The sequence below is a fragment of the Primulina eburnea genome, chromosome 18 (assembly GCF_022965805.1).
Source record: "Primulina eburnea isolate SZY01 chromosome 18, ASM2296580v1, whole genome shotgun sequence".
In the NCBI taxonomy this organism is placed as follows: Eukaryota; Viridiplantae; Streptophyta; class Magnoliopsida; order Lamiales; family Gesneriaceae; genus Primulina; species Primulina eburnea.
Genome location: NC_133118.1, coordinates 4,370,216 through 4,514,394, shown reverse-complemented (window position 1 = coordinate 4,514,394; position 144,179 = coordinate 4,370,216). Strand labels below are relative to the sequence as shown.

Here is a 144,179-nt window from a genome sequence, read left to right as displayed (position 1 = left end):
CGGGTCGTATTTATGAGACGGATCTTTTATTGGGTCATCCATGAAAAAGTATTGTTTTTTATGCTAAGAGTATTACTTTTTATTGTGAATATGAGTAGGGTTGAACCGTCTTACAGATTAGGATCCGTGGGACGGTCTCACAGGAGACTCACTCTTACACCATATACCATGATACCCCAGGGATGAGCCCATCAAGATCTGGCCCAAACTCCCGGCCCATATCTGAGGCCCACAGGTGAAGGGCCCATTAGAAGCCCAGGTATTCTCCTATAAATACCAGGTTTGAGCGTATGATTAGATATTCACTATATTGTTTTCAGCAGCACCCTTAGCTGCTCCCCCCATATATCCTCAGTCACTGACTTGAGCGTCGGAGGGGCTACGCCAGGACACCCTCCTGGCCCCCTCTCAACGATCTTCTTTGTTATTTCAGGCTCAGGGTAACTTCAAAACCCGCGTCTGGATTAGTGACACTTGCTGGGAGCGGACCCTAAATTTCCCGTGAGTATCACTTGGCGCCGTCTGTGGGAAACACTTGAGCTGAGACGTAGAGATGGTAGGCAGGGGAGGAAGTAGAAGAGCTCCCTCAGCGTCATCACGTCTTCAGAGGGGACCTGAACAGTCTCATGTTGAGACAAGACAGGAACAACCTCGTCAAGAGACAAGAACTGAGCAGCCCCGTCACGAGACGAGGGTTGAGCAAACCCGTCCTAATGAGAACGTGGGAAACTTAACCCTGAAACAGTTGGGCCAATTCATCGCCCGTACAGTAGATGAGGCAATGAGGAGGAACCAAGAGTCCATGGGTGCTGGGGGGCAGGCCCCTCGTCAGGAGCATGAGGAAAATGTTGAAGTCCACCAGAGTAGGGTGGAGGAAACGCCACCCATACAAAGTGGAGAGATTAGTGAGATGGGGGAGATGTGGAAGGAAATACGGATGTTGAGACAACAGGTGGGAAGCAGAGCGCCGGTCCCCAAGAAAGGAAGTCCTTTTTCGCTTGCCATTCTGGAGGAAGGACTTCCCCCGAGTTTCTGACAACCGAATGTTGGAGAATATGATGGACATACCGACCCCGAAGAGCATTTGGGGAGATTTGAGAATGCGGCTTTGTTGCATCAGTACACAGATGGAGTGAAATGCCGGGTGTTCTTGGGCACAGTTGGTTAGGTCAGCCCAGCAGTGGTTTAACACCTTGCAGCCTAACTCCATACGTTCCTTTGAGGACTTTTCAGTCGCTTTCTTGCACAGATTTGCCAGTAGTAAGCGACATCAGAAAAATTATTTGAGCTTGTTCGTGATGAAACAGCAAGAGGCCGAGACTTTGCGAGAATTTGTCCAGTGTTTTAACAATGCGGCGTTGGAGATACCAGCGGCTACCCCGGACATCATGATAAGTGCTTTCACCCAAGGCCTGAGAGGAGGGGAGTTTTTTAAGTCGTTGGTCAAGAAGCCTCCGTCGAGCTACGATGATCTGTTGGCTCGAGCTGAGAAGTATGTAAACCTGGAGGATGCTCAACGGTACAGAAGGATGGAGAATCGGCCCGGAGGAAGCAGAGCTGAGGGAGCGGAGAAAGGGGGAAGGAAGAGGGGTGCGGGGGAAAGAGAGGAGGACAGAAATAGAAATAGAGGACCATTCTCGTCACATGTTCCTCTTAATAGGAATCGTGATAAAGTGATGGAGATGAGGGAGTCAGAGGGAAGGTGGGAGAAGTCGCAGAGAGCGGAAGGCGGAGTTAGGATGCCTCCAGTGGACAGAAGAGAGGGATCCTCATCCGGGGACCGACCAAAACCTCGCACATCTCCTAGACGGGGTCGAGGTCCTCCTTGGATCAACCGGAGGGTAGGAGAGCCGAGAAGAGAAGGGCAGGGTCAGGATGCTCCTCGGGGACCTGTCGAGCCGAGGAGAAGAGCAGACGAAGATAACCACCCCACGAGGGAATGATTCACATGATCTCGGGGGGTGCTACTGATGGAGACTCTGGGCGAGCCCGGAAAGCGCACGGAAGAAGGTTGGAGAATTTTGAAATATCCAGGGTTGCAGACTTACCCCAAGATCCTGTTATCAGCTTCGGGCCGGAGGACCTTCGAGGCATCGTGGCCCCTCATAACGATGCCTTGGTGGTGACGGCCACCATTGCCAACTACGATGTGGCAAGGATCTTCATTGATAATGGGAGCTCTGTAAATATATTGTTTAAGAGCACGATGGATCAGATGAAAGTTGAAGGATTCGAGTTTGATCCAGTCTCCACTCCTCTATATGGGTTTGCGGGCCATGCCATTCCGCCGCTGGGTCAGATTACTCTTCCCCTATCTTTAGGACGTGACTCTTGGCGGGTAACAAAGATGATAACATTTACCGTGGTGGATACCCCCTCATCGTATAATGGAATCCTGGGGCGGCCAGCCTTAAAGGATTTCACAGCCGTAGCTTCCACGTATCATCAGAAGTTGAAATTTCCTGTGGGAAAGGAGGTGGGAGTCTTGTGTGGAGACCAGAAAGTTGCACAAAGATGTTATGAAGGAATAGTGAAAGAAGAGGGGAAGAGGGCTCGTGTGGAGGTCAATATGATTAGAAGAGGGCGAAGCGGGTTGCCTGTGGTAGTGGGGGAAGTTCATGAGGTGATGGATGAAAAGCCGGAGATTGTGACATTGGGGCCCGATGAGAAGACTCTCAGAATAGTCCCTGATCTTGACCCAAAAGTAAGGAAGGAACTCATTATTTGTTTACAAGCTAATCTCAGCGGATTCGCTTGGTCAGCGCAAGAGCTCACAGGGACGAGCCCAGATGTAGCAGAGCACCGATTGAACATCTTACCGAACTCTCGTCCCGTAAAGCAGAAGAAGAGACATTTCGGGCCTGAGAAAGATTGTAGTTATAAAAAAAGAAGTGAGGGAGTTGCTCAATGCTGGGCACATTCGAGAGGTGCAGTTTCCTACTTGGCTCTCGAATGTCGTTCTTGTTCCGAAGAGTTCAGGGAAATGGAGGATGTGTGTGGATTTCAGAGACCTCAATAAGGCATGCCCTAAAGATTGTTATCCTCTACCTCGGATAGATCAGTTGGTGGACTCCACAGCGGGACATCAATATTTGTGTATGTTGGATGCTTATCAGGGATATCATCAAATTCCCTTGGCTGTGGAGGATCAGGATAAAGTGAGTTTCATAACCTCTGAAGGAACTTTCTGCTACGTGGTTATGCCCTTTGGACTCAAAAATGCCGGAGCCACGTATCAGCGATTGATGGATAGAGTCTTTTCTGAACAGGTAGGGAGGAATGTCGAAGTGTATGTGGACGACATCATGGTAAAATCAAAAGACTCATCCCAGCTTGTACCTGATTTGGTGGAAACCTTTGCAACCCTCAAATCCTACGGGCTGAAGTTGAATCCTCAGAAGTGTATCTTCGGGGTGAGGAGTGGAAAGTTTTTGGGTTATATGGTGACAGAACGAGGGATCGAGGCCAACCCCGAGAAAGTCCAAGCTATCCAAGATATGGTCTCTCCTCGGGGACCCAAAGATGTTCAACAGTTGACAGGAAGGATTGCTGCTCTGGCACGTTTTATCTCGAGGTCCGCTCACAGAAGTTTACCATTCTTCCGGACCTTGCGCAAAGCGAAAAAATTTGAATGGGGTCCGGATTGCGAGAAGGCTTTTACCGAGTTGAAGGAGTATCTTGCTGAGCTTCCTGTCCTGGCCAAACCGGCAGCAGGCGAGCCTTTGTGGGTATATTTATCTGCCACTGAAGGAGCTGTGAGCTCGGTCCTGGTCAAGTCAGAAGGATCAGTTCAGCAGCCGGTTTACTACGTTTCGCATGCACTCAAAGGGGCAGAAATCAGGTATTCAGGGTTGGAAAAATTGGCTTTGGCATTGGTGATGACAGCCAGACGCTTGAGGCCTTACTTCTTATCTCATCCGATTGTGGTGCTCACTAACAGTCCATTGGGCAGAATCCTAACTCATTCGGATATGTCTGGCCGTTTGATCAAGTGGACTACTGAGCTAGGAGAGTATGACATTCAGTATGAGCCAAGAACATCCATTAAAGCACAAGCCTTAGCCGATTTTTTGGCTGAGACCGTGCATCTTGAAAATGAAGACCCTTGGAAAGTGTATGTTGATGGTTCATCTTCTAAGGATGGAAGTGGGGTGGGGGTAGTATTGATTTCGCCGGCCGGGGAGGAAGTGAAGTTGGCTGTAAGGTTGGACTTTCGAGCCTCCAATAATGAGGCAGAGTATGAGGCTGTGTTGGCCGGACTTCGAGCAGCCAGAAATGTGGGAGCTACCCGAGTACTTATTTTTTCTGACTCGCAGTTGGTAGCACAACAGATGAAGGGGATGTATGATGTGAAAGATGAGAAACTTATTGAGTATGCTCGAGAAGTGGACAGAGTTAGAGAGAAATTCACGGAGATTACATTTGAACAGATCCCCAGGAAAGAAAATGAAAAGGCGGACGCTCTAGCCAAAATGGCTGGAACAATGGGAAGTTGGAAGACTAGAGATGTGGTATTTCAAATCGAACTCACACCTCAAACAAGTTCGCCCGCAGTTGAACAGGAGGAGGAAGATTGGAGAACCGCTATACTTGATTACTTGAAGGAAGGAAAACTTCCTGCTGACCCCAGAGAGGCTCGTAAGTTGAAGACAAAATGTGCACGCTATGTAATGGTTGGGGACGTGTTATTTAGAACATCTTTTGCAGGACCGCTCCTTCGGTGTTTGAGTTACCAAGAGGCTGATTATGTGCTTCGAGAAGTTCATGAGGGGTGTTGTGGAAATCATTTGGGAGCTTATGCATTGGCAAGGAAAGTGCTCCTCGCCGGTTATTCTTGGCCCTCAGTGCTGCATGATGCACAAGAGTTGGTAATGTCTTGTGATAGTTGTCAACGTCATGCGCGGTTGAGTCACCGGCCGGCCGCAATGATGAAGGCTGTCACGGCCGCCTGTCCCTTTGACCAGTGGGGAATGGATATCGTGGGACCGTTTCCTATAGCTCCTGCTCAGAAAAAATTCCTAATGGTAGCAGTTGATTATTTTTCAAAGTGGGTGGAAGCAGAGCCTTTGGCCAGAATCACTGAGAACGACGTCCTGAAATTCTTGTGGAAGAGTATAGTATGCAGGTACGGGTACCTAGGAGGCTGATATCCGATAATGGGAGACAGTTCCAAGGGGCCAAAATCGAAGCTTGGTGTAAGGAGATGAAGATCCAACAAGTCTTTACCTCTGTAGCTTACCCGCAGAGTAATGGCCAGGTGGAGGTGACTAATCGGACGCTGGTACAGGGTCTGAAAGTTCGACTGGGCAGAGCCAAAGGCAATTGGGTGGAGGAGCTACCAAGTGTCTTATGGGCATACCGAACCACTCCGAGAGAGGGAACCAAAGAAACTCCTTTCAGTTTGGTCTACGGTAATGAAGCAGTGCTCCCGGCTGAGATCGGGTTGGAATCGGCAAGGGTGATGTTTTATGACGATGACAATGGAGCGAGACGCGCTACTGACCTTGATCTTTTGGAAGGAAAGAGGGAGGCTGCCAGCATTCAAGTGGAAGCTTATAAGAACCGCATTGCACAGTCTTATAATCGGAGAGTCGTGCAAAGAAACTTTCAGGTGGGTGATTTGGTCCTGAGGAAGGTGCCAGAAGAGCAGAGGGGAAAATTGGTACCCAAAGTGGGAGGGTCCCTTCAAAGTGATCGAGAGGCTAAGCTCTGGAGCCTATTACTTAGAAAATGCGCAAGGCAAAGCTTTGAAGAGGCCTTGGAATGCTTATCACCTTAGAAAGTATTATTCTTAATTCTGTCGTCGATGTATTTTACTTTCTGAACTTTCTTATGTAATTCATTGGAACTCAATAAAATCAAGTTCTTCTTTTCGAATTTATGAATGTTGGTATATTATGATGGTGTTGATTTTTATTTTCCTACTAAGGCATCGCCTAGTAGAGGAGCAGAGTTGGGGCGGAGAGAAATTTTATTTTCCTAATAAGGCATCGCCTAGTAGAGGAGCAGAGTTGGGGCGAAGAGAAAAATTTTATTTTCCTACTAAGGCATCGCCTAGTAGAGAAGCAGAGTTGGGGCGGAGAGAAATTTTATTTTCCTACTAAGGCATCGCCTAGTAGAGGAGCAGAGTTGGGGCGAGGAGAAAAATTTTATTTTCCTACTAAGGCATCGCCTAGTAGAGAAGCAGAGTTGGGGCGGAGAGAAATTTTATTTTCCTACTAAGGCATCGCCTAGTAGAGGAGCAGAGATTTTGGGCGGAGAGAAATTTTATTTTCCTGCTAAGGTATGACCTAGCAGAGGAGTTAGAGGGTGGAGATGGTGAATTTCTATTTTCCTGCTAAGGTATGACCTAGCAGAGGAGTTAGAGGGTGAAGGTTATGATTTTTATTTTCCTGCTAAGGTATGACCTAGCAGAGGAGTTAGAGGGTGAAGGTGTTGATTTTTATTTTCCTGCTAAGGTGTCGCCTAGCAGAGGAGTTAGAGGGTGATGTTGTTGATTTTTATCTTCCTGCTAAGGTGTCACATAGCAGAGGAGTTAGAGAGTGATGTTGTTGATTTCTATTTTCCTGCTAAGGTGTCGCCTAGCAGAGGAGTTAGAAGGGAAGGTGGTTGATTTTTATTTTCCTGCTAAGGTATGACCTAGCAGGAGGAGTTCGAGGGTGAAGGTGTTGATTTTTATTTTCCTGCTAAGGTGTCGCCTAGCAGAGGAGTTAGAGGGTGATGTTGTTGATTTTTATTTTCCTGCTAAGGTATGACCTAGTAGAGGAGTTAGAGGATGATGGTGTTGATTTTTATTTTCCTGCTAAGGTGTCACCTAGCAGAGGAGTTAGAAGGTGGAGATGATGAATTTCTATTTTCCTGCTAAGGTGTCGCCTAGCAGAGGAGTTAGAAGGGGAAGGTGGTTGATTTTTATTTTCCTGCTAAGGTATGACCTAGCAGAGGAGTTAGAGGCTGATGATTTTATTTTCCCTAACAAGTTAATAGTATCAGAGACAAACTCGTGAGAAGCAGTAAATTCAAATGCAAAATACTCAAGGTTGCATAAATAAAACGAGTTCGTACATGTCAAAAGTGCGCAAAAGGAAATAGCCAAATGTAAACGTCCCAAAAGTCGCATAATCCTATGGAAAATAAAACAATGCAGAAAATAACATAAATAAAGGAGCTCAATCTAGGAATCGGGGGGGAGACTCGATATGAAGCCCTCAAAGTCGATAAAGTCAGTAGGGGCGCCTGGTGGAGGATAGCCCTGAGCATGGAAAAGGCCGACTGCACCCTCGAAACCCACCCCCAGGTAGTGAAAAGCTTTCGGGCCACAGATCTCGACAAATTCTTCGGATTTGAGAAATTCCTCTTTGAAGGAGGAAGCTTCTGCAACGTGTCGCACCTTGGCATCTTCGAGCTCAGCCTGCGAATTCTTTAAATCTGTCTTTAACTTCTGGATCTCTTTAGCTTGGTCCTCTGTCAGTCGCTGGAGCTCGTGTTTCTCTTTCAGAAACTCTTGTTTTTCCTTCAGAAGCTCGTCACCTCGAGCTTGGGACTCCGAAAGCTCCTTAGCATGTGACGCTTTCATCTCATCAATAGTAGCTTGAAGCTGTTCACGAAGAGCCATGCCCTCGCGCAAGTCTTGGCAGGCAGTAGATCGAGTGGTGTTGGCACGCTCCACCAACTCCCCTATGTACATCATGCCCTGGGTAAATAGACAAGAGTGAAAAGATGACAAGGAAATCATACATGTATTGGACATTAATCTAGAGAGTAGAAAGAGAAATATACCTCAGTGATGCTGCTGCATGTCCGACGAGTGAGGTCAGACCACCTCAGTGAATTAATGAACGCCGCATCCGCTTCGGAAGGAAGCTGATACATTATCTTTTGAGCCAGCTGAGTAGGACCCCGCCCCACAATGGCTGTATCTGGTGTGTATAGAGGATGTACCCCTGATGCAGGGGGAGGCTCCTCATCCGACCCTGACCCTTCTGGAGAAGAGACCGACACGACTGAGATCTCAGAAATCTTGCGCTTACCAGAATGCGGGACTGATGGGCTAGGATCAGTGGATGCATTTTGCTTGCCAGACGGACGAGGAGACTTGGCACGGAGAGGGGGAGAGGAGGCTCGCTTTGGGGCGGAGGAGGAGGAGCCTGTCTTCTTCTTCTTCGCGGCAGTAGGGGAGCTAGCAGGCCTCTTCGCAGTAGTAGAGCAAGAATATGTTTTTTTTTCTCAGTAGCAGAACAGTCTCCCTTTGTGCCCATCGTGACTGCCGGAATAAGTGACTTCTGGGGTGCTGATGAGGAACCCTCGGCCTTCTTCTTGGAAAGCTCACGGAGAAATAGAGCGTTCATGACTCTAGTACCTGCAAGCAGAGACAAGGAACCGAATAAGAATTTTATCAAGTAACATAATAAACAAAATAAAAAACAAGAAGTATGAAAAAATGAGAGTATCTACCAGCATTCTCCTTTAGCTTAATTTCCGCGGGACTTATCCCGGCGTGACACAGAAGATCTTCAGATAGAAGTTTGGGAATGTTAAAGCATCGATCTCCTAGTACACTCATTATCTTCAGATACTCTGTATCTTTCTTATAACTCTTGGAAAATTTTGGTTTAGTGAAAGCAGGGCACCAATCGGTAGAGCAAGTCAATTCCTCGGGTGGCTGTACGAAGAAAAAGTATTTTTTCCAGTCCTTCACATGACTGGGAGCCCCATCGAAAAGTTTGTGGCTAGACCGGGAGGTTACATAAAAAGGTCCATCTTTTGATCTAGACAGAACTAAGAAGTAAGAGAAGGTGGTGCAACTTAAAGGGAGATCTAAGGCCCTGAATAACACGGCGAAGCAACTTATTAAACGGAAAGCATTAGGCGTGAGTAAACCTAAATGCACCTGGTAGTACTTGCTTAATTCTTGGAAGAAATCACACAAAGGGAAACGGAGACCTGCATCAAAGTGATGCTGAAAGAAGGTATAATAGCCCTTAGGGGCTAGATAGGGCCGGTCCTCGGGGCTAGGAATGATAATCTCGTGGGAGGAAGGAATGTGCCATAAAGTTCTGAGTTTTGTCTCGCTACCGGAAGGGATGTGGGATGACAGATGACCATACCACAAGTTGTCTGCGTTAGATATGTTCATCTGTTGGGTCACGTGACGAACTTCCTTACCCGGACGACTATGAGTGGTGACTTCCTCCTCAGGAGGATCGATGGTAAAATCAGGATCGGCTAGGGAAATCTTACTCTGGCTAGACTCGCTAGACTTGCTAAACCTGCTGGACTCGATAGACTCGCTAAACCTCTCAGAACCACTCGAAGAATCAGACTCAGAATCGGAATCGGAAGAAGACATAAGTGCTAAGGATAATCAAACAGCAAGAGGAGAGAACTGACCCGGATGGGACGAGGAAAAAAGTGCTCAAAAGATAAGACCGCAAGAGCAAGCGGGCGAGCGTGCGGCTGGGCGCGCGGGGGCGAGCTGGGGGTAGGGGCGAGCTGCTGCGGGCGAGCGTGCGGCTGGGCGCGCGGGGGCGAGCGTGCGCGATGGGCGAGCGTGGCGCTCGACAGGGGCGAGCGTGCTGTGAGCGCGCGGCGAGCTGGCACGCTCGGCTGGGCGAGCGTCCGGAGGGGCTCGGGCGAGCGTGCGGCTGGGCGCGCGGGGGCGAGCGTGCGCGAGGGGGCGAGCGTGGCGCTCGGCAGGGGCGAGCGTGCTGTGAGCGCGCGGCGTGGCGCTCGGCAGGGTCGAGCGTCCGGAGGGGCTCGGGCGAGCGTGCGGCTGGGCGGGGGCGAGCTGCTGCGGGCGAGCGTGCGGCTAGGCGCGAGGGGGGCGAGCGCACGGCGAGCTGGCGCGCTCGATTGGGCGAGCGTGCGGAGGGGATCGGGCGAGCGTGTTGTGGGCACGCGGCGAGCTGGCGCGCTCGGCTGGGCGAGCGTGCGGAGGGGCTCGGGCGAGCGTGTGGTGGGCTCGCGGCGAGCTGGCAGGGGCGCTCGGCTGGGGCGAGGCACGGCGCTCGACAGGGACGCGTGGCTGGGGCGAGCTTGCACGGCAGGGCACTCGGCGAGGGGAGGGGAATTCTGAGGGGGAATAGTAATAATGAAGTATGGAAGGAGTCCTATTTATAAGCCAAGGACCAAATCTTTCCTTTCAGAATCAGATTGCGATTTGATTTGTTTCCAAATCTTGGGAGACAGGAGAACGGCAGGAAAAATGCACGGCCTCACCCTTGCGAGTGCTTATTTTTGAAAAAATTATGGGGGCGTTGCCCCCACACCCCCACGACCTGACCGGGCAGGTCAATCCCCGTCAGTGGCAAACATCGTTCGTCAACGGCAAACGAAATAGATTTTTCTAGTACGGTACGTCCTCATCGTCAATAAACCAAGGACAACACAACTAATCGAACTTTGAACCTACGATTCAGTTCGACTTGGGAGGAGGAGACTGATGATACCCCAGGGATGAGCCCATCAAGATCTGGCCCAAACTCCCGGCCCATATCTGAGGCCCACAGGTGAAGGGCCCATCAGAAGCCCAGATATTCTCCTATAAATACCAGGTTTGAGCGTATGATTAGATATTCACTATATTGTTTTCAGCAGCACCCTTAGCTGCTCCCCCCATATATCCTCAGTCACTGACTTGAGCGTTGGAGGGGCTACGCTAGGACACCCTCCTGGCCCCCTCTTAACGATCTTCTTTGTTATTTCAGGCTCAGGGTAACTTCAAAACCCGCGTCTGGATTAGTGACCCGTGCTGGGAGCGACCCTAAATTTTCCCGTGAGTAGCATACCATATTAAGTTATCGGAGGCCATATGAGAGATAAAAATCTTTATCTCAGATTGTGGTGTGCCTGAAAAACGGATAAAAGAGACTGTTTCAATTTGGTGCTACCCTAAAAAGCCAAAATGAGTCGGACAATGCAGATGACGTTGTTGTCAGTTATCATGAGAATCAGAAAATCGATGTTAATGTGTTATTGACTAGGGTGTTATCCTTCATGATACTAGAAGCTTGATAAAAGTTAAAAGTTGAAATAATATGAAAACACGTACATTGGACAAACCATTACATGTAGGCAATTCTGATAAGAAAAGAATACGAATGGAAAACACATAAGGTGCACGGAACCTTGCAGATGTCCATCATGATACAAACTTAGAGGGGTGGAACTGATTGAGCTGAATGTGGTGAAATTTGATGTCATCCTTGGAATGTATTGGTTAGTTAAGAATCATGTCATGGTGGATTGTCAAGGAAATAATTTGACTCTGGACTCCAAACTAAGAAGAAATCTTTATCATAACAAATCCAGTGAAAAAAAATCTATCTTATCTGCATATCAGACATGGAAGGCCGTGAAAAATGGTGAAGAAATTTACCTTGCAATGATAAACTAGGTAAAGGAAAAAATTACACCTAGATTAGAAAAGATTCTGGTAATTCAAGAATTCTCGGATTTTTTTCCTGAGGATTTTCCGGTGCAATTCCTGACCGAGAAATGGAGTTTGAAAATAATTTCATACCTAGTGCCGCACCAATTTCGAAGGTAATGTACCGAATGGCTCCAGCAAAACTCAAAGAATTATAGGATCCCAAGGACTATTAAACAAGAAACAAATTAGACCTAGTATATCGATGTGGGAAACTTCAGCTAACCACTGTGGCTCTCAAAGTGTCCTAGCCGAATAGTCCTTGTCCCACAAGAGTTCTATTTTCGAGCAACCCCTTCCTCCTTCATGTCCAGCCTTCGTGTCAGCTTGTCTAGGCCCTTAAACTCTCTTAAACTCGTCCCATCCCATTGCTCTATGATGACAGCCCCTTTGTGCATCATTAACACAAGTTTTAGAACATAAAAACATGAGTTTTAGGCAAACCATGGCATAAAAACGAAAATAAACCAAAGGGTAACCTATTTTTCATGCACACATATATTAAACATATAATATGGTGTGATGGATGAGAAAAAAGATGATTAATGCGTGTCTTTGCGTTTATTATGCATGAAAAACGGCTTGGCGATGTGAGAACGTCGGCGAGGAGAAGGCCCTATGCTATTTTTCCCTCAAAATTGCATGAGTTTCACCCTCAAATCGTGTGATTTGTGTGGTTGAGTGCTGATGGAAGAGTCCTTGTGTGTTGAGGGGTTGGGGCGTGTGGTGTATGATGGGTTTTGGGGAGGGTTTTGGCTTATTTATTAATTAAAACTAATGCCGAAAGCTTAGGCCTATTAACCTAGTATAATATGTTTATTAACTCATTTAATAAATATTTAAAATATTTTGCTAAGGAAAGTTTGTGAAAATGTTAGGTGAGTTCTCGAAAAGTTACTATTTTCGTGGAAAATCGAATACCATTTAAAAATACGAATCGACATATAAAATCACCTCAAAACACTCATTTTCGAAAATGCCACACAACATACATCATATATTAAACAATTAAAAATAATTATTTAATAAAAATATTTTCTCTCATATGACCCCCAATTTCTGTTCCTCGATCGCATATCGAATAAGATTTAAAATACAGTTTTATGCATTCATGTAGAAAAATGCATTTTAAACATGTAAGCATACACACTATATTTAATTCATGCAATTAAAACTATTTAATTAGTCATTTTTCATTTTCTCTAGATTCGCATGCAGTTAAGTTACGTTATCACATTTTAAATTTTACACCAGACATATCCATCATCTAATAAATTCGAAATAGAAAGAATGATTATTTATTGAGATTTGTAAGTTTTCGTTTATATCAAAGTTAAATGAACAAAGTTTGTGGTACAATGATTCAAATTTCAATTTTGGTGTTATTGATATTTCCATCAAAACATGCATGTTAAGTCATTGCTGTGGCCATTTTTTTTGACCTATTTATGCCATTAATTTGAGACAAATTATTTCTGAATCAAAGCCTATTAATATAATAAACTTTTGACGTTTTAAAATTCATTTTTCATATTAAAAAAAAAACATTTTTAAAATTATTGGGAAAAAATTGCTAGATTAATTATTAAAAAATCACTAGATTAATCATTTTTTCATATAAAAAACACACAAAAAATTATGAGATATTATAATTAATCAATTTTATAAAACAGATCTCATACTCAACTCGATTATTTGTGACATCAAATATTATATCATTTTACAAATATAATAATCATATATGATTGATACCACCGAAGAAATACATATTATTTATTATTTTATTTGTATATGATTGCTAAATCACCACGTATTATTATATAGTAGAAGAAAAAGTGGAAGTGGAAGTGAAAGTGAAAGTGAAAGCAAGAGAAGACGTCATTCGTGAAGTGTCATTGAAAATTATTTATTTATTATTTAATTTTTTCTAACATTTGAACATTATTTTCATGTGACGTTTTAATAGATAACAATAAATAATATTTTTTAAAATAAAAATTTACGGTAAAAAATAAAAATCTCAAACTCATAAAATATATTAAACTACACAGTACTTTTATAAGATTTGCTCAACTCAATTGTGTTATTCTTCACAAATTGAGAGACCTTATTTCTAGAATTTCTTTAGAAATAATCCAAATATAAATACATCATTACATACATCATCATAGACTAATTTTCAATATTTGCAACTCTTATTTTCAAAATTCGTTAATTCAAACTCTTTATTTTCAACCTATTTAATATTTTAAAATCAATGTATATTTTGCTTCAAGCACAATCTCACATTTTACCAACATTTTTTTACAATTGATTTTGTTTTATAATTACTTATAATAAATTTTATTTAGTTATATATATACATATATATATTTTCTATTTATGAAAATTAATTCTTTCTATGTAATTTATAAAAAAAATGTTATAAAATAAAATTGTGTGACATATAACGTGTGTGTGATCGATTGCTAGTATAACGAACGAATGACATTAGTTTTTTTAACTTTTCGAGCACAAAGTCAAAAGTCGAAATTATTAAATTTTCAATTCAATGCTACATTAAACTTTCTTAAGAAACGAAATTATGGCATTCAAATATGAAAATATTCGTTTGAAATCCTTAACATTAATTTATTTTAGCATATCTATCACCATATGTTGTTAACTGCTCAAGTATAAAAATTATTGTAGAATTATTTTATAATAAAATGCCCAAATAAAAATATTATTTTAAAATTTACTCAACATGTCTCCCTGTCCGATAATATTAAATTTATTCTAAAAATATATATTATATTTTCTTCAAATGGAATATAATATATTTGAAAATACCAAATATGTACGTTCTATTTTATGTATAAAATATGTATCAAATTTGTTAAAAAATACAAAAAAAGAAAAGAAAAATGAAGTATATATATATAATATATATATATATATATATATATATATATATAAAATACAAAAAAAGGAAAAGAAAAAAGAAAAATGAATTGTATCTATATATTATATATATATATATATATATATCTATATATAGATATATATATATAGATAAATAAAAATTGTGTTGAGACAGTCTTATGAGTCGTCTTTTGTGAACCATATCTCTTCTTGGATTATCCTGAAAAAATATTATTTTTTATGCGAAAAAAATTACTTTTTAGAGTGGGTCTCATGTGAGACCGTCTCACGGATCAAAATCTGTGAGACGGGTCAACTCTACCTATATTCACAATAAAAAGTAATACTCTTAGCATAAAAAATAATGGTAAAAACTTGTGTGAGACGGTTTCACGGGTCGTATTTATGAGACGGATTTCTTATTTGAGTCATCCATGAAAAGGATATTACTTTTCTATGTTAAGAGTGTTACTTTTTATTGTGAATATGAGTACGGTTGACCCGTCTCACAGATTACTATCCGTGAGACGATCTCACATGAGACTCACTCAAAAATAATATTTTTTCATGGATGATCCAAATAAGATATTCGTCTCATAAATACGACTCATAAGATCATCTCATATAAATTTTTACATATTTTTTATTGTAAATATCGATAAATCATAGATAAAAATTCTTGAAACTCTCGAAAAGATATGGAATAATCTATATATTAAAAGATAAGAAAATTTACTGGTGAATTATATGCATACGGAATCGACCAAACAGCATGCCACGTGGCATCATCCGAGAAGCCATCTCCCCTCACCCATCCACCACTATAAAGTCAGACCAATAATACCAAAACAAATATCTCCCAATGGCCGCCCTTCCTCTACTGCTTGCTCTTGCTGTCCTATCCTGCGCGCTAGCCGCCGCCGTGCCCGTCGTCTCGGACGACCCTTTGATCCGCCAGGTGGTTTCCGATGGCGCGGAGGCCGTAGACAGGCTGCTGCACGCCGAGCACCACTTCTCTCTGTTCAAATCCAAGTACGGGAAGTCGTACGTCAGCCAAGAGGAGCATGACTACAGATTCTCCGTGTTCAAGGCTAATCTCCGCCGCGCCAAGCGCCACCAGCTTCTGGACCCCACCGCCGTCCACGGCGTCACGAAATTCTCCGACTTGACAGTGGAAGAGTTCGAGAAGAGCTACTTGGGGCTGAACAAGAAGCGGCTGAAGCTTCCGGCGGATGCGAACAAGGCAGCGGTGCTACCTACCGATGATCTTCCGAAGGACTTTGACTGGCGAGATAAAGGCGCCGTTACCGCCGTTAAAGATCAGGTCTTTACTTTCTCATATATATTGATTGATCCACTTAGGCTGATTTTTATCTGAGCTAGTTTGTTGTGATGAGATAGGTTAAAGTCGCAATTTTATCATGTTATCAGAGTTTAGATCCGCGATTATGATGGATCTACGTCAATTTACATCATCTAACAAGACTAGTTTAGAAAGTTTTGGGTACACACACAATTAAATCGCTGAAATTATAGAAACGAAAAGGAGGAAGAATTCAAGATATTTGATTTCCATTAATGGGCATGTGATGAAAGCTTTGGGTGATGGTATTCCATTAGGGATCATGTGGGTCGTGCTGGTCGTTCAGCGCGGTGGGGGCGTTGGAAGGAGCAAACTTTCTGGAGACAGGAGAGCTCATCAGCCTCAGCGAGCAGCAGCTAGTGGATTGTGATCATGAGGTTTGTATTGTTCTCTTCTTGCCTTCCGCCATTTGATCTCGACTAATTGCTGCTTTTTTGTGGTTGTATTTACCTAGTGTGATCCAGAAGAGAAATCTGACGGTTGTGATGAAGGGTGTAATGGTGGATTTATGAACAACGCCTTTGAGTACACTCTCAAGGTTGGCGGGCTTCAAACGGAGAAAGACTATCCATACACCGGAAGAGATGGTGTCTGCAAACTTAACACGAACAAGATTGTTGCGTCTGTGTCGAACTTCAGTGTGGTCTCGACAGATGATGATCAAATTGCTGCCAATCTGGTGAAACATGGCCCTCTTGCAGGTAACCCCATAACTTCTTCTCCAAAAACTCAATAGTTACTTTTGATTTTACTTTGTTCGACATTTGCTATAGTAGAATCCACTATTTTTCAAGAAATTATGTGCCTGGAAATGAAACGAAACTTAGCCTGTGTGGTGTGTGGTTTTGATAGTCAACTAGGATGAGGATGGATATAACAATGGGCTGAATAATGAAAGCTGACCTCTCAAATAAAAAGAAAAAGCCCTTTTAGCTCCATGTGTAACATGCCTGTTAATTGTCCCAGTTGCATATACCTTTTGGGTTGAGCTAGGTTTAAGTGTTAATGTTTACATAGTATCATAGCATAAACTCACTGACATGTATTGGACTGCCGATAGTTGGGTGACTTGTAAACTTCACGTTTCAGTTGTTTATTCGAGAATGTGTTAGTTCTCCCACATCGATTAGATAAACTCATTGGGAGTTGTATATATGGACTTGAACAATTATCTTCCTTTGAGCTAGTTTTTTGGGGATGAGTTAGGTCGAAGTCTTAAACGTAACAATGTCAGTCACGCACACAATGAATAATTCGCTAGAATAATGATCTGATATACGACGGATGAAGACCTCAGAGAAAATGCATTCAATTCATCACTGGTTGGAAGGCAATCATATTAATCTAAGTCGATAATCGTTTAACTTCATGGTATTCAAACTACAAAATTTTGAGAGCCTGGTGAGAAAAATGTCTTATTCTTTTATCATAAATTTTGTATTATGGTATCTAATCTCTGAAAACCCAATCTCATATCTGTTCTGTGCTGCAGTGGGAATCAATGCAGCTTGGATGCAGACGTACATGAAGGGAGTCTCATGCCCATACATTTGCACCAAGAGGATAGATCACGGTGTTGTATTGGTTGGATACGGATCCGCAGGCTATGCTCCTATTCATTTCAAGGACATGCCTTACTGGATTATAAAGAACTCGTGGGGCGCCAACTGGGGAGAGGATGGTTATTACAAAATCTGCAGGGGTCATGATATGTGCGGCGTGGAGTCGATGGTTTCGACTGTGAGTGCAGCTCATACTACCTCAGATTGAGTTGTGAAACCATTAGCCTTGTTGAAGTATTTGATGTATATAATAAGTGCCAAGTATGTATCACTAGTCATTATCTGCTCTTACCAACTATTCGAAAGCCATCTCTTTTCAGGCTCTTTTGAAGAAGAAGATAGTCTATATGAATGTAAACTGGGATTTACTTGTTTGTATGGGATTTATGTACACATTATTGTGTATTGTATTTTATGTCAAGATAATTTGTGTTTACTTGAGATTTTTCAATTAGACAATAGATATTTACAAAATTAATAAGAAAGAAAAAATTAGATATAAAAATTAGTAAATTAAACTTCACAGAAAGAATTAAAAAAAAATTATTATAAATAGTTTATCTCGACAATATTATCATACAAAAATATCTTAAGGTTTATATTGATAATTTTTTCCATTTCATCCAACTACCATTGTTCAACCAAAGTATGTCAAAATTAATAAATATATATGAATATAATACACACACACATACACAAATATACATATATATTATAATTTAATCGAATATTCGGATCGGAAATGAGTAGGAAACAACCAGACCCTCCTCCGTCCTCGAACTTGAAAATCCATGAACCCGACTACTCTATTACTTAATCGGGTCCAATTAATCCATTTGACTCTCCTTCATTTGGGAAGATTATCGGATTCTCCAATGAGTTTGAACTAAATTAACATCCTTGTGAGCAAATGGAAGAATTATTTTAGGATGTTGGAATATAAAAATGCAAATAAAAGAAGCAATACCTGTGGTTATGGAAAGGCTATATTAGTAGGGATGACAATTTGGCGGATTTAGGTAAGATTTATATCTATCGTCATCATCTTCTTTATTATATTCATCTGCATCGAGTACTCAAGTTTCTTTACCATCTACATAACCGTCATATGATCAGATATTCATTCACTACCCAAATATCTTATTATCACTTACAATTACATTTTTTCATATTTAAATTATTTCGATGATGCTATACATAAAATTAAGAGTATGTATCTTGTGAGACGATATCACGAATCTTTATCTGTGAGATGAGTCAATTCTATCGATATTCACAATAAAAAGTAATACTGTCATGGATCAAAGAACCAACCTACAACAAACCAAAAGATTTCCGAATCCATTGCTTTATTCAAGAAGGGTGATTTCGTCAGCGGAATAATCACGGAGGGTTATTATCACAATTTTTTTTATAAACAAAATCAAGATTTCACATAATAGTGGTGTATATAATTTCTTCTAAAAAATTTACTAACGATTTTTTTATTTAATTTTTTTATGGGTAATAATATTTTCATCAAATTATTGTTTTCATAAACAAAACTAAAATTATAAGTAGAGAAAATTATTATATACTAAGTATTAAATTTAAAAGTAGCATGAAAATATTTAATAAAAAATAAAATATATCATTAATAAAATAATCATTGTAAAATAGCAGTGTTCTAAAAAACGATGGTTATACATTGTCAAATATCGTTGTAAAATAAAAATTATAAAATAGTCGTTACAAGTTAATCTATATATATCAACATGGAAGTTATGATTCTTAATTCCGTTATACATCTGATTCGAACCACGATACCTTCAGTTATATTAGAAATATATGAATGTCCTCTTCTCTCGACAGATAGAATAAATCTCTTGTAAGACAGTCTCATGAATTAATACTCTTAGCTTAAAAAATAATATTTTTTCATAGATGACCCAAATAGAGATACATCTCACAAAATACGACATGTGAGACCGTCTCACACAAATTTTATTATCGGTTAGATGAGCCGATTCAACTCATACATATTATGAAAAAGTAATATATATTTGATATAAACATATAATATTTTTTTTAATAAATCAGATCAATAATCCGTATAACAAAATCGATTTCATAAAAGTTATTGAGATATTTGTTTAAGCCAATTCCATAAATAAATAAAAATAAAAATTATTGCAAAAAATGCTTTAAAATCTTGTCAATATTCCCAACACCGATTTCAAGAAATCACCGCCTGGAAAGCCGGTACAATATCTCAAGAATCCTCGGAATGGCGAGCGGTTGGAGGAGAGGGTTTGGGAACGTCAGATCCTTCGTCGGCAATTCCCTGGGCGGATTGAGGGGAACCAGCAGTTTAGCCTCTTGGGTTGTCGCCGGAACACTAGCTTATTTCCTCTGGGTCCGCCCTTCGCAGCAGCTCAAAAGGGAACAGCAGGCATGCTCATTATTCTCTATCAAAGTCTCTTTATTAGTTATTACTCAATTCGTTTCATTTCATTTAGTGTATTGAGAAATTTGAATGTGATGCGCCAGGAGAGGGCGGCGGCGGCGGCTTCAGACCCTTACCGATATGTTGAGAAACGGAAACCAATTCCGGATGCTCAGGTACTCTATTGGACTTTATAAACCTTGATTTTATTGGAATTTAAAATTTATGGGAGTGTATATTCATACTTGAGCAGGAAACTGGATTGGTGTATGGCAGTAAAAATGGGGCGAAAATTTCTGAGGGAAGTTCCAGGTCATGAATAACTTTGTTGGGTCGAAATTCTTGTGGTTTTTAGTCGGGCAAACGGGATATGTTTGTTATCTGTGTGTGTCTTTTGGCTAGAACAAGATATGCCAGCAATTAGAGTCAGATTTGAGAAGATATTGTCGGCACTGGTTCTTACTATCAACGGCTATCGATTGCGACACTGAAGTAGTTTTCTATACGTGTGTAGTTATGTTTCTGTTACCAATACACTTGTATCAGCAAAAAGATTTTACTCTCGCAGCTGTTATTATTTATACAAGGAGTTCTAATAAAATGATAGAACAAAATTCAGCTGTTAAGCTCTTTAACTTTGTTTTTCTTTAAGAATAAATTTCACTGGGAATCTGTGGATAGTTGATACTCTTCAAATTCTATGTAAATGAATTTTGGTGATGAGGGTACTGATATTTGGTTTAGTTGATCTATCTTTCCATGAAACTTCTGTAGGGAATATGAATTTATTTTGTTGTTGTTTGGGTCCTCTAGATTCATATAAGAAAGCCGGTTCATTCACGAATGAAATTCTCAAAAAAAAAAAAAAGCTGCTTAATTATATTGCGTTCAATTCCCCGTTATTTAATTCTCAAAAAAATAAATCCCCGTTATTTGCAAAGACGTCTACCTCATGAGCCACTACAAGTTCCAGGTCAGTAGTAATTTTGTTGGGTCAAAAAATCAAGTTCAGGGAGTTGGAAGGAGCAAACTTCCTGGTGACAGGAGTGCTCATCAGTCTCAGCAAGCAGCAGCTAGTGGATTCTGATCATTAGGTTTGTAGTGTTTTATGTCTTAAATTAAATGCTTCCCTGATCATGAATAATTGCTGTGATGTGCTTGATACATATGCAGTGCCATCCAGAAGAATATGACAGGTGTGATGCTGGGTGTAATGGGGGATTAATGAACCACGCCTTTGAGTACACTCTCAAGGTTGGTGAGCTTCAAAAAGAGAAAGACCATCCTTATTCCGGATGAGATGGTGCCTGCAAATTTAATAAGAACGGGATTGCTGCGTATGTGTCAAACTTCGGAGTGGTCTCCATAGATGATTAAATTGCTGCGAGTTTGGTAAAATATGGTCCTCTTGCAGGTAAACGAATGTATGAAAATTAGTATGTGGCAATATCCGTGTATCATACACTGTTGGAGATATTAAAACATATGTGGGTAGTGTATAAAAGTAATACAAGACCCATACATCATGTGATGGTGTATTGGATTATTACTTCAGGTTCTATTGTGCATAATACTGAGCGTGATGGTGTATTGGATGATTCCTTCAGGTTCTATTGTGCATAATACTGAGCATGATGGTGTATTGGATGATAACTTCAGGTTCTATTGTGCATAATACTGAGCCAAGGTATTGGATACACATATGTGGCGTCACATGAGGTGAGAGGTGAAAGTCAACCACTAAACTCAAATATTACAACAAAACCTTTAACTGCATATGTGATTTGCGAGTCATATGCTCGATGAATTCAGGAGTTCATTGCTTCCATCTATAATCGGAAAAGCGACAACCTCAAAGAAATTCCATTTGGTACTGATTTGAAGGCAATCCATAGTCCATACCAGTCGAAGACTCGAAGTCAATAAAATGTAACTTCTCGTGTTGAGACTTGCTACTCAAATGGGGTGTAAGTTTATATTTTTGAAATACTGATGAGAAATATGTCGTATTTGTCGAGTGCTTATTTTATATTTATTGATGAATTATGTGCCTTAGTCAGTGTGCCTTAGTCAAAGAATAATCTGAAATTTGAAACCCAATCCAATATCTGTTCTCTGGTGCAGTTGGAATCAATGCAGCTTGAAGCAAACATACATTAAGGAAGTCTTGTGTCCATACATTTGTACAAAGAGGTTGGATCACCGTGTTGTATTGGTTGGATATGGTTCTACTGGGTACCCTCCTATTCATTTCAAGGAGATGCCTTACTGGATCACAAAGAATTCGTGGGGCGCAAACTGGGGAGAGGATGGATAATACCATAATTGTCAATCGCGCGTAACGTCCGGTAGCGCAAAGACTGCCCGTGGCTATAGCGCATAACGTAGCGAGAGCTCTTTGAAAGTAAAGCGTCACAAGTGTATAAATATATAATATATAGCATATGCTAACATCAATTCAATTGTTTATGCTTAAATAATAAATATACAAGTTCAAAGCATATAAAACCTTAATTCTAAAACTAAAAAAACATAATCTAAAATTCTTGTTCTTCAAGATTGAGATCTTCTTCATTTGAAATTACATATCGATCCGCATCATTCTCCTATTCACTTTCTTCATCAAAGTCGAATTCATCTTTTTCCTCTACAAGATTAAATGTAGATGTTCTTATTGGTTTTTTCCGTCTAGACTTAGATGTGGTCGCTTTTGAGCTTCCTGTAGGTGTAGAAGTGGCCTTCGAGCTTCTTGTAGATGTAGATGTAGATGTTTCTATTTACCAACGACGACGTGAGGTAAGTCCGGCGGCCGACAGCTTAATGTCCAGCAAGCCACAAGCAACAAAAGAGGAGAAACAATTGAAATGTCCAGCAAGCCACAAGCAACAAAAGAGGAGAAACAATTGAAAATGGTAGGGTTTACGTAAGGGTTGATTGGGAGAAATGAAGAAGATGATAAGAAACGTTGATGTCATATATTGTTGAAACTAAAAATTGTGCAAAATGGCCCTAAAAAAATTCTGCATTATTTTAAAAAAATGTACTACAGCTTTTCTTTCTTATATCGACGAGGTCGCCTCAAATGCTATCACGTTGACGGCGACGATAGCGCTCGCTATCTCGAAGTATAGTGCTCATAGCGCCCTGTAGTCACGGGCCTTCGCTTCGCCTCGCTATGGGACAACTATGGATAATCGATGTCATAATGTGTGTGGGTTAGAGTCGATGGTTTCAACTGTAAGTGCAGCCCATACTGCGTGGATTTGAGTTGTGAAATTATTAGTATTACCGAAGTAGTCGTGTATTAGAAGTGCATGTATGTATGTATCGTCGCCTACGCTTAGCAGCAGCCATATACCATATCTTTAGGCTCTTACGAACTATAGCCTAAATGAGGGAATACTGGGAAATATGACTTATTTTGATTGATGTATGTATGTACACATGTTGCATTGGATAAGACTACGTTTTATGTCAAGAAAATATGTGTCTTTTTTTGTACTGGGAAGTATATGCTTTTGGGAACAATTTTATTTTGCATCTTATATAATAACAAATTACTTATATAAAAAATATTATTAAATTATATATTAATAGATATTCTTGTGAAATATGGATGATTACTAGAGACTGATTATCTAAAAAAATCTAAGAAAAATTGTATATTAATAATAAATATTCTAAAGAAACGACGAAAAATTAAATTTAGCGTAGCGATATGTTAAAAAGTATTATTAATATTTTGGGAAAACAATTAAAAATGAGGTATTGATATTTGATTTTATTTTACAATCACATTCAGCAACATACTGCTAATAAATCAAGACAAGCCAAATTTAAAGGCATACAAAATGAATTGATACCCAAAAAAAAAGACTAATACATCTTCAAAAATAACATTTAAGAGCAACATACTAAATAAAGTTTGCCACATTTAGGCATCATTTCACACACGGAATAGTCCAAATTTTTTGTTTTTTAAAAAAGACATACGTAATTTTATTACAACGAAAATTTTAAAATCATGAAAACAAAAAGGAGTGAAAGGTGTTGGGGGGAGGGGGGTGGGTGGTTGATCAAAGCGATTACAAGATGAAAACAAGTATAGGACATAATATATGAATCCGAGTCTGAAATTCCTACCTCTTCGTTCGTCCTGATGGAACCCGTCCTTTGGCCGAATGCTTTTGTAGCTCAAACAAGAAATCGCGACTCGTGTTGAATCATCTTTGTGTAGGAGAACAGCGTAAGCCGGATGCATCAGATCCGACCACGGCAAGGTCACAAACAGTGCAAAGCTGGCCTTCCTGAGATGGGACGAAGTGCGTGCTGCAGTAGGGGCAAGTTATGTCTCTCTGGCCTCGATATATGGGGACATACGTGGCTCCACACAACACGAATGGGTTTCTGAAATCATATTTCAGCTGTGTAGCGTCTTTCATATTCCTTCCGGCAGCCTGCAGAACCTGTCGAGCGGTTCGAGCTTGGTTTTCGTTACTCGGGTTGGTTTCCAGAAGTCGGTTGGCAAAGTTGGCAGCAGTGCTCAGATTCTGGGCCTTGTAGCAAACAGTCATGGCATTCAATAATGCGAGTCGTGTGTGGGGAATCTGGAGGTTGCAGTGGGTGAAATAGGCAGCAAGTTCCTGCTGACGAACAGGGTCGTCCTTCAATTCCCTCCTCTGAAGCTCCATCTTCAAACCCAAAACATACTCCTTCACTATGATAATCAACTCCTTAACTTCGTCCACTTCTCTCCGCGTCTCAACCACAATAAGTGGGATTGTGTGAAGAATAGATTGAAAAAGTCTAAGAGCTTCAGAAAACTTTCCAGCAGTCGTAGACTTGTAACCAGCCTTGAGCTTCTCATCTAATTGAGAGAAATTAAACACAAGTGCAGGGGGGGACCGCACATTGGGACTTGCTGACTCGTTCCAACCTCTTTCCACAGCCACTGATATCACCGGAGCCGAGGAGAAGGCCCGTAGGTAAGTGTGACTGCCCATGTGAATGTCAATAAAAAGAGGCTTCAAAGGAGAGAAATTCCTTATCCCTAACTGACGGCTCAATAGGCGCATTGCTGTGTCAAAGTCTCCCGCAGCAGCATGTTCTGCGGCAAGGGACGATCTTTGGGCCCAAATCTGGCCTACGGGAATACCAGGGGTTGGGGCGACAAATACAGAAGAACGTGCATGTGGAGCTGTTCTTGGAGTGTCAGCATCAGCAGGCAGATCCAAGTCCTCCAGACCCCATCCTCCTTCTTCATTCTCCTCCTTATCATCATCCTCCAGCAATGCGTTTATGTCCCCATTCTGCATATTGTCCACCTCACCGATATCCAAGCCCTCGCCCCAATCAGCATCTGCGGCCTCTTCATAATCCTCATGTCCATCTTTGACAGTATCATCATCAAGGCCACCTTCAAAAATTCCTTTACTGACCATTAACAATGGCCAATCACCAGCACATAAGACCGGACTCGGGGGTGTTAACAGTTCGGCTTTCCCAGGTAAAGAAGGAACATTATCCCCAAGTTCCCCAGCTATACCCTCCGCAATGCCATTGAGCCCATGGACTTTGGCTGTGACATAGGCAAGAGGGAGATGGCCTGCATTTTTCAGAATCTTAACTCGCTCCTGCACATCACCAAGATATAGTGCATCATGGAACTGGCCCATAACATCGTTCTTGACCTCAGCAATCCTCATCATTTTGGACAGTTTTTCAAGATTACCAGTTATCAGATAATGAAATGACAGCCTACCAAAGTTTTTGGTCTTTTGGTACGCGTATTCAACAATCCCAGCATTTCCCTGACGAAGGGCCTCCACCCCTAGCCTGTACCAGTGGTCTTTCTCATCAATCTTCTTAGCAGATTCCAGGGCTTTTTCGATGTTACCGCTTTCAAGGGCTAAGTTAAATCGAGTTCTTTCATCCTTCACAAAGTAAAGAGCAACTTGTGGGAATCCCTTCTGCTGCAGATAAGCAATCATGGCCTGTCCACATAGTTCAGATTTTTTTATCATGCTCATCACTTGATCATATCTCTTCCCAAGCAGGGATAACTTAAAGATATATTCTGTTGAATCTATAATGATAGGACGGTTCTTCCCCTCTCTGTCCAGGCAAAATACAGTGTTCCCATATATTTTTGTAATATATACAGGCACATCCAACGTCTTGATAATTCCACTGTCCCCATTTGGAAGACAATACTTGATATGTGTGAGTGTAGTATAGATGAAGACACCATTATCATCCCATGATCCACTCTTGACACGAATGGTCTCATGAAGAGTACAGCGGTGCACGAGCTTTTTATCAGCAATAACAATAGAGTGCTTGCTCAATAAAGCAACAGAGTCCATTTCCGGAGACCAGACCACGTACCTAACAAATGGAGTTTGAAGATCTCCAAGAACATTCCTTTGTTGAAGATCAAAGATCACAACCCTGTCCTCAGCCCTGCAGAGAAGATTTCCAGTGCCCGCATAGAATATAGCATCAGTAGCAATAGGAAGAACACTCTTTTTCACTATTTCATTTTTCAGGTTCTTGACCAAGACCTGATTGCTGCTCTTCTCCAGCACAGCAAACCTATTTCGAGCCACAAAAACTGCTGATCCTCCAACACCTCGTTTTGCCTCTTGACCTGTGTCACCTCTTCCAGAGCTGTCTTTAGGAACAACATAGAGTTCATATGATCCCCCATCCACATCAGAGCAAATCAATACAGCATTCTCGGTAGGACTGTAAGAAAGAGTTCGAGGCCCTTGATTTAAACTATTAGAACCAGGTCGGCGAATTGGTATCAGCTGAGTATCTTTTTGAGATGAATACTCAAAGGACCGTAGAAACCGATCCTTGACATAGAAGACTGAATCACCACTAACGGAAAAGGCAGGGCGCTCTCTCTCCAACTTAAAAACAATCATGCCACTATCATGACCAGCAGCCAGAAGATTCATCTCAGGATGGGCTGAAAGAATCCAGAATCTATCATGTTCCCTACGAAAAGTCTGTAGACCGGTCCTTTTTGTAGCATCCCAAACTCTGATGCTCTTGTCCTCTGAGTTGGAGACAATGATATCTTGTCTTGAATGGAACAAAACACATGACACATTGTTCATGTGGCCTCTCAATGTATCCACCTCCCAAGCTTTAGTATCTGAAGACAAAACAAATCAAATATCAGCTACTGAATATTCACAAACCAAAACATCTACGCAACTATAAGGCAGTATGCAATACTCGAAATAAATTCCAGGTCATACAAACCATAACTGATAAGAGAAAGTTCGCATTCATGTGCTGATACATTCAAGTAAAGCTACATACAAGTTCTTGATCCCTGCGGAAGGAACAAAAATCTCATGATCTACAAATAAAATATTGAGGCTAGAAGTGGATGGTTAAAAGCATCTGACCAGATGATAAACTACATAATGCATTGGCATGCATCTGAATTCTTCCAATTGGACAGAAGCTAAATTAGTCGCTAAGTTAGCTTATATCATCTACTCATCCAAACTAATCTTCCTTACCTCTTTCCCAATCTCTCGTTAAATAGACAACATTTAGGTCATTAACCTCTTTCACCAACTTTATAATATAAATTAACGCTTCATTCAGATCTTCAAAGATTACAATCATCCTACAACTACTAAATTACGTAAAGGAAGCTGAAGCGATCAGAAACCTAAACATTGTTTTATAGGGAAAGGAGAAAATTTTGAGGTATGCAAAAATAGACTTCAAGAAATATTGTGATCAACCTTTTTTACAATAAAAAGTGTTCATCCATCATTACAGTTAAATTTAACTTACACACTGTTGCATAAATTTGTGATGAATTTCAGAAAACAATATATATTTTTTAAATAGTGTCCGAAAGCTATATCAAGGAAAATCACTTTAGCATACCATTCATGCGCCAGATTTTCACTTGGCGGTCATCTGCTCCAGAAACAATCAGAGGGAGAGTGGGATGGAAGGAAGCCCAGTTCACCCCTCTATCATGGCCTTCTAAGACATATTTGACAACAGCATCAACACCACCAAAGAAGTCTGTGTTCATTTGAGACAATCGCAATATGTCATCAGCAGGAGATACTGTTTTTTTCCTCAAGGCACCGATATCCCAAACACGTACTGTCTGATCCAAGGAGGCAGACACAACCAAGTCTTCTTTGTGGTGAAATGATGCACACATTACATAATGGTTGTGCCCAGTCAAAACAGAAATGCAAGTTCGTGACTGCCAGTTCCATATTCTAATAGTTTGATCATCACTAGCGCTTACAATCCAGGGATACTCGTGATGAAATTGAACAGTCCGGATATAATCAAGATGACCCAGAAGGGTAAATAGACACCTGTGCAATTTATAATTCCACACCTTGATCTTGTAATCATCACCTGCAAAGATAGATGCATCTTAATTTCAACACATAAATAGCTACAGGAAACATAATCTATCGCCTTCCAAAAGGCACTGATCAAAAAATTTTGTTCTCGACAAGATCAGAATAACCATTTTCCAATACTAACAGGGCATTGATAAAATTCTAATCTTCAAGAGGCCGAGACTCTCTGAATCACGAAAACAACTAAACATAGCTTTGAAAACCAAAATTAGAAATAATTGATAACCCAATCCACCTAAAGAATTACATACAAATGAACAGTACACATATTCAAAATTATTTTTACAAAAAATCACTGAATCTGAAGCCAATCCCTCATGCAGAACAAGTCTAATAGTAACCAACTAAAACAAAACAGCAGATCCAGCTCATAAAACAGTGTCAATTCCACCAAAAGACACATAATTACACCAAACCAAGCAGAAATCACAGTGAAAATACAAATTCAAAGAAAGGGATAAATCAGACCTCCGGACACGAAAAGCGGCTGCGTCTTATGAAAATGGACGCCACGGACGGGTCCATCGTGCTCGTCAAACCGATCAATGAGGGTGCCCATCCTGTAATCCCAGAGCTGGATCACTCCGCTGTGGAGACTCGCCAAGATCCATGGCCTCTTGCTGTGGAAGCTCAGGCCTTTTACTCTATTACTCTTCGTCTCGAACTTCGTCAGCATTTTCTTTGTACAATCCTTGTCCCACAAAAAATCCACACACACCGGAACAAGATCTGAATCCAATCGAAAAATTCGAAACCCCAATTGGGATTCACGATCTGAAATCGATTCAGATCTGTGAAGAAATCGAGCCTTCTTCCTCGAATCGAAGAGGTACGGGGTGTAGTTTCGCGCAGTGAAGGGAAGAAAATTGTAATGTGACGGGATACGAGAGTGGACAGATTTATTTATATCTCAAATTAAATATAAATAGTTCACTAAAAATATTAAATGTGGACTAATTTTAGACATTTGATTTAATTTCTTTTACTTTTTTGTAATTATATTATTTTTAGACTAATAAATATTTTTAAAATTATTCATTTAAAATAAAGGGTTAATAAAATATGAGTTAATTAATTATATTAAATTATAGAATTAAACTTTGAGTGAGTATCATGTGAGACCGTATCACGGATCTTAATCTGTGAGACGGGTCAACCCTACCAATATTCACAAATAAAAAGTAATACTCTTAGCATAAAAAGTATTATTTTTTCATGGATGAACCAAATAAGAAACCCGTCTCACAAATACGATCTGTGAGACTGTCTCATACAAATTTTTGTGTTAATCTTTTATGCTAAGTAAGTTTATGAAAATGTTCTTGAAATCTTTTTTGCAATAATAAAGATGCATATTTCTACTCATTAGATTAATTATGACCTGTTGTCTTTCATTACATTGGAGGGGTGACATCATTTGTGTCGTTTTTGTCAAAAGTAATAAATTTAAATTTTAGTTGTAGAAAAAAATTAATAGACGGACATATCCGACACGAGAATATACCAAATATGAAATCTGACTTCAAAACAAGTAAAGATACATCTCGAATGGGTTATTAGTTTTGATTCTCTCGGTTCAGCTTCAAATACAATTAAATAGATAAATAAAAGTCAAAAGGGAGTATATATAAGGTAAAAATTTGTGTGAGACGGTCTCATATGTCGTATTTTGTGAGACATGTCTCTTATTTGAGTCATCCATGAAAGAGTATTACTTTTATGCTAAGAGTATTACTTTTTATTGTGAATATCGGTAGGATTGACTCGAGTCATAGATAAAGATTTTTGAAATCGTCTCACAAGAGACCTACTCTATATATAAAACTAAGAAAAACTGTTAAGATAGAAAATAAATTTATAGGGGTGAATAAATTGTCTCAAATAATTTTGGTTGTGTTAATAATAATAAAATTTTGTTCTTGTGAGTTGAGTTATCAACAAATCAATCAGTGTAAACTATGCGGAAATAAGCTTCCTGTAACTCTTAGGAATTTGAAATCACACTCTTAATAAAACTTTTGAAACATCCCAAACTCTAATTTTAAATAAATAACACAATAATTTTTTTACACTATTCACTAGAAAATATTTGGAAGTTCGGTTTGATAATATTTTAATGAAAATTTTAATCGATATCTTATTTAAATAAAAATTTTATGTTTCAAAAACTATCCGGATAACATATAAATATTAGAATAATATTTGAATAAAGTTTTAAATACTCAATATGCAATAAATTTCAGCAAATAAAAAAAGTCTGGACCATGCTACATAGAAATTTTCTCGTCAACGTTTGTTAAACTTTAAATTATAGCAGAATGCAAGGTCTTCGGAAGTATATTGCCTTTGGTCCGGTTTTGCTCAATAGTCAGCCCCTCCAGTCTCAACATAATCCTTACATGTTCAAACCATTATAACATGTAATATGTATATATATATATACACACACACACACACACAATTACATGCCTTTAAAATTACATTAAAAATGCTTTTTTCTTTTAAATCAAATGTATTTACATCATTATTAAACCTTAAAAATAATTTTTGTTCATAACATAAACTTCTCCTCATAAATATTTTGTGAAGTTTGTTCATTGAAATTGAATCATCTATTCGATTGATAAATCTATAAACAATAGTACTAGCTGGCACAGTTCAATGACCCCATTATCGTCTAATCCCTCTAACCATCATATGTTAAGTTCATTGTTCCCTTTATCAAGGGATCTATTACCCACGTTAGATCCATGTTCCCGTTCTCGACGGTTTTCCCCATTTTCATTGCAAGTTCACTGCCCTTGTTTTCGATGGATTTCTCACTACCTATTAGTAACAGTCAATTCATATTCCAGAAAATATTTTTTTTTCCTTTCATTTAAATAAATCATACAACAAACATACTCGACGTTTCCATATAATTTATATACATTAAAAAAAGACATTTACGGTCCGTGTCCTAGGCACGGACCTTGTGCATATACAAATAAAACAAGTTGAGCAAATTGAGCAGTTTTGCTAGAAAAATCATATCTTCTTCATTTCTCACTCAACAAATTCAAATTTACTATCCAATCGAAGATAACGCCAAATACTACAAATCTTCAGTTGATACATTTCTAGAAAACGAACCTATAAATCGCAGTAGTCAAAAGAACAGAAGACGTTGGGTTGATATGTAAAATTTTCGTACATATTGAGCAGTTCTACAGGAAACACCATATCACCATTGTTTCTCGCTTAAAAATTTCGGATATACTAGTCAATCGAAGATAACACAAGTAATACAAATCATCAGTTGACAACATTTCCAGAAAATGAAAATATAAATAACAGTAATCAAATGAATAGAGGATGAAGGGTTGACACATAAAATTTTCACACAGATTGAGTAGTTCTACGAGAAAAACCTTATCTCCTTCATTTCTCACTCGAAAATTTCGATTTTACTATCCAATCGAAGATAACACCGCGTAATAAAAAGCATCCGTTGACACCATTTCAAGAAAATGAACTATAAATCACATAATTTTAAATGACATAAGATGGGTTGACGCGTAAAATTTTCGCACATATTGAGTAGTTCTACGAGAAAAATCATATCTCCTTTGTTTCTCACTCAAAAATTTCGAATTTACTATCCAATCAAAGTTAATACCAAGTAATACAAAGAATAACATTTTTAGAAAATGAAATGTTGTGTGCATTAATTGTACCTGCTGGAAGAGCGATCGAACAATGGTGTTTGAACTGTTGCGCGGTTTAAAATATTTGAGTTGTACAATTATCACCAGCTATAGTTTTTGGTAAAGCGGGAAGTGCTCGGTCTTACGATTGGCATCAGAACCAAGGTCACGAGTTCGATTACATTGATTGCAAGAATTGTAATATTTGGAGGGAGATTGTCGTGTACAATAATTCTCTCTACTGGAAGAGCGATCGAACCGTAGTTTTTGAGTTGTTGTGCAGTTTAAAATATTTGAGTTACACCATTACCACCAGCTACAGCTTTTGGTAAAACAGCAAGCGCTCGATCATACATGAACTATAAATCGCAGTAATCAAATGAACATAGGATGATAGGTTGACAAGTAAAATTTTCATACAGATTGAGCGGTTATGAGAAAAATCATATCTCCTTTGTGTCTAACTCCAAATTTTGAATTTACTATACAATCAAAGATAATAATGTGTATTACAAATCATCAGTTGATACCATTACCAGAAAATGAACCTATAAATCATATAATTTAAAATAACAGAAAGTAAAATTTGAAACTTGCTGAAATTCTCAGATTTTTGGATTCTTTAAACTTCGTTGCCCAAAAACGTGGCTAGAAATCATTTTCTTGCAAGACACCAATAACACACATAATATGATTTGAATGGTGCAAAAAGAATGGTTTAGAACGTGACTTTGTGTTAAAAACGCTCGAAATTCGAATACCGGGGCAAAGGAATGGAGAGCACGATCGGGAGATGATTTTTCTTCCCTTTCCTCACTATAAATTCATGTTTTCTGCTGATTTTTGCGCAGCTAGGTCTCGGCTGCTGCTGCCGCTAGAAACCCTAGGTTTTATCTTTTTTTAAAAAACTTCCCCTCCTAAGTTTAGGGTTTTTGGGTCTTTTTAAGCTTAATACAAATAGGACTTAATTAATTATTTCAATTATAGTTATTTATCAGCATTAACCCGAATAAAAAATCTGCATGTGATTTTAAAATATCAAAATTTTTGAATTTATGGTGCAAATTTCCAAAAAGTCCCATACTTTTTCGAAATTCGATTTTTATAGTGAAATAATTATCGATTTTTAAATAAATACTAAATCTATACAATTTAGAAAGTTTCTCCTCTAAATAAAATATTTTTTAGCCTCCTAAAAATAAGAAAAATAATTTTTTTAAATTTTTTTTTACCGCAATCGTCTCCGGTCTCCTTCCCTCGGCCAAATATCGGATATTCGTCTGAAAATATTAAATTTCAATAAAAAAAACAAAATTTTCAAACATAAACATATAATTACTTCCAAATAATATAAATTATTTATTTAGATCATTTATTTAAATTATTTTAGTACATCTAATATTTTTAAGCATTTGGTTTGCATGAACGGATTTCAGACATTACAAATTCAATCTAAATAGTTTGAGCAGTAAGACTTTTTAATTTCAATTACACATATTTCACATAGAATTTAGGCTAACTGGAACATGTAGACTTCTTTTCTTCCTTTTTTTGTCAACACCAGAAGGCTTAAGGAGGCAAGAACATATGCTAACTGAAAACTGATGTTAATTTTGTCATTAAAGTTTGTTTGAAATTCCTCTTTCTTGGTGCAAATTTGAAGTTATTGACTTGGATTTTTCCACTAAGATGAGTAGCAGTGGCTATCTAGATCTGTTTGATATGCTCCAGACAATTAAATATGTCAATCATACCTCTGGATAGATCTAACACTTCTTTGAGCATTTTATTTGAAGGATTCTAAGGCTTCCTCGGTATTTAGATTGCTTTTTTTAGAACAGTTACAGAAGAAGAGATAGCAGTGAGACTTGAGCTGATATGATCCAAAGTTGTATTATCAGTTAAGTCTGAATCATGGGAGGATGACTTTATTCTTGGTAGTTCTTTGGATGTAGTAAATGTTAGTCTAATAGCATGATTGCTAGAATGCCATGCTTGTTCGATCATTAAGATTCTTGATTCAGCTCGTTCCTCTTCAGTCTGACCAATTTGTTCTTCAGGTTTAGGATTATCTTCCTCAGTCATTGCAATCTCAACTATTTCTTGTAAAATTCCTCGAACAAAAGTAGCTTCATAATATTAAATCATAAGCATGTCCTCATATATGATGATTTTTGCATTAAAGATCTCTGCCTCAGTTTTCTCGGTCAAAAGAGGTGTAGGAAGTAATTCGCTCAAAAACAATTTGTCTTCATCATCTTGTTATTTTTGTGCAATGGATTGTATATTTTCTCAATGTTGGCTAGAGTGATCTATTTCAGAGGTGGAGAGGTGATAGGATCTGACTGCGTGGGCAGTTTGGCTTCCTTGGAATTAGTATCAAACAGCTTCTCAGAGATAGACTGAACTAAAGATCCACAAACTTTCTGCTCTTTGGCATCCACTTGATCAAACAATTTGTGATAATTTCTCCCAAAATTTGACATTTATCTACAAAGAGACTAGGTCCATATCTAGTGGACTTATCACATCTATATCGTCACATGCGGTTGGGCAAGAAGGATCATAATTGCATCTTTTTTTAGCACAAAATGTAGTCAACTTTTGAATCTTTAAAAGATTCAGGTGATAATCTCGTCTTTGAAGAGCTTATTTTATGACCACAGTCTTGACTTGTTGTAGAACAGTTTTTTTAAGGCTATGTACCCCTTTTTCTTTTTTGCTTTTTTGATGTCAGGATGAATGTCCTTAATTCCACTCATTCGTCAAAGAATTTGATCTTTTCTTCAGCGAATTCATTTTCTTCATCCAGTAGCAGGTCTATTTGAGTCTTGATAGCTAATATTGGTTCTGAGACATGAATTTCATCTATCTTATCTTTTCTTTTCCCCAAGGTTGTGGAAAAGGTAGGGACCAATCCTAACCCGGTGAATTGAATGGAATCTCGAATGATTACTCTTTTTGTTGGTCTTGGAAGAGGTAGAGCTGCTGGCATACTGGTTTTTCTGGGTGGAGCTACCACTTCTATCAGTTTCGGTTTTTTGGTTGGCTGGTCAGTATTCTCGGCCACTTGCATCTGAGAGATAGGTGCTGCCTTGATTGGTGTAGGCATTAATCTGATTTTTGTTGTACTGGACTTTTTCAGAGTCAATAGATTGTAGAATCAGTTTCCTCTTTGGCTTGGGTCCAGTTAAGTTACTTTCCTTTTTATCAACTAGTTTCTTTTCAGTAGTCAGATCTTTTCCGATTTCTTTCTTGATGACCATTATCCCAGCAGAAGAGATATTCAGTGCTTGATCTTTAGGTCTGAGAGAAAAGACGTTTGGTGCAGTGAGAGCTTTGACTTGTGGAAAATTACAAAATTTCCATGTAAGGCTTCTGAGCATTCAAACATTATGCTCAAGGGGATGGCGAATCCAACTGATTGTTTCTCCATTTGAATCATCACCTTGAGAATCTAAAGCAGGGTGACTGGCCGATTAACTTTGAGTCATGTGGCAACATATGTCATCACCAAAAAAAAAATGTAGTGTAGACATAAAAAAGAGCATGTCTTCGCTAGAATTGGCTTGGTCACAACATCAGCCAGAAGTTGATACTCCAACTTCATCTATTTCTTCTTCCCCGAGGTCCTGATACTATCACGAGATGCAGAAAAATTCAGCTTCATAGCCCCAACTACTTGCTGAGGTACTAAAGAGGAGTCAGTTAGCCCTTCAGTAGGCAACTGAAATAGTGCAGAGAAATAATCATGCTCGATTATCAGATTATGTTGGGATCGATTAGGGGGTATCGTTGAGCTACAATAGCTCGGTTATTGAAATATTGAATACCGATGAATTAAATCGAGTTTGTTTTTCAAACCAAACAGAAGACACTTGAAATAATACTTCGTAGAAACCGATTAAAAATTTTGTAAAGCATTTAAAATATATGCAAGTTGAATGAGTAAAATATTTTGGTTGAAGCATTTTTATCAAACACTTGGTATGCAATATTTTGGTATTTGAAAAACACATAAAATGCTTCAACAATGCATCATTTAAAAACAGTGGAAATGAACAGTAATGCAATAAACAAATAGGCACGAATTTGTTTATGGATGTTCGGAGACTTCAAATGCTCCTACGTCAATCCTTCTTCCCTTGGGAATGATTCACTAGAAGATTTTGATTTATACAACTCTTTGTACAAATCCACTCAGCTTAGGACTTACACACTGCTTAAACTGAACTCCTAGCTCTCAAAATTGTAGACATTACCTCACAATCAGCATATTGTTTATGTGGGGACCCGGACGCTAATCATCTTCTTAATTATCTTTTGGGATTTAATTATCAGTTCTGATAAAACAGGGTCTAAAAATTTTTCTTTTTAGAATAACGTGCAGAAGGTAATGGCGATCTACAAAATATACATATCTGTATAAAAACTACGTTTCAGTAGAAAAGTACAATACTGTACAACAGTCTTTTTAATTAATCTAAGGTTCAATTACTAAATTCAAATAATAAACCAAGTCTGCTACAAGTCCGGAATCACCACGCTAACTCGTCTTCTCTCATCGTCATCTCGACCCTGATCCAGCCCCACCTATTGTCATGCACACATACAAAACAAGACAACAGCCGGATAACTCCGGTGAGAATAAATCCCAGTATAAAACATGGTAAGCATGTATATAAATAAACTAATTCATAAAACATGCCGTCATGTAAGAACACAATATATTTCATAATCTATGAAATTAAGCATGCAACTCAAATCAGATAAACATGCATATCAACAGTCTAAATCATAAAACATGCTAGCACAACTGAAAGCAATAACGATGGGTCCCATGATCTAGGAGCCACATCCATATAAGCATGAAGTCCTAATCAAATCATGTCTAGACTTGACTCGATCTATAACTCTAGGGATCCCGTTGTGAATAAGACGGCACTGTCTGTCACCTACCCTCCCAATCGAGGTGCTGACCGTCTTATTCCTAGACTTCGGCCTGATCTGTATCCACGTCTACAAAGGGGCGGTGATCTTCCCCTAAGCTGAGATATCGCCGAACATCTAGTAGTCTGCCTGATCTCCAGACTGCCCTATCTTAATGCATGAATACACCATCTGTACACAAGCATAATCATTCCAATGCAATGCAACATGATCTGTACACAAAGCATAGCAAGATTTGCATACAAGTTCTATAAACAAATCTATAAACAAGAATATAGTATGTGATTTATTGGGCAACTCAAATGGTGATCTCAATTGAGTTGTTTCTTCCCGAATATCACATGAATTATACCTTTGTCGTCCCCTTCTGAGGAAGACGAAGTCTTGAAGTCCAGTCTGTCCATATCCGATCTGAAATGACAATATAAATACACTGTATCAATGTGTAACTCAATTCACAATCTGTTCTGATCAATACTCAACTCAGTACATAATCTGATCAATCTGAACAAAACACAATCTGATCATATCAATAATATCACGATATAATCTAAATCATATCTGAATCTGATCAATCTAAATCAACTGATGTTTCGACGGCATAATAATACAATTTGAATAACCCCGTCCATCTGAACATCACATAATTAATATCAGAACTCAAAATCTGAATATCGGTATATTCAAAATCAGTAATACACAATTCTGATATCAAAATCTCAGTCAATATCTTTCACAAATCATAACAATTACATAAACAGTCTGTTCTTTAATCTGTCTTCAGTTCTATAATATCTACGGTAGCAGAAATACCATCTCTGAATCATATGCAATTCTAGCAACATCATATTTTCAAAACATCTCAAAACGTAACAAAACTTACGTCCTTGTGTAGTTCGTGTCGAGAGGAACACGCTGCTGCGTTCAGATTCGAATTCTGATAGACGGATTCTTTGTAAATAAAATTCTAACTTAAGAAATCAACTTCTCTCCCAACTTTCGATTCCCTTCTGAATTTCTGAAGAAATAACGTGTCAAACATCTATATATATATTGCATGCAAATTCTGAAACGTGTCTCATTTTTCATGTTGCACGTCGCACCGCGGGTGCGCTGCCTACAAGACCGCGGGTGCGGTGTCACAGCGCGGGTGCGCTCCATCTAATACCGCGGGTGCGGTGTGGCTACGGGATTTGCACTCCATTTTCTGCACATGCACCGCGGGTGCGGTGATGTCTAGCACCGCGGGTGCGGTGCTGCATTCTCAAGAATTTCTTATTTTTCCATCCTGGCAACACTTTATAATCTTGGTTTAACAATTCTATAATTCTCGGGCATTACATTTCTCCCCCTCTTAGATCTGAGTTCGTCCTCGAACTCACCTCAAGCAATCCAAATCTACTAGAAGAAATGTATAACAGAGTTTAACATCCAAACTCGTTTCACTAACATCATTGTAAGGTATATCTCTGATTCCAATCTGAAATCAAAATTCAAGAATTATAATATCATAATCCTTTTTCAACTCGTTCTAGCTGACTCAATCCTGCATTACTGGCTATACAACATACTTATATGCCAATCTGCAGTCTATAACCAAACAATACCACCCGTAGTTGTTATCCCATCAGTCTATCCCAATCTAGGACATAATCAATCTTCATCTTCCAATACCAATCGTCATCATCCGGCATTGGTTTCTTAAATCTGTCCATTCTGAACTATCTCAATAACTATTGTCATTCAGTAAGTCACACAATGACAATAATCTATATAAACTAGTACTAACATCCAGTGCTAAAGCTCTACAAATCTCTGTCAATATCTGGTAACTACACCCTGACTACCTGTCAATCTGTGAATAATCTGCACAAGAGAGCTTATGATATACTCTATCACAAGTACAACTCCATCAAAATCACAATCTGATATCATCTTATTCAATATTCTAATCTATCTGATTATATATTTGACATCGATCTATGTCATCTAGTTCTGTTTGTACGTAATCTGGTACAAACTGATAGATATAGATTGAGTAATCTGTCAATCATAATCATATCATATCATAATCTAAAGAAAATGGCGGTAATTTCATTACGAAAACCATAGAAATGTACTCCCATTTCTATTCAGAACTATACAAAATCTGTAATAATTTTCTGATTTCTATCTTTTTGTCTTCTTCTGTTAGCAATTCAGACTTGTCAGCACAATTTCTGCCAACATTTCTGTACAATTCTGTTATAACTGATCTAATCTGTTTATATCACTACTGTCTGTTCGAATATCATACCTTCTCAACTATCTGAATGAAAACTGAATCCATAACTGTTCGGTTCTGACGTTATCTGTGAATTCAGATTCGAACCATCCTGTATAAAAAATTCAGTTAATAACATAGAATAAAGAAGAAATACCTACCTGGTATTCGACTCTGACTATCAATATCAAAATCTGTAACCAATTCTGAAACATTCTGATATTATAACATAATCAGTCCCATATAACACAAAATCAAATATCTGTTATTCTGACTGATGCTCTGTTCTAATTATTACAAACAAATTCTGAACATTCTGATCACATGTCTGACTGTTTACACTAATCTGTATCAAACACTGATTCACACTACCAGTAATATCACATCAGGTTCAGAATAGAAAGACCTTATACAGATCTAGTGAGTTTACGAAAACTCATAAAATAACAAAATCAGGCAACTGTAAATTCTGGCTATCTGACCAATCCTCATACTGCCCAGATCAACTGCTATATCTTATCTGCAATTAACATATGCTCCCAACAATATAAGATATCGCAAATACTGATATAGAACAATAACAATACTCAGCAGATATAACAATACGAGGATAAGATAATCAGAATAAGATAATCTGCAGATAATAAATTTCTGACATTTCTGGCATTCCTGATCTTTCTGTCTTACCTGTCTAAATCAATCAATCTTCAGATACTGTATACTCTGAATAAACACTGTATCAATAACTGCATACCGGATTCATACCTGACCCATTTCTGTATACAATGATCATAGTTCTCTGAATATTTAACTCAATCTTCAAATATTCAATATAATCAATCAAATGCTGCAATATATCAATAAATCATAGATATACCAAGCATAATTTTCAGAATACCTCTGAACATAAAATCTATCAATTTAGAAACAGAACTGAACTATCTTCCAGAGAAATACTCAATCAACTGGATTTCTCAGCTAATGTTCTTTTATCTGTCAATTATATCAATTCTGTCAATCATTCTGTACTATGTTCTAATATATCAGCAATACTTGGTATTGATTCAATTCTGAAATCTACCTTTCTGATATCAAACACCTCTGACATCTTATCTAGGCAAACACCAGTCAACTATTATATTACTAGTAATTCTGTCACTGCTAGACTCGATTTCAATGAATCTATTGAATACATAAGGATACCATCTGTTCCTTTTTGTAATAATCGAGTCATAAACAGTACAATAATATAAGGAATTCTGGATCTAGAATCCTTACCGGAAAATCTCCGTTTATCAGCCAGATCTGGTCTGAATCTTACCGTTTCTGGCACACATTCTACGATATGTCTGTACTTGTTTAGCATATACATGTCAATACTGCAATCAGAATCATATAACACAAGTACATCACAATCTAGTTCAATCTCAGTCTTATCTAATCGTGGTATATCATGTCACAGAAATCTCTGATATCAACATATTCCTCAACAACCAAGGAATCAATACTATAGTAACCATTATTCCAACAGATATAGCATATCTCCATGCTATTCAATCACAGGTATTCATAAATAATGCATTAGTACATATCAATACCTATGCATATAATCATACAAGCAACAGTACCTGTGGGAATTCTGAGTCTGTTCTTCAGTCATTACCACCAATGACCCTGCTCTTTAAGATCTTCGAAAATGCCTCTGAGGACAAACTTTAGCAAAGTGTCCCGTCTGCTTACAGATATTGCACTTTCCAAGCACTCCTTGGCATTGTTCTGTAGAATGTCGCCCTCCACACGTCCTGCAATACACTCCGGTATAGCTCGGACTAGGACTGCTAGAACTAGAGGAATCACTTCCTAACTTCTTGAACTGTTTCTTTTGAATCTTCAATGGTTCTTTCCTCCTATCACTGCTGCTGCCAATCTCAACTCTAGAAGGCAGTTGCTGTGGATTTGATGTTGGAAGATCGTACGAGACTCCCTGTTGTCCTATCAGAACCGTTTCTGCTCTTTTGGCCCTATTCAAGGTATCAGCAAAACTACTCGATTGCTTCACATTCACCAATGTACGTATTTCTGGATTTAATCCCTGAATGAACTGACTAGATATAGCATGATCAGTTCTAGCTATAAGAGGGGCAAAACGTAACAAGGTGAAGAACTGTGCTAAGTATTCATCAATACTCATCTGAACCTGTTTTAGGTTTGCAAATTCTGCACTTCTGTCCTCCCTATATGACACGGGGAAGAATCTTTGGTAGAACTCAACCTTAAAAATCTTCCATGAAATCACTGAACGACTCTGCTCTAAAGCTCCTTTGGTGAGTAACCACCATCTTCTGGCAGCTTCGTGCAACTGGTTCTCAATAAGCCTAATTCTACACTCATATGTGAAATCTAGGAATTCAAATAACATTTCTATTTCTTCAAGCCACTTTTCACAATCTGCTGACGTCTCATTTCCCTTCAGAACCGGCGGCTGAAACGACTGAAACCTCCGTAACTGTGTTTCCATCTGAATCTCTGCCACATCTATCTTAGGTTCTGACCTACCTGTCTGATCATATGAAGTACTGCCTCTTTCTGGAATTCTTCTGGGCGGTACATCTGATTACCAAACACATTAGTAATCTCGCACTACAAATCTGTACCAATCTTTCTCTGATTATGATCATCTTACTGCTGATCATGAATCTGATCTGATTCATACTTAAGAATACATAATACCACTTCCAATCACATAATCAGGTAAACATGTATCTTAAAGCAGTAACACATAGTCTCATGCTAGCACATAATGTCAATCAACATTAAATCAATCTCATGCTAGCACACACATGCAAGGAAAGAAAATTCATCTACCCCGCACATTCTCTTCTATCTCAGTCTAAAGGATCTATCAGTTCTGACTATCTCAATCTAAAGGATCTATCACTAAAGGATCTATCGCTCTGATACCACCTGTTGTGGGGACCCGGACGCTAATCATCTTCTTAATTATCTTTTGGGATTTAATTATCAGTTCTGATAAAATAGTGTCTAAAAATTTTTCTTTTTAGAATAACGTGCGGAAGGTAATGGCGATCTACAAAATATACATATCTGTATAAAAACTACGTTTCAGTAGAAAAGTACAATACTGTACAACAGTCTTTTTAATTAATCTAAGGTTCAATTACTAAATTCAAATAATAAACCAAGTCTGCTACAAGTCCGGAATCACCACGCTAACTCGTCTTCTCTCATCGTCATCTCGACCCTGATCCAGCCCCACCTATTGTCATGCACACATACAAAACAAGACAACAGCCGGATAACTCCGGTGAGAATAAATCCCAGTATAAAACATGGTAAGCATGTATATAAATAAACTAATTCATAAAACATGCCGTCATGTAAGAACACAATATATTTCATAATCTATGAAATTAAGCATGCAACTCAAATCAGATAAACATGCATATCAACAGTCTAAATCATAAAACATGCTAGCACAACTGAAAGCAATAACGATGGGTCCCATGATCTAGGAGCCACATCCATATAAGCATGAAGTCCTAATCAAATCATGTCTAGACTTGACTCGATCTATAACTCTAGGGATCCCGTTGTGAATAACACGGCACTGTCTGTCACCTACCCTCCCAATCGAGGTGCTGACCGTCTTATTCCTAGACTTCGGCCTGATCTGTATCCACGTCTACAAAGGGGCGGTGATCTTCCCCTAAGCTGTGATATCGCCGAACATCTAGTAGTCTGCCTGATCTCCAGACTGCCCTATCTTAATGCATGAATACACCATCTGTACACAAGCATAATCATTCCAATGCAATGCAACATGATCTGTACACAAAGCATAGCAAGATTTGCATACAAGTTCTATAAAAAAATCTATAAACAAGAATATAGTATGTGATTTATTGGGCAACTCAAATGGTGATCTCAATTGAGTTGTTTCTTCCCGAATATCACATGAATTATACCTTTGTCGTCCCCTTCTGAGGAAGACGAAGTCTTGAAGTCCAGTCTGTCCATATCCGATCTGAAATGACAATATAAATACACGGTATCAATGTGTAACTCAATTCACAATCTGTTCTGATCAATACTCAACTCAGTACATAATCTGATCAATCTGAACAAAACACAATCTGACCATATCAATAATATCACGATATAATCTAAATCATATCTGAATCTGATCAATCTAAATCAACTGATGTTTCGACGGCATAATAATACAATTTGAATAACCCCGTCCATCTGAACATCACATAATTAATATCAGAACTCAAAATCTGAATATCGGTATATTCAAAATCAGTAATACACAATTCTGATATCAAAATCTCAGTCAATATCTTTCACAAATCATAACAATTATATAAACAGTCTGTTCTTTAATCTGTCTTCAGTTCTATAATATCTACGGTAGCAGAAATATCATCTCTGAATCATATGCAATTCTAGCAACATCATATTTTCAAAACATCTCAAAACGTAACAAAACTTACGTCCTTGTGTAGTTCGTGTCGAGAGGAACACGCTGCTGCGTTCAGATTCGAATTCTGATAGACGGATTCTTTGTAAATCAAATTCTAACTTAAGAAATCAACTTCTCTCCCAACTTTCGATTCCCTTCTGAATTTCTGAAGAAATAACTTGTCAAACATCTATATATATATTGCATGCAAATTCTGAAACGTGTCTCATTTTTCATGTTGCACGTCGCACCGCGGGTGCGCTGCCTACAAGACCGTGGGTGCGGTGTCACAGCACGGGTGCGCTCCATCTAATACCGCGGGTGCGGTGTGGCTACGGGATTTGCACTCCATTTTCTGCACATGCACCGCGGGTGCGGTGATGTCTAGCACCGCGGGTGCGGTGCTGCATTCTCAAGAATTTCTTATTTTTCCATCCTGGCAACACTTTATAATCTTGGTTTAACAATTCTATAATTCTCGGGCATTACAGTTTAATGTCTCATATGCAAAGAGTACAAACACAATGTTTTACGTCTTTGTGTAAAGAATCACTCAACTAATATTTGAAGTTCAACTCTCTTGTATATGTGTGAGTGATTGTGTGTGAGGAATTTTTCCTTTACAGTGTACATCTCAAATATATCCTCTCACAAGGCCTTGTGCTATCAACTAGCTGATATATTCATGCTAACTGCCCATGTTTTTAATCCTCTTCAAAAGCTCTTGTTTGATCTTCAAGATGTTGTATTTATAAGCTCCAATAATGATATATACGTTAGACACAAGAATATGACCGTTTGGAAAGTTCTGTACTGTTTCTGATACTGCAACGGTCAAATTCGTCTTGCTGGACTTTTTCCCGTCTGGTCAACTCTGATCAACTCAACTGGTCGTTTAGTTCATCTGGTCAGCAGCTGGTTCAGTTCAGTTCAGTTAGTCAGCTGCTGGTTCAGTTCAGTTCAGCTGGTCTGGTTCAGTTGGTCTGGTTCAGTTCAACTGGTTCGGTTCAGTTTCAGCTGGTCTGGTTCAGTTCGGTTTCAGCTGGTCAGCAACTGGTTCAGTTCAGTTGGTCTCATTCAACTGGTCTTCAGCTGGTTCAGTTGGTTCAGTTTCAGCTGGTGCGCTGAAATCAGCCTAGCTGATTTCTGTTTGTGCAGAACCAGACTTTGATTTATGGAGATGATTTGTAGATCATCGTCTTATATTTCCAACGCATACTAATCGCTTCATTTCGATAATCGAGCTGAGAGATATGATCAAAATACCGCAGCTGCTCAAACCCAATTGATTGTTGTCTTCGTGCGATCAGTTACGATCAGTTATGATCGGTTTGGCCTATATAATATCCGATTTTTCCCAACTAACTTAAAATACTACTTGTTCCAAATTGATTTTTCTGATCAGTCCAGTTGGCAGATTTTCATTTGAATCATCCAGTGGATAGATATTATAAAAGTATCGAAGTTTGTCAGAAATTCAGTTTGAGCAGAATTCAGTTTCAGCTTGCTTCTTGTTTTAATAACTTCACACTTGAGTAAATATGTTAGAAAAAATACAATAACTAGTTTTGTTAACATCAAAATCAAGATTGTGAACATGAAATGTTCCAACAGATTATCCATTCCCAGAGACAACATTATCTACCCATCTTCAGTTACTATCCCTCTTGCATTTCAATTCTTCCACATAGAGATGTCCAACGAAGAACTAAGAAAAGTCCCGAGTCTAGATGTATGGACTGTGTATCGTATTATCGTAAATCCTGTGTGATTATCGATAATTCATGAAATTGTCATGTGATTATGTATATGATGTATATCATGACAATGAAAGTGAGAAAATAGGTTGTGATAATGAAAGATTATATTAGAAATTGATTTGTGTTGGAAACATGTGCTGAACCGCGATAGAAAAGTGACACGTGTTACGGTTTTTAGCATAATTAACTGAGTATTAGTCCAAATTAAGTGAGGCTAATTTCATTGGAAAGCTAATACATTGTACTAAAATTTTCCTGTTTTGAGTTTTGTCCAAATCCATTTGGAAATAGGAGAAAAGCATCCCGAAGTGTATCGTGCGCGTTGCAGTTTCTGCACTGACACATTTTGGGATAATGAGCATAAATCTCACATAAAATATCCAAATTTAGTGAGGTTGGTGGCAAATGAAAGCTAATCCATAGAGCTACCACTTTCTTACTGACCACGTTTGCAAATTCAAAGTCTAAAATAGTGTTTCGGACAGAAGAAATCGCGCTAGGGCGCAGAAGCTTGCGCGCCCCAGCGCGAGACCAAGTCAAATGGTGTTCCAGCAGTAGGGGGCGCGCTGGGGCGCCCAAACTTGACCGCCCCAACGCCGATACAGCTGTTTCACAGTATTTAAGTTGATAAGATTGAGTTTTTACGATAAATCCTTCCTTCTTCCTTTGAAGCTTCGAGAGAAATAAGTTAGGAATCGATTTCTATCGTACGAAATCACCTCGAAACGTTGTCCAAACTTGGAACAAATTATATATCCGGAATCCTCGCGTCGAGAGCTTCCTTTTGAGGTAAGTTTCTTCTAGTTTCAGCACCTTTAATTATTGAAGTGCTGGAATAACATGTATTTGAAGTCGAGATTCATATATGTAGTAGAATAACCGACAATAAACTCGTATTTGAAGTCGGAATTAAATTATGATATGATTTGGATTTGATATGAATTTTTGAAGTTTCAAATGATATTTGAAACCCATATTAATGATTTTAGAGTATGTTATTGATTGGAATGAGTATGTTATTGATGTAGATAAAGTATTATACCGATATCTTCAGGCTACATCAACTGGAAATGAAGAATTGAGGTATGTTGCGACCGGGTAACATACGACAGGTATCTGTATTATATGATATATATCGGCTTGATCGGATTGATTGTAATGAGATTATGTGTCTATATGCCTTATTTGTTGATTGATGTGACATGCATGACATTGAGATTGAGATATCGATGTATAAAATAAATGTTTTGTTAACACACATCGTTTGATACATATATCGATACATGACATGCACGTTGAGCTATGATCCTTGGATACCCCGATATAACTTGATTGGATTTTGGGGTTTGTGAACACAATTACTATGTTGGTATTATATGACCCGTAAAGCATAGACAATTGTGGCCCCGATGATTGGATATGAGATTTGGGATTTGATAGCGCTTTGTCGACGCTATCATATGAGTATCCCTTATTGAGGCCGGTGTGCCAGCTCGAGCATTGATTTGATAGTGATTAATTTGATTCTGACATGTGCTCAGTGGATGGGCATTTGACCTGATACCTCCACGACATACATGCATTGCATACCATATATCATTGTTTAGATATCTGTGGTATATATGATTGGTTGTTCCATACGGAGCTTTACTCACCCTCAAGGGGGCTGTTGTTGTCTTTGTGTGTGGACAATGGCAGGTACTCCAGGATATCAGGAGACCGGAGAGGGTACTTCTGGAGGGAGCCACAGCTTGGGCTGAGGTTTTATGTTTATGTCTTGTTCCCAGTATATATGTATATGTATCTATATACCGGGACATGTCCCGAGAATATGAATTGTTTGTATGTGATTGGTTATGATTACGTGTGGGCATGTTTATGACGTGAAATGATATACTGTTTTTAGTATTCAAATAAAAAGATTTGGGATCGTCGTAAAGAAATTTTAAACTCGTTTTCCGCTGTAATTAGTTAACCCTAATCAAAGTGCATTGTAATAACGATTAGGAGCTAAGGACCCCACACCAGATGACTTAACAACTTTGAAGACATCAGAGACAACAACATTTTTCATAGAATAAATTGATTTGGAATCGAATGCAAGAGCGTTCATGACATAGGAAGGAGTTGCTGGAGTAATCATATATGAAATAAGTTCGTCGTGCTAGAAATTTGTCATAATTTTATTGGTTCGTCGGATTAGAGTCTGACCATTCCTTTCATATTAAAGAAGTTGATACTACAACTTCATCTATTTCTTGGCTTTTTAATCGCTTTCACTATTTACATTAACGAATCCTGATTGTTTGGTCATTAAACGCTAATAAGGAGCACAAAGAAATCATTATGGTATAGAGAATGTTATTTATACTCCAGTAACAGTTAATAAAACTCTATTCTATCTTTTTATTATATTATTGGACAAAGTTATCGATTATTTATGACTTTTTTTATATAAAAAATCTTGATTTACATTCCAAATTTATATTTTGCATCAACAATTAAAATTATTATGTTTAGATCATTAATAATTTTTACTATACATATAATTAAAATATAAAAGCAAAATTTTTATTATATTTAAGCTTTAATTTGAATATGCTATTATCCTCAGTTGTCTTCGCATGCTGGTTAAAAAAAATGAGTGTCAACTGTCAATAAGTCATTGAAGAAGCTGAACCTATAAATGGCCCCTAAAGATCTAGTAGTAGTGTGTGCTCTCCCTATTATTTTGATGCGCTATATTTTACCATAAGTTATAAATATTTGGAAAATTCATTAAATGTCAACTCTTAACTGAAATTATATGTGTAACATGATGACAAAAACTTGTGTGACACGGTCTCACGGGTCGTATTTTGTGAGACGGATTTGGGTCATTCATGAAAATTTTTTACTCTTTATGGTAAGAGTAGTACTTTTTATTGTGAATATCAGTAGGGTTGATCCGTCTCACAGTAAATATTCGTGAGACCGTCTCACAAGAGACCTGATTTGGCTATTTTATTATATCAAATATTAATTTGAGGTTATCTTGTTTCAATTTGGTAATTTTTTTAAAAAAATAAAATGAAGTTCCGGGGAGAAATATTTTTTATTCATATATTTATTACTTTTTTAAAAAAATATTTAGTTCCTCTCTATTTATTGAAAGTATTTAATTAATTTTACTGCTTAGAAATTAACTAAATTAATTTGATTTTGAAGAATTGTATATAATTTGTAACAAAATCAAGTGATTATACAATATTATATACATTATTTAATATATAAGTGAAGCTAATTTTACATATTCACAACATATTTAGCACAAAAATAACAAAATAAAATAGTTTGACTATACTTTTGATTTTTGATTATAATAGAATATTATTAAGAAATGATATAATTACTTTGAAAATTAAAATATATAGTGATATAAATGGATAGAAGTTTAAAATTGTACCATGTCAATATTAATACAATTCATTTAAATTTTGATATTTTTGAAATTTCATAAAAAAAATTAAAATTCTCAGAAATTGTGTGAAAAAAATATCTATTATTAAAAAAATGTACCAGTGCAAAGATGCATCGATTTGTGTGAAAATAATAAAAAATCTAAATTCTAAAAACAAACGAAAGCAAATCCTAAATTTGACAGTTGGTTCTAATCTCCTAAAACAATTATAACGCCAAAACGAAGAAAACTATTGGAATTTGAGGAATAAACCCATGACATTATTTATATTTTCAATAAACTGTAGAAATTTACAAGAACATATAAAGTTGTTTAAATGTAAAACAAGAAGAATTAAGTGGGGTGTATTCAATTCAGGCTTTTAATGACTTTTTCAAATGATAGGCTTTTATGGATTTGATAGATTTTTATTGACTTTTACAGAATCTCACATATTTATAAACAGATTTATGTGGATTCATGTAGACTTTTTTGCAAGATTTTTATAGACTCTTGTGAATTTTTTTATTATATAATTTTATAAATTTTGTATTTAATTATAACATATTATTTTTTTATTAATTTCTTTTAACCAATAATTAATTGGCATATATAACATATTCAGTTTGAAATAGTTTTTAAAATATTTATATTGATAAATAAATTTACTTATTTAAATAGTTAAATAATTTAATCCTTACATGTGTATATATGTGGGTTTGTATGCATTTTTGTAAATTTTTAAAAATACATCAATTGATTAATCTGCAATCTTGTTTTTGAATTGACATGTTAAAATAATATTATTTATCATTGTGTGGATACAATTTTTTATAAAAATATTATAGTTTACATATTAATCGTAAATGCTAAAAAGAATGTAAAAAATCATGGTTGTTGCGAGGTGATCGAGCAAAACTTGCACGGTGGAATTCTCAATAAAAATATGATTTTGTATGCTCGAAAATTAATCGCAAGTGCACGATGTCAAGTAATAGTATAATGTACGTGAGTACGAGTATCGTTCCACTGAAGACTGTATTTTACAATTATTATTTTCAGTTATCAATCTTTAGCAACGAAATTTGAATGATTGTTTATGACTACAAAAATTAAATAAAAACTCAATGAACAAGTCAAGAATTAAATGCTGGAATATAAACTCTAAACTACTTAAATAGATTTCGATGATAAATGGATTGTTGGGAATTTCACTTCACCTACCCCTCGTTAATTAATTAATGAGTTTGATAGTGATGTATGCTTCCGACAAGATTTCATATTCAATTGAACACGTCCTTTCAAGCTATGCTAAACTAATCCTACTCAGTGAAGTAATTAAATGTCTTTAATTATCAAGAGTGAATTGCATATCAATATGAAATCCCCTAGTTTCGTCCGACTGAACTATGACTATCGGCGCGTATCCAATTTCATATGTCTATGTAAATTGTAGATCCACGGACTATTTTACTCGTTCTTATCACAAGCTATTCTCTCGAACTCACTCACGATATAAGACTATTATTAAAGTCAGCTTCACTTTAATAATCACAATGCAAAACAGTAGTATAATCAAGAATAAATCAACATCGACAATGGAATTAACCAATTCAAAGTTCGGGTAAGATCCCCTTAAATCCCAACAAATATTTTAAGTTTAGCTACTAGAATTCATGGTAAAAATAAATACACAATGTTTAAATGATAAAAACTAGATTAGAAATACTAGACGAGATGAGATCTGCGAAGAACGATTCTCGGAAATCTTGAAATCTTCAATCTCAAGCAATTGCTCCAAAATTTTCTCCTTCTCTCCTCCCTTGGCTGCTGAATGAATGGTTTTTTTCGTGCCAAGTTTTTTTCCTTTAGCCATCCACCTTCCAAATTGAATAAAATCCAAATAGAAAACTTTTTTTTTTTTATTCACACTAGGGCGGTAAAGTTTCCTCGCCCCAGCACGTGATCTTCTGTATTGCTAGTGTCTTCCGCAGCCTCTCGCGCTGGAGCGGTCAAACTTGACTGCCCTAGCGCCAGGTCTCCTGTTCTTTTTCCTTCAGCCTCTCGCGCTGGGGCGGTAAAGTTTGACCGCCTTAGCGCGATGTGTTCTGCTTGGACTCAATTTTTTTGTGGCACTCCCGCTGGGGCAATCAAGTTTGGCCGCCCTAGCGCGACATCTTCTGTCCCCAGCCTTCCTTTTCAATTGATTTTTCTCCATTTTTCTGCATATTAACATAACTTCAGTGAGCGGTTGTGGGGCCCTTAGCTCCTAATCGTTATTACAACACAATCTGATTAGGGTTAACTAATTACAGCGGAAAACGAGTTTAAAATTTCTTTACCTGCGCAAATCTTTTTATTTGAATACTAAAAATAGTATCTCATCTCACGTCATAAACATGCCCACACGTAATCAAAACCAATCACATACAAACATCTCATATCCTCGGGACATGCCCCAGTATATAGATGCATATACATATATACTGGGAACAAGACATAAACATAAAACCTCAGCCCAAGCTGTGGCTCCCTCCAGAAGTACCCTCTCCGGTCTCCTGATATCCTAGAGTACCTGCCATTGTCCACACACAAAGACAACAACAGCCCCCCTTGGGGTGAGCAAAGCTCCGTATGGAACAACAAATCATATATACCACAGATATCTAAACAATGATATATGGTATACAATGCATGTATGTCGTGGAGGTATCAGGTCAAATGCCCATCCACTGAGCACATGTCAGAATAAAACGAATCGCTATCAAATCAATGTTCGAGCTGGCACACTGGCCTCAATAATGAATACTCGTATGATAGCGTCGACAAAGGGCCATCAAATCCCAAATCTCATATCCAATCATCGGGGCCAAAAATGTCTATGTTTTAAGGGTCATGTAATACCAAACATAGCATTCTGTTCACAAACTCCAGAATCCAATCAAATCATATCAGAGTATCCAAGGATCATAGCTCAACGTGCATGTCATGTATCAATGTATGCATCAAATGATGTGTGTTAACAAAACATTTATTTTATACATAGATATTCAAACCTCAATGTCATGTATGCCATATCAAATCAACAAATAGGCATATAGACATATATTCTCATTCCAATCAATCAAATCAATCCAACATATATCATATAATACAGATACCTGTCGTATGCTACCCGGTCGCAACATACCTCAATTCTTCGTTTCCAGTTGATGTAGCCTGAAGATATTGATATTGCACTTTATCTACATCAATAACATACTCATTCCAATCAATAACATACTCCAAATCATTAATATGAGTTTCAAATATCATTTGAAACTGAAAAAATTCATATCAACTCAAAATCATATCATAATTCAATTCCGACTTCGAATATGAGTCTCTTGTTGGTTATTCTACTACATATAAGGAATTCAACTTCAAATACATACTATTCCAGCACTTTGATATTTCGAGCTGCTGGAACTAGAAGAAAATTACCTCAGTCAGAAGCCCTCTACGCGACGATCACGAATATATAATTTGTTTCGCGTTTAGACAGCGTTTCGAAGTCGATTCGGACGAAAGAAAATCGAAATCTCTCAAATTCTCTCGAAATTGTTGAAATTAACTGACGGAGGAAGGAAAGAGAAGAATTTATTCTTATCCCACCGCCTCTCGGGCTCGGGCGGTAGAATTCTCGTGCCCGAGCACGAGACATTCTGTCCCCGAGTTTTGCTTGTACCGCACTCGGGCGGTCACAAATTACCGCTCGGGCGCGACATGTTCTGCCCAAACCCACTTGTCATATACCCTGGCGATCGGGCGGTCATTTTCTACCCCCCGGCGCCACATGTTCTGTACAAATATTTATGTTTGTACTAAATTGGCGTCCGGCCTCTCCACTCGAGCTCTTACAACGTCAAGTCATATTCAATATTCATTTTCTCGATTCATTGTCACGATATATGTAATGCCCTAGATTTTATATCACGTTAAGCAAAGATTATTTAAGTTGAATTGATATAATTATAGACGGGCTATTACGAGACCCAAAGTGGGCCAAGCATATGAAGTATACAATTGGTGGACAGAAATGCTGGCGCCCGAGCGGTAGTTTTTGACCGCCCGAGCGGCAGTGTTCATCACAAATATGTTGCGGGCAGAAGAGTTGGCACCCGGGCGGTAGTTTTTGACCGCCCGAGCGCCAAAGGTGCAATTCAGAAAAGCGTGGACAGAACCTACCGCGCTCGAGCGGTAGATTTGCACCGCTCGAGCGCCGCCTGAAAGGTGTGAAAAATAAGACACGTAGCGTAGTCATGCAAGTGATATACATATATCATTTCTTCCTTCAGAATTCAGTAGCAACGAAGAAAAGAGAAACACCGAGAATCTCCGCGAAAAATCCTTACGCCTTTGTGAGAAAACCGTCCGTTAGATTTTAAATCCGACTTCGGTACTGTGTTCCTAGCAACACAGGCTACTACAGGACGTAAGTTTTACTACGTTTTGACATGTCTTGAAATTATGATATTGTCAGAATGGAATGGAATTCATATATGATGTTATTCACATGTTAGACAGCGTAGAATCGAAGTCAGATTAAGAAACGGACTGAATATGGAATTGTTATGAATTTCAGAAGGAAATTGACTAGAATTGATATCAGATTTGTATGGTGGTTGATTGTAAACGTTTAGAATTGATTTAGACTGATATAGTATTATCAGTATCGCAAGATTGTACTGTTGTACTGTCAGAATTTGATAAAACAGAGATGTTGTGATTTGATTAGAATATTGATACAGAATATTGATATTGTCATTGCCAGATTGAACAGTGACAGACTTTGAATCAAGACTTTGATTGTATCAGATCGACAGCAAGAAAGGTATAAATAAATGTTGATTCGGGATTGCACAACTCGAGTTAGGTTTGACTTGAGTTTCCCTAAATCACATACTTTATTTTATTGCATTGATATTTGCAGATTATCAGATTGATATGTTAATGTATTGACTTATAACAGAGTCAGAGTCCGAGTCTAGGGCAGACAGCCTAGCTAGGGCAGAACCGCAGAGTCTTTCTCAGAACCGATAAGACTCTAGACTTACGGTGTATCGAAGAGCCTTAGATGTAGATCGACGTCTATCTCAGACACTCGATACAGCATACCAAAGTCTAAATTAGATTGGGATCCCTAGATTTGATATAAGATAAGATTAGATCACGAGTCATTGATCCAAGTAGTCAGACTAGAGACATGTTTTGATGTTTGTTTATGCTTTTATATATGTTTTATATGATTGCATTTAATACATTGTTTATACTGGGATATTTATATCTCACCGGAGTTATCCGGCTATTGTCTTGTTTGTATGTGTGCATGACAACATGTGAGACAGGTACAGGGTCACAGAGGTGAAGACAGACCGAGATTAGAGTGGTGATACCGGACTTGGACTAGAGCTAGGGTTTAAACACTTGATAGTAGTTGTTGAACCTGAGTATGTATGATTGTATATTTTATCAGATTTATACTTTTACACTGATATGTATAGGAGTTTGATTCCATTACCTTCCGCATTTTAAAAAAACAAATTTAGACCCTGATTACTTTAATTGATTAATTAGTCCCAATGATGTTTAAAAAGATGATTAGCGTCCGGGTCCCCACAACAGGTGGTATCAGAGCGATAGATCCTTTAGATTGAGATAGAAGAGGCTAGTGAGCGGGGTAGATTGAGGTTTTCTTTCCTGCTTTTGAATGCTAGCATGTCTTACTGCTTTATTACATGTCACTTGTTTATCTGATTTGATATAGTAATATGTTTTGTTGAGATTGGATCAGTACTGATTCTAGATCAGCAGTAAGATGATCAAAGGAGGATTGCAACAGAATTGTTGTACTTGTTACTAATCTATTTGATTATTAGATATGCCTCCGAGACGAGTACCAGAACAGGGAAGTACATCCAATCCTACAATGGATGTCACACCGACTCCAATGGAAACGTTACTGAAACGATTTCAGTCATTTCATCCGCCTACCTTGTAAGGCACAGAGAACGCTGTAGAGTGTGAGAGTTGGCTTGATGATATTGATGTTCGAATCCTTGGAGTATACCGATGAGAAGAGGGTGAAATTAATTGGACACCAGTTACACGACGTTGCCAAGGACTGGTGGATTACGAGGAAGAGAGCCATGGAGCATAGAGGTACGAATATTACCTAGAATATATTTAGAACTGAGTTTTATCAACGATTCTTTCCAGTGTCGTATCGAAAGGATAAGGGGGCGGAGTTTGCCAATCTAAAGCAAGGACAGATGAACATAGAGGAATACGTGTCAAAGTTCTCCTCCTTGCTGAAATTTGCTCCACATGTGGCTGACAGCGAAGAAGCTACTGCTGACCAGTTCATCAATGGCATGAACCTCGATATTTTCACATTGGTGAACACAGGGCGACCGAATAATTTTACTGACGCCCTGAACAGAGCTAAGGGAGCAGAAGCCGGTCTGATGAGACAGAAAAGGGGCTTCATTTGTGCCTCCAGCACCGAGACCACAGCAACCACCTCCCAGATTTGAGGGTGGCAGCAGTAGTGGAGGAAAGAAAGAATTTTTGAAAGCCAGGGGAAAGCAATTCAAGAAATCTGGCAGTAGTTCTTCCAGCTCCGGTGGTTCCAGACCGAGCCAGAGTTACACTGGAGTTTATTGCAAGACTTGCGGAGGAAGACATGCTACCGAGCAATGCCAGGGAGTGACTGGTAGTTGCAACTTCTGTAAACAGCCGGGACACTTTGCTAAAGTGTGTCCACATAGAGGTTCGCAGAGAGTTCAGGGGGCCGAGTCATCGGGATCAGCAGCACAGACTGAGAGACGATCAGCTGTTGTTCGTACATTCCAGCCAGCGCCAGCTCAGTCACAGCAGAGGCCAGGAGGAAGCCAGACAGTTAGCCAGCCTCCGAGACAGCAGGCCAGAGTCTTTGCTTTGACAGAAGAGCAGGCCCAGGAAGCACCAGATGACGTGGTGGCAGGTAACTGTTCTTTATGTGGTTATCCTGCTTACGTATTAATTGATACCGGTGCTTCACAAACATTTATTTCTGAACGATTTGCATTAAGTCATACATTGCCTGTAGAGTCTTTAGCTACTGTAGTGTCTGTCTCTTCGCCTTTGGGGACGGGTTTGATATCCGTGAATTCGGTTAAACATTGTATGCTACAGTATGACGGGCATGAGATTGAGTTAGATTGCATCGTACTTGGGTTGTCCGATTTTGATTGTATTATCGGTATGGATATGCTGACCAAGAACAGAGCGACAGTTGATTGTTTCCACAAGATAGTGAGATTCAGACTAGATATGGCTGAAGAGTGGAAATTTTACGGTAAGGGTTCTAGATCGAGAATTCCTTTAGTATCCGTACTATCTATGACTCGATTGTTACAGAAAGGAGCAGAAGGGTTCCTTCTATATTCAGTAGATTTACTGAAGTCGAGTCCAGCATTGGCAGATCTGCCAGTGGTACGTGAGTTTGCTGACGTCTTCCCAGATGAGATCCCGGGATTACCTCCAGTTAGAGAGATAGACTTCAGCATTGAACTGATGCCAGGTACATTATCGATTTCTAGAGCTCCGTACAGAATGGCACCAGTTGAATTGAAAGAATTGAAGGATCAGTTGGAATATTTACTGGCCAAGGGGTACATTAGACCGAGTGTGTCTCCTTGGGGTGCTCCAGTACTATTCATAAGAAAGAAAGATGGTTCGATGAGACTCTGCATCGACTATCGGCAACTGAACAAGGCAACGGTCAAGAATAAATATCCTTTGCCTCGTATAGATGATTTATTCGATCAGTTGCAGGGTTCTTCAGTATATTCCAAGATCGATTTGAGATCGGGATATCATCAGCTGAGAGTCAGAGATTCTGATATCTCAAAGACGACATTCAGAACCAGGTATGGACACTATGAATTTATTGTCATGCCGTTTGGTCTGACTAATGCTCCAGCTGTGTTCATGGGATTGATGAACCGTATCTTCCAGAAATATCTCGATGATTTTGTGATTATTTTCATCGATGATATTTTGATTTATTCAAAGAATATAAGTGAGCATGCTGAGCATCTAAGAACTGTGTTGCGAATTCTAAGGGCTGAGAAGTTATATGCTAAACTGTCGAAATGTGAGTTTTGGCTAAGACAGGTAGTATTTCTGGGTCAAATTATATCTGGAGATGGTATATCAGTTGATCCCAGCAAAGTGGAAGCCGTGATTTCTTGGCCAAGACCGACGTCAGTGCCCGAAATTCGCAGTTTCATGGGTTTAGCGGGATATTACCGTCGATTCATTAAAGATTTTTCGAGTATTGCTAAACCAATTACTCAGCTGACTCAAAAGAATGCTCCATTTGTTTGGTCGGAAGAATGTGAGACCAGCTTTCTGGAGCTGAAGAAGAGACTGACCAGTGCCCCGGTGTTAACCATTCCGTCAGGTACTGGTGATTTTGTGGTTTATTGTGACGCTTCTCACAGAGGGTTGGGATGTGTGCTGATGCAACGAGGGCATGTTATCGCTTATGCCTCAAGACAGCTTAAACCACATGAGACTCGGTATCCAATTCATGATCTAGAATTGGCAGCCATTGTCTTTGCATTAAAGATATGGCGACACTATCTTTATGGTGAAAAGTTTGAGATATATTCTGATCATAAGAGTTTGAAATATCTGTTTTCACAATCTGAATTGAATATGAGGCAACGAAGATGGCTTGATTTGCTTAAAGATTTTGATTGTGAAATCAAATACTATCCAGGAAAGTCTAATGCAGCAGTTGATGCACTAAGTCGAAAGGTATGTTCTTTATCCTTATCGACGATTGGTGTTTCAAATTTGATAGAAGACTGTTGTTTGTCTGGATTAGAATTTGAAACAGATTATAGACCGTTGAGACTTTATACGGTGCAAGTAGAACCAGAGCTGATTATGAGAATTAAGACAGCTCAGCGAAGTGATCAGAATGTACAGAAATCAGTGTCGATGGTTAGAACAGGACATCGATCAGAATATCAAGTACGTGACAACGTCTTGTATGTGAATAATCGTCTGGTTGTGCCGAATGTTTCAGATTTGAGACGACAGATATTGTCAGAAGCGCACAACAGTTGATTCAGTATTCATCTTGGTGGCAGAAAGATGTATAACGATTTGAAAAGACAGTTTTGGTGGAAACAAATGAAGGCTGACATTGCCGAATTTGTTTCCAAATGTCTGAATTGCCAGCAGGTGAAGGCAGAAAGAAAGAAACCAAGAGATTTATTACAGAGTTTGTCCATTCCTGAATGGAAATGGGATCACATTTCCATGGATTTTGTGACACAGTTGCCGCGTTCCTCCCGAGGTTGTGATGCGATTTGGGTCGTGATTGACAGATTGACCAAATCCGCATGTTTTATACCGTATAAGATGACGTACAGATTTGACCAGATGGCAGAGATCTATGTCAAAGAAGTGGTCAGATTGCATGGAGTGCCGAAGTCGATTGTATCAGATCGTGATCCTCGATTTACTTCGCACTTCTGGCAGAGTTTACAGCAAGCTCTCGGTACGAAGTTACATCTGAGTACCGCATATCATCCACAGACCGACGGACAGTCAGAGCGGACTATCCAGACACTGGAGGATATGCTAAGAGCAGTAGTGCTAGATTTTAGCACTAATTGGCAAGATACATTGCCTTTTTGTGAATTTTCGTACAACAACAGCTATCAGACGAGTATTGAAATGGCACCATTTGAAGCGTTGTACGGAAAGAAGTGTAGATCCCCTCTTTATTGGGATGATATCTCTGAAGTTCCTGAGCTTGGACCTGACATGATTAGAGATATGACAGAAAAAGTGAAGCTAATTCGAAAGAAAATGAAGGCAGCACAAGACAGACAGGCCAAATATGCCAATGTTCGACGTAGACCATTGGTATTTGAGGCAGGAGATCGAGTTTTCTTGAATATTTCACCTTTCAGAGGGGTGGTCAGATTTGGCAAGAAAGGGAAACTGTCACCACGATACATCGGGCCTTCTGAGATTCTCGAGAAGATAGGAGATCGTGCCTATCGACTCGCTTTACCGCCTTCATTATCTGGGATACATGATGTCTTTCATGTATCGTTATTAAGGAAATATCTTCCTGATGCTTCACATGCTATTCAACCAGACGAGGCCGAACTGGATGAGACGTTGAGCTATGTTGAAAAACCGATTCAAATTATTGATCGTAAAGAAAAACAGCTCAGAACAAAGACAATTCCACTTGTAAAAGTTCAATGGACTCGTCATGGTACTGAAGAAGCAACCTGGGAAACTGAATCAGATATGAGACAAGAATTCCCAGAGTTATTTCGATAATGTAAATTTCTTATACAGTTTTGTATATATACTCCTTATTGATACGAATAAAATGTCTGTGATTTCGAGGACGAAATCGTATCTTCGGGGGAGGGGGGGGGGAATGTAATGCCCTAGATTTTATATCATGTTAAGCAAAGATTATTGAAGTTGAATTGATATAATTATAGACGGGCTATTACGAGACCCAAAGTGGGCCAAGCATATGAAGTATACAATTGGTGGACAGAAATTCTGGCGCCCGAGCGGTAGTTTTTGACCGCCCGAGCGGCAGTGTTCATCACAAATATGTCGCGGGCAGAAGAGTTGGCGCCCGGGCGGTAGTTTTTGACCGCCCGAGCGCCAAAGGTGCAATTCAGAAAAGCGTGGACAGAACCTATCGCGCTCGAGCGGTAGATTTGCACCGCTCGAGCGCCGCCTAAAAGGTGTGAAAAATAAGACACGTAGCGTAGTCATGCAAGTGATATACATATATCATTTCTTCCTTCAGAATTCAGTAGCAACGAAGAAAAGAGAAACACCGAGAATCTCCGCGAAAAATCCTTACGCCTTTGTGAGAAAACCGTCCGTTAGATTTTAAATCCGACTTCGGTACTGTGTTCCTAGCAACGCAGGCTACTACAGGACGTAAGTTTTACTACGTTTTGACATGTCTTGAAATTATGATATTGTCAGAATGGAATGGAATTCATATATGATGTTCTTCACATGTTAGACAGCGTAGAATCGAAGTCAGATTAAGAAACGGACTGAATATGGAATTGTTATGAATTTCAGAAGGAAATTGACTAGAATTGATATCAGATTTGTATGGTGGTTGATTGTAAACGTTTAGAATTGATATAGACTGATATAGTATTATCAGTATCGCAAGATTGTACTGTTGTACTGTCAGAATTTGATAAAACAGAGATGTTGTGATTTGATTAGAATATTGATACAGAATATTGATATTGTCATTGTCAGATTGAACAGTGACAGACTTTGAATCAAGACTTTGATTGTATCAGATCGACAACAAGAAAGGTATAAATAAATGTTGATTCGGGATTGCACAACTCGAGTTAGGTTTGACTTGAGTTTCCCTAAATCACATACTTTATTTTATTGCATTGATATTTACAAATTATCAGATTGATATGTTAATGTATTGACTTAAAACAGAGTCAGAGTCCGAGTCTAGGGCAGACAGCCTAGCTAGGGCAGAACCGCAGAGTCTTTCTCAGAACCGATAAGACTCTAGACTTACGGTGTATCGAAGAGCCTTAGATGTAGATCGACGTCTATCTCAGACACTCGATACAGCATACCAAAGTCTAAATTAGATTGGGATCCCTATATTTGAGATAAGATAAGATTAGATCACAAGTCATTGATTCAAGTAGTCAGACTAGATACATGTTTTGATGTTTGTTTATGCTTTTATATATGTTTTATATGATTGCATTTAACACATTGTTTATACTGGGATATTTATATTTCACCGGAGTTATCCGGCTGTTGTCTTGTTTGTATGTGTGCATGACAACAGGTGGGACAGGTACAGGGTCACAGAGGTGAAGACAGACCGAGATTAGAGTGGTGATACCGGACTTGGACTAGAGCTAGGGTTTAAACACTTGATAGTAGTTGTTGAACCTGAGTATGTATGATTGTATATTTTATCAGATTTACACTTTTATACTGATATGTATAGGAGTTTGATTCCATTACCTTCCGCATTTAAAAAAAAAAATTTAGACCCTGATTACTTTAATTGATTAATTAGTCCCAATGATGTTTAAAAAGATGATTAGCGTCCGGGTTCCCACAATATACATCAAATACATAATCACATGACAATTACATACATTATCGATAATCACATAAGATTTACGATAATATGATACACGGTCCTTACATTTCTCCCCCACTTAAAAGATTTCGTCCTCGAAATCTCAAACATCTCTATATACATAACATTGGCAAACATATATATGTCACCAGTTATAGTACATATCAAAACAAAAATCAGTAAACGGATCAGAATACATTGAATACAATGGAACATATGACATGGAATCAAACAAATGCAGATATGAGTCTCACATTTTGCTTTCCAATTCCCACGTTGATTCTTCAACACCATGTCGTGTCCATTGCACTCGAACCAAAGGGATCGATTTATTTCGCAATATCTTTTCCTTTCGATCCATTATACGAACAAGTTGTTCGACATAGGAAAGAGAAGGATCAAGTTCAACATCATCAGGTGCAAGTACATGTGATGAATCTGGTTCATATTTTCTCAACATAGAAACATGAAATACATCGTGAATGACAGATAGAGCTGGTGGCAATGCCAATCGATACGCAAGATCACCAAATCGATCGAGAATCTCGTATGGACCAACATATCGAGGAGATAATTTCCCTCGCATGCCAAATCGAACAGTGCCTCTAAAGGGAGATATTTTCAAAAACACTTTGTCACCTTTTTGGAATTCCAAGGGTCGTCTTCGTTTATTCGCATAACTCGTTTGACGATCCTGATCAGCTTTCATCCGCTGTCGAATCAATTGAACCTTGTCGTTCATTTCCTGTATCATTTCAGGTCCAGTCAATTGTCTCTCACCAATTTCATCCCAAAATAACGATGATCTACATCGTCTCCCATATAGAGCTTCAAACGGTGCCATACCGATACTCGTCTGAAAGCTATTATTATAAGAAAATTCAACTAATGGTAAGACATCTTGCCATTCCATTCTGAAATCCATCACAATGGCACGCAACATATCTTCCAACGTTTGAATCGTACGCTCAGTCTGGCCATCAGTTTGAGGATGATAAGCAGTACTCATAGCCAAACGCGTACACATCACTTCCTGAAAACTACCCCAGAATTTAGAAGCAAACCTGGGATCACGATCAGATACAATTGAGACTGGCACACCGTGCAGTCTCACAACATTCTCAATGTATAAACAAGTCATTCTTTTATAAGGATAAGTCCGCTCATACGGAATAAAATGTGCAGATTTCGAAAGCTGATCAATAATAACCCAAATAGGATCACAGCCATTGGGCGAACGAGGTAAATGAGTCACAAAATCCATAGCAATATGTTCCCAATTCATTTCGGGATTTCGAGAGTATGGAGCAATCCTCCCGGTTTCATTCTCTCGGATTTCACTTGCTGGCAGACAAGACATTTCGAAATAAACTCAGCAATGTCCTTCTTCATACGTTTCCACCAGAATTGAGGTCTCAATGTCAAGTACATCTTTCGATCTCCGGGATGAATACTGTATTTACTACAATGTGCTTCTCGAAGAAGGGCAGATTTCAAATCAGAATCATCAGGAACTATCAGCTGACCATTAAGTCATAAAGAACCATCAGAAGAAATCTGAAATCCAAACTGATGTCCTGCAGATACAAGGTATTTCGACTTCTGAATGTGAGCATCGCTTCGTTGGGCCTTTCGTATTTTCGATATCAAGTTCGGCTCATTTTGCAATTGTGAGACAGTGACAGAATTCCAATTCGAGTGAAAAATCCAACCAGAAGTACATATATCCTCGTGTACTTTGGCGACACAAACCGAAGCTAGAATAGAATCATAAACTTTACGGCTCAGGGCATCCGTAGTAACATTCACCGATCCAGGGTGATATTGAATCTCACAATCAAAATCTTTCAGGAGATCCATCCACCTGCGTTGCCTCATATTCAAATCAGATTGAAAAAAGAGATATTTCAGACTCTTATGGTCCGAATAGATGACAAACTTTTCTCCGTACAAATAATGGTTCCAAATCTTCAAAGCAAATACAATGGCGGCCAATTCAAGATCATGAACAGGATAACATGTTTCATGAGATTTCAATTGACGAGACGCATAAGCAACCACTTTGCCATGTTGCATCAGAACACAGCCCAAACCTTTACCAGACGCATCTGTACACACCACAAATCCTCCGGTACCTGAGGGAATCGTAAGCACAGGTGCTGTGGTCAATCTCGTCTTCAATTCAAGAAAAATAGCTTCACATTCATCTGACCAAATGAATCGCTGATTCTTCTGTGTCAGTTGAGTAATAGGTTTAGCTATTTTTGAAAACCCTTCAATAAAACGACGATAATAACCAGCTAAACCCATGAAGCTACGGATCTCAGGAACATTCGTAGGTCTCGGCCAATTCAATACAGCTTCGACCTTTGCAGGATCAACAAATATGCCATGTCTTGAAATGACGTGGCCCAAAAATATCACTTTGTCCATCCAGAATTCACATTTGGACAATTTAGCATATAAGTGACTAGTACGAAGAGTTTGAAGTACCAGTCTCAATTGTTCAGCATGCTCTTTCTTCGATTTCGAATACACAAGAATATCATCAATAAACACAATAACGAACCGGTCAAGATAATCTCGGAAGACATGATTCATTAAATCCATAAAGACAGCAGGAGCATTCGTGAGCCTATAATCGATACACATTCGCATAGTACCATCTTTCTTTCGAACAAATAAAACTGGAGCTCCCCAAGGTGGTACACTCGGTCGAATATATCCCTTATCGAGAAGATCCTGTAATTGTTCTTTCAGTTCTTTCAATTCCAATGGTGCCATGCGATAGGGAGCTTTAGATATGGGAGCAGTTCCCGGCACAAGATCAATACTACTCAACTTCTCGATGAGGAGGAAAATCAGGAATCTCATCGGGAAATACATCTGGAAACTCTTTTGCAACAGGAATCTCCGATAAAGAAGGCTCCTTCTTAGAGATATCAATAACGTAGATAAGATAACCTTCATCTCCGCTATTCAAAAGTCGAGACATTTCCAAGGAAGATACCAATGTAATTTTGGCTAGGGAACCCTTGCCATAAAAATTCCACTTGGGTCTATCAATCGGTCGAAATCGAACCACTCCATGACAACAATCAACAGTAGCTCGATTTGTCATTAAGATATCCATGCCAACAATACAATCAAATTCTTGCACTGGGAGGACAATCAAATTCAAGAACATTACATTATCCTCATATATCAATACACAATTATGCACAACTTTCTCAGACATAATAATCTTCCCTGCTGGCGTGGCTATCGACAAAGTATCATACAACGGGGTACACTCGATATCGTGAGATGCAACAAATGCATGAGATATGAATGAATGAGATGCTCCTGTATCAAATAAAACACGTACAAGATAATCGCAAAGCGTGCAAATACCTGCAATCACGCTACCAGGAGCTTCTCTCGCCTGATCCTCAGTCATGGCGTACACTCTCACTTGAGGAGGAACTTGGGCACTCTGACCACCCGGTCCTCGATATCGTGAGACACTCGACTGCTGAAAGGATGGAACAGGAACAACAGGTCTCATCACAGTACTAGGGCCACCTCTAAATCCTGACTGGGATTGGGAAGAAGTCGTACCCCTGTTCGGATATACTCGAGAGAAATGGCCTTCCTGCCCACACTGATAACAAGTACCAAACATACCTCGACACTGCTCGATAGTATGTTTACCCCCACAATGGCTACAGTATGGAGCAATCACAGGACTCCCTCTCTGGGACCCACTCGAACTCGAAGAAGACAAAGAAATAGAACCAGTTTTCTTGAACTTCTTACCCCTCGACCGCAAAGCAGGCTGCTGAGCTGGCACCGGTGGTGGAGGAGTATACTGTGGACCTCCCCGCCTGAGTCCAGCCTCGGCTGCCTTAGCTCGTTCAACTGCCTCTACATAGCTGGTAGGCAATCCAGAAACAACATAAGTATATAAAGCAGGATGTAATCCATTTACAAACCTGTTATATTTTGCCCTCGCATTCCCAGATACGTGAGGTGCATACTTCAACAAAGTAGAAAATTTCGAAGCATACTCCGAAACAGACATCGTTCCCTGCTGCAGATTATTAAAATCATTCTCCTGTGCAGTATAATAAGAAAGAGGAGAATATTGCTCCAAAAATTGGGCCTTGAAGACATCCCAGGTGTCTTCAATCCCGGCCTCTTTCAGTTCAATCTTAGCGGCTTCCCACCAAGATTTAGCTCGGTCTTTAAACTGATAGAGAGCAAGTTTCAGTCTCCGAGCCTTGGAATACTCAACAATATTAAATAAGTGCTCGACATCTTTCAGCCAGGCCTCTACTCTTTCAGCACTCTCAGTGCCAAAGAACCTCGGTGGTTTCAAATCCTGGAATCGAGCCATCATTACATCCATGGACAATCCTTCAAATTGCCCAACTATTCTCTCAGTACTGCTACTCGCAGTTTCATTTGTGTGATCCATCTACAAATCAAAGGATGAATATCACAATTCAATATCAATTTCATAACATCATCATCTCATATCATCAATCTCGTCAGATACTTACTCGAATCAAATCAAGTAGGAGCAAGTAATAAAAATAAATCAAACATATACGCACAATTCATTTGTGCCTATTCAAGTGTACACAAGATTCAATCGAGCATTCCCAGCTATGCTCTGATACCAGCTAGTGTGGGGCCTTTAGCTCCTAATCGTTATTACAACACAATCTGATTAGGTTTAATTAATTACAACGGAAAAGGAGTTTAAAATTTCTTTACAATGAGCCCAAATCATTTTATTTGAATACTAAAAATAGTATCTCATTTCATGTCATAAACATGCCCACACGCAATCAAAACCAATCACATACAAACATCTCATATCCTCGGGACATGCCCCCGGTATATAGATACATATACATATATACTAGGAACAAGACATAAACATAAAAACTCAGCTCAAGCTGTGGCTCCCTCCAAAAGTACCCTATCCGGTCTCCTGATATCCTGGAGTACCTGCCATTGTCCACACACAAAGACAACAACAGCCCTCCTTGGGGGTGAGCAAAGCTCCATATGGAACAACCAATCATATATACCACATATATCTAAACAATGATATATGGTATGCAATTCATGTATGTCGTGGAGGTATCAGGTCAAATGCCCATCCACTGAGCACATGTCAGAATAAAACGAATCGCTATCAAATCAATGCTCGAGCTGGCACACTGGCCTCAATAAGGAATACTCGTATGTTATCGTCGACAAAGCGCCATCAAATCCCAAATCTCATATCCAATCATCGGGGCCACAAATGTCTATGTTTTAAGGGTCATGTAATACCAAACATAGCATTGTGTTCACAAACTCCAGAATCCAATCAAATCATATCAGGGTATCCAAGGATCATAGCTCAACGTGCATGTCATGTATCGATGTATGCATCAAATGATGTGTGTTAACAAAACATTTATTTTATACATAGATATTCAAATCCCAATGTCATGTATGCCACATCAAATCAACAAATAGGCATATAGACACATATTCTCAATCCAATCAATCAAATCAATCCAACATATATCATATAATACATATACTTGTCGTATGTTTCCCGGTCGCAACATACCTCAATTCTTCGTTTCCAGTTGATGTAGCCTGAAGATATTGATATTGCACTTTATCTACATCAATAACATACTCATTCAAATCAATAACATACTCCAAATCATTAATATGAGTTTCAAATATCATTTGAAACTTAAAAAATTCATATCAACTCAAAATCATATCATAATTCAATTCCGACTTCGAATATGAGTCTCTTGTCGGTTATTCTACTACATCTAAGGAATTCAACTTCAAATACATACTATTCCAGCACTTTGATATTTCGAGCTGCTGGAACTAGAAGAAAATTACCTCAGTCAGAAGCCCTCTACGCGACGATCACAAATATATAATTTGTTTCGCGTTTAGACAGCGTTTCGAAGTCGATTCGGACGAAAGAAAATCGAAATCTCTCAAATTCCCTCGAAATTGTTGAAATTAACTTACGAAGGAAGGAAAGAGAAGAATTTATTCTTATCCCACCGCCTCTCAGGCTCGGGCGGTAGAATTCTCGCGCCCGAGCGCGAGACATTATGTCCCCGACTTTTGCTTGTACCGCGCTCGAGCGATCACAAATTACCGCTCCGGCGCGGCATGTTCTGCCCAAACCTACTTGTCATATACCCTGGCGCTCGGGCGGTCATTTTCTACCGCCCGAGCGCCACATGTTCTGTACAAATATTTATGTTTGTACTAAATTGGCGTCCGACCTCTCCAGTCGAGCTCTTACAACGTCAAGTCATATTCAATATTCATTTTCTCAATTTCATTGTCACGATATACATCAAATACATAATCACATGACAATTACATACATTATCGATAATCACATAAGATTTACAATAATATGATACACGGTCCTTACAGCGGTGATCAAATGCAATAAAATAAAAAGAAATAAACAGAATAAAGACTCCATATAACCCAGAACGATGCAAACTACGACTCACACAATGTATTAAAACACGTAAATATTACCTCTATCAACCCCCCATACTAACATTTTGCTCGCCCTCGAGCAAAATAGGTTGCATGATAGAACACCATCGAGAAGTAGTATGTCGGTGCATTCATGGTTCGGGGTAGGATCCCCTTAAATCCCAACAAATATTTTAAGTTAACTACTAGAATTCATGGTAAAAATAAATACACAATGTTTAATTTATAAAAACTAGATTAGAAATATTAGACGAGATGATATCTGCGAAGAACGATGCTCGAAAATCTTGAAATCTTCAATCCCAAGCAATTGCTCCAAGATTTTCTCCTTCTCTCCTCCCTTGGTTGCTGAATAAATGGTCCTTTTTCATGCCTAGGTTTTTTTCCTTTAGCCATCCACCTTCCAAATTGAATAAAATTCAAATAGGAAACTTTTCTTTTTTGATTCGCGCTAAGGCGGTCAAGTTTCCTCGCCCCAGCGCGCGATCTTCTGTACTGCTGGTGTCTTCCGCGGCCTTTCTATATGGGGCGGTCAAGTTGCGATGTCTCCTGTTCTTTTTCTTTCAGCCTCTCATGCTGGGGCGGTAAAGTTTGACCGCCCTAACGCGAGGTGTTTTGCTTGACACTCATTTCTTATTACATCACAATCTCTTTATCTTTCACTGAAATTTCAATATATTATCGAAAATTAGGAGAATAGAAGAGATTGCAAGTCTTTAAGGGGGTGTATTCAACCTTGGAAATTTAATTACTTTTAATGACTTTTGTAGAGTTTAAAAGTCTAGAGGTATTGAACATAGACTTTTATAAACTCTATAAAAGTTTAGTGGTATTCAAATTAGATTTTTCTAGAATCTTAAAAAGTCTAGTGGTATTCAAACTTGACTTTTTAAAAATCTATAAAAATCTATAGGTATCCAATATTTCCATAGATTTACAATGATTCTAATATAATTCTTTAGGTACAAACCATAAAACTATAGGTACAATTATAGAAACTCAAAATTTCTCTTCTAATTACCCTAGAGATTTTTGTAGACTTTTATATATCTCTTCCTCACTCATATATCTCTTTCTCACTCAAAAGACGGCTCTTTTCTCCTCTCTAAAGACAAATCGAGGGTTTCTCAAATTTCAAAGGTATGAATCTTTTCTTGAATCGTTATTGATTTATGGTTTGTACGTAAAAAATTATATTCGTGCTTGCACTTGGTCTGGTTCCAATCATTTGAAGCTTTTGACAAAATTTGGGAGAAATCAGTCGTCCTAATCCGACTAATCCGACAAAGCTTTTGTACGTATAAATTTACTAATCCGACTTCTGGAAAAATACCGTGTAAAATAATTGAATCACTGGTGTCGATTTTCATATGGTCAGATTCCTTGACGATACTAATTAATGACCAACCCCTTACGTAACAAACATATGCGGAAATGATTTCTCTTTGACTTTTCTGGCTATGAAATAATAAGTACTAATAATATATCCATCAACAGTTATATAAAAATGAAAATGGAAATAGAATTAGCAAGTGTCCAAAAGATAAGAGAATGGGGAATTAGAATCCCAATGAAAAAAGAGGGAGTGGCCACACCCCATGAGTACAGGGGAATAACAACCAAAAGAGAGCTAAACTTAAGTCATCTTACGTTAGCTTAGTACACATCTCCCTGCCCCTTCTTTAACGTCCCTCGCTTTAATGCACTTAACCTATCCCACTCCCTCCAGCCATCCTATGTGGCTACCTATATGTATATGTTGATGTATGTATGTATGTACATGTGACATATTCTCTCTCAACAACACTGCCAAAAAGAAGGGTAGAGAAAGGCCACCTGTTGGTTTCTTCTGAAACCACTTCCAATTTGTGATCGAATTTGTTATACAATAACCCTTTGTTAGATATTGCATCTTTCTCTTTACTTTGTTAGCTTCTTATCACCGTATATTTTATATCTTATGCTACTCAAGTAATATTTACAATGGGAGATTCACAAGCAAAATATAATGTGTGGACGACTGAAGAGAGTAATGAATTGCTAAAACTCATGGTTGATGCCGCAATGCGAGGATGGCGTGACAAGAATGGAGTATTTAACAAAAAAACTGTGGAGAAAAAAATACTTCCTGCTCTAAACGAAAAACTTGAATGTGAAAAGACTATTACACAATATCAAAGTCGTTTGAAGTGGTTCAAACAACGATACAACAATTATTTTAAGCTTATGCGTCATAACTCTGGTTTTGGATGGGATTCTGTGACAAAGAAATTCACTGCTAAAGATGAAGTATGGGATGATTATTTCAAGGTAAAAGTCTTTGAGCTAAAATAATAAATTTATATTTATAATTAGAATTATAACAAGTTTTAACAATTTTTTTTTTTTGTTCTTTACCAGTCTCATCCTAAACATGAACACTATCGGACAGACACTTTTGAGGATTATGAAGATTTGAGAATTGCGGTCGGGACTGGAACTGCTACTGGAAAGTACTCAATTGGACTATGAGATAACACTGATGCAAGAACATTTGAGATAGAAGAAAATAGAGAAACTAATTTATTACATGATTATGTCTTTGATTATGATAGTGGTGAATTCGTGCAAAGTGACAAACAAGACTCTTCACACCAGCCTCCATTTTTTGAGGACTCTGCTTTACCATTATCCCCTCAGCCCAGAAGTTCAGAGGTTCCACCAACAACAAAAAAACGAGATAGGGCTGAGTTTGTGTGGGGACCCGGACGCTAATCATCTTCTTAATCATCGTTGGGATTTAATTATCAATTAAGATAAAACAGGGTCTAAAAATTTTTCTTTTTAAAATACAAGTGCGGAAGGTAATGGCATCTAAATAATATACATATCTGTATAAAACTACAATTCAGTAGAAAAGTACAATACTGTACAACCTAAGTCTAAGGTTCAATTACTAAATTCAAGTAATAAACCAAGTCTGCTAAAAGTCCGGAATCACCACGCTAACTCGTCTTCTCTCATCGTTATCTCGACCCTGATCCAGCCCCACCTGTTGTCATGCACACATACAAAACAAGACAACAGCCGGATAACTCCGGTGAGAATAAATCCTAGTATAAAACATGGTAAGCATGTATAGAAACCATCTAACTCATAAAACATGCTATCATGAACATATTCAAAAGTAATAGATTTCAGAATCTATAAAATCCAATCAAAATAAGCATGTAACTCAACTCATATAAACATGCGGTTTAATCCAATCATAAACACATGCTATCATGACTGAAAGCAATAAAGATGGGTTTCATAGTCTATGAAACCACATCCATAAACACTTGCAGTTCTAGTCAAATCATGTCTAGACTCGACTCAACTATAACTCTAGGGATCCCGGTGTGAATAAGACGTCAATGGCTGTCACCTACTCTCCCAATCGGGGTGACTGTACGTCTTATTCCTAGACTTCGGTCTGAGCTGTATCAACGGCTGGCAATAGGAGTAATGGTTACTCCTAAGTTGAGATACACCGAACGTCTAGAAGTCTGACAATGGCTGTCAAGACTTTCCTATCTTAAATGCAATGAATAACAATCTGTAAACAAAGCATAATCAGGTAACAGTATAAACAATAATCTAGTATGTGATTTTATTGGGAAACTCAAATTAATCTAATTTGAGTTATGCTTCCCGAATATCACATGAATTATACCTTTGTCGTCCCTGTCTGACGAAGACGAAGTCTGGTATTCAACTCTGTCCATATCAAATCTGAAATGACAATATCGAATACACTGTGTCAGTGACTAACTCAATACACAATCTGTTCTGATCAATACTCAACTCAGTATATAATCTGATCAATATCTGAACAATACACAATCTGATTCATATCAACGCTATCACGACGAAATATAAATCATTACTGAATCTGATCAATCTGAATTAACTGATGTTTCGACGGCATAACAATACAATCTGAATAACCCCGTCAATCTGAACATCACAATTAAAATACTGGAACTCATAATCTGTGTCAATACAATTCATACTCTGAATACTAACACAATTCTAATATAGAATCTCAGTTAAATCAACTCCAAAAATCATAACAATTACAGAAACAATCTGTTCTTTAATCTGACTTCAATTATATAATGTCTACGTTAGTAGAAACGCCATATCTGAATCATATTCAATTCTGACAATATCATAAATTCAAATCTTGTCTAAACGTAACAAAACTTACGTCCTTGTGTAGCTCTAGTCGAGAGGAACACGATACTGCGTTCGGATTTAAATTCGGACGGGCGGATTTCTCGCAAATCCCAATTCTTTGCGTTGAAGAAGACTTGATTCTTTCCCCAACGATTTCGTCTCCTTTCTGATGAATTCTAAGGAAAATTCAATTGTTATATATATATATATATACTCCATCTCGCATGCAAGGCAAGTGGCTTATTCTTCTTACTGCACGTCTCTCGCTAGGGCGGTCAAAACCTACCGCTAGGGCGAGTCAGTTTCGGTCGAGATCCTCGGCTGAACATCTCCTGGCGCTCGGGCGGTCAAAAGTTTCCGCTCGGGCGGAGAACTCTCGGCCCTCACAAATTATTCAAGCGCGCTCGGGCGGATATAATTTACCGCTCGGGCGCGAGATGTTCGGTCTAACATCTTGAGATGTTCGGTTCAACATCTTGGTTTAAAATAAACCACGCCCGGGTTCGTCATTTGAGTTCCTATAACCTCAATTATGTCAATTAATCAACATCTGATTACAGTAATTAAATCTCGGGCATTACAGTTTGAAGCAAAACAAGAACATTCAAGAATACAGACCCAAATTATATATGTGAAATATCTCACACTCTTGAGAAGGTAGTTTCTAAGATGGAATTAATAGGGAATGCATGTGATAATTGTTGGGATGCTATCAAAGAAGTGCCAAATTTGGATAATCGTACTCGATACAAAGTGCTTGATTTACTTAACACCAGATCAAAGAAGATGGATTTCTTGAAAATGACACTTGAAGAGCGTTCGGGATGGATAGATTATAAATAAATGAATGAGTATTTTTAGGGACATGATCAATAATGAGTTATATTGTGATTTAATTTCTGGACATATGCTTTTTATTTGTTTTCTGATTGTGGATTTTTGGATTATTTATATAAGTTTTGAGTTTTACATGGAATGATGTTCAATAAATTCATAGATTTTTTTATTCTAATTCCTTGTCTGATATCAGGTGGTTCATTAAAATGTCATATATCAACGTACATGATGTAGAAGATCAAATGGAAGAAGAAGAATTCGAAGAAAAATTACACGAAACTTTTAGGTATTTGTTGAGAGAAATTCTTGGGATCCTCTATGTGCTAACTAAGCATATAACTAGCATGAATGACGAACGTGTCCATCGTCCCTTAAATAGACGACCAATAACTTCAAGTGGATACGATTATATCCATAAAATATTAAAAGAGAATCCAACAAACTTTCGAGAAATTTATAGAATGTACCCTGACGTATTTTTCAAATTGTGCAACATCCTTAGAGAAAAAACACCATTGCAAGATACAAAATATATTTGTATTGAAGAAATGCTTGCCATGTTTTTACTTGTTGTTGGTCAAAATACTCGATATTTCTTGATTCGTAAAATATTCGGTCGATCACAATACAATACTAGCCAAAACTTCAACAAAGTGTTGAGAGCATTGAATAGCATTGCAGCAGATATGATGGTCAAACCTGGATCTGGAGTTCCAGAAAAAATAAGAGAGAGTACAAGATTTTATCCTTATTTTAAAGTAAGTGATTAAATTCTTTTTAGTTGTTATTATTATAGGTACCACAATTTTTATTATGTTTTTCTTATTGTAGGATTGCATTGGGGCTATTGATGGCACTCATATTCCAGCAACAGTGTTTGGGCATAATACTAACAGTTATCGTAATCGTCACGGGACAATTTCTCAAAATGTTTTAGCAGCTTGTAACTTTGATTTAGAATTTATTTATGTACTCAGTGGGTGGGAGGGATCTGCCCATGATTCAAACATATTGACAGATGCTTTATCAAGAAATAACGGGCTTAAAGTGCCACAAGGTATGTTTTTTGTTCTATACAATACTTATTTAAAAATTTTGTAATTTTTCAAGATTATATATGTTATTCATTGGTTACTTGATTCTACAAATAATGTTCGACATGCAAATTTTTTTTAGTGGATTGTGGATATGCAAATCGACGTCAATTCTTGGCTCTTTTAGAGGTGTTCGTTATCATCTCCAAGAATTCACTGGCCAAGGTTGTCACCCTGAAGATGCAAAAGAGTTGTTCAATCTTCGTCATGCTTCTTTGAGAAACGTCATTGAAAGGATATTCGGTATATTCAAATCGCGGTTCAAAATATTCAAAACTGCTCCTCCATTTCCATATACAACACAGGCGGAGCTTGTATTGGCTTGTGCCGGATTGCATAATTTTCTTCGAAAGGAGTGTCGGTCTGATGAATTTCCAGTTGAACCAGAGAACGAAGTTCCACAACCTTCATCAGAACAAGTTTACGAGGATAACAACTTTGATCAAATATTTGGCACTGAAGAACAACAACGAGCAAATGCAAATGCATGGAGAGATACTATTGCAAACAAAATGTGGAGTGACGTTGATCATATTCACAATAACGAACCTTAATTAGATTTTTTTCATAAAAAACTGCTTAAAATTTATCAAATTTCATAGTGTTTTGATTAGCTATTTATCTATATTGATTAATTATTTTTGCATGTTGAGTAGACATGGGGATTGAAATTTTAATTTTGTTAAATTGAATTGTGATTTTTTTTCATATATTAAATATATTTACTTTTTAAATAAGTAAATTTATTTCAAAGTGAAGATGTTATTTATGTTAAATAATTACTAGTTCGAAGAAATAATATTTATTGAAATTTTTATTTTGTTAAATTGAATTGTAATTTTTTTTTGAACAAAGTCTACAAAAGTCTACAAATATATATCAAAATCTTGCAAAAAATCTACAAAAGTCTATGGAATTTTGTTTACAAATCTGTGAGATTCTACAAAAGTCAATAAAAATCTACCAAATCCATGGAAATCTATCATTTAAAAAAAGTCATTGAAAGTCATTAAATCTCTACATTGAATACACCCCACTAAGATTAGAAATCAATTTTTTAAATTCTCAAAATTGTCATCCTCAATAATTTCAACAAAGATAACAGTATTTGCACAAGATTACTTCATTTTATTTGTAAAAAAAAAATAGTACGACCTGTCGAACATTAATTTTACATTAACTTTTTTTTTTACATTATTTATTTTTTAAATAAAAAACCTATTATTATTATTATTATTATTATTATTATTATTATGACCATTACAAGTCTACAACAACAATAATTTAGTATTTTATTTTTGTTCAGAAATAATTGTATATAAGGTGTCTAGCTAAACATGGAACTTTTTTTTTTTATTATTATTATTATTAATACTTTAAATATTATTATTTCTACTTTTATCATAAAGACGTTGTTATAAATTAAGATTACACGTGACACGAAACAAAGTATATTTTTATTTTTCAATGTATATTTCCATAAATATAATTTCTGTAACAAAATTTTTTAAAATTAACTTTAACATGTTGTTTATATGTATCTAAATTAGCTTACAATTCACGAAAAATTATCCAAAAAATTCTATACAATTTATAAATTTTAGAAATTGAATTGAAACTATAAAATATAAATGACACAACACTTATAAGACCGCTTCACATATTAAATTTTTCAAGACATGTATAATACCCAACCGATGAAAATGTAGCACTTTTCACTAAAATATATATATCAGATCGATGTATATCACAATCATTTAATCACGAGACCGTATCAGAAGAGAAAAGTTCAATAAATATTATTTCCGGAATGAATTATATCTATATTTTTATATTATTATGTTTGAACACTTATAATAACTAATTTTGATGTACTCGACGAGGCATTGGCCAATGATTAAGGTTCAAGGGGTGTGTTTTTTATAATAAAATTTTAAACTATTATTTTTTTTAATTTTTATTTAAATTTAAATTTAAAATTTTAAAAAGATTTTATCATTCTTAATAAAAAAATTGAATTAAAAATAATAAAAATATGTTATGTGGATAAAATCTAAGGATTCTCCCAACCCCAAATTCGTCTTTCTCCAAATATATTTTCGTTCAAGCTAATTAATTAATTGTCGAGTAGGTCTTCTATGAAACGATCTCACGAATATTTATCTGTGAAATGAGTCAATCTTACCGATATTCACAATAAAAAATAATATTCTTAGTATGTAATACTTTTTATGAAAGACCTAATAAAATATTCGTCTGACAAAATACGATCTGTGAGAGTGTCTCACGTAAATTTTTGCTTTAATTGTCTCGTCTGTTTTATACTGCCACATTCCACGCACGGAAACTATAAATCAATTAAAAAAATATAAAAAAAGGAAAAGACTGCACAGAGGGAAACAGAAAAGCGGCGCAGAAGAATAGTTTGAACAAGGCCGAGCAGAAGGAATGGGAGCGGTTGCTCCGCCTACTCATTGGGTTCCCCGAGACGACTTTTTGCTAAAAAACGCGGTGGAGGTACGACCCATTGGACCACCGTATTTTTCTTCTGGGAAATTATTGATTTTTGGGTATTTTTGTTGTTTCTGGCTTCTGGGTGTTATTTCGTTTGTTTATGCGTTTGGGTTTCGTATTTTTTTTTGGGTTTGGAAACGTAAAATGCTGCGTATGCTATGAAACAGGGGTTGTGTGCGTGTGTTCTTGTTGTTGAATTGATTTTGCGCTTTTGCTTGATTTTTCTTTAGTTCTTGTGCTTAAGTGGGCAAAGGTATGATTTGGAGGTTTTTTTTATTCTTTTGAAATGGATTTTGTTGTATAATCTTTGATTTTTATGGTTGCATGAAGTGCTGGAGTTTCTCAGCTTTATTGGTGATTGATTCATCGAAATTATATGTTGAAATACGTGTAAAACTCTAAACGAATGCCGGAGTGATCATTGGAGGAGTTGGATTACGTTGAGTTAAAAATGTTTGGGAACTTGGCGGGTAATGGGAGGAAAGGAAACTTTCCATGCTGAATCGAATGTGAAAAAAGAACACGTGCGCGATTCTCCGAATGTTTTCCTTATATTTATTGTTTTTATTGCCGTTGTGGATTCTTTGATCATAATCTTTATATTAATTTGCCACGTGTACAGATGATCCATGAGGTTACATAGAGTTTATAAAGTGTGCGATCGACATTTTTATGGAAGTTCTTGAGCAGATGTATTTAGAAAATTCATTGAATCCAAAATATCCGAAAACGACGAGCAAATTTATCCGAAGTTAGGATATAATAGAGGAATTCAAATGAAATTTTCACGTGGAATAAATTGAAGTGGTTAGTGGACACATCGCATGTAAAAGCTTTTGGGGCGGCGTTACACCATCTTGTGTGGCTCTATGGCACAAAGAATTTGGTAACTGCAGAATGAGCTCTGCTTCTTGAATTTCAACTCTCATAGTAAATTTATTGATGGTTCAAATATCTTTACAGAATGGATTTTACGCCATAAAGTCCCCACCAATGCGTTCGAGGAATGCTAGCCCTGAGGTGAATGCCAAGTTATTAAGAGTGACATTCTAAGAAATGTAAATTTTTTGGGGATTTGACAAATTTGGAAAATTTTTGAACGAGGAAGAAGAGAAGATGAGAAAAGTTGTGCAAATACTTTTTGCATTTAAAATTCAACTTTCATATACTTGTTAGGAATGTAGTCCAATGAAAAACGAGGGAAACAATTATTTGCTTCCAATTGCCCTTCCTCCATCGGATATATTTCTCTATATCTGTCTAGACGCAGTTATTCACAATCTCTTACCTAATTTTGTGGGTGATGAATAGTAATTCTGCTCAGCAATGTAATCTTTTATCAATGATATCTAAGAAGTAAGAAGTTTAACTCTTAACTTTTGATTAATACCAATTTTAGTATTTTCGAGTTTTTTATGAACCTTACTGATAAATTACCGCACGTTGAAGGTTTGAGATAGTTATTGTGTGTTTAACACTGCCTAATATTATATTGAATTGAAAACTTCCTATGATTCTCAGGTATAGTTCATATTTGGCGTCAAGGAGATGATTGACAACTAGTCACTTTACATTTATCTTTAGGATAATCTTACTATAGTTTTTTTCCCTATTTAGGCTGGTGCATCTTTGGAATCTCTTGCAAAAGGTGCGGTGAAGTTTTCTCGAAGATATACTGTTCAGGAACTGCAAGATCGTTGGTGTTCTCTCCTCTATGATCCGGTTGTTTCAGTAAAGGCATCGGAACACATGCTTGATTTTGAGTATTCTGCGTCAATTCATCCATCGAGATCTAATAATATGGGAGCTGCAAAAGAGATAACCTTAAAGTCGAGAAAGAGAAAGGGTGAAAGTGTTAGAAAATGCTATTATGCTATGCGTAAAAGAATTTGTCACACACCATTTGCCATGATGGATGGGAAAATTCCTTCTGGACCCGTGACTTCGAATTTTGGAGATAGAAACATACTTTCATCTGCGGATATGATGATTGATAAACCTGTTCTATATAATTTTGGAAATCAAGAAGGCCCAAATCTTGGCTCTGCACATGGTTCCTACTCAAAATACCCGACTTGTGCTACAGAGTGCACTGGTAATGGTGATTATGCCCCTCTTGAGCCTGTTCAATATATTCAGAATCCTGTCAGTTGTGGAAACATGGCATCTGAGAACTTTTGTCATCCTCGTGACAGTAATGTACCTCTTCTTGTGGATAACAATGTGGTTATTAGAACTGGCCAATCAAAAGAATCGCCCTCGCGGAATTTATTAGGAGTCTATGGATTAAAGAACGATGGAAGTGCATGTTCAGAATTTGGGTGTGCACCATTTCGTAGTTTTGTGCGTTCATCTTCTCTGCCTCAAATGCCAAATTGGGATACTGATCCAGGGATATCTGCCATAGGTTCGTCACAGAATATTGATCCAGCTGAGGCTGATGAGTCACCAAATTATGGTCTTGCCATCTCAGACCTGAAGAATCCCATATCTTGTGATGACATGAAAATTATAACTCCCAGCATGGAGGACTACTTTGAAGAACTATCCAGTACTTTGTTTGACTTCTCTAATGATGAGGAGTTACTTTTGGACAAGTCTTATTTGAATGGTTTCAGTTCACTTTTATCAGAATCTCCATATGATAATGAGTTGCCCAATGTAAGCCTTGGTGAGGCCTCAGTAGCTGCACGTGGAAATGTTGTATTAAATGTAAAAGTTTTTGGACCTGAATATCGTGATGGAGTTATTTGTTGCACACTTAACTCTGAGGACCCTGAAATACCTAGCAATGATGATGTTTTCCTTCCTTTTCGATTCCCATCGCCTCCAAAGACCTTGGGGGATCATTGGAAATCATATGATATGCCCCCGTCTGTTGATGATTTTTCAAGTGCTCGAAAAGCTAGTGGAATATCCCGTTGGCCCAAGACAAATCAAAATAATTCCTATGAGCAATCTCGCATTATAAAGCCATTGAACCCATCAAAAAAGGTTTTGAACGATCCAAATGGAGATCGTCGAGTTAAATTTGAGTTGCCTTCAAGTAGTATCCAGCATGTAGGACTCAGGAATGCATTAAATATTGGTGGTCCAAGTATTATAAGATCGGAAAATGTAAATTTAAACCATACTGTTAGTGGAGTTGTGAAGGGAGGGCCTTGTCTTGATAAGCATTCTCGTGGTCCAGACATTTTGCAAAGCATTGAAAGGAATGGTAGTGGCTGTAGAAATGAACTAGACTCCAAAGTTATGGCTCCAAACGCTGAATCATCGAATTTTGTTGCTAGTTCTGTGAAAACAACAGCCACCAAATCAATTGAAAAGTCTCAGCTGTCAGATCAGGAAGAGATTTTGACCGAGAACGCTTTTGACATGCCTTATTTTTCTGATGTTGAAGCAATGGTAATAGCTTGTAATCTTAAAATGGTAGAAATATTTCTGGGGTTACTTGTGACTAACTTCTGGCTTCTGGTCAATAACTTCTTGCAGATACTTGACATGGACTTGAGTCCAGATGAATGTGGTTTACTTGCTGATCCAGAAGGTATATTTTATCTGTCAATATATTGTATGATTTTATTTATATGTGAGCTTCTAGCACTATAATCGCCACCTTTTGACAGCTGGCATGCAATCTGGATTTACTGCAACTGTAGGTTATCATTTATGATTTGTTTTGATTATAGTTTAATTTCATCATGTGGGGTGATTGAATTATGCTTGTTGATTGACTAGCATCACTTTTGGCATTAGAAACAACTTCTCCGAAATGTTCGAGCATATAGGAGGTGGTTGAACAATAGTTCTACGATTAGTATGCTACGTGACATATGCGCCATATATGAGAGCGTGGTTCGCCGGCACGGTTGCGGTGCTAGTTGTCGTTCCAGTTCCAATGTTATGTTGCGGAACAGTTGCGGAACGTTTGTATAAAAAAATTAATAAATTTAAAAAAAATGATAAAAAATTTAAATATAAATTACATCATACTAAAAAATAAAATATATGAAGTTATTACAAATTAATATATCAATACAAAACTATTTTACAATAATAGCACAATAAGAAATACACACTAAAAATTATAACATACCAAAGCTAATACCATGAAGAGTGACGCGGAGGAGCGAGATCTGGCGCATATACACGCCACATTCTGCCGAAAAACTCATTTTTAACTTCCGAATTAGCAAAAGTGGTCAACATGAAAGTTGTAGCCCTGTGTATTTACTTGCATCTCCAATTAGCCTCATGTCATTTGAAGGTCTGAGTAAAAAGCTATGCTCATGTTCCTAACATGTGTCAGTGCAACAACAACGATACATATGACATACTTCGGGCCACTTTTGGCTCGTCTTCCCTAATGATTTGAACAAAACTCAAAACATGAAAGTTAAAGCCTTATATCTTATCTTTCTAATGGAAGTGGACTCACAACAATTGGATCAATATACAAGACATTATACTAAAAACCACAACTACTGCCACATTTCCCGTTCCGCCCCGCCGTTCTGTTCCGCATCGCCGTTTAATCGCCGCTAAAAAGTCGAAGAACAGCGCTACAAAACAATCACCGTTTTGCCCTGTAACTTTGGAACGGCGGTCACCGTTCCCGTTCCGCAACGGCCGTTCCGGCCGCTTAACTGCCATTCCGGCGAACCATGGATGAGAGAACATAGGCCTGTAAGAGATATTCAAGGCGTACACTTGCATGATGGTGGAGCATCATGCATTGAAAGTCCAAAAAAAGGCACCCACAAATATGTTGAAGAAGTATAATAGGTGTATGCCCCTGGAGTTTCGCACTTGTGATCTCCTAGCTCTAATACCATGATAGAAACCAATTATTGAAAAAGTTCGAACTCCTTGGTGGTGGGTCTGCAATAGTGTAAAATTTAATATTTATTTCTGCAAAACATCATTTCATTGGCATTCAGTAATTAAAATTTGTCCTTTACATTGATATCAAATTTTATATCTGATAAAACCCCTTGTCATTTACTTACGACATTGTGTCAGCAGTTGATCAAGACTCTGTAAATTATGCGGGTGTATACTTTTGTACTATCTTGTTCTCTCTGGTTATTGACAATGATATTTGCAGTTAATAGATTTCATCACGAAGAAACTAAAAAAACAATCATTAGGCTGGAACAAGCCACCTGTGCTTATATGCAGAGAGCCATTGCTGCTCAAGGAGCATTTGCTGTTTTATATGGTCGTCACAGAAAGCATTTCATTAAGAAAACTGAGGTATGATGGGACCTTATCATTCTAACTCCCAGATCGTACATACTGAACTGTTGACTATTTTGATTCTTGTTTGACGTTCAATATTTTCGAATAATTTGTCATAAAATTATTTAGAATGGACTTAATTTACTTGATTCTTCAACATTTACTTCATTACTGCGTTTTCATGCATAAATTTGGAATCCTCATGGTTGCGAATCAATCTGAAAAATGTAGCTTAGACTAGATTGAAATGCTAAGTGAAATGAACACCACTTAATTTTTGATTCTTTACGTTTTTTCTTGTCGTAGAAGACAAGTGCCTACTTACCTGAAAAGCTACAAAAGAAACGTGGTCATTACTCACTATGTAGTTTGGAGTCACTAATTTACTTTGAGGAGTTGGTCAATAAATTCACTGGTCGGTTCAGGTTGTTAAGAATTAGAGAGATTTCTTTGAAAGTCATGTCAAGGATGAACTCTATAATTTTTTTCATGCCAAAGCTGCTCTGATTGGGGTGGGTGGAATTTGAGTCCAAAACGTTATCACATAAAACCTCACTTATAGTTGGCCCCTCCTGAATTTTTTTTTTCATGTCCACCGTTTTTTCTTTGTGATTTGCCAATGCTTTTTGATATATCTTGTTTCGTAGATGCTTGGTTTTTGAAGAAAAGACTTTTCTGGAGTTGGTGAGGAGCAACATATTTTTTTGTTTATATATATGATTGTGGAATACTGACAGCTAGGTAGCTTAAGTAACCATTGATATATTTGCTGAATGGAATTTCATTTACGTCAAGGGGGTATTTATATGAAGTATATAAAACTTATGCTAGGAAAGTCGAAGGTAAAATCACGAGCATCAATTAGAAACTACTAGGAAAAAGGTATCTTGATTTAATACATCAAATTCTATCTAAAAAGGAATATAATGAATGCTACAGAATATTATGCAAGCTCCATTGGCCTTGCTATTCATCTTTATGTAAAAATGAGGAGATGGATGGTATGGTAATTGGTACCCTAGGGCTTTCTCTCGAAGAGTTGGACTTCAATGTTGCATCTGTTATTTTTTATAGCTGCCTCCTGTTGCTGACTTGCTTCACATCAACCCTTTAATGCACACATGTACATGTGAACTCACACCAGCACATTTGCATTGACCAAGAAAAGAGTAAGTGAGGAAAAAGAAGACAATCAAGAAGCAAAACTTTGCAACCAAAAGCAAAACTTTGCGAACAAAGTGTAGTTTGATAATTTCATAAAATTTTCTTCTGTGCTCGTCACTTTCATAAACTCTGTCTGGCATGCTGCTCATTCTAGTGTTCTAATTGTTAACCACATTTTTACTGCCCATCATTTCTCTGTTGTTTTCATAATTGCCCATTCTGTGAGAAGCAAATTGTGTGTTGCAAAATAATGCATGGTTCTGAGAAAATGGGAAAGATATTTCTTTGTAACATAACTCGGAGTCGCTAAGGATTCAGTTTGATTCAGCTCATTGAATCCTGCCCTGAACTTTTCTTCTCTTTATTAGATGGTATTCTTCTCTTTATTAGACGGTATTAGATGTTATTAAGAGTGTAGGGTTTGATTAGAATATTAAGTGCTAATAGGCCCTTACTTAAAAATAATGAGATTAAAAGGATTTTAGGTCCATCATGCTATAAAATAGTCCATCAAGCCCAAAAACACTCTCGCAAAATATTTCGTTTAGGTACGTTTTCGAAAATATCGCCCGAACCGTCAAAAAGTCTCCCGACTTGCTAAATTTTGCGTACCGGTTTAAAATACGACTCGTTGATTAAAAATACCTTAACAAGGCCCATTTTTGAAAATCACCATTATTTACACCATATATTAAATAATTAAATATAATTATTTAATAAAAACATTTTTTCTTAATTGTCATCGGTCTCCGTTCCTCGTTCGAGCATGAAATACTGCTAAAAAGCCTTATATCAGGATCTTAATAAACCAAGAATTAAATATATATATTCATGTTAAAATCATGCATTAATGCTTTAAAAATAAATTAATTAAAATGCATAAGAAAATTAATAACTTGAATGCACGTGGTTCACGTGGACTTACAAATTTTTGGGACGTTACAATAACAAAACTAAAAATGGTTGTTCTTAACCTATATTCCTTAATATACTAGACTCGATTATCTTTATGTGTTTTTTTGGCCTTCAGGTTTTGCTTGGCAGATCAACTGAAGACGTAAAAGTTGACATTGATTTGGGAAGAGAACGAGAAGGTGGTAAAATATCTCGTCGGCAGGTAATTTTAGTGTTTTCTTTAGTTTGAGGGTTAGTGTGAACAGTAATTTCCCTAATGTTTCGTGTGGATAGCTAGGTAGTAGTAGAGATGACAGTATAGGCTACTATATAGTTTCAAGAATTTGAGTTGCACGATTTCTACTCACTTTTAACTTCATTTTCTGACATTTGATCCTAAAAATTTCATTTAGTGACTGCCCTTTATCAAGGGCTTGTATAACTGTGTTTGATATGCCTAATCTTGTTATTCGTTGTTGATTTTAACATCTCGGTAAATCATTGTTGCATGTGACTACTCGTTGCTTGAGCAAGATGATACAAGCAATTATGAGTTTTTTGTATTCTGGTTAGGCTTCGATAAAGATGGACTCTTGTGGATGGTTCCATTTGAAGAACCTTGGAAAATGTTTGATTCACGTGAATGGCATAGAAGTAGGATCGGAAGAGAGTCAAGTTCTTACCTCAGGGTGTCTAATTCAGGTATGATTCCACCATCTAGCATATGAACTACAGTAGTGTTGCCAACAAGACAACGGGACGACCATATCGGTGTAGCATTTCCTTGTATTGTCCATTTTGCGATTTCTTACTTGCGTTAACACACATGGTACAAAGTTGAATGTTACTCTTTAGATCATGAACTTGATAGGATGTTACGACCCACCCTCGATCCAATCTTACCATTAGATCCTCCATGACCTCCAAACGAGCTCGGCTTGGTTGGTGATATATTATTATGAACAAAAAGCCATTGCTTCGGATCAACCTACCCTTTTTGAATCCCATTTTGGACAAAAGAAACACCTTCCTTAACTGCTATTGATTCTGCAATAGATGGCTTAAAATGCCATCAACACAGTTGGCACAATCCACAACAATTATTCCCCTAATGGCCACGAATTGCGATCCCAACACCCGTAAATTGGTCGCCATCTCTGATAGAGGCATCAACATTGTGGAATCTTAAAAGGTGGCAAGGGTTGACCACGGGGAGGGGTTATGCATACCATAAGTGCTGAACCTGAACATAGCTTGTTAATCCGGTAAGGCAGAGCACATCACACAAAGGCTTCTTTTTGCCCCCAAACACCACTTGATTTCTTCCTGTTCAAATACTCGGCAGCATAGCTCAAAACAAAGTAAACTCTTGAATTGAATTTCAGAGATGTATAAGGAGAAGATAAATGCCATTAATTCCAAAACACACTCACATGACCTTACTTCATCGCCTCTTCAACTACAGATACCTTAAGAAAACGAAAATGCTCTTCGCATTTACTTATATGCTACAATTTTTTGTTTTTTTGTTGTTGATATATTTCAGGTACGAGGATTGGCATTTATGTTTGAGACGAGCGAAACCCGCATCAAGCAGCATGTGAACAGCACTACGAGAGGAAACTTTTGTTCGGATCGAAAGCTGTTCATCAATTCTTGACGGCTTGTTGAGTAATGTACTATGTATTTTTCCTGCAGCACTTCCTTAGATGTTATTGATGTACAGCGGTAACCATGTACTACATTATTTTTTGGAAACTACATGTACTACATTTATTTTACACACAATGTTTTTTGTATCGGACAAACCGGCCGGTCAGACCGGTTCAACTGTGAACCAAAGACCAGGCCGGTCCGGACGTATGCTAAAATCCGGGAAAATGGTTTAACAGCTAAAAACCAGCGAGAACGGGTAAAAACCGGAAAACCGTAAAAACCGGTTGGTTATTATTAACATTTAACCCTGAATATATCGTCACCTTCGTTTTCGTTTTCTATGGTGATTTTTGGATTTTGGTATATATAACTTTACCTCATAAAGCAGGTTCCTCCTGATATTTGTTCCGCTAAAACAGAGAATTCAGAGAAAAATTTTGAACTGTCGAACCTCTTGAACCATTTTTCGAGGGTTGATGGGTTCGATTATCGATCCGATTATGAAAACATTGATACACAAATTATGGACTCTCCTGTGAAATCCACTCATTCAAATCAAATCCAAGCGCGTTCGTAAAGAATTTGGATAGAGTAATATACCAAATTCAACACAAATATAAAATTGCGTTTGAATGGAAGGATTTGGTGAATTCGATTCTAACTCTCCGGTTCGAATCTTCTGTAACTATATAAGGGTGCGCTTGGATAGATGTATTTGAAATTCTTGTATTTTGATTATAATTCTATTGTTTACATTGATACAGTATATCGAATTTTAAATCATCATCTTATTTATTTACACGTTAGTAATATAAATAAAATAAAATGAATTTCAATAACATCTTTATTGAAAGAATTTGAAATTCATCACATCTTTAGTAGATTTGAAATTTATGATATTATTTATTTAAATAATAAAAGTACATTTAAAATCTTTATATTTAAAATCCATCTAATGCAAGGCAACATTGATGAATTTTTCAAATATATGGATTTCAGTCACTTTTAAGCTTTTCAGTTATCGAGACGAGGTATTTCAAATCAATAGTTATACAGAAACTAAATTTATTATATTTTTAATAAAATATATTATACCCGTATCAATTATATAGACTTATTTTCTTTTTTCGTTGTCTCAAATATATAATCGATTTTTTTACGTATAATTGTATTTTTTTCTTGAATTTACTATTATATTTATATTAATTAAGTTTCGAAAAAGTTGTAATTATTTTTTGAATGAATTAAATAGAGATAAAATAAATTTATTTTTTTTACAATGATTTTATTAATATGTTCGAAAAAATAAATAAACTTATATATTTGAGATTGTTGAAATATTCTACTTTTACAATCAAAACCTATTCTAGATTAATTAAAATAAAGTTAATATAATTCATTATTATCCACCGAATATATAAATAAATATATGCATAAATTTATATATATTCGATCATCACCAACAAATCCGTTGTAGTCTAGTTGGTTAGGATACTCGGCTCTCACCCGAGAGACCCGGGTTCAAGTCCCGGCAACGGAATATTTTTTAATTTTCTCTTCATAATTAATTTATTAATCAATCTTTAGAATTTAGTAATTTTTTGAATATTTTACTTTAAATATATCAAAATAAAACAAGTCTCTTGAATTGAATCTTGAGATGTACAAAGAGATTATTAATGTCATGAATTCTGAAACACTCAAATGACCTTAAAGTTTAGAATAGATGAATTTGAAATCTATGAATTTTGATTATATTTTAAAATTCAAAATATCTCTTCGTGATAAACTAAAATTTTAATTTACTTGATGATGATACGATTTCTCTATCAATAGTGAAGTTTAGGTTTCTTAAGCATACACACTTAAATTTACATTACACCATCAACCGTGAGGTTTTGGGTGTTTAGAAAACTCTCAAACAACCAACAAAAATCCAAGAAGTGTTCAAGGTTTTCTTCATGTTCAATGGCTCGAGGTAATATTCGATTCATTAATCCGCATTCAGTATCATGTTATTAAGTTTATATACAAATAAATTCTTATGGTACAATGCCATGATGGAAGAAATGAATTTGATAACATTAAATCGAGTATGAGATCATGTTCAGTTGCCTACTGGTGCGAGAACCATTGGATGTAAGTGGGTTTTTGTAATGCCTGAAGTAAATATCACAAGTTGTTGATTTAGTAATATGAAATTGTTAAATAATTAATGATTTTTAAAGAATGAAATATGACATATCTTGGTCATATGGAGTCCAAATGATTTGAAATTTGGATATAACGTAGAAAACTTCAAAGATATAGAAGTTCGTGTTTTGAGTTTTGAAAAATTTGATCGTTTGACTGGTCGAAACGGATATATCGACGCTGAAAATCTTAAATAATTTATATTATATTAAGTATTATTTAATATTAAGTATTATTTAATATAATATAATATTTTTTTTAAAAAAAAAACTAAATTTGATTTGAGTCGATGGAATTCAGAGTTCCACCAAACTCAACTGACAGATTATAGAAACGAACAACACAGGAGAGGAGAGAAAATAGGTTTCAGATTTTTTTCGATCTTGCTACTTATCTATTTATTTAATCGACGAACCGACTTCAGTTTTGGGATCGTTGATACGATGCCTTCGATTCGAGTTATAAATTTTATAGTTTTGGTGATGTTTGAAATTCGTCGATTTTTGGAATAAATATGATAAATTGTAAAATCATATTAAAATTGAAGATTGTTGAATAATATATGATTTTAAAGAAGTAGAGAAGCTTATAGTGGTATTATTTTGAATTATTCTTAATTTATTATAATTAGAGATTTTTAATTGTTGGATTGAGATTGGAGAGTTGTTTATCAGTTGTTATTAATTCTGATTATATATTCGGAGTTTACGAAATATAGGCTACATGTTGATATAAAGTTTCCGTAATTTGACGGATGTTGTAAAATAGTCTATTATTTGAAGTTAGTTACTTGGGGTGTATTTGTTGATAGTATTAGGAATTAAATACACTAGAATATTAAATTGTTGAACGATAAGAATTTATAATCGAGTTTTATATTTTGTTGAATTAATTGTTGTTGGGCTATTTGATGTTATATATTGAGGCTGTTATGATTGTGTTGATACTGTGACAATGATCTGATAATTTTTGTTGAATTATTTAGATACATTACAAGTATCGGGATCAAAGAAATAGCCAAATTTTATATATACTTGATTATCAGATACATGTTGACATACGAGCATATGTTGTTATTGTTTAGTATTGATGAATACTGTTGCGTTAAACGATGATAAATCACTGGAATTGGGTGATTTGATATTATATCTGTTGTTTATTATTGTTGATGTTGTTGGCTGTCGTTGTTGGGACACGTCATGTTGATGTTGTTCTTTCAACGATATTGCTGTCTCCGGAGTTGGGGTGCGACATATTGTTGATGTTGTTGCTCGTTCGACGATATTGCTGTCGCCGAAGTTGGAGTGCAACGTATCGTCGATGTTATTGTTGCAGTGTGATGTTGTTGAGGTTGTTGATGACTGATTGTCTAGAAACGACAAATGGAGTATTTCTGTTATGATTTCAGTTATATTTTATGTTTTTAATATAACTGTTATGTATTACGATGATGATTGTTGTGTATGCTCAGTCTTTGGGGGCTGTTTCTGTTGGACATGTTACAAGACTATACTGTGAGACATGATAGAGGTGAAGGACTAGGTTTGTCTAGTCAAACAATCATGTAGTTGATAGTAGATAGAGACAGTATAGTTTATTGTCTTATTTGAGTTGTGTGTATGTATTTATTATACTGTTTCTGCTGCACTGATGTAGATAGTGTGATGATTGCATTATTTTGTCGTATATGCATTATATTATTACGTCGTTGAAAAGAAAATTTTTATGCATATGACGTCATATGTTGTATGATTACGTAGTGAGGTTTGGGGCGTTACAGTTTTCAAAACAAAGAAAAACTCATTAACATTGAAAGATATAAAGCAAGACTCATTGCTAAGAGATTTATTTAAAGGGAATAAATCGACTATAAGTAGACATTTTCACCTTTGTCTAAGAAAGATTCTCTTTGAATAATTATGACATTAATTGCACATTTTGACCTCCCATTGCAATAAATGGATATGAAAACAACGTTTATAAATGGTGATCTAGATGAAAAGGTTTATATGAAACAATAAGAAGGATGTTCCTCTAGTAATGGTGAGCAATTGCTGTGCAAGCTAGAGAAATCCATATACGGATTGAAACCAGCCTCTCGTGAGTCATATCTAAAATTTCACGGTATTATCTTTTCATCTAATTAGATAAACATAATGGATCAATATATGTAACAAAAGGTCCACGTGACTAAAATTTGTTTTTTTATCATATAAGTGGATGATATACCACTTGAAACCGATGATAAGAGATTGTTATATGAATTGAAACAATTTTTATATAAAAAATTTGAAACGAAGATATGGATGATGTATCTTATGTCATTGGCATCAAGGTGCATAGAGATATATCTCGAGGGATCTTGGGACTATCTCAGAGACTTATGTTCACCAAGTGTTGCTCTAATACTGAATGGCGAAAAATTCAATTTGGATAAATGTCCAAAGAATGACTTTGAAATGGAACGAATGAAGAACATTCCTTATGCTTCTGTTGTTGGAAGCTTGATGTATGCTCATGTTACACTAGACCTACTATTGCATGTATAGTTGGAATGCTAGGAGATATAAGAGTAATCCCGATATGGACCACTAGGAAGTTGCAAAGAAAGTGTTGATGTACCTTCAAGAGACCAAGAACTCATGCTTATGTTCGGACGAACTGAGAATTTGGAAGTGTTGTCTACTCTGATTCAGACAACTCTGACTGCATTGATTCAAGAAATCAACTTCAGGATATATTTTCTTGCTAGCTAGTGGAGTTGTATCTTAGAGAAGCACAAAGCAGACTCTGACTGCTATTTCTTCTATGGAGGCTGAGTTCGTATATTTTTTTAAGGCAACCTCACATGGTTTTTATATGAAAAGTTCATTGCAAGGCTTAGAATCGTGAGTTCTATTTCTAGGCCATTGATATTGTTTTGTTACAATTCAGCTGCTGTTCTATGGCTAAGAATAACAAAAGTGGAAATCAAAACAAACACATCGACATTAAGTATTTAACCATAAGAGAACATGTTACATATCAGAGAGTGGTTATCAAACACATTAGCACTAAATTGATGATTTTTGACTAAACGCATGCAACCGAAAAAGTATAAGAATAGTTTAAAAAATATGAGACTTGGTTCTTCTATGTAATTTTTTTTATAAGAACAAATTTAATTATTAACACAACTATGTTCTGATATTTTTCATATATTTGTTATTTGTGTACACATTTATTGATTTGAGAAAAATCACTAAAGTTGAACATGAATAAGAATAGGGTTTATTCATTAAGTTGTTTCAGTTCGAGAAACATGATACATTGTAACTCGTATTTAGGAGACTTATCTCCATAATTTGTATATTTTTTTTACTCATTTGGTAATGATGAGATGTACATGGGCCAAGTAGGAGAATATTGGAAAAGATTTATTAAGCTATAAAATCTTATCTTATTAAATGGCCCATACGATGATAATTAAAAGATTTAATCATGCACAAATTTTATGCTATCTACTGTTCATTTATTTGCAAATATTTAGATGTGCAAAATTATATTTTAATAAATTATCTTTGTGATCATATTATAATTATCCTAATAATGTTATTATATTTTGAAATTCAAAATATCTCATCACATAAATTATAGTTTAAATTCAAACTTACTCGATGATGATATGAGTTTTCTATAAATAGTGACGTTTGAGGTATTAAGCATACACACCTAAAATTACACAACACTATCAATCGTGAGGTTTGGAGTGCTTAGAAGACTCTCAAACAGCAAAAAGATATGCAAAATATCTTCAATGCGTTTTTCATATTCAATAACCGAAGATAATATTCAATTCATTTTTCCATACTCAATATCATGTTATTACGTTTAAACATGAATAAATTTTTACACGTATAAATGAGACTTGTTCGGCTAAATAGGCCAAAAAAGCACACCAATCATCTTGGAACATGAAATGTTTCACTAGGAAACAAATTGTAATGCCCGAGATTTTACGTCGTGTTAAATTACGATTATAGATTTTTAATCGAGACGATTATGAAGGGGCTAACCAAAACACGAAATGAGATCACGTGTGAAAATTGATGTGCGAGAACAGAAGGATTGTCGCACATGCGCGACTATATGCGCGCACATGCGCGGGGGTTCCAGTAGGGTTGGCGCACATGTGCGACCTAAACTCGCGCACATGCGCGAGACAACCCGAGAGGGGGGTATTTGGAGCAGACGCCTCGCGCATATGCGCTGAATAGGGCGCGCATATGCGCAGGCCGCGCATATGCGCGGAACGTGCAGTATGCACATTGAGCCACTCGTCCTTTGCATGTACGTTGGTTTATATATATATATATATATATATATATATATATATATATATACATGCAAATCGTTCCTCAGAAGAAGGGAAACGAAAGCTTCGGGGGAAAGTGCTTTTGATTTCAAAATTCGATTTTACGATCAATCCGTCCGTTAGATTTTAAATCCGACTTCGGTACTGTGTTCATAGCAACACAGACTACTACAGGACGTAAGTTTTATTACGTTTTGACATATTTTGGAATTATGATGTTGTTAGAATTGAATACACGTCATATATGTTGTTCTTGACATGTTAGACAGCGTAGAATCGAAGTCAGATTAAGAAACAGACTGAATATTGAATTGTTATGAATTTCAGAATGAAATTGATTAGAATTGATATCAGATTTGTACAGTGGTTGATTGTAAATTATTGGAATTGGTATAGACTGATATAGTATTACCAGTATCGCAAGATTGTACTGTTGTACTGTCAGAATTTGATAAAACAGAGATGTTGTGATTTGATTAGAATATTGATACAGAATATTGATATTGTCATTGCCAGATTGAACAGTGACAGACTTTGAATCAAGACTTTGATTGTATCAGATCGACAGCAAGAAAGGTATAAATAAATGTTGATTCGGGATTGCACAACTCGAGTTAGGTTGACTTGAGTTTCCCTAAATCACATACTTTATTTTATTGCATTGATATTTGCAGATTATCAGATTGATATGTTAATCGATTGACTTAGAACAGAGTCAGAGTCCGAGTCTAGGGCAGATCAGCCTAGCTAGGGCAGAACCGCCGAGTCTTTCTCAGAACCGATAAGACTCTAGACTTACGATGTATCAAAGAGCCTTAGATGTAGATCGACGTCTATCTCAGACACTCGATACAGAATGCCAGAGTCTAAATTAGATTGGGATCCCTAGATTTGAGATAAGATAAGATTAGATCACGAGTCATTGATTCATGTAGTTAGACTAGATACATGTTTTGATGTTTGTTTATGCTTTTATATATGTTTTATATGATTGTATTTAATACATTGTTTATACTGGGATATTTATATCTCACCGGAGTTATCCGGCTGTTGTCTTGTTTGTATGTGTGCATGACAACAGGTGGGACATGTACAGGGTCACAGAGGTGAAGACAGATCGAGATTAGAGTGGTGATTCCGGACTTGGACTAGAGATAGGTGTTTAAACACTTGATAGTTAGGTGTTGAACCTGAGATGTAAATTATTGTATGATATATGAGATTTATACTTTTATACTGATATGTATAGGAGTTTGATTCCATTACCTTCCGCATTTTAAAAAAAAAATTAGACCCTGATTATTATAATTGATTAATTAGTCCCAATGACGATTAAGAACTTGATTAGCGTCCGGGTCCCCACACAAATGCTATGCTAGAATGCGAGTTTCGGCATCTATATCTCATAAAATAAATTACCGCCAGCCGAATATGTGCATAGCCGTACCTATGATTCACAGAACTTGAGGTAATATGTTAAAAAATATCTTGTTGTGATAAATAACCGTAAAGCTCAGTTTGTAAATTAAAAATAACCGAACAATATATATATAAGGAAAATATAATTTACGAGTTATATATTATCTCTTTGCGATTTTTTTCTTCGTGCGCCACAACATCAACATGACTCTAATGTAATGCAGTGTCATATGAACAATTTTATTGGAAAAAATTGAAATTGACAAAAATTGTAAGATATGTTGCTAAAATTGAAATTTATCAATATAAACTATCAAAATAACAAAATAATAAATATTTTAAAAATATATGATTTGTTTTAAATAATAAATATAATATTATATTCAAGAAAATAGAAAATAAAGATGTGTAAAATAGGTAAGCATCACAATTTTTTGTGTTTTATTTTTTGAAATGGGTTAAAATACATAAATTCAAGAAAAGAGGCCAAATAATCGGCAAGTAAAGTATAAAAGTTTAACACATGAATCGACACAAGATAAAATAATAAATATATTAGACTAACATTACTATTTTATGCATACAAAATTTTTAAAAAATTAATTAATGAGGCGTGTAGCTTTATTGTTCGGACTCTACATAATTTGATTAAATCTCAATGAACACAATCATCATATTTAATCATGTTTTCAATAGGTCAATGTCTATTTTTTTTAAAAAATTTCCAATGTACATATTATTTAGGTGCATGCCTCAACAACATGAGGCCAATGATTTTTTTTACCCCTTGTGAGGGCTGGGCCCTGAGACGATGGCCTCTCTCGCTGCAAAGGAGGTACGACCCTAAATATGTGGAATCTTTTTTTGGATAATTTTTAATGGAAAACATTTTAAAAAATCGAAACTAAGTTGAAAGAAAATAGAAAAAACGTTTAGGCCGCGAAATTTATTTCTACATTATTTTTTTATCAAGTTTTGCTCTCTGCTTATATTTACATCGATTATAACAATATATGCTTCATAGTTCAATAACATAAAAGAAAGTTTATTATGAGACGATTTCTTGGATCTTTATTTATGAAATGAATCTATCTATCCATATTTGACTTAAAAAATAATATTTTTTTCATGAACGATCCAAATAAAATAATTGTTTCACAAAATTGATGTGTGAAACCGTCTCACATGAATTTTTGTGATAACATAAATCCCAAAATAAATTCATAAATATTTATTATACATTTTTATATATACCCTTTTTCTAAAATAATTATCTTAGTTTATCCAAAAATATCAACATTTAATGGACCTCCAGTTCCTTCACCATCGTTAACTGGAACTGAAGAAATTCGGGCCACGACCACGATAGCAGAACATCAAATATCAACAGGTTGATTGTTGCATTTACCAATCCAAGATTGCAATTAGCACGTGATGTGACCGGGTAGAAATGAGTATGATATGCGTGCACAATTTCACTTGGTGAGTTTATGAAAATGACGAGGGATGAGAGAACATCGAGACGCGTCCAAACCAAAAGTTTTTTTATCGATAAAAACTGGCGTTGTCCTGCAAACACAAATATAAACCACGTGAATAGACGCCAGAGAGATGTCCGGTGTGGCCACTCCAGGACTAAAGTCAGCAGGTGAATGAGAAAAAACAATGTAGCAAAGAGATATGTTGTATAAATTGTATATATTTTACAGAATAAATGATATAGACAAGATATATGTGAATAAATCCTTTAATTTTTAAATAAACCTGATATTTATAGAAAGAAAGTTGATGACCTTATTTTCAGTGTTCACTTACTAATTATGGCAAGATGATTGCCCATACTCTGTTTATCTGACAAGCCAAACTGGCTCATTCGTCTTATCAAATCCATGTGATTCTGTAAATAATGATTATCAGGATAAAGTATCACATACTTGTACATTCGAGTGAAATGCTCTTATCGAGATAATCAGGGTAGAAAGCCATCTCATCCGATAACTTGTCTGGAAGCCCGAGGAGATGATGTCTCGGGCATTCATTTGCTCGACTATTATCGGATTGAACCAAAACTTCTCGTAAACTGATCCATAACCCAAGATCATCTAATACCCATGACAGGAACCTCCCGGGGTATCAGCACACAAAAAACTCGACAAATGAACACAAAATCTACATTGATGAAACAGAATCGCAATCCAGATAAATCTACATTGATGAAACAGAGACTCGCAATCCAAATACAAGAACAAGGTGAAATTTGAAATCCCAAGAAACTCCAAAATAGGAAAGAAATGGTCAAAGGGTCATCACTCCAAAGAATTTTACCACAAAATGCACGCAAAACCATCTAAAAACATTTCACAAGTCAAATATTTAAAAAATAAATGAACAAAAAGTTTACGCATACATTTATCATACAAAAAGAAAGAAACTTGTTCTGGACATTGCTAAGAGCCCCTAGCTGAGGAACCTTTAGAGCCAAACCACAAGCATTTATCTTTAACCGCTTCGGATTCGTTTGCATATTCTTTAAATTTGTACTCTTCCTGCTTGCAAGTAGATGGCACTTTTCCTTCAGAGTAACACTGAGCGCACAAGCTAAATTGATGTTTCACCTCCTTGAATCGGGAACCAATAAGGGGATATTTGCAAGTTGCACAAACATGGCTCCCATGGCGATTCCTATCACCGTTTTCAAGCTTTACTAGAGTAGACAGGATACTAAACCCCCATTCTTGATCATCAAACATGGCGACAAATTCGGTCAAAGAAACCATGGAGTCGTCCGTTTCTCCATGGATTTCAAGTATTTCACTTAACCCATGGGAAGGAATGTAGATGGCTCTCAGTAGCTTGATGTATCTTTGGGCATCTGATTTCTTTATCTGCGTGTTGCCTTCATTCACGGGTTGCCACAAAAGTGACTCATAAGCAATTCGTTTCCGCTTGTCAGGGGATCCGCTGCAAAGGGGAGCAATAACTGCAAAAAAGCATGCCCAAATCCACCCGACCCGACTCTGATTCATCCAAAACACAGAGGATCTTTTGATTTATCGCTTTGATAGCTCCTACTAAAGTTTCCGGCTTTAAGAAACTAAGTAACTTGTGAAGAATCACTTCCAATGAAGCCTTGCGTATTGATTTTTCAGGTATACCTCTGCCAGAATAGGACACTGGGACATCACCTTCACTCATTTCCTTCTTTATAAGTTCGACATCACAACGATTCAACCGTGTTACCCTCTGGAAGGCTCTAATATCAAGGGCAATAGCTAATTCTGGCCTCAATGTGGTTTTCTCACCCACGGTCTTAAATTTTGAAGGTTCCACCGTAATGAAGGCAGCCTCGCCATTACCATTCCCCCTCAACCTCTTCTTCTGTAGTTGCTTTAAATGAGATACGGCATCATGCAGTTCAACTCTGTTGGTCATTTTCAAAGCTTCTTTCAATGCTTTCTTCGCTTCCTCCGTTTCTCCAGCACCTAACAAAGAGACTGCCTTATTTAGCTGTGCCCTCCAATGGTTTGGCCACACACCCAAAACCCGAGTATACATCTCGGATGCCCTCTGATACCTACCCATGTCCATGTAGAGGCCACCTAAATTATACAGAGCATCAACATGGCCAGGCTTTAAATCAATTGCCTTTTGGAATTCTTTTATTGCATTATCATCATCACCTACAGCATGTAAAGCAGAAGCCAAATCACAATGTGCATCAGCATAATCGTTCTTCATGTAAATAGCTTCCTCTAAGGCCTTAACAGCGGCCTTGTACTCCCCTACACCAAAAAGTGCACTTCCCAAAAGCTTCAGCGCCCGAAAATGAGTTGGACAAAGAATAGCAGCTTCTCTATAATGCTCACAAGCACCCAGAACCATTCCTTCGCCTTCAAGAGCAATCCCCAAATTAACATGAATCTGAGGCAATAAATACGCCCATTGATTCCCACCAGCCTCTGCCGCATCCAATGCAAGAAGAAACTCTGCTTTGGCCTCATCATACCTCCCAAGAACATATAAACAATTACCTGCTCTAAAATGCGGCTTCACATCACCAGGCATCAATTCACACGCCCTCTTAAAGCTTACCAAAGCTTCCTTAAACAAACAATGTTCGTATAGCACACGTCCGATAGCCATTTGCCCATCAAAAGCTTCGGGTCTTGAGGGCGCCCTATCAGCCCTCGACCTCAAAACTCCCAAATCCTTCACAAAAGCCCTATAATCACTACCAGACTCATCCCAGCTAATCCTCTTATCTGAAATTTCACTGGAAGGGCCGAGCTCCCTTGACCAGCCTGCATCAGAGAAAACATCAGAATTATCATTCTTTATCTTCCCATCCTTCAACTGTTTGGTTTTCAACCTTTTGATCAATATCTCAAGATCATCAACAAGCTTCCATGTAACATCGAACACAATGCCATGATTCGGGGACGCAGCCCACGCTTCCGTGCGCTGTTTCTTGTGTGGCTCCATGACACGATCATCCACGATTGAGGATGACGAAGCCACCTCTTCGGATGCTTGCGAAACCCCATTCTTGTCCTCCAAAGGTTTAATAAGGTCAAGGCCAAGGGCATCGAAATCCCGGTCCACATCACCAGCTCCATCATCATATGTCCGAAGGAGGCCATCAAAGGTGAGACCCTTTTCGCCATCAATGAATTCTCCATAGGTTCGAAAAACCTCATCCAGAATCGCATTGATCTGCTCCTCACTGAATTTAACCCTAGGGTTTACGGCCACCACCAGAGCTGCCATTTCTTCCCGGTTCAGACCACCATCCCCGTTCGTATCAAACTGCAGGAATATCCTCCTCACCTTCTCCGATCTGCTCCCTCGACTCGTCATAATTCCGCCTCTATCAACTTTCTGCTTCGATTTAGCGTCACGAATGGGGGCTAATGAGCCTCAAATCACCAGATTTTTGGAAGGACTAATGGGGGTAATGAGACTCAAATCACCAGATTTTTGGAAGGGAACATCGAACCACTTGAAATTGGGAACCACAAAATTCGACGACAAAGAGTTCCCAAATCCGAGCTTCAGCTACCAATCATGGTACCCAACTCGAACAATTGACCCTCCATGGATCCAGAAACTCGAGTTTTTCATCAAATCCCGACAGTTGGAACGAAACCCTATACCTCGAAGAATTAAATACCCTAAAAGGGGCCACAATTAGGGTTCAAATCAGGAACAAGAAATAGGTTTTTTCACATATAGAGATGAAATCGCAAATTTCCTCCGTAAAGAAGTGATCTTGAAATGGGGGCAGTCTGATTGGGATCTCGGAGGACAAAAAGAGAAACAAAATAACTTTTCTTTGCCCAAATTTTTTTATTTTTATTTTTAATTTTCTGGTCATTGATGATTATCGGAAATGGTGGATAGAATCATATCCCTATGTTCTCTCCAAGAATAAAATATCATAAAATAAAACAACGGGCAATTTTTTATTTTTTTTTTAAAAAAATGTCTTTTGTATAATAATTTCACGAATTTTAAGTATTAAACGAGTTAACGCTATTGATATTCACAATAAAAATAATATTATAAGTATAAAAAGTAATATTTTCATGGATTACTCAAATAAAAAATCTATCTACAAAATACAACTAATAAAATCGTCTCACACAAATTTTTACCAAAAAACATCTAAACATATCTTTGATTTAAAATCTAGAATATATGTAATTTTTTTATAATTCAATATCTGACGATATTATAAACTTAGTTTTTGTTGTGAAAAAGTAAAAATTTATGGTAAAAAGTAAAAATCTCAAACTCTCAAAATTTACTAAACTACACACTTTATAATATTTTTCTCTCTACTCAATTGTGATTTTCTTCACAAATGAGAGATCTATTTATAGGAAATCTTTACAAATAATCCAAAAATAAAATACATCATTACCTACATCATCACACACTAATTTTCAATATTTACAACTCTTATTTTCAACATTCAAATAATCAATACACATATTTTAAATATTAATTAATTTTCAACACTCCCCCTTGTGATGATGATCATAATGATTGTCTTCATTACGTATTTTTATACTGCCTCGTTAAAACCTTACTAAGAAAATCCCATTGAGATAAAAATCATAGTAAGGGAAAAAGAGTGCAGTCACGTAAACTCTCCCCTGATGTTGACATGAACAATTCTTCACAAATTTCGTAGATTGCGCATCCCAATATTATATATGTGCTTTCTGAATATTGTCGTAGGAAGTGTCCTTTGTGAAGAGATCTGATGAGTTTTCACTTGATTGAATGTGACGAACATCAATACATTTATTCTTCTCTAGCTCCTTGGTGAATGCGAAGAACTTAGGAGGAATATGTTTAGTTCTGTCGCTTTTTATGTATCCCTCTTTCATTTGAGCAACACATGCAGCATTATCTTCATATAGTATCACAGGCTTCTCGTCGAATGATAATCCGCATGAGATTTGAATATGTTGGGTCATTGATTTTAACCACACACATTCACGACTTGCTTCATGTAGTGCAATAATCTCGGCATGATTTGATTAAGTTGTTACGAGCGTTTGTTTCAAGAAATTGCAGTGCCTCTACGAGTAAAAATATATCCCGTTTGGGAACGTGCCTTGTGTGGATCAGATAAGTATCCAGCATCGGCATAACCAATTATACTTGGATTAGCATCTTTTGAATACAAAAGTCTCAAGTCTGTCGTTCCTCGTAGATAACGGAATATATGTTTAATTCTGTTCCAGTGTCTCTTTGTTGGATATGTGCTAAATCTTGCCAACAAATTTACGGCAAAAGATATATCAGGCCTTGTACAATTTGTAAGATACATAAGGGCACCGATAGCACTTAGATATGGTACTTCTGGACCAAGAATATCTTCATCTTCTTCACATGGTCGGAATTTATCCTTTTCTATGTTTAATGATCTAACAACCATTGGAGTACTTAAAGGATTTGATTTATCCATATTAAAACGTTTAAGGATCTTTTCTGTATAATTTGTCTGGTGAACAAACATTTCACATTCTTTTTGTTCAATTTGTAAACCCAAACAATACTTGGTTTTTCCAATATCCTTCATTTCAAATTCTTCCTTTCAAGTATGACACAACTTCTTGAATTTCCTTATTCGTTCCAATGATGTTTAAATCATCAACATATACAGCAATAATTACGCATCCGGATGTTGTTTTCTTAATAAAAACACAAGGGCATATTGAATTATTTACATATCTTTTTTCATCAAGTGATCACTTAGTCGATTATACCACATTCGACCGGATTGCTTTAACCCATATAATGATCTTTGTAATTTTACAGAATAACATTCTCTGGGTTTTGAACTTTGTGCTTCAGGACATCTTAAATCCTTCAGGGAATTTCGTATATATATATATTACTATCAAGTGATCCATATAAGTAAGCTGTAACAACATCCATAAGACGCATTTCTAAATTTTCAGATACCGCCAAGCTAATCAAATACCGAAACGTAATTGCATCCATCACGGGAGAATACGTTTCTTCATAGTCAATTCCAGGTCTTTGAGAAAAACCTTGTGCAACAAGTCGAGCTTTATATCTTACTATTTCATTTTTCTCATTTCGCTTTCGAATAAAAACCCATTTGTATCCAACAGGTTTTACACCTTCAGGTGTAAGGACTATAGGTCCAAAAACATTACGTTTATTTAGCGAATCCAATTCAACCTGGATGGCTTCTTTCCATTTTATCCAATCCTGCCGATTTTTACATTCACCAAAAGATTTTGGTTCATGATCTTCATTATCATTTATGATGTCGATTGCCACATTATAAGAAAATATATCATCAATTTCTTCTATATCTTTTCGGTTCCATATTTTTCCAGTATTAATGTAATTGATAGAGATTTCATGATTCTCGTCAGTTTGTGGTTCTGACAGAACATTTTCATAATCATGTGTTTCTTCAGGAACACCATTCTCTATTTTGTGATCATCATGTGTTTCTTCAGGAACATCATTCTTTATTTTGTAATCATCGTGTTTCTCTATGAATTTTCTTTTTCGAGCATTTTTATCCTTGGAACCGACTGGCCTTCCACGCTTCAGGCGTTTTACAACATCATGACTTTGTTCAATTTGTTTCTTTGAAATTTCAATTCGAGCAGGAGCATTTACAGCATGTATATATGATTTAGTTACCCCTTTTGCATCTGTAAATGCATATGGTATTTGATTTGCTATTCTTTGCAAGTGCACAATTTGTTGTACATCTTTTTCACATTGTTGTGTTCTTGGATCCAGATGTAACAATGATGATACACTACCATGTAATTTCCTTTTCGGTATGTTTCTGTTCTCCCCCTAATATTGAGAAGATTTCCTCATTAAAATGACAATCAGCAAAACGTGCTGTGAACACGTCGCCTGTGAACACGTCGCCTGTCTGAGGTTCAAGATATCGAATGATTGATGGACTATCATAACCGATATAATATCCAACCTTTCTTTGAGGTCCCATTTTCTTTCGTTGCGGTGGTGCAATAGGCACATACACCATACATCCAAAAATTCTCATATGAGAAATGTCTGGTTCTTTACCAAATGCAAGCTGCAATGGGAGAGTATTTATGATATGCACTTGGTCTGATGCGAATTAATGAAGCAGCATGTAAAATTGCATGTCCCCATATAGAAATAGGTAGCTTTGTTTTCATAATCATTGGTCTAGCAATCAGTTGCAGACGTTTAATCAATGATTCAGCCAATCCATTCTGTGTATGTACATGGGCAACATGATGCTCAACAATGATTCCCATAGACATACAATAATCATTGAAAGTCTGGGAAGTAAATTCACCAGCATTATCAAGTCTAATTTTCTTGATTGTATAATCGGGAAATTGATTCCTCAATTTTATGATTTGAGCAAGTAATCTTGCAAATGCAACATTTCGAGTTGACAATAAACATACATGTGACCATCTGCTGGAGGCATCAATCAATACCATAAAGTATCTGAATGATCCACATGATGGATGAATTGGTCCACATATATCACCCTGAATACTGTTCAAGAAACATTGGTGATTCAGTTTGGATTTTGACTGGTGATGGTCTTATAATAAGTTTTCCAAGAGAACATGCTTTACATTGAAACTTATTATTCTGAAATATCTTCTGGTCTTTTAGCGGATGACCATGTGTATTTTCTATAATTCTTCGCATCATTGTTGAACCAGGATGTCCCAATCGATCATGCCAATTGGTTAATATTGAAGAATTATCAACTACCATGTTTGATTCAATGGGACTTATATGTGTATAATGCAATCCAGTAGGTAGCATTGGTAGTTTTTCAATCACATATTTCTTTCCTGATTTATATGTGATAAGACACATATATTTCTCATTCCCTTCATTCATTGTTTGAGTATCATACCCATGGGAATATATATCATTAAATCTCAACAAATTTCTTTTCGATTGTGGTGAATATAAAGCATCATTGATCAAAAATTTTGTACCATTAGGTAACAAAAATTGTGCTTTACCACATCCTTTAATCAAGTCTACAGGACCTGATATTGTATTGACCGTTGTTTTTGTTGGTTTTAGTTCCAAGAAATATCTTTTATCTCGGAGGATAGTGTGCGTTGTACCACTATCGGGTATGCAAACTTCAGCTTTGCTCATAGCATTTTCCATTTTTTGAACTTCAAAAAAAAGATGCAATGAAATAAAATTACTGGACAATATATATTTAAATATAACACATATCATAATTATACAATAAAACATTATTATATGAATACATGAAAAATAAATTATTGTACATTTATATTCTACCACTATATTGTTCATTTTCAGAGAAATCATTGAGAAAATCTGCAGCATCAATATTGTTCATTTCTATCCCATCAACATAATGATCATTTTCAGAGAAATCATTCATAAAATCACCAGCATCAAAATGAGTTGAAATACTCAAACGGTCACTGCGTTCAGTGAAGTTGGTCTCCTTTTCTTTCCCCTTTAATGATTCTTTATAAAGTTTACAAAGGTACTCAGGGGCTCGACAAATACGGGACCAATGTCCTGGAGTACGACATCTGAAACAAGAACTTTCATATCTTTTTGAGTGATTCTCATTAACACTTGTATTCTCATGATGCCTTTTCGGTGGATGGTTTGAGACGCTATTTTGAGATGAATTAAAAAAATAACTATCTCTATTGTTTTCAAAACCACGACCTCGACCACGACCACGGCCAATTCCACGTCCACGTCCACGTCCACGACCTCGTCCTTGACCTCGACCAAAATCTTGTCTTTGAATTTGATTTTGGTTTCGAGGTTTAAATTCATTTTTACTTACAGCATTTACTTCTGGAAATGCTGTTGATCCAGTGGGTCGGGACTGATGATTTCTCATTAATAGCTCGTTGTTCTTTTCCGCCACAAGAAGATAGGCGATGAGTTCAGAATATCTCGCAAATCCACGTACTCTATATTGTTGATGTAGAGTAATATTTGATGCATGAAACGTGGAAAATGTTTTTTCAAGCATTTCCGATTCTGTGACCTCATGTCCACAAAATTTTAGTTACGAGATTATTCGATACATCACTGAATTGTAAGTCACTGACTTTCTTAAAATCTTGGAATCTTAACTTATTCCATTCATCACGGGCGGTCGCAAGTATAACTTCCCTTATATGTTCAAATCTTTCTTTCAATCCTTTCCACAAAGCCATGAGATCTTTTTCAATTAAATATTCACATTTCAATCCCTCATCGAGATGTCGACGCAAAAATATAATGGCTTTTGCCTTTTCTTGTGATGTCGATATGCCATTTTCTTTTATTGTCTCACTTAGACCCAATGACTCAAGATGCATTTCTACATCGAGAGTCCATGGCATATAATTTTTCCCGTGATGTCGAGCGCAACAAATTCGAGCTTTGTTAAATTTGACATGGTGGTACTAAAAAAAATTACGATGCATTTTATTAGTTAATGAATGTTGCAATACAAAGTAATGGATAAACAACAAGTACAAGCATTTGTAAAAATAAAGAAAACACACGAGGAGGATATTCTCCGATAAATAAAAGACTCGTGAGTATGATAACCAAAATAATTAAAAATAACCTTGAGAAAGTCATCTTCTTTTTTCTTCGAAAATTTTAATGAAGAATAATTTTTAGAGAAGAAGAGAAAGTTGGAGTGATTGAAAGAGTTTGTGAGATCATATTTATAGGGCAAAAACTAGCCGTTTTGTTACCGTTTATGACCGCTGATGTACAAAAAAATAATGTATGTATTTGTATAATTTTATGGTAATAGTATGATGTATATAATATTAGACATGTTTAAAGAATTATGTATATCATATCACATTATTATAATGAAGTGTTATAATTTATTTTGTTTAAAAACCTTACAGACTTTTATACTTGTCGTATCCCTTACCGGGAGTGTGGTATGTCGTCTTAACATCCTCCCAGGATTTATAACAAGTTTTTGAAAAATTTATTTTTATTATTAATAATAAAATTATATTATATTAAATATATACACAATAAATAAATAACAGTAAAATAAATATTATTACTTTTGTTACCTTTTTCTTCTGTTTGGAGCTTGGAAAAGGATGGAAGACTTTTAGAGCTTCGTGCTGATAACGTGTTGTGAAAAAGTAAAAATTTATGGTAAAAAGTAAAATCTCAAACTCTCAAAATTTACCAAACTACACACTTTATAATATTTTTCTCTCTACTCAATTGTGATTTTCTTCACAAATGAGAGATCTATTTATAGGAAATCTTTACAAATAATCCAAAAATAAAATACATCATTACCTACATCATCACACACTAATTTTCAATATTTACAACTCTTATTTTCAACATTCAAATATTCAATACACACATTTTAAATATTAATTTTCAACAGTTTTAACTTTTTAGAAAGGCAAATTTGCATTTTTGCATTTTTATTATTTAAATAAATATATAATTTTTCCACCAAATTAATTGTATCTTCTCAATCTATAAAATTAGTTGAGTTACAGATATTTGTATTTTCTATTTAAATAGTCCAAATGTGTAAAAAAATATATTCTATTTTCGAGCAATCACCATAAATTCAGACATTCTTGGTCTTTTCATGAAAAATGGATTAAGATGACTTATCCATGTCCTTTTATTATTTAAAAAACATAGTTCCTCACTCATCATGAAATATGGTTAAGTACTCATTTTGACCTATAAAATATTTATTTTGGAGTTCTAGATGCTTGATTTGGCTATTTGAATACTCCAAATATGTAAAAAAAATTACTGGATTTTGGAGCGATCACCATAAATTCAGTAATTGTTGGTCTTTTCATTGAAAATGTATTAAGTTGACTTATTCATGTCTTCTAATTTTTGAAAAAAATAGTTTCTCACTCATCGTGGAATAAGAAAAAGTAATTATTTTGACCGATAATATATCTATTTTGGTGTTCCAGATATTTGATTTGGCTATTTGAATACTCCAAATGTGTAAGAAAATGCTTAATTTCAAGTAATATTAAGTGACTTTTTGATAGTGTCAGTTGTGAAGTCAAAATATAAAACCTTAATCGGTACAAAGAATATCTAATTCGAATATACAAATACTTAATTTTAGTCCCTAAATACATGATATCCAATTATTTGGAGTTGATGATGAGATCTGTGAGTTTAAAATATGATACCAAAATTGGTACATATAGTACCTAATTCGATCCCACATTAGAGTAACTACCTTCGTCATTTTAATAGATGTACAAAAATACACATTCTTTATCTAATAAAAGTTATTATAACAAACTATTTTAGTAACTTCTAAAAATAACAAAATGAATTATAAATCATAATCAATAACTTAAAGATTCTAAAAAAACTAATTATGTCAAACATGTATTGGATAAATGAAGAGAAAAGAAGAGGAAGAGCGAAGAGTTGTAAAGGGAAGTAGGGATGTCTTAATGTAACTTGTCCCACATTGAGAAATTAATTAAATGAAGTTTTCCTAATAAGCTCCAAGTTGAGACAAGGGTTTGGGCCACAAGGGGTACCAGAAGTTTTTAGAAGGGGGAAGACGCTAATAAGCTGTGTCTTTGGTGAAACAACACACGCGCGCGCGCCCGACTCGGCCCGGCCCGTGCGGTGCGGTGCGGTTTTTGACAAGTATTAATCTTTTTGGATAAAATTTATTTGGAGAATAAATTTTTTCAGTCGCAAATTGATGCACTTGGACAGAGGTACGCGCGCAGGTGCGCCACATCCCGAGCGGATGCGTGCCTGTTGCAACTCGGCCATCGACCAGGGCGCGCGGCCGCGCGTTTTGTCGCGCGGCTGCGCGCGCTGCGCTGTTTCTGAAAACATGCGCGTCCCTTGGCTATCTTGGCATCTGTTCTTGGATGCTTTTGCACCAAACCATGTGTCCCTTGCCTAGAATTGTGTCTCTTCTATGCATCCGGTCTGGAGAAATGTTTCTCTCTACGAAACCGATGATCATCTATAAATAATCCCTCCAACCATTTTCAAGGCTGCTGATTTTTTCACTTCACTTTTTCTTCACATATTGCTGCATCTTCTGATATTCGAAATACTTGAAAGTTCAAGCATAAGTTTGTTCGCTGGTTTCAAAATTTGTAGTGCTGCAAACTCTCGACTTGAAGTCATTATATCTTGGGGATGATTGCCTTGCAACGTATAGCACTTTATACGGGCAATTTCGTCTTGCGGAGAACGGATCTTCCTTGCCTCGACTTGCTCTTATTGTTGTTGCTTTTGTTCGTGATTCAAGTTGCTGCGCTTTGCTCGTGATTCAAGACATCCAACATATCTAGGGTAATATATAACAAAAAATCGCAAGACGAAATCTTCATTATCATTGTTATTCTGGATATGTCGACTACATCATTCACTCCAGTTGCTGCTGCTCCCGCACATGGCGAAAAGCCACCCAAATTTTTTGGTGCTGACTTCAAATGTTGGCAACAAAAAATGCTCTTCTACCTCACCACACTAAGCCTATCTCGATTCCTAAAGGAGGATCCCCCTGTGATTGCTGCAGACGACACAGAACCACAACGAATGTCTGCACTTGACAGCTTGGAATCACGGTGACTTCCTATGCAGAAATTACATTCTCAATGGACTCGATGACACACTTTACAGTGTCTATTGTTCTGTCACTACGGCCAAGGAACTTTGGGAATCCTTGGAGAAGAAATACAAAACAGAGGACGCAGGCATAAAGAAGTTTGTGGTTGGAAAATTCCTAGACTTCAAAATGGTGGACGCCAAATCTGTAATAATCCAGGTACAAGAAATTCAAATTATTATTCATGAATTATTGGCAGCGGGGATGGATATCAATGAACCATTCCAAGTGGCAGCCATTATCGAGAAATTGCCACCAATGTGGAAAGACTTCAAGAACTACCTTAAGCACAAGCGCAAGGAGTTGAAACTTGAAGATCTCATTGTGAGGCTTCGCACTGAAGAAGATAACCGAACTTTTGAAGCCAAAACACACAGAAAGGCAATGGAGGCCGAGGCCAAGACAAATATGACAAAATCAAGCACCAATCACAAGAGAAAGCGCCCTACAAATGAGAAGAAACAAGGGCGGGACAAGAAGTTCAAAGGAACTTGCTACAACTGTGGCAAACCAAATCATATGGCCAAGGACTGTCGTCTTCTAAGGAAAGACAACAAACATCAAAATCTAAGGCAAGCCAATGTCATCGAAGATAGGAATGTACCAATAGACCTATCACAACTTGGTCTATCCGCCATTGTGTTTGAAACCAATTTGGTAGATAATCCAAGGGAATGGTGGGTAGATACCGGATCCACTAGCCACATATGTGCTGAAAAAGAAATGATCTCATTCTAAACTACTGTAAGTGATAGGAAATTGCTTATGAGAAACTCTACGACGTCTGAGGTTGTAGGAATTGGTAAAGTGGTTTTGAAGATGACTTCCGGCAAAGAGATAACATTGTTGAATGTGCTGCATGTGGGGACCCGGACGCTAATCCAGTTCTAAATCATCTTTGGGACTAATTAATCAATTATAAACAGGGTCTAAATTTTTTTTTTTTTTTAAAATGCGGAACGTAGTGAAATTAAAACATATATACATATCACTATATAAAATACAAATCCTGTATTTCAACATTTATTCAAACTAGGGTTTAAACTAAAGTCAAGTGTTTAACCCTACATCTAGTCCAAGTCCGGTGCCACCACTCTAATCACGATCTAGCTCTTCATCTCCTCGACCCTGGACCTGTCCCACCTGTTGTCAAGTACACATACAGACAAGACAACAGCCGGATATACCGGTGAGAATATAATCCCCAGTATAAATCAATGAAACATGCAATCATATAAACAATATAAAGCATGTAATCAGGTAACATGAATATGTATCAAAATCTGAAACATAAACAATCTCAAATCAAACTGTCGACATCAATCATAATTCAGACTAGACTCAATCCTAGTCTAGGGATCCCGGTTTCCAGATGTTGGCATGTGTATATCGACTAACAGTGATAGAAAAGACTCCAGTTCTATCCACGCCGATATGGTATCGATCAACAGTAATAGAAAAGACTCCAGTTCTATTCACATCGATACAGTATCGATCACCAGTAATAGAGGAAGCTGTTATTCTATCCACATCAATATAGTACCGATTAACAGTAATAGAAACAACTCTAATTCTATCCACATCGATAGGACATTGATTAACAGTAATAGAAGAGCTACAATCTATCCACATCGATACAATACTGATTAACAGTAATAGAAAAAGCCACCATCCTATCCACATCGATAGCCAAACATCCAGTGACAGACTCTGGCACATCCGCCAATACACCATCTTATGACATCGTGCAATGTGCCCGTGGTAATCCCACCACTAACGGCACTTCTGTCACAAGATGACTCCCCTAATACCTGCTGTCTAAAATCAAGAGAACAAGTATATCAATCAACTCAATGCAAATATCAATGCAATAAAGTAAAGTATGTGATTTAGGGAAACCCAAGTCTAAACCGACTCAAGTCCATCTCCCAATACCACATTGACTTATACCTTTCGTTGCAGTCTCGGTTTCCCGCTCAGTCAAAGTCCTGAACTCAAAGCCTGTCTGGTACTGACAATATCAATAGTCTCATATCAATATACTAGTCAATTCCATAACAATCTTGATCAATCTGGAGTTAATTCACAATTGACGGCATAACTATACAATCTCAATATTCCCGTCAATACAACATCACGAGATAACAGTTACACTCCATAACCTATATCCCATTCAATCTATAATCAATCCATAATCCATATCTGTTCAATAGCAACTGATTATAATCAGAAAATCATAACAATTCCATAATCAGTCTATTTCTTAATCTGACTTCGATTCTACGATGTCTAACATGTCAAGAACATCATATATGAATCCTATTTAATTCTGACAATAGTATAGTTTCAAAGCATGTCAAAACGTAGCAAAACTTACGTCCAGTTGTAGCCTACGTTTCTAGGAACTCAGTATCGAAGTCGGATTCAAAATCAGACGGACGGATTTCTCAGAAAAGGCGTAAGGATTTCCCACTACTTTCCGAGACTTTCTCAACTTTTCTCGAAAATATGAAGGAAACGAACTTGTTTATATATTTGCAATCCACTGTTTCCCAGAATTTCCTCATTTAGCGGCGCTCGAGCGTGCTACACCGCTCGAGCCGGCAGGTTCTGCTCAACATTTCAAATGCATTGCGCTCGGCGTCAAACCTACCGCCAGCGCCGAACCTTTGCCGGAGAGAATTACAGAACTGGGCTCGGGCGGTGTTTTCTACGCTCAGCGCCGAAGTTCTGTCCAAAATTCACCTCAATATATTTTATTTCGTGTCCCGATAATCCTTTCGTAATCATATCAACTTATATTTCAATAAGATGATTACTAGATAATTTTCGGGCATTACACTGCATGCTGCCAGACATTCGAAAGAACTTAGTTTCTGGATCTTTGTTGAGTAAGGCAGGCTTTAACTTGTGTTTGAATCGGGCAAATTTGTCTTAACTAAGGCTGGTGTATTTGTAGGAAAAAGATACCAAGATAATGGTCTCTTTAAAATGAATGTAATGAATGTTTACCGCCATGAGGCGAAGAATAAAGTGAATAATTCTGTTTACTTGTTTGAAAGTTCTAATTTATGGCATGAAATATTAGGGCATGTTAACATCAAAACATTACAAAGACTTGCAAATTTAAATGTAATACCTGCATTTAAAAGAAATCCACAAGATAAATGTGAGATTTGTGTTGAAGTAAAGATGGTCAAAGCTCCATTCCATTCTGTGACAAGAAGTATTAATCCTCTTGAATTACTTCACACCGACGTATGTGACTTAAAATTTGTGCAAACTCAAGGTGGGAAAAAGTACTTCATAACATTCATTGATGATTGCACAATATTCTGTTAAGTTTATCTATTGAATAGTAAAGATGAAGCTATAGAAGCTTTCAAAAATTATAAGAATGAGGTTGAGAATTAATTGAGTACAAAAATCAAAATGATTCGAAGTGATAGAGGTGGAGAGTATGTCGCTCCATCTGAAGAATTTTGCACCAACTCTGGCATAATTCATCAAACTACAGCACCATACTCACCTCAATCCAATGGAGTTGCAAAACATAAAAATCGTACTCTCAAGGAGATGTGAACGCGTTGTTGATAAATTCTGGCTTATCTCAAAACTTGTGGGGGGAAGCAATATTATCTGCAAACCACATTCTTAATAAAATACCACACAAAGGGAAAGATGAAACTCCATATGAATTATAGGATGAGTCGTAAACCATCTTACAAATACCTAAAAGTGTGAGGGTGTTTGGCTAAAGTAGAGATACCAAAGCCAAAACAAGTTAAAATTGGACCCAAAACTGTTGACTGCATTTTTATTGGATATGCCTATAATAGCAGTGTATATAGGTCTTTGGTGCATAAGTCAACAACTCCTGATATAAGTGAAGGAACAATTATGGAATCAAGGAATGCAATATTCTTTGAATCCAACTTTCCTTGTAAGGAAAGAAAAGAAGGCTCTAATAAACGGTCTTATGAATCTACTATTGATTCTAAAGAAATCAATGAAGAACCAAGACTGTGGAAAGAGAGCAAGAGTTAAAAAGTCCTTTGGTCCTGATTTTATGACTTATATGTTAGATGATGAACCAAGAACTATTCAAGAAGCTCTATCCAATCCTGAAACTCCTTTCTGGAAAGAAGCTATAAATGATGAAATAGAATCCATCATGCATAATCATACGTGGGAGTTGACTGATCTCCCTCCAGGTTGTAAGCCTTTAGGATGAAAGTGGATCCTTAAAAGAAAATATAAAGAAGATGGATCTATAGATAAATATAAAGTCCGTTTGGTGGCTAAGAGGTTCAAACAAAAGGAAGGATATGACTTCTTTGACACATACTCTCCAGTTACTAGGATTACATCCATTCGTGTTCTCATAGCTATCGCTGCGTTGCATAACCTTGAGATTCACCAAATGGATGTGAAGACAACCTTCTTGAATGGAGAACTGGAAGAAGAAATATACATGGAACAACCCGAGGGGTTTGTCAGTACACGGACAAGAAAAGAAGGTGTGTAAACTTGTCAAGTCACTATACGGACTCAAACAAGCACCTAAGCAATGGCACGAAAAATTTGACACTACAATGAAGTTAAATGGTTTCAAAATCAACGAATGTGATAAATGAGTTTATATTAAAGGTATTGCAAATGCTTATGTCATTGTATGCCTTTATTTAGACGACATGTTAATTATGGGAAGTAATCATGAGTTGATTATAAATACGAAGAATATGTTAAAAAGGTCTTTTGATATGAAAGACTTGGGGTTATGTGATATTATATTAGGGATTAAAATCTCTAGAATACCTGAAGGAATAGTTTTATCAAAAACTCACTATGTTGAAAAGGTGCTTGAAAAATTCAGTACCTTAAACAGTCGTCCGGCTAGAACTCCTATAGATTTAGGTGTTCATTTAGCAAAGAATAGAGGAAAACACATCTCACAACTGGAATATGCAAGGATAATAGGTAGTCTAATGTACTTGACTAACTGTACTCGTCCAGATCTTGCATATTCAGTAAATAAGTTAAGTAGGTTTATAAGTAATCCTAATAAGGAACATTGGAAAGCCTTAACAAGAGTGCTTGGATATTTGAAATATACACTGAACTATGGCTTGATATATTCAAAATATCCTGCAGTGTTAGAAGGATACCGTGATGCTAATTGGATATCTGACACAAAAGACTCAAAGTCCAATAGTGGATATGTATTCACAATACGTGGAGAAGCGGTGTCATGGAAATCTTCTAAGCAAACATGTATAGCTCGATCCACTATGGAATCTGAGTTCATTGCTTTAGACAAAGCTGGGGAAGAAGCTGAATGGCTAAGAAACTTCTTACAAGATATTCCTTGTTGGAATAAGCCAGTGTCTTCCATTAACATTCATTGTGATATTCAATCGGCAATAGGAAGAGCACAAAGCAGTATGTACAATGGTAAGTCTCGTCACATTCAACGGAGACATAATACCATAAGACAATTGATCTCGAATGGGGTTATTTCTGTTGAAAATGTGAAATCAAAGGAAAACCTGGCGTATCCATTTACTAAAGGAATAAATAGAGATCAAATATACATACGGTTGAGAGGAATGGGCTTAAAACCCACAAAATAAAGTATTTATAGCGGTAACCCAACCTTGTGAAGTGGAGATCCCATGACCTTGGTTCAATGGGACAATTAAGTTATAAATATTAGTTTGAGTACTTGGAATAAATAAAGGCTCATTCTTACAAAATCCAAGTAGAAAAGACTGGAAACATGTGGTGAGGTTAAGTTTTCTTTTAATGGTTCCTAAACCTAAAAGGTAGAGTATAGCAGAATACTCTAGTTAAGAGATCACCTATATAAGTGAGAAGTAATGGTCGCTTCAATGAAAAACACTTATGAATCTAAGATATGGTCCAGGGCCGAAACAGACACAACATGAGAACAAGGTTGAGCTAGTAGATCAACTGGTACTAGGATTGATGCCAAGACCTATATAAGTCCAGGAGGTCTTGGGTTCTAATCTTGGGAAGGCAAAAGCTCCAGTGCCTGGGCTGGAGAAGTTCTATGAGTAATGGGTAATGGGATAACTGTGAGGGGACTCAAGCCCAATCGGGAACAGCCCATGTGCATTACAAAAAATTTGCGGGAAATTTAAAATTTTTCCTTTAAAATAAATGGAGTGCCTCATTCATACCAAAAACTGATAAAATGTTTAACGTTCAACATAGCAGCGGAAGAAATTAATATTTGCCAAAATAACAAGTTAAAGTATTCAACAACTGATAAAATGTTTGAGCATCAAAAAAATGGCAAGTGCTGAAACTGAGGTCCTCGGGTGCCACTACTTCCAACCCAAGCTAGCTCACTGGTCCCCGCCCTCGATCCCGACATCATCAGTACCTACAACAATCAAGTCTAGTGAGTCTAAAGACTCAACATGCATATATCGTAAATAACAAGTAAATACTATAGTAAAATTTGCATGGGAGTAAAATTATCATGTCATGAGGCATAATCGTGAAAATAATTTATCATGAGCAATTATAATACGTGCATAGCTGAACTGAAAACCTCATGGTGAAAATATTTGCTCCTTGGAGCCCTGTACTGAAATAACTTGTAATAAATTTTCTGGTGAGATTATGGTCTACGCAAGTGGTCCCTGAAGTGAACTGAACTGAGCTGACCGATACTGGGGATCGAATTTACGTCTGATCAGACTACTGCCACAGTACTGGGTGAAACAACTGAACTAACCGGTAACTGGTGACCGGACCGATACTGGGGACCTAGATTTAATCATGATAGTAAAGTGACCACAAGCAATATCGTATAAATCTCAAAATGAATATTTTTGCACGTAATATAATTAGATAACATCATTAAATATGAACAATTTCGATCTTCTTGCATTAAAATCATGTACTTGCGATATTTAAAAATATCTATATGACTTGATTGAAGAGTGAAAGAAGATATAAACATGCCTTGGTTTGTTTTGACAGAAAACAAACGAAATAACGACGCGGCGCGGCGGAGACGGAGTGCTCTTCATTTTCTTACTTTTTCTCTTTTAAATCCTTTAAACCAAGCATGCACCATAATTATTATAATGGCGTAGAAATCTTAAACGTGATGCATGAACATTTAAAAATATTATGATTCGTGCTCAGGGCGCTGCTAGGACTAAAATCTCACCCCGGGTGCAAAATTACCATTTTGCCCCTTGAAACCCGAAAATTACCATTTTACCCCTGGACCTCTAAAATTGACCCGAAGCTTACCAAACTCCTTAAAATATCCCAAAATATTTTTATAAGTATTCCTAGTCGTAAACTCAAGCCCAAAAACCAACTTAGTCTATTTGTTTTAAAACTTGGACCGGGGTCCCGGTTTTAACCCGAATCGAACCGAAACTTAACCAAATTTTCTCCAACTTATACTATACCTTAAAAAAAACTTTAATAAATCCTAAACACTATCATTAGACCCCTAAACCCACGGCTAAAATTTCCCAAAATGCCAAAACTCTCGGTCCTCTCTTTTCTAGCCACCTCATGTGCACCTATCTTTCAAAAACTCTCTCCTCAAGCTGTACCCGTCATTCCAGCCATGAATTCACCTACTGTGGACTTATTCCAGACACTAAGGAACACCCCTGGACCAAGAACCTAGCCCCATGCAATCTCCTAACCGCTAGTAATAAAGAAAGCGCAACACACTCCCTACCAAGCCAAATCGCTTCTCCTACGGTGGATCGCCTGCTCCTGGTTTTCATCATAGGCTCAAGCCGTCCTAGACCCTGACTCATACCCACCAGGGTCTGGTCCAGGGCTGGAGGAGGACCCTCGCACGACTGGTGAGAAGGAGACCAAGAATCGAGCCACTCCCGAAGACCCTCTTCTCGCCCCTTCACCCGAACGTCCAACAACTTTTCTAAACCACATGACAGCACCTTGACACCACTAGCAGCCCATAGACACTCAATAACTGTAGCCCCTTGCACCAAAATACAGAAAAGTCGTGACAGCAACCGAAGGATGCAAGAGTAGCAAAGATAACCAAAAATCGTGCATGTTCATGAATAGATCGAGACAGGGACGTAGCCAGGAAATAAATAGAGACTGGGCTGAATAGCGACGGCTCTTCCAAAGACCGTCGCCGATCTAAATCGGCGACGGTTTTTATTAAACCGTCGCTATATAGCGACGGTTAATACTAAACCGTCGTAATTTTAGCGACGGATTTATTAAAACCGTCGCTAATCCATCCGTTTTTTTAGTGTGGGCTATGGGCTAAAATTTTTAATAAATTTAAAAAATTTAGCGACGGATTTAGTAAACCCGTCGCTAATCCCATCATATTTTTTAATAGGTCCAAAAATCTAGCCTGGGCTGGAGCCCACCCCAGCCTTTGGGGTGGCTCCGTCCCTGGATCGAAACATTCGTGTAATGGAATTCACAACAGCATTAATACTGACATGCATGATGCAAAAAAAAAGGAGTAACAAGCGTGCCTTAAGATGTTTGGAGAGCACAACGATGAGGGGGAGACTCGGTGGAAATTTTCGTTGCAAAAGAAACAAACCAACAACTCAAGCTTCGGCTGCTGTGTTCAGAAACCGAGAGAGAAAGTTTGAGTGAGGTGGGTTTTCGGCTGATGCACAATTAGGTTTAGGGTAATGAGTCATTAGGAGATTATTATATAGTAAACAAATAGTTAATGGGCCCAATTTTGTTTAATTAAAAGATTAAAAGAGAATTAGGCCCAATAGACTTAAAATTCGGTCCATTTAATCCAAACACACTCCGTAAAATATTTCGAGTTGAAAAGATTTTGAAAATATTAGCCGAACCAATAAAAAGTCCCCCGATTCGATAAAATTGCGCTACCGTTAAAAATAAAGTCCTGCGGGTAAAAATACCCAAAAATTCCCATTTTTGTAAAATACAGTTAAAAATGCTTTAACTTAATTTATAAAAACAAATCATGTAATAAAATAATTTTTTTCTGAAAATTCTCCGGTCTCTGATCCTCGCTCGAACGTGAAATGCAACTTAAAATTTTAATGCACGAACTTCTAAAATTTCGTGAAGCAAATCCTATCATGCATGAATTATGCATAAAATGCATAAAATAATTAAACATAATTTAATGAAATGAACATGCTAAATTACCACTTCTTAAATGAGTCTTTATTAACTTATCTCAATACTCCATCTCCAGTCCGGCGGTTGACTAGTTCAAGACATCATATTATTACTCAACTAGTAAATCCTATAGTATATTACTAAGGAAGGTTCAAAGTCAAAAACTACCTATCCCAATACAATAATAATTCACAAGAGCTTTCAAGTAAATTTGCATACATGCATTTATTTCATTTATGTGGGGGATTGTTGGATAAATGAAGAGAAAAGTAGAGGAAGAGTGACTGAGTTGTAAAGGGAAGGGGGTGTCTTAATGTGACTTGTCCCACATTGAGAAATTAACTAAATGAAGTTTCACTAATAAGATCCAAGTTGAGACAAGGGTTTGGGCCCCAAGGGGTACCAGAAGTATTTAGAAGGGGGAAGATGCTAATAAGTTGTGTCTTGGTGAAACACACACGTGCGCGCGCTCGACTCGGCTCGGCTCGGTTTGGTGCGGTGCGGTCTTTGACAAGTATTAATCTTTTTGGATCAAATTTATTTGGAGAATAAATTTTTTCAGTCTCAAATTGATGCACTTGGACAGAGGTACGCGCGTAGGTGCGCCACATCCCGCGCGGATGCGCGCCTGTTGAAACTCGGCCATCGACCAGAACAGGGCGCGCGGCCGTGCAGCTTCTCGCACGGGCGTGCGCGCCCTAATGTGCGCATAGCGCGCTGAGACAGTACCTCACGCGCGGCCGCGCATGTTGTCGCGCGACTGCGCGCGCTGCGCTGTTTCTGAACACATGCTCGTCCCTTGGCTATCTTGGCATCTGTTCTTGGCTGCTTTTGCACCAAACCATGTGTCCCTTGCCTAGAATTGTGTCTCTTCTATGCATCCGGTCTGGAGAAATGTGTCTCCTCTACGCAACCGATGATCATCTATAAATAATCCCTCCAACCATTTCCAAGGCTGCTGATTTTTCACTGCACTTCTTCTTCACATATTGCTGCATCTTCTGATTTTGGAAATAATTGAAAGTTCAAGCATAAGTTTGTTCGCTTGTTTCGAGATTTGTAGTGCTGCAAACTCTCGACTTGAAGTCGTTGTATCTTAAGGATGATTGCCTGCAACGTATAGCACTTTATACGGGCAATTTCGTCTTGCGGAGAAAGGATCTTCCTTGCCTCGACTTGATCTTATTGTTGTTGCTTTTGTTCGTGATTCAGGTTGCTGCGCTTTGCTCGTGATTCAAGACATCCAACATATTCAGGGTAATATCTAACAAACAACATGTGCACGCGAATTATCACGTGCGTGATTGCTAGTAAAAGTAATGTGTAAAACCTTTATAAAGAAATAAATGTGTCTGAATTTTAAAAGCAGTGGATTCAAAAAGACCTTTAATTTACGTATAGGATTTTATGTTTTTTTTTGTGTTTTACGTGCCCATAAAATTATCACGATGACAATTTTCTATTCATTTAAATATTGATTAAAAATACAATTAAAAAAATCGTACCTAGTAAAATACCTCGAACTAGGATCAACAAACCACTTTTCTCAAATAAAACCAAATCGAACCGCCTCTAAAATATGTACGTGTATTAAAATAAAGCGTGAGAAGATTCTGCTTGAATGCGAAGCCACTGTGACATCCAAACCAGGTGTAAAATTGAAATAAGTAACTGGATAAGAAAAGCGTTCTTTTTGGTTGTCGAGACCACTAAGAATCTAGTAGAGATCATAACTACAAATACATTTTTCAAAGAATGAATTAAACCAAGTGCAGCTGGTCAAATCCCAAAGAGCTATGAGATCAATGTAGAAAAATGGGTAAAGAGAGGAGGCCACCTTTCCGGATGCTTGCGAAACAAGATTTGAATCCTTCAATGGTTAAAGATAAATGCCAAGGGAAACTGTAAGATCCGATTTTTTTTTTAGTCATGCAATTAATAGTTGTAAGGAAATTTTAGGATTTAATTTTTTATTTTATATAAAAACAAGATATGCACCTTGGAGAAATTAATTTCTGAAAAATCTTTTATAAAGTCAAGGATACCTACAAAAAGGGTATGCATATTTTCGAATTTAGGAGGCATATTTTCGAAATATTGAGGGGATTTTGACAAGATTGGGATATCCTTCACAAATTAAAGAATTAAGGTATAATATTACATAGGAATTTCGAAAATTCCCTTAGGATAAATGCCAAGATTTGTGAGGATTAGATGCTTGGTTAACTTCGAAGGGAATCATCAAAACCTTGCACCAAGACCGTTGCATCTAGCCACCATATTTTCAAGATAAATCAAGGGCTATTAGATCAAGAAATCTCACAACTTAGGGAAGCAAATTTTCGAAATTTAGCAAGGGAATTGGAGCCAATATTGAGAGATTGAAGCCAATTTTGGACATAATTTGGCTACCTTGTGTAGCATCCTCCCTTCACCTATAAATATGTCATCACTCCCACTCCTCAAGTCACCCAAATTTTCGAAAATTCAGAGCTGAAAGATCCGAAAATTTCAGCAACTCCCAAGACAAACTCTGCCCGAAAATCGTCCAAGAAATTAAGCCGAAATTCTGTCCGAAGAAGGAGCAAGAAGCGACCCTATTTCTGAGACGAGCATTCACTGTTCTTTAGCAATCAAATACTGTAAGTTGGCTTATTTTTAAACTTTAAAATTTCGGATTTGGGTATGCATATTGTCGATTTTTTTTCAAGAAAAATAAATAGTCGAGTACAATCTTTTTTCTACTCTTTTCTTGTATTGTCATACGATTTCAAAAGCACTGTGAGGAGTCGACTGTATACGGGAGAGAATCTCAACCACGACGTACCCTTACGCGGTGGGGGACATAACCGCTATACGGCCTCGCCCCCTTAGAGGAGTAAAAATTAGGGACCGACGTCAGTAAACCGTAGAAAGTAGATGAGTCGCAGTGCTGGGTCAAAGTTTATGCATGTGTTATGAAGTACGTATGAACTCATGATTTATGATTCGAAATTTATGCATGTTGTCTTTATTGTGCTCGATTTTTCCCCTACTTGCTGAGTATTCCCCAAATACTGGAAGAATCCGAGCAGTTTTGGGGATGGTGAATGCAAGGAAATCGATTATCTTTACGTTACTATTAATTATATTTATGTTTCCGCATTAAAACTCTGTCGTCTTAATTATTTCAGTTTTGTAAAGACAATGTTATTTTATTGAAATTAGGATATATAAACTGGTTCGGTTTACACTGTGCTACGAAAGGCTTGTTGTTTCGATTGTGTGATTGTTAAACAACGCCGGTGTCAAATCCCGAGTTTCGGGGCGTGACATTTAAGTGGTATCAGAGCCGCCAGGTTCATAATCCGAGTGGAAAAACCGATTTTTCAAAAAAAAAAAAAAATTTCGGACGAATTTCAACTCGAGGCCGATGCTACCCCCTCCGAAACGGCCCAACGACCGAGGCTCACCACCTTAAAGTCAGTGAGCACCATGCTGAAATCGCGAAAATCCTTCGTTTAGGCCCGCGAAACGTCGTTTTTGCCGTTTTAGGAAATATTCGTAGACCCTATAACTTCTCGTAGAAAATTCCGAATTCGATTCCATCAATTGTTCTGGAATCCTCTCGACATATGCTTCGAACCCATATGTCTAATTCCAAATTTTCCATTTTTGGAAAAAAAATATATATTTATTTAAATTTCGAAAATTTCATATATATTGCATATTCTCACTTCTTATATACTGTCTATTTCGGATTCTGAGCATTTCAATTTTTTTTTGATTTCAAGAAATGGCTCCATCTACTCCCATGCAACCCCACACCCATGCCCAAGCTGCCATTCGTCTGAAGGAGCTTGCCCTTCACTATCAGTCGTCAGATTCGACGACTTAGAGCCAGATTGAGTGAGAGGAGGAGTGAGGTCGAAACCTTAGTCGCTGAGAAAGAGGAGGTTCACGTCCGCCTCAACCAGTCGATATATCAGGGTGAGTTAGTGAAAGGTGATAATATGGATCTAAGAGATATCATCGAGCAGTGCAAGTATCAGCATGGGAAGCTACGAGAGGATGCGGAGCGCTGTCGCAAGGAACTTGAAGAGGAGAAACAGCAGAATGCCAAGGGTAAAAGAAGACTCGAAAATCTAAGTGAGGCTATAAGCTGCAGTTGCCAAAGTGAACCATCAGCTAACTCAACAGGGTGAAGCGCTGAAAACAAGATCAAGGAGAATAAGAAGGATACGAACTACACCACCAGAGTACCATAGATCTGTTGGACGAGGCAGAGGCAGATGTTTAGGGGTGGAAGACACAGGTGGCCCAGCTTAATGCAGAGAATGCCCAGCTCACCCACATGGTGGAGCTACTGCAAGAGGAGGAGCCAGAGGAGGAGCCGGAAGAAGAGGAACCGATAGAGATAGACGAGCCTATAGCTGCCATAGGAGATGGAGAGATAGATGATTAGAGTTTCTTAGTTACCTTTCCCTATTAATAGGAGTTTATCTTTCCATTGTTGCTATTTTATTTCAGTCAGTATGATTTATTTCCATTCAGTACGCTTTTCTCATTTAGTTGTTTCTTTACATTCAAAAATTAATAAAATTATGATTATTTATTAATCTCAGTTGTTCATGTATATTCAAGTTATGCTTACTTATTAACTTTAGTTGTTCCAGCATAACTTATCTATTCAATCTTGTTATATATACAACAAATTCTTAGAAGCGTTTAACTTGTAGGAAATGGCCGGTAAACCACCAAGACAAAACCGCAACCCCCGTTATGCTAACAACAACGACAACAACAACAACAATGCCAACGAAGAAGGCAACGTACCTCCACCCTCAGTTCAGCCTTAATCAAACAGACTTGATGGCTATAGCCACGATCGTGGCTGACAACACTCCAAGGGTTAGTGAACCCGAATGCCAATCAATCACCACCACCTCCACCACAGCACGGAGTAAAGTTTCATTATGAATCACTGCGCAAGAACAGGTGCCCAACTTTCAGTGGCGCTGCCGACCCCGAAGTTAGCCAGAGCTGGCTCAAAAGCGTGGAAAATCAGTTGAGACTGTTGGAAGTCCCGGATGCACTAAAAGTGGACGTGATAGTGCCATTCCTGGAAGACAAGGCAGCTAAATGGTGGGAAGCAGTCTCGCCAGCCATGACTGCTGCTGGATCAATCACATGGCGAATCTTCCGAGAAACATTTCTGAAACAGTACTACCCGGCAGAAGTCAGACTGCAGAAGCTAAGTGAGTTTGAAAATTTCAGTCAGTCTCCAGATATGTCAGTAGTGGAATATACCTCTCAGTTCAATGCCCTTGGATCATATGCTCCAGCGATTATGGCAGACGAAGTTATGAAATTGCATCGTTTTAAGAAGGGGTTGAATAGCAGGATCCAATCTGCTCTAGCGGTCTACCAACCTGCCAACTTTTCAGACCTAATGGGTGCGGCTATCGGAGCCGAAGCTGATATTCATCGAAGAGAAGGGAAAACAGGAACAAGCGACCCCCTGTCAGCCAGCCTTCCCAGGGAAAACCAGTGTTCAAGAGGCCCAATCAGTCAGGTGGACCTCCCTCAGGGAAATTCTCCGCCAATAACCATCAAGGACTCAAGCCATGCTCAACATGTGGCTTCAAGCACTCCGGGGAATGCCGAAGGGCCAGCGGTGTATGCTTTGGATGTGGAAAATCGGGGCACAGAATTGCAGAGTGCCCTACCGCCGCCAACCGACCAGCAGGGCCGAACAGAGGAACAGTGGCCAAATGCAAGAGCAGGCCCTAGTAAACCAAAAGAAGACAAACCTAATGTCAGGGTCTTTGCCATGACTCACGAAGAGGCCGACGACGCAACTGAAGTCGTGTCAGGTACCATTCTAATTCAATCAGTGCCTGCTTATGCATTATTTGAGTGTGGTGCTACCCACTCATTTATGTCTAAGAGGTTTGCTAAGAAGTTAGGACGTAAGTCTGATAAGCTAACTGAATCTTTCCGAATAGCCACACTTACAAGTAGAGCCATTGAAACTGATGAGATTTACAGAGATTGTAAATCAGTATTAGTGATCAGAATTTTAGCTACGACTTGATACAGTTGATCATGGTCGATTTCAACATCATCTTAGGAATGGATTGGTTAGCAAGAAACAGTGCGATGGTGGATTGTAAAGGAAAAAGAGTCAAACTCCAAACCCCAGATCAGGAAGAAGTCATGTTTCACGGTACTTCCAAGGAACGGAAGTCACTACTTTCCGCATCTCAAACCTGGAAAGCCATGAAATCCGAGGAGGACATCTACCTAGCGATGGTCAGTGAAGTAAAAGAGGAAGCTGAGCTGAAACTGGAAGACATCCCTATAGTAAGAGAATTCCCAGAAGTTTTCCCAGAAGAACTCTCGGGGACGGTACCGAACCGCGAAGTGGAGTTCGAGATCAATCTGGTTCTCGGTGCGGCACCAATCTCTAAAGCACCTTACAGAATGGCACCAGCCGAACTCAAGGAGCTAAAGGAACAGCTCCAAGAATTGCTAGATAAGAGGCAAATTCGACCGAGTGTGTCCCCGTGGGGAGCTCCAGTACTCTTCGTGAAAAAGAAAGACAGGAGTATGAGATTGTGCATTGACTACAGAGAATTGAACAAGATCACAATCAAGAACAGATACCCTCTACCTCGGATAGACGATTTATTTGATCAGCTTAAAGGAGCCTCCGTCATTTCTAAACTGGATCTGAGGATAGGTTATCACCTAGTTGAAGGTCAGGGCTGAAGATATCCCAAAGACAGCCTTTCGAACCTAGGTATGGGCATTATGAATTAACAGTGATGCCTTTTGGTTTGACCAACGCACCGGCAGCATTCATGGACCTGATGAACAGAGTATTCAAGCCATTTTTTGATCAGTGCATAGTGGTATTCATCGACGACATTCTCGTCTATTCGCCCGACGAGACGAGCCATGAAGAGCACCTCCACCTTGCTCTGCAGACCTTAAGAGAGCATAAGCTCTATGCTAAGTTCAGCAAGTGTGAATTCTGGCTAAGGAGTGTGTCATTTCTGGGACACGTGGTCTCGAGAGAAGGAGTGTCAGTGGATCCAAGAAAAGTAGAGGCAATTACCGAGTGGCCGAGACCTAAGAACGCCACCGACATCAGAAACTTTCTTGGATTGGCAGGTTATTACCGAAAATTCGTCGAAGGGTTCTCCTCGATAGTCGTGCCACTGACGAGACTCACACAGAAGAATTCTAAATTCACCTGGAGTGAGGATTGCGAGAAGAGTTTCCAGACACTGAAAGAGAAACTCGCGTCCACACCAGTGCTGATCTTGCCAGCAGAGAATAAAGATTTCACTATCTACAGTGACGCCTCTAAGGACGGTCTAGGGTGCGTACTCATGCAAGAAAGAAGAGTGATCGCCTATGCGTCAAGACAGTTGAAACCGCACGAGCAGATTTATCCTACTCATGATCTGGAACTAGCAGCGGTTGTCTTCGCCTTAAAGATTTGGAGGCACTACCTCTATGGTGCTAAATGTGAAATCTTCACAGACCATCAGAGCCTCAAGTACTTGTTCACCCAAAAAGAATTGAATATGAGGCAACGACGATGGATCGAGCTTCTGAAGGACTATGACTTGACCATAAGCTACCATCCGGGTAAAGCAAACAAAGTGGCTGATGCGCTAAGTCGGAAGGGCCCAGGCAAGATAACTCTAGCTTCCCTCTCGGCACAGCCATGTCTGCAGGAGACCGTCAAGTTAAACCAAGATCGAGATCCGATACTGATAAAACTTAAGGATCAAGTCAGAGAAGGGAAATCTCAGGATCATCAGATTGATGACAAGGGAATCTTATGGATGAAAGGAAGACTGTGCGTGCCCGACAGTGATAACCTTCGCCAAGAGATAATGGCAGAGGCGCACAAGTCTAAATTTTCAGTCCATCCAGGCAGTACGAAAATGTACAGGGATCTCAAGAATAGTTTCTGGTGGAATGGAATGAAAAGGGATGTAGCAGAATTCGTTTCTAGATGCCAGGTATGTCAGCAGGTCAAAGAAGAACACCAGCGACCTGGAGGATTACTGCAACCTTTGGAAATTCCCGAATGGAAGTGGGAGCATATTTCCATGGACTTTGTAGTAGGATTGCCAAAATCTAGGCAAAGCCACGACGGCATATGGGTGATCGTGGACAGACTCACAAAGACTGCACACTTCCTACCTGTCCGCATGAATTACAATCTCGATAAATTGGCTTCGTTGTACATGGACAACATTGTGAGAATGCAGGGAGTGCCAGTGAGCATCCTATCTGATAGAGACCCAAGATTCGTCTCGCGCTTTTGAAAGAGCTTTCAAGAGGCCATGGGAACGAAAGTGACCCTAAGTACGGCATATCATCCGCAGACCGACGGACAAACGGAGATGACCATCCAAACATTAGAGGATATGCTGCGAGCGTGCGCTCTTGAATTCAGTAGCAACTGGAGCACTCATTTACCCTTGATTGAGTTTCCGTACAACAACAGCTACCACAGCAGTATCGGAATGGCCCCATACGAAGCCCTTTATGGAAGAAAATGTCGATAACCACTTTATTGGGACGAAGTGGGAGAGAAAGCTGTGGTAGGACCCGAGCTAGTACAGATGACAGTAGACAAGGTTAAAATTGTATGAGAAAAACTCAAAGCAGCTCAAGATCGACAGAAAAGCTGGGCAGATCTGAAAAGAAGGTCGGTAGAGTTCAACGGGGGCGAGAAAACTTATGTGAGAGGAGTTGTCAGATTCAGTAAAGCCGGGAAGCTGAACCCTCGATATGTTGGACCCTTTGAAATCTTGGAAAAAGTGGGCACGCTAGCATGCAGGCTGGCATTGCCTCCAAACTTTTCAAGAATCCACAATGTGTTCCACGTATCCCAACTGAGGAAGAACATTCCAGACCCAAGCCACGTGTTAGAGGTAGAACCACTCTTGGTCAAAGGAAACTTGGGAGAAGGACTGAAATACGAAGAAGTTCCTATCAGAATCGTGGACACCAAAGAACAAGTCCTTAGACGACGCATTATTCCCTACGTCAAGGTACAATGGTCCAACCACACGGAGCGAGAAGCAACTTGGGAAATTGAAGAGAAGATGCGAAAAGAATATCCCTACCTATTTGGAGACCAAGCCAACCACAATTTCGATGACGAAACTTCCCATAAGGAGGGAGGGATGTAAGATCTGATTTTTTTTTTAGCCATGCAATTAATAGTTGTAAGGAAATTTTAGGATTTAATTTTATATTTTATATAAAAACAAGATATGCACCTTGGGGAAATTAATTTCTGAAAAATCTTTTATCAATTCAAGGATACCTACAAAAAAGGCATGCATATTTTCGAATTTAGGAGGCATATTTTCGAAATATTGAGGGGATTTTGACAAGATTGGGATATCCTTCACAAATTAAAGAATTAAGGTATAATATTACATAGGAATTTCGAAAATTCCCTTAGGATAAATGCCAAGATTTGTGAGGATTAGATGTTTGGTTAACTTGGAAGGGAATCATCAAAACCTTGTACCAAGACCGTTGGATCTAGCCACCAAATTTTCAAGATAAATCAAGGGCTATTAGATCAAGAAATCTCACAACTTAGGGAAGCAAATTTTCGAAATTTAGCAAGGGAATTGGAGCCAATATTGAGAGATTGAAGCCAATTTTGGACATAATTTGGCTACCTTGTGTAGCATCCTCCCTTCACCTATAAATATGTCATCACTCCCACTTCTCAGGTCACCCAAATTTTCGAAACTTCAGAGCTGAAAGATCCGAAAATTTCAGCAACTCCCTAGCCAAACTCTGCCCGAAAATCGTCCAAGAAATTAAACCGAAATTCTGTCCGAAGAAGGAGCAAGAAGCGACCCTATTTCTGAGACGAGCATTCACGTTCTTTAGCAATCAGATACTGTAAGTTGGCTTATTTTGAAACTTTAAAATTTCGGATTTGGGTATGCATGTTGTCGATTTTTTTTCAAGAAAAATAAATAGTCGAGTACAATCTTCTTTCTACTCTTTTCTTGTATTGTCATATGATTTCAAAAGCACTGTGAGGAGTCGACTGTATACGGGAGAGAATCCCAACCACGACGTACCCTTACGCGGTGGGGGACATAACCTCTATACGGCCTCGCCCCCTTAGAGGAGTTGTAATGCCCGAGAATTTAATTACTGTAATCTGAAATGATTTGGATATGATTACTGTAAATTGAGATTAATCTGAAATGATTTATAGAATTAATCGAGATGATTATAGACGGAACGGATCGGACTAGGACACATGATAAAGGTGTGAAATGTGTGTGCAAGAAGTGAGAGGGCGCACATGCGCGTGGAGGTGCGCGAGTCTTGCGCGAGATTGGCAGAACCTTTCGCGCACATGCGCGGATGAAGTCGCGCACATGCGCGGAGGTGGCCGAGGCATGCGCGGACGGACTGCGCGCATATGCGCGTAGCGTCCCGAGCCATGGGCGCATATGCGCGGAAAGCGTTGCGCATATGCGCGCGGCATGCAGATTCTCAAATTGCCACTTGGTCTATTGAAGGCAACGTGTGTATATATATATATATACATATGTATCTCAATTATTCAGAAAGGGAAAAGAAGAAGGAAACGAGGGAGCGCAAGTTTGATTTCTGATTTGGGTTGCGAGTGCTCTGGTTATCAGAATCTAAATCCGACTTCAGTACCGAGTTCCTATCGGCGTAGGCTACAACTGGACGTAAGTTTTGTTACGTTTAGACATGATTTGAATTTACGATATGGTCAGAATTGAATATGAATCAGATATGATGTTTCTGCTACACTAGACAGTGTATAAGTGAAGTCAGATTAAAGAATAGACTGGTTATGCAATTGTTATGACTTTCAGAGTTAAATTGATTGAGATTCTATACCAGAATTGTGTTAGTATTCAGATTATGAATTGTATTGACACAGATTATGAATTCCAGTATTATATTTGTGATGTTCAGAACTGACGGGGTTATTCAGGTTGTATTGTTATGCCGTCGAAACATCAGTTGATTTAAATTGATCAGATTCAGTTATGATTTAGATTTCATCGTGATATTCGTTGATATGAATCAGATTGTATCTTGTTCAGATATTGATCAGATTATGTACTGAGTAGAGTATTGATCAGAACAGAGTGTGTCTTGAGTTATGCACTGATACAGCGTATTGATATTGTCATTTCAGATTTGATATGGACAGATTTGGATACAGGTCATCGTCTTCGTCAGATAGGGACGACAAAGGTATAATTCATGTGATATTCGGGAAGCATAACTCAAATTAGATTAATTTGAGTTTCCCAATAAAATCACATACTAGATTATTGTTTATATTGTTACCTGATTATGCTTTGATTATAGAATTGTATTCAAGCATGTAAAATAATTGTGATATTCAGTTATGAATATGATTATGCTTTGTTTACAGATTGTTATTCATTGCAGTTAAGATAGGAAAGTCTTGACAGTCATTGTCAGACTTCTAGACGTTCGGTGTATCGTACATAGGAGCAGACATTGTCCTATTGTAGCACCACGATACAGCCATGGCCGAAGTCTAGGAATAAGACGTACAGTTACCACGATCGGTTGAGTAGGTAACAGCCATTGACGTCTTATTCATTACGGGATCCCTAGAGTTATAGATCGAGTCAAGTCTAGACATGATTTGATTAGGACTTCATGCTTATATGGATGTGGCTCCTAGATCATGGAACCCATCGTTATTGCTTTCAGTTGTGCTAGCATGTTTTATGATTTAGATTGTTTATATGCATGTTTATCTGATTTGAGTTGCATGCTTAATTTCATAGATTATGAAATATATTGTGTTTACACATGATCGCATGTTTTATGAATTAGTTTGTTTATATACATGCTTACCATGTTTTATACTGGGATTTATTCTCACCGGAGTTATCCGGCTGTTGTCGTGTTTTGTATGTGTGCATGACAACAGGTGGGGCTGGATCAGGGTCGAGAAGATGACGAGAGAAGACGAGTTTAGCGTGGTGATTCCGGACTTACAGTAGATTGGATTTTACTACTAGAACTTTAGTAGTGAACCTTAGATTAGAAGGTTGTACATTATTGTATTTTAATACTGAATTTGTATTTTTATATACAGACATGTATAGTATTTAGAGTCCATTACCTTTCGCAGTTATAATTTAAAAAGAAAAATTTTTAGACCCTGTTTTATCTTAATTGATAATTAAATCCCAAAAAGATGAGTAAGAAGATGATTAGCGTCCGGGTCCCCACAACAGGTGGTATCAGAGCTGATAGTTCCTTTAGACTTAGATTATCAGAGCGATAGATCCTTTAGATTGAGATAGTCAGAGTTGATAGATTCTTTAGACTGAGATAGAAGAGAATGAACGGGGTAGATTGAATTTTCTTTCCTTGCATGTGATTGCTAGCATGAGAATTATTTCAATGTTGAATTACATTGTGTGTGCTAGCATGATTTACTTGCTTTCCCTATTACATATTGTTTGTTATCTGAGTTGACTACAGCATGTAATTACCAAGACTGAATCAGAACCGAGTCTGAATCAGAGGTATATGATCAGAGGAGGGCTGAGACAGATTATACAGATTGTATATTGATTTGTTTGATATTCAGATATACCGCCTCGGAGATTTCCAGAAAGGGGTAGTACTTCGTCTGAACAGAGAGATGTATCAGAAACTCAGTTAGAAGAAAAGATGAAAGAATTTGAGTTATTACAGCCGCCGGTTCTGAATGGTACCGAGACATCTGAAGATTGTCAGAACTGGTTCGATGATATAGAAATCTTGTTCGATTTACTTGACTGCACAGATGAGCAGAGGGTTAAAATGGTGCCTTATCAGTTACGAGAAGCCGCCAGGAGTTGGTGGATTACCAGTACAAGAATGTGGGCACAGAGAGGTACAGTGATTTCGTGGGAAATATTCAGAACTGAATTTTATCGACGATTTTTCTCAGTCTCGTACCGAGAGGACAAGAAAGCAGAGTTTGAGAATTTGAGCCAAGGGCAGCTGAATATTGACCAATATATTGCTAAATTCTCTACTCTACTGCATTTTGCTCCTCATTTAGCTGGGAATGATGAAGCTGTAGTGAATCAGTTCATCAGAGGGTTGAATTCGGAGGTAGTTGCATTTATGAATTTGCAACGGACCTTATCATTTTGCTGATATCTTGAGTAGAGCAAAGAGAGCGGAGATGAGTCTGATTAGACAATTGACAAGGTTGTGCGTGAAGCCACTTCAGACACAGCAATCCCCTCTTCGATATGATCACGGCAGTACGAGTGGGAAGCAAGATTTGCTGAAAGCTCGAAAGAAGTCATTCAAGAAGTTGGGAAGTGGTTCCTCTAGCTCCAGTGGTTCTAGCCCGAGTTATACTGGAGTATATTGCAGTACTTGCGGAGGGAGACATCCCACCGAGCAATGCCAGGGAGTGACTGGTAGATGCAATATTTGTGGACAGCCGGGACACTTTGCTAAAGTCTGTCCCCAGAAGCGTTCCCGAAGATTGTAGGGAACATAGTTCAATTGCAAACACAGATCCAGAATTCACAACAGGTACTATTCTTTATGATTCTATTGCATATGTATTGATATATACTAATGCATTTGTTAAGAATATCTTTGACTGAGTTGTATGGAGATATGTTGTATCTGTTGGGTCTAGTGGTACTGTAGTATTGATTTCCTAGCTTGTTGAGGAACTGTTGATATCAGAGATTTCTGTGACATATTATATACTACAGTAAGATAAGAATGAGATCGAGTTAGATTATAATGTACTTGTGTCTTCTGATTCGACCGCATTATTGATGTTAATATGCTAAACAAGTACAGAACCAGTATAAATTCCAGTCAGGAAAGTACAAGATTCAGACCAGATATGGCTGATGAGTAGAGATTTCACAATAAGGATTCTAGATTTAGAATTCCTTTGATATCTGTATTGTATCTGACTCGATTAGTACAGAAAGGAGCAGATTGCATCCTTATGTATTCAGTAGACCCACTGAAATCGAGTTTAGTATTGACAGATTGGTCAATATTATACAAGTTAGCTGATGTTTGCCTAGATCAGATTTCAGAATTATGATTCTTGTATACAGAAATTGTTCGAGTATGAATCATAATTAAAACAGATTGTATTCAGAATAGGTGATATCTGCAGTGTGTATACCGATTTATTTGCACGGTTGAGACAGGAATCAGCGACTGTAAACGACACAGGTAACAGATATATCAGAATTAGCAAAAATGTCAGAAAGTCAGAATTGCTAAGTTTTACAGATTTTCTTATTCTCTGATCTCCTTATTATGTTATATCTGCTTGCGTATTGTGCTTGCTCTAAATCAGTAATTGAGACATCTGATATTGGTTGAGAGCATAGTCTATTTGCAGATGAGATATGGCAGATGATTTAGGCGCTGTGAAGATTGATCAGTAGTCAGAATCATCAGGGTTGCCGCAATCTTTGTTTTATGAGTACTAGATCTGTATCGGTTCTTTCTATTCTGAATCTGATGTAATATTCCTGTTATTGTGAATCAGTGTTTGATACAGATTAGTGTAAACAGTCAGACATGTGATCAGAATGTTCAGAATTTGTTTGTAATAATCAGAACAGAGCATCAGTCAGAATAACAGATATTTGATTTTGTGTTATATGAGACTGATTATGTTATGATATCAGAATGTTTCAGAATTGGTTACAGATTTTGATATTGATAGTCAGAGCCGAATACCAGGTAGGTATTTCTTCTTTATTTTATGTTATTAACTGAATTGTTTATACAGGATGGTTCGAATCTGAATTCACAGATAACGTCAGAACCGAACTGTTATGGATTCAGTTTTCATTCAGATAGTTGTGAATGTGCGTTATTCGAACAGATAGTGGTGATATAGACAGATCAGATTAGTTGTCACAGAATTTGTACAGAAATGTTGGCAGAAATTGTACTGACAAGTCTGAATTGCTAACAGAAGAAGACAAAAAGATAGAAATTAGAAGATTATTACAGATTTTGTATAGTTCTGAATAGAAATGGGAGTACATTTCTATGGCTTTCGTAATGAAATTACCGCCATTTTCTTTAGATTATGATATGATATGATTATGATTGACAGATTACTCAATCTATATCTATCAGTTTGTACCAGATTACGTACAAACAGAACCAGATGGCATAGATCAATGTCAAAGAAATAGTCAGATTGACGAGAATGTAAGAATTAGATGATATCAGATTGTGATTTTGATGGAGTTGTACTTGTGATAGAGTATATCATAAGCTCTCTTGTGCAAATTATTCACAGATTGACAGATAGTCAGAGTGTATTATTCGGATTTTGACAGATATTGGTAGAGCTTTAGTACTGGATGTTAGTACTAGTTGTTATGATCTATTGTCACTGTTTGAGGTACTGTATGACAATAGTTATCAAGATAGTTCAGAATAGATAGATTTAGGAAACCAATGTCAGATGATGACAATTGGTATTGGAAATCAAAGATAGAATACGTCTTTGATTGGAAGAAACAGATAGGATAACAACTACAGGTGGTATTGATTTGTTATGGATTGCAGAGTAGCATATACAGATGTTGTATAGCCAGTGTTATCCGACCGAGTTACTTGGTGAATTCTGATTTCAGAGTAGAATCAGAGACTGATTAAAGAAAGATACCTCAGAATGATGTTAGTGCGACGAGTTTGGATGTTAAACTCTGTTACGCATTTCTTTTGTTAGACTTGAATTGATTGTTGGTGAGTTCGAGGACGAACTCCGATCTAAGAGGGGGAGAAATGTAATGCCCGAGAATTTAATTACCGTAATCTGAAATGATTTGGATATGATTACTGTAAATTGAGATTAATCTGAAATGATTTATAGAATTAATCGAGATGATTATAGACGGAACGGATCGGACTAGGACACATGATAAAGGTGTGAAATGTGTGTGCAAGAAGTGAGAGGGCGCACATGCGCGTGGAGGTGCGCGAGTCTTGCGCGAGATTGGCAGAACCTTTCGCGCACATGCGCGGATGAAGTCGCGCACATGCGCGGAGGTGGCCGAGGCATGCGCGCACATGCGCGGACGGACTGCGCGCATATGCGCGTAGCGTCCCGAGCCATGGGCGCATATGCGCGGAAAGCGTTGCGCATATGCGCGCGGCATGCAGATTCTCAAATTGCCACTTGGTCTATTGAAGGCAACGTGTATATATATATATATACATATGTATCTCAATTATTCAGAAAGGGAAAAGAAGAAGGAAACGAGGGAGCGCAAGTTTGATTTCTGATTTGGGTTGCGAGTGCTCTGGTTATCAGAATCTAAATCCGACTTCAGTACCGAGTTCCTATCGGCGTAGGCTACAACTGGACGTAAGTTTTGTTACGTTTAGACATGATTTGAATTTACGATATGGTCAGAATTGAATATGAATCAGATATGATGTTTCTGCTACACTAGACAGTGTATAAGTGAAGTCAGATTAAAGAATAGACTGGTTATGCAATTGTTATGACTTTCAGAGTTAAATTGATTGAGATTCTATACCAGAATTGTGTTAGTATTCAGATTATGAATTGTATTGACACAGATTATGAATTCCAGTATTATATTTGTGATGTTCAGAACTGACGGGGTTATTCAGGTTGTATTGTTATGCCGTCGAAACATCAGTTGATTTAAATTGATCAGATTCAGTTATGATTTAGATTTCATCGTGATATTCGTTGATATGAATCAGATTGTATCTTGTTCAGATATTGATCAGATTATGTACTGAGTAGAGTATTGATCAGAACAGAGTGTGTCTTGAGTTATGCACTGATACAGCGTATTGATATTGTCATTTCAGATTTGATATGGACAGATTTGGATACAGGTCATCGTCTTCGTCAGATAGGGACGACAAAGGTATAATTCATGTGATATTCGGGAAGCATAACTCAAATTAGATTAATTTGAGTTTCCCAATAAAATCACATACTAGATTATTGTTTATATTGTTACCTGATTATGCTTTGATTATAGAATTGTATTCAAGCATGTAAAATAATTGTGATATTCAGTTATGAATATGATTATGCTTTGTTTACAGATTGTTATTCATTGCAGTTAAGATAGGAAAGTCTTGACAGTCATTGTCAGACTTCTAGACGTTCGGTGTATCGTACATAGGAGCAGACATTGTCCTATTGTAGCACCACGATACAGCCATGGCCGAAGTCTAGGAATAAGACGTACAGTTACCACGATCGGTTGAGTAGGTAACAGCCATTGACGTCTTATTCATTACGGGATCCCTAGAGTTATAGATCGAGTCAAGTCTAGACATGATTTGATTAGGACTTCATGCTTATATGGATGTGGCTCCTAGATCATGGAACCCATCGTTATTGCTTTCAGTTGTGCTAGCATGTTTTATGATTTAGATTGTTTATATGCATGTTTATCTGATTTGAGTTGCATGCTTAATTTCATAGATTATGAAATATATTGTGTTTACACATGATCGCATGTTTTATGAATTAGTTTGTTTATATACATGCTTACCATGTTTTATACTGGGATTTATTCTCACCGGAGTTATCCGGCTGTTGTCGTGTTTTGTATGTGTGCATGACAACAGGTGGGGCTGGATCAGGGTCGAGAAGATGACGAGAGAAGACGAGTTTAGCGTGGTGATTCCGGACTTACAGTAGATTGGATTTTACTACTAGAACTTTAGTAGTGAACCTTAGATTAGAAGGTTGTACATTATTGTATTTTAATACTGAATTTGTATTTTTATATACAGACATGTATAGTATTTAGAGTCCATTACCTTTCGCAGTTATAATTTAAAAAGAAAAATTTTTAGACCCTGTTTTATCTTAATTGATAATTAAATCCCAAAAAGATGAGTAAGAAGATGATTAGCGTCCGGGTCCCCACAGGAGTAAAAATTAGGGACTGACGTCAGTAAACCGTAGAAAGTAGATGAGTCGCAGTGCTGGGTCAAAGTTTATGCATGTGTTATGAAATACGTATGAACTCATGATTTATGATTCGAAATTTATGCATGTTGTCTTTATTGTGCTCGATTTTTCCCCTACTTGCTGAGTATTCCCCAAATACTCACCCCCCTTACAACCCTTACCAGATAAGTCCGAAGAACAGATTGAGGAGGAAGAATCCGAGCAGTTTTGGGGATGGTGAATGCAAGGAAATAGATTATCTTTACGTTATTATTAATTAGATTTACGTTTCCGCATTAAAACTCTGTCGTCTTAATTATTTCAGTTTTGTAAAGACAACGTTATTTCATTGAAATTAGGATATATAAACTGGTTTGATTTACACTGTGCTACGAAAGGCTTTTTGTTTCGATTGTGTGATTGTTAAACAACGCCGGTGTCAAATCCCGAGTTTCAGGGCGTAACAGAAACACAGTCGATTTGAATCTAGATCTACTTTATTTTTCGAATTAACCATTGGATTGATAGTTAATCAGCTTTAGCATTTTCATTCCTGATGATATGTTGCAGCCAAGATCACACCAGAACCGAATAAGGCCACGATGGATGCGAAACTCGCGTCTTCGATTGCATACGCGGTAGAGACACTTTGCAGACAAGTTGTACTCCCATCGGTTCATATATACTCCCACTGGTCTGTTAGAACTGAACTTCAATCAGATAAAAAGAGGACCATTAATTAGAATGAATCCAACTGAGATAAGTATCATACATTACTCAAGAATGAAGCCATAAGAGTTAGAAAGCTAAGAGAAGTAGAAAGTGTTGATGGATTGTTTTCTTGCATCCAAGTTACGGCAGAAAGTGTTGTTGGATCGTTTAATTAATTAATAAATTTTAGACCCTATAGAATATTTCGTTAGAGTCATGTATATTTAGTAGTTATCACTACTAATATTATTATTTAATTTGTGTACTCTAAATTTACCAAATAAAAATTGTGAACCTATTATAACCCCAATCGACTATCAGACTGTGTCGTTGTATCAATGGTGCAAATCTTATTATAGTGAAAATTGAAAATTTCGAAGGACGATTTCCACTGATCTATTTTTGGCAGCTGCTAGTTTTGTGAATTCATTCACTAAAACAGGCAGTTTCACTCTCCTAACTTAATTAACTGTTAAGCTAACATCCACATCTTTTATCATATAGAATCAACTTATAAACTCTTTTATAATCAATTTGTATGATCTCGATCAAACTACAGCCGTCAAATTCAACTCCTTGAATTTTATTATCTCGACAAGAACACATAATCTGATACCTATGTGACACTCAATGGTTTAGGGGTATAGCTAGTTGTGAGTTCACAACAACAATGTGATTCATAATATTTATTCTTATCCAGACTTACTGTAATTAGCCTCATTCATTTAATCAACCCTTTGATCAAGAATATCATAACTCAAGCATGATCACACACATTGTAACATGGTAAGAGCGTCTAGCAGCATCGCCCCATGATCCCCTAGATATCATTGATAGTGTCCGCAAGAACCTTAAGTTATGGTTAGCTTACATTACGGTCCCTTCAACTCATATATCTTGATCGGATATGCAATCATTGGTATATCGAGAGTTGCAAATGAATTCGATAATGATGTGATATATATTTGAGTAATAATAGTGACATGATAAATGCAACTGAGGAAACACATTTCCAAAATGCACATGTCTTACTCTCTTATGAGATTCTTTGTATTATTAACTCATCATATCACATAAGATATCTTCACCCGCATGCAAACAGTGAATCCCCGACTATAATACATTGGCTCCTACATATTTCGAAACTACACCCAACCTTGCCACCTGATTACCTTTAATGGATTCGGTAAAGGAGTCAAGGTGCAGTTCTAGTACGTGGAGCCTTCATGTTGTCCCAGATCAAATGACTAATGTTGTACAACTATAACCGCAGACTTTTTCACTCGATAAATGATAACCATTTGGACAGTTCGAATGAGGGTTGTTTAGTACATCATCAAATGATCATTGTATGAACTAATATCTCCATGCCCTTACGAATGAAACATGACGTTTACATCATAGATGCTAGTCTCAAGCTCAAGTAACATTTACTTTATTTTATGTGTTAATTCTACTAGGTACATGTTTAAAATATAGGGTACACTTTCTAATGAGCTTCATGATATTATCTTATGAGACAGACTTGATGGTATATATTGTATATTTAAGGGCTTTATCCATGCAGCTTGTATAGATATATAGATAAATTAATTGTTTATTGGATAAAATCATAAATATTATTAAAATAAAAAAAATTTACATAAAAGTAAATCAAGCTCAAGCTACAAGTTGATTCGCTGGTCACCTATTCTGACAGAAAGATTGGTTAAACTTAAGAACACAAGGACATGCACCAATTTGTGTAAAAATGACATTATATTTGTGTAAAAATGATAAAAATCAAATTTCTAAAAACACAAAAATTATAGATACTAAATTTGACCGTCCGTTATGATCTTCTAAACAAATACAATGCCATAAATAAAGAAAACTAAAGAAAAACTACTAAAAATTGAGAGAGAAACTTATAATATGATTTATATTTTCAATAAAATGTAAAAAATTACAAAACTTTAAAATATAACGAAATAACATTATTGAAATCTGAAAAAAAAAATGTCTACTATTGAGATGTGGAATGAAAATTATGAAAATATTGATTAAAGCTATGAAATTTCTATAGAGAGACTTTTAGCATTTGTGCAAGATTATTCAATATTTTTTGTTTCTACCGATCTTTTCTTCTGATTTTTGGGCGTTTCTTCCCACTCTATTCCATTATTTTGCCAATTATCTCTCCATGATATCATACTATTTGTACGCATTTTGCTTTATTCAAACCAATTCAAATCACTGATGGTCTCTTATCCACTCTTGTCACCCACCTCTTTCTTCTGGAACTTGGATTTGACTAATTTCATGTCTAAGTAAAATATAGCCCCAACAAATAATAAAAAAATACCAAACAAATGCAGAAAATAAAACGATCGCATTTACACGCCAGTCATTTAATATTTACAGTTCCAATTAGGACTTGAGAACACCTCCTCCTACGATCTTCCAACCTGATCTCGAACATGATAGCTCGTACCGCGTTGTGTAGGTGGTACTGTACGAATCATTGTGTTCAGGATGAGCATTGTCCGTCAGCTGTGCCGACTCCTCGAGGGTAGCCTCCACAGTTGCACGCTTGCCATCAACTGATACAGTCACACTATCGATGTTAAGGTTCAAAAGTCGATAGTTCCAGAACCAGCCGTGTTGAGCGATTTCTGTGGCTCTGTCTGTCCAGATCTTTAGCATTTGGCCATCCAATACCTGGAAGTATAAAGATTGTTCTCCATATGAAAAAAATGTACAAAGTAAGAGCAGCTAAGATATCTGGGGGAAGGCTTTTATGGATGGATTAATTCCTTGCCTTAGCACCGTACTTGAGAGTTTCCACCCCCCACATGGTAGCGACCAAACTAAAGATTTTTATTCCAGGGGGGATTATCAAATATCATCATTCATTTGTAAACCCGAATGAATGTACAAACTGGAGGAGTTAGGTAGATTTGAATCCGTATAGATTCTCACCTCTGTCAATTTTCCAAAATTGTGATCTGGTCCAAGAGCTATGGATTTGATACTTTGCCATTTGCGAACAAGACTCTCCGCAAATCTTGCATCCATTCGAGGTATTTCATCAGAATCAACTACTGGATCCCCTGAAAGTAAATTGACAGATGCGTTTGTTGGAATGGAAGCGAAGGCTGAGAACCAAAGATGAGAGGAAAAGAAGTCATGGCTAAAAAAAAAACTAATTTTTGATGCAAATGAGCAGGGTTTTAGTTTCACTTGATTCCAGCTTGGGTAAAAATGAGATTGAAGAGACAAAAATGATAGGTCGAGATAGTGGACAGAACAATTTTGGTCTTAGTGAACCACCAAAGTAAAATAAAACAACTGATAATAAAATCATACCCACATCGATGACATCAGAAGCCATTGCAGTGCCAACATCTTTACGTAGATTAGAAGAGTCGCTTCTATGTGGGAGGAGCTTCAACCCCAACAATGTAAGCAAACCAACTGCTGCACCAGCACACATGATCTTCACGGTTGTGTCTTTTATCTTGTCAGTAATATTTTCTAGCTGTTCCATATCAGCAGAACTATTCCTCCCAGTAGCTCCAACTGTGTAGGAATCATCTTGATCAACTACAGATTCCTGGGTTGCATCTGCTAAATCATTATTGCTTATTTGCTTCTCCCCATAACGTCCAGCAGTCTTCTCTCCAGATCCAAGAGGAAACACTTTCTGAAGTGCCTGAATAGCACTAACCTTCACGTTGTCGAGCACAGCAGTGGCCCCAGCTCCAATCTTCACTATAGCAGCAGCAGCAGCCAAAGGTGAACGACCAACACCTTCTAACCTTTCTAAATATCTCAGAACAATAGGATCATCGTAATAGTCCCCAAGCTTGAACCTGACATCTTGGGTCTCTCTGTATCTTGGGAACACTACCTCCATCAACCATGTCTCTAACAGTTTGCAGAGTCCAGGAAGGACATCATTTTCATTGTCATCCTTAGAATGCTCGAAGACAAAATTAACAATAGATGGATCTCTATATGGAGAGTCTTCATTGTCCAAACCCAGCCAAGTGCGGCATTCGTCAACCTCACCAACAAGAAGTGAACAAAGCCCCCTTTCAAGGGCAAAGTCTATTTCTCGATTTTCTCGAACACTGTAAACAGATGAAGGGATCCCCACAGCTGTCATCTTGGTTTGCTGAAGTTGCTGAAAAAGATTGTCAGCATCTTTGATAAGATGAGGTTTTTTGTTTATGAAGGCTTCAGATACAAGGGCAAGTGCCACTCCATAGACCTCAAAACTTTCTGCAGGTATGTTACTTGGTGTAGCAGCAAAGAGATCAACCTTCAAAAAATAATAAAACTTTTCATATCCCAGAGATCACAGTGATACAGGAATGATACCCTCTTCAGACATAAAATGTAATCCATTAAATTCAAAATTTACCTGCTCTGCGGCTGTCATGCGCAGAAAAGCCTCATTCATGAAATCTTCACGTGTATATCCTCCAGCAATAGCAGCTGCGCCTCCTCCTCCAACAGACCACAATATATTTCGCACACCTTGAAGACCTTCTCCCCTTTTCGACCGGTGCTCGTCACCAAGAGGTAAAGATAAAAGCTCAAGAACACAGCGTGGGCTGATCTCTTCCACGGTTTCGTCAATCTGTGCTTGTAAATCTGGAGCAAGGTTGCTTGCACCTTCTTCCTACAAACAAATTAACATATCTTTCAACAAATAACAGAGAATCCACACACACAACTCCTCACACTCCAATTTTTTTTAAAAAGTAAAAAACTGCTAAATGAAATTAAAAAATAATAATAACTACAGAAATATATCATTCCCACTTTCTCCTCTCATAAATGATATATTCTAACTTAATTTTGGAGTTTGCTATGAATTCTATGAAAGATGTAGATCTAGTGCTAGTACCAACACATGCTACATTGATTGTTCTTTCATTTTGGGACTCACAAGTGGTCTAATATGATATAGGAACAACACTCACCCAACCAAACACGTTTAGTATGATCTACACTTTTACTTCACCCTTTACCTGGAGTGAATTTTGTCTTGGCCAACTGGCAAAAAAGAATAACAAAACAAAAAGATATGAAGGTTATAGGTCTGATTTGATACCGAAGCATCCATGTTCTGTAATTCCTTAATGATGTATAACAATGCACATCATATATCCCAAACACTATGCAAAAACAAACACAGACAGGCGACACCATTTATAATCTAATCCAAGAAGGAGACAAATACAACTGCCATTATTGTATGATAATAACTCTAACCTGCAACAACTTGAGAGCCATCTCAAGTACCTCACCACCTCTAATGAAATCCGGAGGCGACAGTTCCATAGCATCCCTAGATAAATCAACCAAAGCAAGTGCCATGGACAGAACCACATCTTGCTTGAATGATTTGGGCAGCCTTTCTTTCAACAAGCTCTCTCCAATCTGAAGCACTACCTCTGTCTCCCCAGATTCTTGCAATACACTTAATGCTCCAGGAACCTATAACACATCCAAATGAACTCTTCTTACCACAACCCAAATTTTCATAACAACAAAATTTGCACAACCATATTAAAAAGAGTTACTCTCTCCGTTTTCTTAAGGGCCATTTTCAGCTTCGAAACTATTCTCATATTTGGAAGGTCTATCATAAATCTTCTCATCTGCTTTAAATTGTGATACTTTCTTTTATAACAACAATGAGAAAAAAAAAGAAAGAAGAAAAACAAATAACCTTATCCCAAGGAACTTGGGTCAGAATAGTATCAAACTCATCCTCCGCAAGGCTCTGGTTATATTCGCGGCGCGAGCTAGGGTTAGCCAGCGTCTGACAAGCGGCTTGAAGAATCTGCCTTCGGCTAATCAAAGCATCGTCGCTGTACCCAGACTGCGGAGGCTTCGAAACCCTGGCGTCATATGCCCTCCGAATCCCATCCCCGAGGAAATGAGACTCGGCGCCTAGGATACGGTAGAAGTCGAGAGGCATCGAGACGTGGCGTTCCGGCAGGGAAGGGAGGGGCTGGGGAGTAATGGGGTCGGGAGGGTCCAAAGTAGCCGGAAGGAACTGGAAATCCACAAGCAGGCGATCCGCCCATTTTCTGGTGGTGGAGCCTCCACTGACGGCGGCGTGGGGTTTGAAGTGAGGTTTCCTAGCGGAGAATTTGCGCGGAGGCGGGAGGAGGTGGTGGCCGTATAGTCCGATACTGAGGTTCCGAAGAGCGTCCATTTCTCAGGTTTAGTGAGAATTACAAGGATTTCTCCATTTCATTTTGACCCTGATTATATCCATGTTGGAAATAAATTTTATTTATTAATTATAATTAAATTTTGGAAAAATTATATTTGTTGTGAAAAAGTAAAATTTATGGTAAAAAGTAAAATCTCAAACTCTCAAAATTTAACAAATTACACATTTTATAATATTTTTCTCTCTACTCAATTGTGATTTTCTTCACAAATGAGAGATCTATTTATAGAGTTTCATTACACATAATCCAAAAAATAAAATACATCATTACCTACATCATCACACATAAATTTCTAATTTTACAACTCTTATTTTCAACATTCAAATATTCAACTATTACTTTTCAATCTTCAAATCATTTATTTTCAACACTCCCCTTTGTGATGAAGATCATGATACAATGATATCTTCATTACGTGTTTTGTACTGCCTCGTTAAAAACCTTCCTTGGAAAAACCCATTAGGATAAAAACCATAGTAAGGGAAAAAGAGTGCAGTCACGTAAACTCCCCCTGATGTTGACCTGAACAATTCTTCACAAATTTCGTAGATTGCGCATCCTAATATTATATATGTGCTTTCTGAATATTGACGTAGGAAGTGCCTTTGTGAAGAGATCTGATGAGTTTTCACTTGATTGAATGTGACGAACATCAATACAATTATTCTTCTCAAGCTCCTTGGTGAATGCGAAGAACTTAGGAGGAATATGTTTAGTTCTGTCGCTTTTTATGTATCCTTCTTTCATTTGAGCAACACATGCAACATTATCTTCATATAGTATCACAGGCTTCTCATCGAATGATAATCCACATGAAATTTGGATATGTTGGGTCATTGATTTTAACCACACACATTCACGACTTGCTTCATGTAGTGCAATAATCTCGGCATGATTTGATGAAGTTGTTACGAGCGTTTGTTTATGTGAACGTCAAGATATTGCAGTGCCTCCACGAGTAAATACATATCCAGTTTGGGAACGTGCCTTGTGTGGATCATATAAGTATCCAGCACCAGCATAACCAATTATACTTGGATTATCATCTTTTGAATACAAAAGTCCCAAGTCTGTCGTTCCTCGTAGATAACGGAATATATGTTTAATTCCGTTCTAGTGTCTCTTTATTGGATATGTACTAAATCTTGCCAACAGATTCACGGCAAAAGATATATCAGGCCTTGTACAATTTGTAAGGTACATAAGGGCACCGATGGCACTTAGATATGGTACTTCTGGACCAAGAATATCTTCATCATCTTCACATGGACGGAATGGATCCTTTTCTATGTTTAATGATCTAACAACCATTGGAGTACTTAAAGGATTTGCTTTATCAACGTTTAAGGATCTTTTCTGTATAATTTGTCTGGTGAACAAACATTCCACATTCTTTTTGTTCAATTTGTAAACCCAGACAATACTTGGTTTTTCCAAGATCCTTCATTTCAAATTCTTCCTTCAAGTATGACACAACTTCTTGAATTTTCTTATTCGTTCCAATGATGTTTAAATCATCAACATATACAGCAATAATTACGCATACGGATGTTGTTTTCTTAATGAAAACACAAGGGCATATTGAATTATTTACATATCCCTTTTTCATCAAGTGATCACTTAGTCGATTATACCACATTCGGCCTGATTGCTTTAACTCATATAATGATCTTTGTAATTTCACATAATAACATTCCCTGAGTTTTGAACTTTGTGCTTCAGGCATCTTAAATCCTTCAGAGATTTTCATATATATATTACTATCAAGTGATCCATATAAGTAAGCTGTAACAACATCCTTAAGACGCATTTCTAAATTTTCAGATACCGCCAAGCTAATCAAATACCGAAACGTAATTGCATCCATCACAGGAGAATACGTTTCTTCATAATCAATTCCAGGCTTTTGAGAAAAACCCTGTGCAACAAGTCGAGCTTTATATCTCACTATTTCATTTTTCTCATTTCGCTTTCGAATAAAAACCCATTTGTATCCAACAGGTTTTACACCTTCAGGTGTAAGGACTATAGGTCCAAAAACATTACGTTTATTTAGCGAATCTAATTCAACCTGAATGGCATCTTTCCATTTTATCCAATCCTGCCGATTTTTACATTCACCAAAAGATTTTGGTTCATGATCTTCGTTATCATTTATGATGTCGATTGCCACATTATAAGAAAATATATCATCAATTTCATCTATATCTTTTCGGTTCCATATTTTTCCAGTAATTGATAGAGATTTCATGATTCTCGTCAGTTTGTGGTTCTGACAGAACATTTTCATCATCATGTGTTTCTTCAGGAACAACATTCTCTATTTTGTGATCATCATGTGTTTATTCAAGAACATCATTTTTTATTTTGTGATCATCGTGTTTTTCTATGAATTTTCTTTTTCGAGGATTTTTATCCTTGGAACCGACTGGCCTTCCACGCTTCAGGCGTTTAATGACATCATGAGTATCTTCCATTTGTTTCTTTGAAATTTCAATTCGAGCAGGGGCATTTGCAGCATGTATATATGATTTAGTTACCCCTTTTGTGTCTGCAAATGCATCTGGTATTTGATTTGCTATTCTTTGCAAGTGTACAATTTGTTGTACATCTTTTTCACATTGTTTTGTTCTTAGATAACAATGATGATACATACCATGTAATTTCCTTTTCGGTATTTTTCTGTTCTCCTCCTAACATTGGGAAGATTTCCTCATTAAAATGACAATCAGCAAAACGTACTGTGAACACGTCGCTTGTCTGAGGTTCAAGATATCGAATGATTGATGGACTATCATAACCGATATAAATTCCAACCTTT

The 144,179-nt window shown here is 37.4% G+C and overlaps 11 protein-coding genes, 1 non-coding gene and 2 pseudogenes across 14 annotated transcripts; 10 read left to right on the top strand and 4 right to left on the bottom strand.

Annotated features, from left to right (window-relative positions):
* Positions 1 to 5,203: 5,203 nt before the first annotated feature.
* LOC140819056 (uncharacterized) lies at positions 5,204 to 5,779 on the top strand. The gene has a single exon (XM_073179069.1). The coding sequence runs from the start codon at positions 5,204 to 5,206 to the stop codon at positions 5,777 to 5,779; it is 576 nt and encodes a 191-aa protein (XP_073035170.1).
* Positions 5,780 to 6,281: 502 nt separating this feature from the next.
* On the bottom strand, positions 6,282 to 8,152 carry LOC140820016 (uncharacterized). Its single transcript, XM_073180314.1, has 2 exons — positions 7,777 to 8,152; positions 6,282 to 7,690 (listed from the first exon to the last, which is right to left on the bottom strand). Exons 1-2 carry the CDS (start codon positions 7,867 to 7,869, stop codon positions 7,172 to 7,174), a joined length of 612 nt encoding a protein of 203 aa, XP_073036415.1. The 5' UTR covers positions 7,870 to 8,152; the 3' UTR covers positions 6,282 to 7,171.
* A 7,020-nt stretch (positions 8,153 to 15,172) lies between these two features.
* Positions 15,173 to 17,690, top strand: LOC140819960 (cysteine protease RD19A-like). The gene is made up of 4 exons (XM_073180244.1): positions 15,173 to 15,653; positions 15,950 to 16,069; positions 16,147 to 16,393; positions 17,185 to 17,690. The coding sequence occupies exons 1-4, from the start codon at positions 15,192 to 15,194 to the stop codon at positions 17,460 to 17,462; spliced, it is 1,107 nt and encodes a 368-aa protein (XP_073036345.1). The 5' UTR covers positions 15,173 to 15,191; the 3' UTR covers positions 17,463 to 17,690.
* Positions 17,691 to 19,414: 1,724 nt separating this feature from the next.
* On the top strand, positions 19,415 to 20,305 carry LOC140819961 (uncharacterized). Its single transcript, XM_073180245.1, has 3 exons — positions 19,415 to 19,685; positions 19,784 to 19,855; positions 19,933 to 20,305. The coding sequence occupies exons 1-3, from the start codon at positions 19,521 to 19,523 to the stop codon at positions 19,996 to 19,998; spliced, it is 303 nt and encodes a 100-aa protein (XP_073036346.1). The 5' UTR covers positions 19,415 to 19,520; the 3' UTR covers positions 19,999 to 20,305.
* An 80-nt stretch (positions 20,306 to 20,385) lies between these two features.
* On the top strand, positions 20,386 to 22,246 carry LOC140819055 (cysteine protease RD19A-like; annotated as a pseudogene).
* Positions 22,247 to 23,563: 1,317 nt separating this feature from the next.
* Positions 23,564 to 28,990, bottom strand: LOC140819824 (coatomer subunit alpha-1-like). The gene is made up of 3 exons (XM_073180061.1): positions 28,571 to 28,990; positions 27,600 to 28,094; positions 23,564 to 26,844 (listed from the first exon to the last, which is right to left on the bottom strand). Exons 1-3 carry the CDS (start codon positions 28,776 to 28,778, stop codon positions 23,903 to 23,905), a joined length of 3,645 nt encoding a protein of 1,214 aa, XP_073036162.1. The 5' UTR covers positions 28,779 to 28,990; the 3' UTR covers positions 23,564 to 23,902.
* Positions 28,991 to 69,435: 40,445 nt separating this feature from the next.
* On the top strand, positions 69,436 to 69,963 carry LOC140819054 (uncharacterized protein At2g29880-like). Its single transcript, XM_073179067.1, has 2 exons — positions 69,436 to 69,762; positions 69,853 to 69,963. Exons 1-2 carry the CDS (start codon positions 69,436 to 69,438, stop codon positions 69,961 to 69,963), a joined length of 438 nt encoding a protein of 145 aa, XP_073035168.1.
* Positions 69,964 to 72,341: 2,378 nt separating this feature from the next.
* LOC140819053 (protein ANTAGONIST OF LIKE HETEROCHROMATIN PROTEIN 1-like) lies at positions 72,342 to 74,137 on the top strand (annotated as a pseudogene).
* A 1,806-nt stretch (positions 74,138 to 75,943) lies between these two features.
* On the top strand, positions 75,944 to 85,175 carry LOC140819573 (uncharacterized). The gene is made up of 7 exons (XM_073179713.1): positions 75,944 to 76,100; positions 77,715 to 79,502; positions 79,590 to 79,644; positions 81,205 to 81,353; positions 83,533 to 83,619; positions 83,970 to 84,098; positions 84,943 to 85,175. The coding sequence occupies exons 1-7, from the start codon at positions 76,032 to 76,034 to the stop codon at positions 85,054 to 85,056; spliced, it is 2,391 nt and encodes a 796-aa protein (XP_073035814.1). The 5' UTR covers positions 75,944 to 76,031; the 3' UTR covers positions 85,057 to 85,175.
* A 1,344-nt stretch (positions 85,176 to 86,519) lies between these two features.
* Positions 86,520 to 86,592, top strand: TRNAE-CUC (transfer RNA glutamic acid (anticodon CUC)). The gene has a single exon. It is a non-coding gene; the product is annotated as a tRNA-Glu (tRNA).
* Positions 86,593 to 95,170: 8,578 nt separating this feature from the next.
* LOC140818965 (uncharacterized TPR repeat-containing protein At1g05150-like) lies at positions 95,171 to 98,393 on the bottom strand. The gene is given in 3 exon segments (XM_073178932.1): positions 95,171 to 96,008; positions 96,010 to 97,934; positions 97,980 to 98,393. Coding segments are annotated over 2 exon segments (2,409 nt in total). The 5' UTR covers positions 97,876 to 97,934; positions 97,980 to 98,393; the 3' UTR covers positions 95,171 to 95,465.
* An 8,566-nt stretch (positions 98,394 to 106,959) lies between these two features.
* Positions 106,960 to 107,956, top strand: LOC140819052 (uncharacterized). The gene is made up of 2 exons (XM_073179066.1): positions 106,960 to 107,177; positions 107,233 to 107,956. Exons 1-2 carry the CDS (start codon positions 106,960 to 106,962, stop codon positions 107,954 to 107,956), a joined length of 942 nt encoding a protein of 313 aa, XP_073035167.1.
* A 13,142-nt stretch (positions 107,957 to 121,098) lies between these two features.
* LOC140819051 (uncharacterized) lies at positions 121,099 to 122,453 on the top strand. The gene is made up of 2 exons (XM_073179065.1): positions 121,099 to 121,188; positions 121,239 to 122,453. The coding sequence occupies exons 1-2, from the start codon at positions 121,099 to 121,101 to the stop codon at positions 122,451 to 122,453; spliced, it is 1,305 nt and encodes a 434-aa protein (XP_073035166.1).
* A 15,018-nt stretch (positions 122,454 to 137,471) lies between these two features.
* Positions 137,472 to 141,378, bottom strand: LOC140819501 (protein ACCUMULATION AND REPLICATION OF CHLOROPLASTS 6, chloroplastic). Of its 3 annotated transcripts, none has more exons than XM_073179621.1 (6): positions 140,845 to 141,378; positions 140,385 to 140,609; positions 139,528 to 139,788; positions 138,468 to 139,425; positions 138,081 to 138,256; positions 137,472 to 137,819 (listed from the first exon to the last, which is right to left on the bottom strand). In XM_073179621.1, the coding sequence occupies exons 1-6, from the start codon at positions 141,334 to 141,336 to the stop codon at positions 137,529 to 137,531; spliced, it is 2,403 nt and encodes an 800-aa protein (XP_073035722.1). In that variant the 5' UTR covers positions 141,337 to 141,378; the 3' UTR covers positions 137,472 to 137,528. The 3 variants fall into 3 exon arrangements, 2 of the variants coding, with proteins under 2 accessions (XP_073035722.1, XP_073035723.1); XM_073179622.1 differs by having other exon boundaries at positions 138,081 to 138,211; XR_012115229.1 differs by having other exon boundaries at positions 137,592 to 137,819; positions 138,081 to 138,211; positions 138,472 to 139,425.
* Between the last annotated feature and the right edge of the window lie 2,801 nt (positions 141,379 to 144,179).

What these genes read in the sequence shown, in the direction of transcription:
- LOC140819056 (XM_073179069.1), top strand. Translation starts at nt 5,204, where the DNA reads ATGAAGATCCAACAAGTCTTTACCTCTGTAGCTTACCCGCAGAGTAAT.
- LOC140820016 (XM_073180314.1), bottom strand. Translation starts at nt 7,869, where the DNA reads ATGTATCAGCTTCCTTCCGAAGCGGATGCGGCGTTCATTAATTCACTG. An exon ending in CATGCAGCAGCATCACTGAG is followed by an intron (nt 7,691 to 7,776) that starts GTATATTTCTCT and finishes CTATTTACCCAG; the next exon opens with GGCATGATGTACATAGGGGA.
- LOC140819960 (XM_073180244.1), top strand. Translation starts at nt 15,192, where the DNA reads ATGGCCGCCCTTCCTCTACTGCTTGCTCTTGCTGTCCTATCCTGCGCG. An exon ending in TTACCGCCGTTAAAGATCAG is followed by an intron (nt 15,654 to 15,949) that starts GTCTTTACTTTC and finishes GTATTCCATTAG; the next exon opens with GGATCATGTGGGTCGTGCTG. An exon ending in TAGTGGATTGTGATCATGAG is followed by an intron (nt 16,070 to 16,146) that starts GTTTGTATTGTT and finishes GTATTTACCTAG; the next exon opens with TGTGATCCAGAAGAGAAATC.
- LOC140819961 (XM_073180245.1), top strand. Translation starts at nt 19,521, where the DNA reads ATGGCGAGCGGTTGGAGGAGAGGGTTTGGGAACGTCAGATCCTTCGTC. An exon ending in AGCTCAAAAGGGAACAGCAG is followed by an intron (nt 19,686 to 19,783) that starts GCATGCTCATTA and finishes GTGATGCGCCAG; the next exon opens with GAGAGGGCGGCGGCGGCGGC. An exon ending in AACCAATTCCGGATGCTCAG is followed by an intron (nt 19,856 to 19,932) that starts GTACTCTATTGG and finishes ATACTTGAGCAG; the next exon opens with GAAACTGGATTGGTGTATGG.
- LOC140819824 (XM_073180061.1), bottom strand. Translation starts at nt 28,778, where the DNA reads ATGCTGACGAAGTTCGAGACGAAGAGTAATAGAGTAAAAGGCCTGAGC. An exon ending in GCCGCTTTTCGTGTCCGGAG is followed by an intron (nt 28,095 to 28,570) that starts GTCTGATTTATC and finishes CTATCTTTGCAG; the next exon opens with GTGATGATTACAAGATCAAG. An exon ending in GAAAATCTGGCGCATGAATG is followed by an intron (nt 26,845 to 27,599) that starts GTATGCTAAAGT and finishes TTTTGTCTTCAG; the next exon opens with ATACTAAAGCTTGGGAGGTG.
- LOC140819054 (XM_073179067.1), top strand. Translation starts at nt 69,436, where the DNA reads ATGGGAGATTCACAAGCAAAATATAATGTGTGGACGACTGAAGAGAGT. An exon ending in TATGGGATGATTATTTCAAG is followed by an intron (nt 69,763 to 69,852) that starts GTAAAAGTCTTT and finishes GTTCTTTACCAG; the next exon opens with TCTCATCCTAAACATGAACA.
- LOC140819573 (XM_073179713.1), top strand. Translation starts at nt 76,032, where the DNA reads ATGGGAGCGGTTGCTCCGCCTACTCATTGGGTTCCCCGAGACGACTTT. An exon ending in TTTCTGATGTTGAAGCAATG is followed by an intron (nt 79,503 to 79,589) that starts GTAATAGCTTGT and finishes AACTTCTTGCAG; the next exon opens with ATACTTGACATGGACTTGAG. An exon ending in ATTTCATTAAGAAAACTGAG is followed by an intron (nt 81,354 to 83,532) that starts GTATGATGGGAC and finishes TTTGGCCTTCAG; the next exon opens with GTTTTGCTTGGCAGATCAAC.
- LOC140819052 (XM_073179066.1), top strand. Translation starts at nt 106,960, where the DNA reads ATGTCGACTACATCATTCACTCCAGTTGCTGCTGCTCCCGCACATGGC. An exon ending in CTTGACAGCTTGGAATCACG is followed by an intron (nt 107,178 to 107,232) that starts GTGACTTCCTAT and finishes CACACTTTACAG; the next exon opens with TGTCTATTGTTCTGTCACTA.
- LOC140819051 (XM_073179065.1), top strand. Translation starts at nt 121,099, where the DNA reads ATGGCCGGTAAACCACCAAGACAAAACCGCAACCCCCGTTATGCTAAC. An exon ending in ATGCCAACGAAGAAGGCAAC is followed by an intron (nt 121,189 to 121,238) that starts GTACCTCCACCC and finishes TGATGGCTATAG; the next exon opens with CCACGATCGTGGCTGACAAC.
- LOC140819501 (XM_073179621.1), bottom strand. Translation starts at nt 141,336, where the DNA reads ATGGACGCTCTTCGGAACCTCAGTATCGGACTATACGGCCACCACCTC. An exon ending in TTCTGATGTCATCGATGTGG is followed by an intron (nt 138,257 to 138,467) that starts GTATGATTTTAT and finishes TTTGGTTCTCAG; the next exon opens with CCTTCGCTTCCATTCCAACA. An exon ending in ATTTTGGAAAATTGACAGAG is followed by an intron (nt 137,820 to 138,080) that starts GTGAGAATCTAT and finishes TTATACTTCCAG; the next exon opens with GTATTGGATGGCCAAATGCT.